The sequence below is a fragment of the Vicugna pacos genome, chromosome 9 (genome assembly GCF_048564905.1).
Source record: "Vicugna pacos chromosome 9, VicPac4, whole genome shotgun sequence".
Taxonomy (NCBI): domain Eukaryota; kingdom Metazoa; phylum Chordata; class Mammalia; order Artiodactyla; family Camelidae; genus Vicugna; species Vicugna pacos.
This window is the reverse complement of record NC_132995.1, coordinates 31,623,461-31,753,377: the sequence shown is the minus strand read 5'-3', so window position 1 is coordinate 31,753,377 and position 129,917 is coordinate 31,623,461. Positions and strand designations below refer to the sequence as shown.

At 44.1% G+C, this 129,917-nt stretch overlaps 3 protein-coding genes across 4 annotated transcripts; all 3 read right to left on the bottom strand.

Moving 5' to 3' along the window:
- Positions 1 to 20,968: 20,968 nt before the first annotated feature.
- On the bottom strand, positions 20,969 to 88,472 carry LPCAT2 (lysophosphatidylcholine acyltransferase 2). 2 transcript variants are annotated; one of them, XM_072967387.1, is made up of 14 exons: positions 88,113 to 88,472; positions 74,504 to 74,643; positions 73,091 to 73,308; positions 71,681 to 71,793; positions 69,710 to 69,770; positions 68,781 to 68,839; positions 67,484 to 67,518; positions 63,884 to 63,938; positions 56,931 to 57,013; positions 54,304 to 54,429; positions 52,564 to 52,717; positions 32,920 to 33,018; positions 27,671 to 27,806; positions 20,969 to 21,157 (listed from the first exon to the last, which is right to left on the bottom strand). In XM_072967387.1, the coding sequence occupies exons 1-14, from the start codon at positions 88,281 to 88,283 to the stop codon at positions 21,075 to 21,077; spliced, it is 1,533 nt and encodes a 510-aa protein (XP_072823488.1). In that variant the 5' UTR covers positions 88,284 to 88,472; the 3' UTR covers positions 20,969 to 21,074. The 2 variants fall into 2 exon arrangements, with proteins under 2 accessions (XP_072823488.1, XP_006207897.1); XM_006207835.4 differs by lacking the exon at positions 20,969 to 21,157 and adding an exon at positions 23,253 to 23,884 and having other exon boundaries at positions 88,113 to 88,471.
- CAPNS2 (calpain small subunit 2) lies at positions 39,027 to 40,038 on the bottom strand. Its single transcript, XM_006207834.4, has one exon. The coding sequence runs from the start codon at positions 39,942 to 39,944 to the stop codon at positions 39,201 to 39,203; it is 744 nt and encodes a 247-aa protein (XP_006207896.1). The 5' UTR covers positions 39,945 to 40,038; the 3' UTR covers positions 39,027 to 39,200.
- A 2,048-nt stretch (positions 88,473 to 90,520) lies between the features above and the next one.
- Positions 90,521 to 114,837, bottom strand: MMP2 (matrix metallopeptidase 2). The gene is made up of 13 exons (XM_015242264.3): positions 114,332 to 114,837; positions 111,550 to 111,776; positions 110,500 to 110,648; positions 109,272 to 109,400; positions 108,866 to 109,039; positions 105,882 to 106,055; positions 104,903 to 105,076; positions 102,898 to 103,053; positions 101,526 to 101,661; positions 97,950 to 98,086; positions 96,723 to 96,882; positions 92,887 to 92,996; positions 90,521 to 91,436 (listed from the first exon to the last, which is right to left on the bottom strand). The coding sequence occupies exons 1-13, from the start codon at positions 114,485 to 114,487 to the stop codon at positions 91,333 to 91,335; spliced, it is 1,986 nt and encodes a 661-aa protein (XP_015097750.2). The 5' UTR covers positions 114,488 to 114,837; the 3' UTR covers positions 90,521 to 91,332.
- Between the last annotated feature and the right edge of the window lie 15,080 nt (positions 114,838 to 129,917).

Sequence of the window (129,917 nt, the reverse complement as noted above, 5' to 3'; positions counted from 1 at the left end):
AGACCTGGTGCCTTTTTACACCTCTAGATTTTTAAATAGCCTTTCCATCTTCCTCTTGTCTACCTGGAGAACTCCCATTCATCCTTAAAAACCTCAGATGTCACCTCCACTGTAAAGCCTTCCCTGATAACCACCTCCCACAACAGAGTAAACGCCTCCTTTATACTGCTTTGTATATTTGTCTAGTACTTTATTGTGTGACTTCCCCATCAGGGATAAGGACAGTGCCTGATCTATCCTGTTACACAGCGTGCGCTCCAGAAATATGTACAAAACAGAACTAGGAGAGACCTCAATCGCTGGTTGGGTTTGGTGTCTTTGGTTGGGGTTTTTTAATGTTGGATCCTTCCAGAAGTAGAACCTGAAACAAAAATTTGAATTCAAGTAGTTTATTTAGGAGGCAATCCTGGAAGCACTGACAGAGGGGTGGGGAAGTAAGAACGGGAAGGAAACCAGTTGAGGGGACATTAAGGAGCAGTTATGGCTGTGGGCAGCTGGTGTTCAGTCCTGCTGGGAACCTCTTGAAGACAGCATTGATCTTGCCTCAGAGCCGTCCCCCCACCCCCCACTCCCAGGATGCTCCCAGGATGCTAATGTCCCAGCATTTCCAGCCTGCCTGGTGGGCTGAGCAAACTCCCATCAGAGTCCCAGGTACTGACAGTAGGAAGCTGGTGGGCTGGGTCTGCGTTGGCAGGAAAACTAGGTGTCAAGGGGTGTGGGTGGGGTGCTGGAAGTGTTTGCTACAGGGATGGAGGGAAGCCCTCCCCATGCACATCACGGGTGCCAATCAGCAAATCCTGAGAGTGCCACCTTGTGGTTTCAGAGACTTCTGGAGGACAGCAGTTTGGACACTAGCCTGGGTCTGGGCTGAAGGGGAAGGTGTCTCTCTCCATCTCTGGCCCCAGACTCCCTGCCCTCAGTTCCAAGAGCCATGGGGCCATGTGGCTTCTCTCTGTGCTCTGCATCCTACCCTTCCAGGTGGCCTGAGGGCCAGGCGGTGGAGCATTATCAGAGCTAACGTGATCCCTGGGGAGGCGTCACTTCCACTTACCATGGCACTTGGTGACACAGGCCATGGGCACGAGGCTGGTGCTGTCAGACCAGCTCTGGTCATCTCCCCAAGGACACCAAGACCCTGACACACAAAGGCTAGTCTGGAGGATATTTGGAATCCAGAAGACTGGGTCCTGGAAGTGTCTGGAGGATACTATCCGAACCTGCAGCTCCATTGCCCTGATGGGGAAACTAAGGCCAGAGAGGAGGAGAGGTTCGCCCATATATTCCTCCTTTCATCCTTCTCTCTCTCCATCCCTCCCTCGCTCCTTTTCCCCCTTCTTTCTCTTTTCCACTTATTTGTGTGTGTGTGGTGGGGGGTTATTTTTTTCTTTCTTTCTATCAGGGCCTTGGACCTCTGTCCTTGCCACGACCTGTCCTGGGTCATCAGTCACTGGTATAGGTTACGCTGCATTTACAGATAACAAAAAGTGCCCTCAATAAAAGACTCCTATGATTTGTTTCTGGGCTCTTCATTCTGCTCCATTGGTCTGTTTTCTGTGTCTAAGCAAGACCACGTTGTCATAATGAACACTGCTTTCCTGATACGAGCTTTCAGTCATAAGATGAATCAGTTCTGGGGATGTAAAATACAGCATGGTGACTACAGCCAGCAACAAACACTCTATCGTATATTTGAAATTTGCGGAGAGTAGATCTTCTCTGTGTCACCACACACACAAAAGGTAACCATGTGGGGTGATGGATGTGTTAATTAACTTAATTATGGTAACCACAGCATAGCGTATCTGTATATCAAATTATAACATCATACACTTTAAATATACACAATTTTTTTGTACATTATACCCCAATAAAGCTGGAAAAACAAACAACATTTCCTAATAGTAAGTATTCCTATTGGATGGGGCAAGACTCTCCAGCTCTTTTTCTCTGGAAGTGTCTTGGCAATGCTCTTCCCTACAAATTTCAGAATCAGCCTGCTGAGTTCCATGAAAAATCCTATTGGAGTTTCACCTGTGATTACATTGAATCTATAAATCAATTTGGGGAGAATTGACTTTTTTTTTTAATGGTATTCAGTCTTCTTATCCAAGAAAACAGGACTTTTCTGTTGTGCATCTTTAATGTACACAGTATTTAAAATGGAGTTTTAGGAGACTTGCAGATCCTTGCACAGACTCCAGCTCCAAATCCCTAATATCACTGCCCACTAGTGTCTGTGCTCTTCTCTTTTTCCCAGTGGTGTCACCAGTACTACACATGGACCCAAATGATTCTTTCAACTACTTTCCCTCCCACTTCCCACATGTCTCTCTGGCCATCTGATATCTATTCCTAGAAAACTTACCAAGTTAAGCTTTCTCTGTGGACTGAAGAGGCAGAATGGCTAAAAGCACGAATTTAGGAGCCCTATTGCATGAATTTGAATCCTGGCTCCAGACTTACTATCTGTGAAATCTTGGCCAAGTTCCGCTACTCCTCCTGTGTCTCAGTTTCCTCATCTGTAAAATGGGTAAAATGGTGATAAGAAATAGGACTTACCCCATCCCATAGCTTGTTGAGAGGATTAAATGAATAAATACATGTAAAGCACTTATAACAGTGGTACAGCATACATGTTACTTCTTGCTATTGTTTCAAAAAGTTTAATATCTCCATGTCTGTGGGAGGCAGGGATCTTCGGAATTTTTAGCTAGGTTTATCTGACTTCAAATATAGGTTTGTACAACAACTATGAGTGTGGAATTGGAGTCTTTAAAAAGCTGGATGAGTTCAAAACCTTATTTCACCATTTACCTGCTGGCTGACTTTGGTTTCTGAGCCTCAGTTTTCCCACCTGTAAATTGGGTATAACACACCTGTTAAATAAGACCATCAATGGGAAAGACTTGGATGAGACTCATAGGAAGGGATTCCTTTGTCAAGGCTTCGTGTTGTCAGTTGCATTCACGTCCTTGAAGGTCATCTGTTTCTTGCTAGAGTTCTGTTGCCCCTTTTCCTCTTTTCCAGCTCCTGCTAATCTAGCAGATTGTTCAAAGTGCAGATTCCTGGGTCTGGCCCCAGAAATTTAGAGTCAGTGGATCTGCAGTGGGGACCAAGAATCTGAATGTATATGGCATGTTTAATGCCTTTTAAAATATGTATATAAATAATCCCAGTATTATATGACTCATAACCATGGTCCCAGGTTGAAAATGGCTGAAGTGATTTCCACTGGCATCGCCCCACCTAAGAGCCTTCTTTCCCTATCACTTGGGGCTTCTTCCTTTTGCTCTGGCTACACTTAGCAAAAAACACAGCCACTTCCTGGCTGAGCTGTCTTCTCCCTGGGAAGGGTGAACGGGTGCCCTCTAGGGCACAGAAGGGAGAAAAGCCGCTTCCTGCTCATTGTCTAAGGGACCGTTGCAGAGTTACCAGGAGCAGCAGTAAGGTAACTTAGCAGAGCAGATATGTGGGATGGGCAAGGGGACGGAGGTGGGGACTGCATCCTCATCAAGCTGATCTCCATGAGGCCACAACATGGGGTTGTCCACAATGAAGCCAAGGGCTGTGGGATCTGGCCCCAATCTGGGCTGGTCCTGCTCTGCCCTTGTGCCCAGGAACCTGCATCTAATAAGCCACTTAGTGATGGCAGCACAGGCGAGACCACACACAGAGAACACCTGCCCAAAGCACATCCTTACAAAGCCTGCCTCTTCCTAGGACTGTACCCTTGACCCCCAAGATGAAAGCTGAGTGGTTCGAGGGCAGAGTCAGGGGAACTATGGAGCAAGGCTCAGGGTAGTGATTTTCTGTCCTTCTTTATGGTAAACACTGTTACCAAGTCCAAACTCTGCTCACTGCAGGACAGGCCAATAAGAGGTGTTGGAGCAAGGAATACCAGCTGTCCACGTAGGTCAGGTCATGGTGTTCCTGTAAACGTCCAACAAGGCAAATGTTATTCTCTGTTCTGTAACCTTTTTGTCTCTATACCAATGGGAAAGTGTTATACTCTTAAAGGTCAGAACCTTCAGAATGGGCTATCCTGTATATTTCAGGCTATCTACAACATACTTTTATAAAAGGTACAGAACCAGTATGACTGCTCTTAGGAAACAGAGCACAGGGTTAGCGCTAAAGGAACAGATCTAATATGGAGTCAGACTTGTTCTTCCCTAGAACAACACCATCACCCTCCCCTCTTAGTTTCTCAGGATATCCCTGCCCCTTGGCCTCCTTTCTGTGACAGGCGGGCATAGTGGCACGCAACTTTCATACCAACTACTTGGAGCATCTTATCATGGCTCTGTGGTTTATTAGCTGTGTCCACCTGGGCTGCTCTGGGCCTCAGTTTTCTCTTCTGTACAACAAAGCTCATCATAGCACTTCTCTCATAGGGTAGCTGTAAAGCTTAAATGCATCATTGTTGTGAAACTCTTCATGTTGGGCACGTACTAAATAGACAATAGGTATTTACTGTATATTTGGCAGTCTTTCTAGTCATTGAGCATCTATTGGTTCTAGGTACCATGCTAAGTATTATTTCATATAATACTCACAATTATTATTCCTACTTTACAGATTAAAGAATTAATGGTGAACATGGTTAAATGCCTTGCCTAGGGTCACATGGGTAGGATGGGACAGAAGGTGGGATTTGAACAGATCTAGGCTGGTTCTAGGGTACACGCTCTTAACCACTGTTCCATCCTGGTAGCTCAGGACCAAAGCCCATAAACACACCCTGCCGGAAGTCAGACCCCAGCTCACCAGGGCACAGGAGGGGGCTTAAAGGGCTTTGTCGGGGGTGGAAGAGGCCGCCCTCCCAAGCGTGAGTGCCCAGCTCCCAGAGGCTTCTAGACTGAGCCCCCGAAACATGAGACCAAATCACACAGTGGGGATTGCTTGCCTGACAGTCTCCCAGGCACTCGTAAGGCTGGGGGAGGGGGTCATGGGAGGAAGCGGGCTCTAATCATTTCACTGATAACCCCTCCTTTTTTTCCTCCCTGTTCCCCAACCCACTTAGAAGCCAGGATGTCTAGAGCTTAGAGGGATCTCGCTGCCTCTTTCTGAAATAGGGCGACACAGTGGGTTATTAGATGCTGACAGTTTAGGGTCACACAGGCATTGCTTTATGTGACTTTGAGTCATAGAAAAAGAAAGTCCAACCCCCAGCCGTGTCCTTTTAACCCTGACTATTGAAGGAGTGCCTCACTCACTCACTGATCCCCATTTCAACAGAGGGAAGCCAGGCTCGGGGTCAGAGCCTTCTAGCCCAGTGTCAAAAAGTACAATTGAATAACAGTGTTTTCTTCTCCTTGCATATTTATTGCTAAGCTTACCATCTATTTATAGCATGTGGTAGTGGTTTTTGATTTCTGATAGTGATATAAAGTTTCTATCATTATTTATTAGTCTAACTTAATGATTTTAAACTTATCTCAGGCTTACATAATAATATAGACAATTTTATAAGAAACAACTAGCTAGCTTAAGAAACAAAAACGTTAGAAATATGGTTGAAATCCCTGTGTATCTCTCCCCAGTTATATTCCTCTCCCTCCCACCTCCCCTGACCGGACAGCATCTTTACATAATGTTGATTATTGCCAAGCACTTATCTATGCTTTCACTAGATGGATGACATGTAGAGGGAGAGACGGATAGATGGAAGGATAAAGACAGAGACAGACATAGGGATAAATAACTAGAATTACATGTGTGTGTTCCTAAAATCATCTTATATATAAGCATGTGTGTCTGAGGCTTAACACACAAGGAAAAAGTACAGAAAACTGTAATAATTTTAAGTGCACTTTTTACATAGTAAATACACCCATATTTACACAACTCAGGCTATCAAAAAAGTGATCAGAACCCCAGCATTTCCCCTTGTTCCCGTCTCCCAGCCAACATCTCCTCCCTGCTCCTGAGGTAACACTATCTTGCCCTCTAAGGGCATAGATTAGTTTTGTCTGTCTAAACAATAGAAAGCATTGTCTTGCACATGTTTAAAGTTTATACAAATGGCATCGCTCTGCATGAATCTTTCTGCAAATGTTCTTGAGATTTTTCCATGTTGATACTTGAGCTTCCTTTTGAAAACAAATGTATTTAGTTGAGAAGAGTGAGTTGATTTAAAGGAAACCATCAAGTGCACACTAGGACAAGTTGGACTCGGACTGCCAGAGAAACTCCACTGCCGTCCCCCTTTAGAGATGTGAAAACTGAGGCCCCAGAGAGTAGGAGCTGTACCTCTGGGTCACTTTGCAAATTCCTGGCACAGCTGGGACGAGGGCCTCAGCCCGAAATGGCCAAGGCCAGAGATCTTTTCTACTATGTCATGTTGGCAAGAAATGTCTCTCTCCACCCCACCCACAGCAACAGATGTCAATGCTATTTCCTAGCCAGGGTTAGTTCTTAACCTTGAACCACACAAAGTAAACTGTTTTTGTGAGTCGATTGTTTTAGAATTAAGCCCGGGAGTGGGGCGGTGTGGTGCTGAGGGGAACAAGATAGCGGTCCAGCCTTCAAAGTTATGACAAGCCTTCCACTTGGCAGCCCACCTCGGTGACCTATATTTTAATACGGGCTATTAGATTATTGCTAATGAGACATCTTAGGGATAAAAGAATTATGCTCGCTGCCGGGCTGTGGTAAAAGTACAATTGAATTAAGGGCTGAAATCGTTTAGGACTCTGCTAGACAACCTGTCCCCCAGGCTGGGCCTGAATGGAGATATTAAGCTTTGGAAATTACACGGGGAAAATAAGTATAATTGATCTAAGGGAACTTCACTCGTCTAAATTAAATAATGTGATTGTTACAGGCAGAAAGGATCGGGAGGAGGAGCCGGACAGAAAAGGCTGGCTATCTGCAAACAAAGTTAAAAGTCAAAGCCTTGGGGAATTGACTTTCCCCTAATGAGCCGAGTACCCTCCTGTTGGCTCTGAGAGTAATCTTGGGCACCGGTGGGAAATGCACCTAGTCTGAGCATCGCAGAATCTGTGATGTGGCAGGGACCCCCGACCTTCCCCTTCACCTTCCCCGATCTGGTACCTGAGCACTTCTGGCTCCCAGTGTGGGCACTCATGCCCACTGCAGCGCCCCCAGGCAGGCTGTCCAGCATCTGTACTCTTGGTTAGAAGAGATTTCGCTGCTGGTGGCCAGTTAGAAGCTTTAGCGTAGCACGGGTCCACTCACATAAGTCCTGCCCGTTGGAACGCCAAAGGTCCGTGCAATGCCACTTCCCCGGAACAAGATCCCACCCTCTCCTGAGCCACCCTCCATCGCTGCTCAGTTGTGTGCGCAGGGCCCACCTGAGGCCAGGTCTTGAGTGGACAGACTGCATTTACACAACTGTGAAGCCCAGGCCCTGTCTCTAAGGAACTCACGGGCTGAAGGAGGGAAGTTATGTTCCTCGCTCTGACCTAAATGTTTGCATTCCACCAGCTCTGTCATTGATTCTAGGTTATATGGGGGCAAGGCTAGTCCTAATGCTGTTTATACAATGGCAGATGCCTCCAGCCCCAGCCAGCCAGGCAGGGCAGGTCCTGCCCATCAGTGAGGGTGGAGACATCTCACCTCCTCCATCTACCCCATCCATCTAAGCGCCCCACCGGCAGCCCCCTTCACCTCCCAGCTCCTGTCTATCATACCCCTAGGCCACATAGCTGGTTATTTGGAAGGTGAGACTGGAGTCGTCTCCCCATCCCTAAATATTGCCGCTTCTAATGCCTTAAAGCCCAGAGTTAATCCTGTTGTTTTAACTATTACCCTCTTCAGGCTAAAAACCAACTAGAATATGTAGGCACAAGTGACTTCCTCCCTTTATCCCTTCTCTTTTTCTTCTCTCTCCCTCTCTCCCTTCCCCACCCCCTGTTTCCTTCTTTCCCACAAGTGTTTCCTGAGCAACTATTACGTATCAGGAACAGTTCTATGAGCCAGACTGTAATAGTAAAGACAGATGAGGTCTCTGCGTAAACTCAAGCAGGGAGAAGTCTAGAAACAAATAAACAGGCAAATAAATCAGCTGTCACAAGATACTGACAAAGTCTTGCAGACGATACCAGAGCAGTGGGTTAACTCAGAAAGCCTGGGAAGGGCCAGGAGTTGGGTGCTCAGGGAAGCCCTTTCCAAGGCCTCCCCAGTTGAGAGACCAAAAGATGAGAAGGACCCAGGTCGGCAGAGGACAGGGAGGGGTGACTCGGGCAGATAAAGCCCTGGTGTGGGCTGGAGGCAGCGGAACAGCAAGACAAGACGGGCATGACCCCCAGCTGTGAGTAAGGACAGAGGGCGGGAGAGGAAGTGAGAGGTGGGCGGTGGCCTGATTTTAAGCTGCCTCTTGGCTGCTCTAAACAGGACGGTGTTACCTCAATGCGATGAGAAAGCCATTGAGGGCTTTATACAGTGAGCAGCACTTTCAAGCTTGTATCTAAAGGGTCTGTCCAGCCCTATGTTCAGAGAGGCAGGCAGGGGTGGAGCAGAGACCTGGCAGGAGTCCTGGAGTCACCGGGAGAGAAGAGGGGGCGGTGAGGAAGGAGGGTTGAGGCAGATGGAGGAGGATGGGCAGGAGCTAATGGTGGTTGTAATGATGAGTTTAAATTGCACTCCAAAAACCTGTCTGGGGACACTTTCTGTTCCTGAAAAAAGCAAAAGAAATACTGAAAGAGTAAATGGACGTGCTGTGTCTAGTTCCTTACATGTGGGACTGCCCTGCCCAGTCCTTCTGGGAACTCATCTTCAGACCTTTCTCTGTCTTTCAAAGTGGGACAACCAGGCTGCCTGCCCCTGGACCCCACCCAGGGATGGGTCTGCTCCCTGGATGGGTCTGTGAATGGGGCAGGGCACGGAGTCTGACGGTTCTAAAGTACATCCCCAAACCTCACCCTGTCAACAAAGAGGTGACTGTTAGTGTGTAGTTGGGAGATGTCTCTATTCCGCAAAAGCCAGCTATTGAGTTGGAGAGATGCCCATGTTAATCTCCAGAGATGATGTTTCTGAAAGCAGAAGCAGGAGCTCTAACGTTTGTGGTAGGAGCTCCTTTTTCTATTAATTGAGGAGAGAAAATGAATTGGCTCTTGCTGACCTCCATCTTCCCTGTCACGCTTGGCACAGGCTCCACCCTTTGGGCCTCAGCTTTCCATTCTGAATAATGGGTGGAGCGATTCCCACTGTTCGCTTCTCTTCTGACCTTCTATGTCCTTACGAAGAGAGAGTGATGAAATAGTGGGTTGATGGGCACTATAACTAGGGGTGAAGGAGATTGCTTTGAGCAAATGGTGAGCCCCCTGGCTGTCTAATTGTGTCCTGCGTGGGGTGGGGCGATGCTATTGGCTAGGAAGGAATCCAATGGGAGGGGAGGGCCAGGGGCAGGATGGTCTGGCTGCTGCAAAGGACTCAACTATATAGTGTGTAATTAAATTTTCCCGACTTCCCTATTTGTTTTGGTCACCTGGGGTCTTTGCAGAGCCTTCATTTCTTTCCAACTGCCTGATTTTCTTATTCCCTTTTCTTTTTTTCCTGTTACCTTCAGACTTTGAAATTATCTCAGTGACTCAGCTAGTTGACTTCTTATTAATTCCAGGCTCCCGTGTCCTATCTGCCCATTTTCCTTCCTATTTCTCAGAAGCCTGGCTTGTACTTGAACTCTTCCTGGCAGCCACCAATTAAGGCACTATCAGCGACTCCCTGTTCCCTTCGCCTCCAAAGTCCTGTGGTCCTGGGTCACCTTCTACTCGTCATAGTTCCTCGCTGAGAGTTCTAAGCCCCATTTCTAGAGTGGAAAGAGAATTAGAAGTTTCTGCATATTTTCTAAAACAAAACAAAACCCCAAACAAATAAAACAAGACCCCAAATAAAACAGGTCAGTTGAACATCACAACTGTGACGAATAAGATAAATCACAAAACTTCTAGGAGGGAAGAGACTCCAGAGTTTGTCCAAAGCGGTGCTTCTCTCCACCATGTCGTCCCCAGACAGTGGCCACTGAACATGTGCTTGGATGCCTCCCACGACAGAAGGCTTACTTCTTCCAAAGGGAGCCGACTCCACTTTTAGACCTCTCAGATTGTTAGGGAGCTGTCTCCCTAGAGCTTCCTCCCGCCGGCCGTGGGTTTAGCCCCTGGTTCCACGTGGAAGAAGCGAATTCCTTCCGTCTATAACAACCCCACAGATATTTGAGGACGGGGATAACCGCTCGCTCTCCCACCTCGTCACCACTCCTACCCACCTTGGGTTTTCTCACCTCTGGGCCAAGCATCCAGCCCCCATGCCTTTAAGTGTGTCTCAAGAGACAGATACCAAATCATAGCTCCTGGAATTGCCTTTGGAATTCAGCAGCCGCCAGGGACATCAATGCTAATTACTTAAGAAGCCACAGGGACACATTTCGTCCTCTCCCCAGCCCTTGACTTTCTCATGTTTCCTTGATCTTTCCAGCATGGACCCCCGCCTGCATCTGGGGCCTCCACACTTAGGGGCCCAGCATGACCTGGGGTGTAACATGGAGTATAAGCTTCCTGAAGGCCAAGACGAGATCTTGTTTATCTTACACCCTGGCTGCTAATACAGTGCTGGCACCAACCACTTTGTTGAGAGACTGGCTTGGCATTTGGGCCCGACTGGGTGTTCTGAACAGGCAGGAGGGATGGGGAGGGAGCCATGTGTTGCAGGCTCATCTGAGTGTGAATTAGCCAGCTGCCCTGAGACAATCAGGTTGCTTGTTTCTCAGGGGGAGGCCTGGGAATGCGGAGCACCGCTGCTGCAGCTTGTTCAGCACCATCTTTGGAAATAGTACATTTACCAAAAGGGACTCTGAATTTCCTAGGGCTGCTGGCACAAAGTGCCACAAACTGGTGGCTTTAAACAAGTTATTGTCTCACAGTGCTGCAGGCTGGAAGTCTCAAATCGAGGTGTCAGCAGGGTCTTGCTCCCTCTGAAGGCTCTAGGAAAGAATCTCCTTGTCTTTTTCAGTATCTGATATTTGAAGGCGATCCCTGAGGTTCCTTGGCTTGGAGCTGCAAAGCTGCAATCTCTGCCTTCCACATCACATGGTTGTCTTCTCCCTGTGTGTGTCTGCGTCCATGTTTTTCTCTTTCTATAAGGACACAAGTCATATCGGATGAGCCCTCACCCTAATGACTTCATCTTAAATTAACTAATTACATCCCAAAGACCTTTTTTTTTTTCCAAATAACTTCACATTCTGAGCACCTCAGGTTAGGACTTCAACATCTCCTCTTTAGGGGGACACAATTCAAGCCACATCAAGTACCAAGATCTCTTTTACTCTCAGCCATTGCTGTCTCCAAGCTGATGGCCAAAGGATGACCTCAATGACAAAGCAATTGAAAGGTTGCCATGAATGACCCAAGACTAACAGTGCCGTTCAGCCGACTATGGTCCACCCCCAGAGGTCCATGAAGGGGCAGATGTGGGTGGTCTCTGTAGTGTTTCCTAATCTCATTTAATCTGTATGATGCTACTCTGGCCAGGATGTCCACATGTGCCCTGTGCTAGGTGACACACCAGCCTATCTGGGCAGTACATGGTTGGGTTCTAAAGCTCAGGACCCTGAGGGTTGTCATTTACTTTTTCTTTCCTAAAGAAGAGTAAATATTATGAGTTGCCCCAGACAGAGGCTGAAAGCTTTCTGGTAGCTTCTTCTGATCAGGCTCAGATTGGGGACCTTGGACCTCTGGTGGTGTCTGAACTGGAGGATGATCTTATGTGACACAGCCTCAGAGCAAATGTATTCAGTTCAGATGATATAATGATATTTGGATTTTTTCCCCTAGTACACTAGTTATAAAGAAAAATTAAAAATTGATTCCTACTAGAATGGATTTATTAGCAGATGTTGGGGATAAGCAGGAAGCCACAACTTAACTTTCCTTTATAATTCAAGGGGAAAAAAATGACTGATCTGATTCAAACTTTAGAAAATAAGCTTGATTTTTTTTTCCAGTTTAGAGTTCTGGTTCACATCATTGGACAAGACTGAAAAGCATGCTTGTTCTGAGGAAGGCAGTTTATAGTCATCAGAAGTTGTCAACAGGACGTTGGTACCCAGCACATAGTAAGCGCTCCATACACCTCCACTTCTTCCACCCCCATCCCCCATCCCTAGCATGTGACTGCACCTGGGACAAATGGAAGAGCATCCCTACCTTCTACTCCTCGGCTGCTGTGTGGAGGTGGTTGGGAGAATGAGCACCCATCTCTCCCATTCTCCCTGGTCCTACCTCTGCCTCTCTCTATACCTCTGCAAAATGGGTTGCCCAGGACAATCTAGGCAAGTTCACTGCTGAGCTCCGAGATCCTTTGGGGGAAGAAATATTAGATTATATCCACCTGAGTCTCCAGATTTCCCAAAGCTCAGACAGTAATGTCAGCTTTTAAGGAAACACTTTACATTTGCCAGGATGTTACAGTTTGCAGGGTTTTCTCTCACTCTCACTCTCTCGGTCTCTCTGTCTTTGTCTTTCTCTATTTCTGTTTCTCTCTCGCATGCCCATTCATGCTCTCTCTCACATGCACACTCACACACACTCACACACACACACACACACATTTGGTCTGAACTGGCCCAAAATCTCAGTGGCAGGATGTAAAGGAAGTAATATCTCAACTTTACTGATGAGGAAACTGAGTCCCAGGGAGGGTGAGGGATGTGACAGTAAGTCAGAGGATGAACAGAGGGATCGGAACCGAAGTTTCCTTACCCAGGCGCTCTTTCCCCTACATTACGGGGATGCTTAGAGCTGAGGCGAAAGTGGAAGTGGGGTGAGGTGCACTGAGGCAAAAGTGGAGAGTGGGATGGGGAAGCCTTGAGCTCTAGGATGGGACCCTCCTGATTCTTTCCAGGCGGCCGCCCTCTGCAGTCTCTTCGGCAATGTGCAGAAGTCCCCACATCCCCCGTCCTGCTCAAATTTGCCCCAAGCCTGATCAAGGACAATAAACAGGGAATAAACAAGGCTTTTCCTCCCACCCCAGATCACTCAGTCTCCCCCTCCGTGCTGACCCCACCCCAGGGTCGATGCCTCATTGCTATCGGTGCACTGGGGCTGGGTGACCTCTGTAAGCACTCGTCTGTAAACTGCACAGACCATGGTTGAGGAAGTATGGGCCTCTGACGTGGCTCAAGGGCTGCCATGTGAGGGATCAGAACGAAGGGGGCCTCCATTCAAGGTCATATGACCACTTCTACCCTCAGGTGTGACTTCACGAGGGTCCTAAGCCCTCTCCCACCATGTCTTATCAGCTTTCTCCAAAGGCCTTGCATGGTAGACAAAGCCATGATGATGATTTCCTTTTAGAGAGGCAGGAACGGTGGCTCGGAGAGATGGAAGCGGCTCTGTGGGGGGGTGTAGGGTCAGAGCTAACAGATGAGATCGGGGACTCGGAACATCAGGCCAGCTCTGCCCCCAGAACTGTGGAAACTGTCTGCCCCCAGAGCCGGACCCGCAGTGACTTGGCTTCACCGGCTCTCAGCTTCCTCATTTGTAAAAGAGGCCAATTGCTTCTTTGGAGACACTACAACGGTCCAAAGAGGTAACTACTTTTTGATTTGCCTTGAGAATCATTAAAAAAAAGAAAACATTTTTGGCCCCATCATACAAATGTCCTACTGAGTCAATGAATGAATGGAGATAAAACTGAGATATACATGTGACTGTTATGAGTAAGTTCAAGGCAGAAAACAAAGTCATTTCCCAAAGACGTCCTCTGAAGGCCAGAGAGCTGCAGAACGTACCACGGGACCAATGATCTGGTTCCTTCACTTCTGAGCCATTTATGGTTCATGTCTGAATGTTCCCTCAACCATCCAGCATTTGCCAAACTAGTTAGTCATGCCCATGACGCAGGCAGTGCAGGGTGATGATGGGGAAAGGGGTGGTTTTGGCAGATTTAAAGGCAGCTTACCCGCAGGTTGGGTTTCTGTTGAAACACAATTTAAACAAAGAGCCAAACTGACACTGGTGGAAGTAACAGTGCTTCTCTTTCAGGATTTATCTCTTTTGTTTCTTTGCCAAGAAACTCTGAAGTAGAGAGTACTCACTTACCAATTTGTCCAGAAATATCATGGCAGAGTTGAGGGGGTAACGCAAGGTCTACACACGTGGCAGGATTTGGATGGAGAGGCCGGATACATTGCGATCAGGCTGGGGGACTACTGAACCAATGCTGGGTTTTACTGCACATTGAATCTATTTTCTGAGAAAACACCTGTGTTCAAATTAAATCTGCTGGATCAGAAATCCCTGTTTGCTCCCTAAACTTTCCCGTTCATTTTATTTGACAAATCCTTTGTTCTCCAGCCTATGAGTCTGAAAGGAAAGTCACTCTGAATGGAGTGAAGGTGATTTCAGTAGCCCCGTTAACACAGTTCACAAAGCCCGTGTTTACCTTTCAAGAGAAATTACTTTTTCTTAACAATTGGGCAAAGTGCTGAGATTTTGCTTCGATGATCTCAATTTGTGGCATCTTCTAGTTTAATATACTATAAACAGGTGATTGAATCCAAGAAATCTGGAACAATCTGCACGTTTATCTTGTGAATGTTTTTCACTGAAGAAAACTTGGTGTATGTGTGTGCAAAATAAGTTTAGGGGAAACATCTGGCATTTCTGCTATAGAGAAGTGAATTACAATTCAGTAATGCTAACCCAAACCACCATTCTGGAAGGGATTCTATCCTTCCTCCAATTCCAGCTCCCCAAGTTATCACTCACCTGAACAGAGGAATTTAATATTGAATACAAATTTCACTGGAAATGCATCTTTTAATAAAATGGAAGGATTTCAAATGAGTTTGTGTATCTGCTCACGCTTATTGCTAAAAGAATTAATCCTTTGTCATCAGTACTACACCCATTTTTGTTTTTATAGATGTTAGTTTAGCCCTGAAAAAAATTATTTACATATAAGAGGTAATAATCAACATTTTTGTACAGGCCTTTGTGGGAACATAAGCTTGATATCTCTGGGATAAATGCCCAGAAGTGCAGTTGCTGGGTCATAGAATGTAGCATCTTTCTTCTTTCAAGAAACAATCAAACTATTCTCCCCAACAGTGGTACCATTTTACATCTCACATGGCACATGGGCAATGTATGACCGATCAAGTTTCCCCATGTCCTTGCCAGTAGGTGCTGCTGTCAGTTTCTTTTTTTTTTTTTATTCTGACAGGTGTGCAATGAGTAGCTCATTGTGATTTTAATTTGCATTTCCCTAATGACTAACAATGTTGAACATCTTTCCATGTGCTTGTTTACCAACTGTATATCCTCTGTCATGAAATGTTCGGTCATGTCTTTTGCCCATATTCTAACTGGATCGTTTTATTTTGCTTTTACTGTTGGGTGTTGAGAGTTCTTTATAAACTCTAAATATGTCTTTGTTAGATATGTGATTTGCACATATTTGCTCCCAACGTGTAGCTTGTGTTTTCGTTTTCTTAATAGGGTCTTTCACAGAGAAAAAGAGTTTAATTTTGATGACCTCCAATTGATCAGTTTTTGCTTTATGAAATTATGCTTTTGGTGTCAACCCTAAAAGCTCTTTACCTACCTACAGGGCCTAAAGATTTTCTCATACATTTTTCTCTGAAAGTTTTATAGTTATGCACATTACATTTAAATCTGTGATCATTTTGAGTTATTTTTTGTGTACACTGTGAAGTTCATGTGATGGTCAGCAAGTAAATTAACTACCTGGCAGAACAAGACTCAACACTCTATTAAGGACAGTAGCCAATAAAGTGGCACCCCCAGCATATGGGAAATATTACAAAGTTATTTGTATAAATGATTTATACACATTTGCGTACAAAATAATTTGGATAAAGACATGTGAGAAGAAAAATATGATCCATTATAAACAGACCCAGCGATGACAGAGATGATGAAACAGGAAACATGCACATTAAAACTACTAGTATAAATATATTCCAGAACGTTCAGGAATCTGTGAACATAATGAGGAAATAAGGATTTCTCATTAGTCAAACAGGAACTAAGAAATGAACCAAACAAAAATTCTCGGGTGGAGAGAGGGTGTAGCTCAAGTGGCAGAGCCCATGCTTAGCATGCATGAGGTCCTAGTTCAATCCCCATACCTCCTCCAAATATAAATGAATAAACCCAATTACCTCCCCCTCATGAAAAGAAGGAAAAGGTTTTTAAAAAAATTTTAAAATTTTCAAAGCAGAAGTTGCAGTATCTGAAACAAAACACTTTCATTGTGTGGTTTAGACACTGAAAGAGACAATCAGGAACTTGAAGAGCAACAGGAACGATCAAAACTGAAGGACACTGAGAAAGAAAGAGCGGAAAAAACAGAAAAAATCCCACTGCTTGAGGTCCCGCTCAGTGGCCAGTGGGGTAACCCAAGCAGTTTAACTAACACAGGTGTAATTAGAGGAGAGAAAAGAGAAATGTGAGGGGCAGAAACAGTATTTAAAAAATAATATACAAAAAATTTCCAAATTTGATGAAAACTCTAGACCTACAAATCCAAGAAGTTCAATAAACTCCAAGAGGATAAACACCAAGGCAAGTCATAACAAAATTTCTCAAAATTAGTAGTAAAGAAAAATGTTAAAAGTAGCCCAATGATAAAAAAAGTACATTATATCCAAGAGAGCTATGAAAAGAAATATTTCTAACTTCTTATCAGAGACAAGAAAAGGAAGAAGACAATGGAATCTTTAAAGTACTGGAAGATAAAAAAAAAATAGTTAACCTAGAATTCTGTATCCAACAAAATTATTCTTTAAAAATAAAGGCAAAATAAAGACATATTTAGATTTAAAAAAAAAAGCTGAGAGAATTTACTGTCATGAGATGTGCACTATAGGAATTGTGTAAGGACATTCTTCAGGCTAAGGAAAAACGATGGAAAGATGGAATTACACAGAGAAATTAAGGGTGCAGGAGACAGTAAATATGTAGATAAACAGACCTTTTTTCCCTCAAATTTTTACCTGACTATTTAGAACAAAAATGATGAAAGTGTCTTGTGAGGTTTAAAACACATAGAAAATATATTATAATAGCATAGGCAATGGGATGGGGTAAATTCAAAGTATATCATTGTGTTAATCCCAAACTCCTAATCTATACCTCCACCCCCTCCCTCTCCCCGCTTTCCTCTCTGGTAACAACAATTTGGGATTAACAGATACACACTACTATATATAATATAGATAAACAACAAGGACGTACTATAGAGCACAGGGAACTACATTCAATTTCTTGTAATGAGCTGCAATGGAAAAGAAACTGGAAACAAAATATGTATGTAAGTATATGTATAACTGAATTGCCTTGCTGTACACCTGAAACTAACATTGTAAGTCAACTACACTTCCATAAAAAATAAGAATTAAAAAAAGAAAAACCCAAAACATACAAAAAATAGTATATCATTATAAGGTTCCTATAAGTGAAAAAAGTATACTACTTTTTGAAAGTAAACTATATTAAGTTAAAGATAAATATTGTATGCTCTGGAGCATCCATTAAAAATAAATATGTATAGCTAACAAGCCAAAAGAAACTATACAATGATAAAATACGAAAAAAAATTTGATTAATCCAAAAAAAAAAAAGTCAGGAAAAGAGGAGAAAAGCTCAAAGATCAAAGGTCAGACAGGATAAAAAAGACCCAAATGGACCACAAAACACTCATTTAAGAGATGCACAGTAAATGTAAAGACACAGACAGGTTAAAAGTAAAAGGATGAAAAAAAGGATGGAAAACACTGATCGTAAGAAGCTTGGTGTGGTTGGAGTGGCTACTTTAATAAACCAACAAAGCATATTTTACTGAAATTAAAGCAGAGTATTTATTATGTTAAAAGGGTCAGATCATCAAGATGACGTAGTGATCAAAAATGACTATGAGCCTAACGGCAGAACTTCAAGCAAACTGACAGTTGATAAAACCACAATTATAGTTGGTGATTTCAACATCCCTCTTTCAATAATGAATAGAACAAGTAGACAAAAAAAATTAGTAAGAATATAGAGGACTTACACAGCACTGCCAGCTCACTGGATCTAACTTACATTTATAGAACATTACACTCAACAGCTGCAGAATACACATTCTTTTCAAGTATACATTGGACATTCACCAGGACATACCACAGGCTGAGCCTTGAGTCTCAAAACACTTAGAATAGAAATTTTCAAAAAGTTATCAGAGGAGGATTTTTTTCCCCCAACCTAGAACCCAGGCCAGGGCAGAAAAATTTCCTCCTAGTCTTCCTCTACCAGATGAATTTGCCCAGTTCTTTCTTTTACTGAGAGTGTAGCCCTTCAAAATGTTTTCTTTATTTCCTGAGATCTCAGTTCCAATCCCCCACATCATATAAAAACCTTGTCTTCTGTCTCCCACAGCCACAAAATTCCAGTCTCTCTGTTACTGAGACTGACAAATGTTCGCAGGTCAACTAGAACATTTATGCCTTTATGCAGTGCTGGGTGCCAGCTCCCTTTTCATTCTTGGCCTTGGAGGATTTCCCTCAGTAGCATGCAAGCTCAGCTACGCATTTCAAATATGTTTGTGACATTTTGTTCAACATTCCAGGGGTTTTGTGGCCAGAGGGTTCTCAGATGATCTAGTTTCCATATTTCTGGAACCTGAGGCCTGTCACATCATTTTTTCACTTATTTAATGGGTTCAAGTTTCTTGGCCTAATCAAAAATCCCCTCATTTCGAGCCAGGCAGCCTTGGGTTTGAATTCCAGGCCTTGTACCCACCAGTTATGTAACTCTAAGCCTTATTTTCTTTATGAGTTTCAGGGGTCATGATCCTAGGTTTTCAAGTTTGCTGTAAAAATGACCTCTCTTCTAATACCATGGCAAGGTACAAGTCAAAAATAATGTTATCATTATTCATTTTTCAAATGTTGAGTGTTTACTACGTGTCACGTATCCCTTCCTAAGTAGGAGGAATAACAGACAATAAACAGATGAACATAATATATATAAATTTTTATATATAATTATAAAATAAATATATATTTCTTATGTATATAACAACAGAAATCCCAGAAGTTTAAGTGCAATAATAAAAGGGGTAATGGGGTTGAGAATGTCTGTAGAGACAGTGAGTTTTTTTTAGGTTGATGTGGGTTTCCTATTTGATGATGTGACATTTGATTTAAAATCTGAATGAAGAATAAAAAATTTAGATGGATGTGATGGTTGAACAATTCTGTGAATATGCTTAAAAAAATGCTGAAGTGTACACCTTACATGGGGGAACTGTATGGTGTGTCAGTCATACCTTGATGAAACTGTTTGTTTTTAAGACTGAAGGAAGAAGAGAAAGCAAGGCGAAAGTCTTTGGGAAAGAGCATTCCAGCCAGAGGGAACAGCAGTACGGTGACCCTGAGGCTGGAAGGGGCTTTTATCCATTGGAGGAAACGAAGGATTGGGTGGTGGGAGTTTAGTGAAGGAGGAGATTGGAGACGGTGAACTACATTGTGGTAGGGGCCAGACCATGCAGGGCCTTGCAGGCCATGTTGAATATTTTGGATTTTCTCCAAATTACAATGGGTGGTAGCCTTTGAAAACATTTCACTGGAGAAGTGACATCTGGTTTATGCTTTGAAACAGTCCCTGTGCTTTCTGTATGGCAAGAGGATTTATAGGAGGGCAAGAATCTAAGCAAGGAGACCAGCAAAGGGATGCTTCACGACAGTTAGAATGAAGGTCCCAGATATTCCAATTCTGGCTTTGTCCTCAGTCCCTCAAACTCTGCTTTACTGATCAGATACTTTAGTCTGAGAGCAGAGGTGTGACTGAAAAGACCACCGCAGCAGAGGGGCCCATAAAAAGTAGAGACTTCACGCTCCACCACTCCCCACAAAGGAGAAGGGTTACTGCGGCGTCGACATTCACCTCGCCTTTGGTTTGCAGTATCTTGGGCTAGTCCTGCAGGAAGGTTTCAGGGCTTCCAGCTGACCTATCCTGGGCCACAAGGGAGAGAGTCAGGAGGGCTCACCAATCTTCTCCCCCATGTCATCCACTGCTTGGAACCATTTTGAACCATCTCTTTCTTCCATTTAAGAACTAAGTCAAAATTTGATACGAGACCCCACAAGTAGGAAAATACATGGCAGATGCAAAATCTATAAATTTTATACATCAGGCAACTGTGCTGCTTTTTATAAATGATTACAAGCCTGGCCTTTGGAATCAGACAAAATTAGGTTTAATTCCAAGCTCTGCCACTCAATGAGTGACTTCGGGAATTGTTCTAAATTTTGTTTAGTAAAACTAGGGGCAACAATACCTGTGCTTCATTGAGTGTTGAAACATGTTCACACCTATAAAGCACTTAGCACAGTGACTGATGAATAATAAGGAAATTGGTAGTTATTATTATTACTTATTGTAATAATTAGTAAGTCTGTTACTTTTACAAAGGGAACAATACTATTAAAAAGATTAAGTCTACTTACCTTTAAAAGTATTAACCTGTCACCTACTACATGAAATTAAAATTACTTTACTCTATGGAATCAAATAATTTCAATTTTTTGGTCCTGTAATAAAATTAGCTTAAAATAAAGTTTAATAATTATAAAATCTTCAGTAAAGTTTTTCATTTTGGAATTCAGAAAGTATTAATAAGCCCCTTAGCAATCTATTCACAATTATGAACTATTATGGAGCATGGAAGTTGATTATTTTTAATAGTTCCAAAATGAAACTCAAACTCAGTTTCAATATTTGAAGAATGATCACACATTATATTACAGCTACATGAAGGAATAGCAGGTATACTTTGAAAAAAACTGTATTTCCACATAATTGTAATGATACTGGAAAATGTGATATTGCAAGTAGGATTTAAATACCATATACACTGTTATCCTGAGAACCTAAGAATATCTAGGAAAAAGGGTAAAATAAAATATGTTAAAAATTAATAGTTGACTTGGGTGGTGAAAGTAAACATGACTTTTTTGTTTATTCTTTTCCAATGTGCATAGATTCTTTTATAAGAATGATAAGGAAAGGATACAGTTAACATGTTGGAGAAAACAGCAAGCTGGGTCAACACATAATGGAGACAATTTGGTAGAACATGCTGGGCCTTACAAAGACACTTGAGAAATTTGTTGCAAGAGAATGATTACCTAGAAACAAGAGTTACATTAAACGGCATTAATAAAAGGGCAAAAGCTCTTCAGGTTATTGTTCTAAGTAGAAAGCAGTTTGTGATACGTATATAGGATGTATGTCAAGAACTTTGTGAGGAACTTCCCCTCCATCAACTCACAGCATTGACAGAATAATCTGGTATAATAATTTAACCAAAAAACGGAAAAGTTCATCCAAATGAACAGAAAAGAAAAAAAAAAAAAGAATTATAAATATGTCTGCTTTTCTAGGGAATGGCTTCTTCCTAGTATCTTTTTATTCTCTTGAGTGACTCCTTTATGGTCAGTGGCCCTCTCAGAGTATAAATTAATTACCATCAATTCGCCACCGTGCATTTGTAACAGCCCAGAGAGGAGAGTTCCTGAGCCTGGGAACTGGATATCTGCACTGCTGTGCCTCATGCAGACAGCAGACCCTGCATCTTCTAAAAGGGGCTCTTTTAAATACGCATTAGAGGTAGCACTACCAGCGGTCACACTCAGCCTTCCAAAACTCTAAAAGCAGCAGAGGAGAAATAAATATGCACAATACAAGCACTTTGTTCTGTAAGTATTCAGCACATCATTATCCTTCAACAGAACTGTTCTGATTGAAGATTTTTATGGTTTACTGGTCTTAGGATCTAATATTTCTCATTTTAAAGAGGAACCTCATTTTTTTCAAACTGTTAGGTAAAACCACAATGCAGTTAACTGACTTAATGAAATTTAATTCCTTACTTTAAATTCTAAGAGGAGAAAAGCCCCTTTGAAGGAAATCCCTGTTTAGATGGCATAAAGGTAGAGGCCTAACTGGTAGTAACAGTGATGGTCATGACTTACTACATACACCCCACTAGCCAAAAGTCAACTTTAGGAATACTAACTATTGCTGTTTTGGCTAAAATTGGGTCTTTCATTAGAGTAAAATTATGTCTGACATTTCATAAGGCTTAAATGTAAACAAAAATGATTAATCACATTCATAAATATGCAAACTTATATCCAAACCACAATATTAAAAAGGTATATTACATTTGAGACACGATGGCAAAACCAGAATTTTTAATTGCCAAGAATTTTATGTAGCAAGTTTGTTTATTCAGTTACATGATAAAATAGGAATATTACATTGGCAGAGGTGAAATTAAAGAACATAAAATACTATTTTAAAACAGGAAAACAACAGAATCACTTTCCAGAGCCTCACAGAAAGATTTTCATTTAAAATGCTACTTTTTCATGATTCATGGGATTAATATGTGGCTTTCCTATGATAAAAAATCATGGTACCTGAGTATTACATACATTCAGTTGCATGTGACAGACAGTATTATAAAGATGTACTTTCGTAATTACTTAAGAAATTGTTCTCAGCTCATTCAATGCTTTGTCTAAACAGCTTTAAGACATGTAAAAAGCAAACAAGTATACGCCTGCACTTAAGGATGAAACTTTTTAAGCAAGCATCCAAGACATCAATAAAATGGCACTTGAGGCAATTCTTGCTTAACCTAAAGGCAAAAATATCAGCGTTAAATTCCTGCCTGGGGGTTAAATTGTGGTCCTGCATTAATAATGTAGCTTTTTGGATTCCTTAGCTTTTGTTGATAATTTGGACCCTTTTATATTTTCCCTCTAGGTATTTCAGGCAAGCTCTAAAATTTGAGAGAACACTTAATAAAATTAAAACTCCCACTGAGATTGTAAAATATATTAATTATAATATTATATAAATAAAGTAAATCTGATTCATTGACTGGGTAAGCACTACATTCTAAACCACCCAACTCAAATTAAACTAAACTGTGGCGAACAATTCATTTTCTCATTAGGCAATTAACGTTACCTTCAATAAGGCAATTCCCGCATAGCCTTTGGCCATAGTGTCGTCTTTAAAACAAAATTCTAAATCTGCAGATCATGCAAAAGGGTATGATTTCCTTAGCAGGTGGTTAAGGAAATGTACAATAGGGATGCATGCTCGAGAGAATATGAGTTTTTAAGAAGTCTTATCTCCCTTTCAATCCCCCCCAGAGTCAGTGATCCAAGAAACTGAAATGCAAATGAAAAATAAAATGAATCTGTGAAGTTCAAGGTATAAAATTCTGCAATGTTCCTCAGACTCTTTATTCTTATTTCCAGAACGGGAAGGGATTAGTGATAACAGAATATAATTTTCTTTAGAGGAAGGTAGATTAAAAAGGGTTTAAACTTTAAAAATTTTTTACAGTGCTGATTAAAGCCTATCAGTAAGTAAAGGAGACCATTTCATTCATTTGGATATGAAAATTAAACTAGAAAATCCATAAAAACGTATTTATCACCAGTAAAGCAAAATAGAATGTAAAAGAGAAGGAATATTACTTGATCTATACATGTGAATAAAAGCATTTCAGTAAGAAAAACCTATCATTTTTAATAAAAAAACTTTCCATTTTAAACATCGTTACGCAACAATCACAAATAAAACACCATCTATAAGTGCCTTTACAATTTCAAGTAAAAACCACTGCATTTTGCTTGTTAGGAATATTTGCTTTCAGTCGTCTTTTTTGTCTGAGGTACTCTCTTCGTGACTTTCAGGACTGACTTTATTACTTGCAACCGAGGGAGATGCTTGGATGTCTTTTGGTGAAAACACATGGCTCGTCTGGAGGTCTAAGTAGGTTGTAAATATCTTAGCATATTCTGGATGCTTTAGGGCAAAACTTTTAAAGTCCTCTAAAAGAGGAGAACAAAAAATCCAATAAATTGAGGTGAATCTTCCTTTGGTGTGATGCAGATTAACATATGATCTTAATAATACTATTATTGCAAAATTCTTTTACTCAACCCTCATAAATTGTACAGCTGCTTTGGAAGATAGTTTTTTCCATTACTTCATCAAGCTGAAGGCATGCATACTCTATTCCAAGGTAGGGAAATTTGTGCATATGTGTATGAGCATGTTCAGAGCAACATCATTCATAATAGGTAAGAAATGAGAGCAATTCAAATGACAGTCAACAGTTGAAACGGATAAATAAATCATGGCATATTCACGGAACATAACGCTATAGGGCAATGAAAATGAATGAACAGCTGTGTTGTAAGCATGTGGATGAATCTTAAAACCATAATGTTGAATGAAAAAAGCCAGACACAAAAGAACATGTTGTATGAGTCCAGTATGTAAAGTTCGAAAACTTAGGCAAAACTAAAATACATTTAAAGATGTGTGCTTCTGACGTGACATCTTTAAAGCAAGGTAGAGATTCCTTTTTAAGTCAGCATTTCCCTCCTTTAAGACAGAGGAAGGGGTTGTAGATGGGAAGGGGCACATGGAAGTTTCTCAAGTTCTTGAAAAGCTCTATTTCTTGACCTGGGTGGTAGGTGCACAAGTGTTCACTTTGTAAAACTTTATTATGCTCTATGTTTATGTTTTGTTCATTTTTAATGTATTTTTGTTATTTTTTATAAGAAAAAAATGTTTAAAAAATTTTATGACCCAGGACATTCTATTACCGGCTTTTAAAACTATTTTAACCTTTAACTCTGGTATAGAAATATACCGTCTTGAAAGCTGAGCTCGGACTTATGATCAATAAGGACAAGGAGAGTGTACAATATGCAACAGTCACGTCACAAGACCCCTGAGTAGTGGTCTCTTTTTACCTTAGATGATTTAGATTTGGGAACTGAGGCAGAGTTTAGAAGGCTTATTATATTAACCATCAGAATCTGACCCTCAAGCCTCCAATAACCTGGAGTTCCTAAAATATGACGCTACCCTCAACTTTGACATTTCTCTCTCCTGTTTGGATGGAGAAGCCTTTATTGAGCTTATATAGCAAAGGCAGGCTGGTCTTTGAATTAGCTCACCATTTGACTCTATAATAAAAGGCTTTTCACCAAATATCCTATTTCTATCTATTCATTAATCTCTGATAACCAAGTGTCTACTTCAAGGCACATTAAACTACCTAACAACTCCTGAAGATAAAAACAGGTCTCAGTGATGAGGAAGTCACTGGATTGTACACAGATCATTCTTTGCAATTACATTATTTTGCATTAATAGAGCACTTTATATTCCCAAATCAGGTAATCTAGTAATTGTTCTTTCTTAACATCCAAAATAAAGGTTTATCTGCACGAGTCTATTTCAATGATGGAGACACAGAGAATTTAAGTAAGTCCTTTTAAGTGGGCCTGAGAACTGATTTACTGGAACCATGAGTTTCAGGTTTAGGATTTGTGCTCTGCTCAAAAGATCAAGGTTTCTGTTCTCTTTGGGGATGCCAGTGACATTAAAGAGTAACTCATTTCTAAAAGTGCTGTGAGCTGGCAAAAAGCAGAATCTGGGCATCAGTTTGGCTAATGGAAAAACAAGAAGGAAAACAATTTAAATAATCATATTTAAATAACGTTAATGGTCACATTCATGATACATTTCTTTACCTATTATTTTATAAAATCATACTTAAATACCACATTCTTGTAAAAAAAAAAGGGCTTGCGTAATATTGGAAAAAGAGAGATAGTCGTGTATTCTAAAAAGAAAAAGGGTGAACTCCAAAAAACAAAGCAGATTTCCCTAAAAATATATTAAAATTCACAGGCAAAAATATGACAGGACTATCTACAAATAATGCCATTGAAATAGTTACTCCAGTTTTTCAAAATTTGGTAGTTTGCTGTAAGAGAGAATCTTAATTACGCAAGGAAATGTTCAGAGAGTTAGTACACATGGGGTTTATGACTCTTAAGTTTTATATCAGTATATACTTCTCATTTTATCCTTTCTATCTTTTTTTTAACGAACAAAATAGAGTAAGTGCCCTAGGCACTTGATTACCTAAAATAGAATAAAGGGCAGCCAAAATGAGAGTAATCAAAAACAGAGAGTAAGAGAAGTACATGCTCTAACTCCCCCATCCTATGAAAGCTATCAGGCTGAAAATTCTTTGAGCCCCAGAAAGAAAAAGGCATTCAAGAGGAATCACCCACCAGCCCGCAGGAGAAGACTAGGGAAGACAAGCCACGCTGACATTTACGACCACATCAAAGCCAAGGCAGGGACACCCTCACCCAGGCCTCGCCACTGGGGTGCGTTTCCCAACCACTGCACTGTGCAATCAGTGGAAACTGACGAACCATGCCTTCAGCCCTCAGGGGACTTGTTTTGATGTGTCATCAGGAGAAGGGTGGTCACTGCTGGATGGACCTACCACTTGGCCACCAGGTCTTCCTCTGTGACAGGCCCTACCTCACAGGGGTGCCATCAACATGATGCGAGATAACGAACATGAAAGCTCTCCTGAGCCACGAACAGGAAACACCAATAGATGGTTTAGCTATTGTTAGGGCTGTTGGTCCCTCAGCCCGTGTCCCTCTGCTGTGATTCTAACCGGGCTGGGCTATCTTGCTCAGTTTTGCCTGGACACACTGACAGCAGAAAAGAAAAGCTCCGTAAGGTGGGGCAGCCAATACAAGAGGCACTACGGTGTGGAGGTCAGTGGTGCAGGCTCGAAAGCCACACTGCCTTGCTTTTGGAAACTTGGCTCTGACATTCTCTAGTGGTGATCTCAGGTAAGTCAGTTAAATTCTCTGCATCTCTTTTTTTTTTCCCCCAGTAACATAAGAATAATGAAGAGTACTGATTTAATAGGCTTGCTGTAAAGAATCAATAAACTAATATATATAAAAAGTTTAAAGAGTGCTTGGCATTTGGTAAGTCTGAAGGAGAAGTAACAAGATGGCTGCGCTTAGGCTAACTAATTCCTGGCCTTATACCTGTTGTTTGCTTTTAAAACAGTCAGCAAATCTGACTGACCGGACACTGCCCCCAGCCCCAGGCCCATTGTTACAATTAGAGTTAGGGTTCTTCATTTTCCTGTTTGTTTTACCTCACTCTGGCAATTGAAATTTACAATCATGTTTGGTTTCTGAGTCATTCACCTAGAAAGGGAGTTACCGGAGAGTAACCAGACCCTCTGAAGTTCCTCCTGGCGCCTAATGAGTCTGATCAGATAAAGAAGGTCACAGGCTGATAACCCTCCAGATCCCCGGACGGTCCCCTGCTGCTGGACAGACTCGCCGGGATTTAGGAGGAAACTTCACCATTGACTCTTGCTGATTGACAGCCCCTTTTACTCTCCAATTTGTTCACTATATAATCACTAAGCCCCAACCCTAAGACAGGTTCCCAGTTTTGAAGGCACTAGCCTCTGTGAGTCCCCTTTGCCTGGCAAAGTAATAAAGCTGCCCCTCTTCTTCTAAGCTCCAAGACCGGGTCTCTGAATTTTTTGGCTAGTCAGGGACGAGCAGCCGATCTTTCAGCAACAAGTCCTCAATAATTAGCCTCTACCATTACACCACTACTACTATTATTACCATCACCATCATTCTGACTATTATTTCTAGTGTTGATATATTAGGGGAAGGAAACAACACTCTTGTAGAGGGTCGGTCACCGTCTGGATGCCCTCCTCGTATGCTGAATCAGGAGCCAAACTGCCTACTCACCATAGGAGACAGAATCCCCGTGGGCTATTTCCTTGAAGAGACCAGAAACATCGAGGTCAGGCACCCCAAGGGAAGCCTGCAGAATGGTGGAGAACTCTTCCTCCGTTATGAAGCCATCCTCATCAACGTCAAAGAGCTGAAGGGAAAAGAAAAGAAGAATTAGCTCTCCCAGAGCAGTGGTGGTCTGCAGTAACCCTGGAAAGTAAACTCTTTAGTAATTTAAGCATTCATTGCGCCAGAGGCTAGGGATAGAGGCCCAAAAGAAAGGATGGTCTCTGCTTTCTTCACTATACTTGTGGTTTAGTGGTAGAAAGAGACAGAACTAAAATAGGGGCGATGACAATATTAAGTACAAAAGCACAGGGGAGTTCCATGGAGGACAAGATGAGTCCCACCCAAAGAGGTCAGGGAAGGCTTTATGACATTTGAGTTGGGTCTTAGAACAGGAAGAGAGAGTCCCAGAATATACAAGGCGTGGGAGATGATTGCCTGGGGCTCAAGTCAGGAGACAGACAAACAGGAGTCAGATCGTGAGGGATATTTGAGGCCTCACCTAACCTTGCAGGATTACAATGGGGAGGCCTGTGGTGTGATCCTATGTGAACTGAGGGAACTCTCTGAGGCAGACTGTGGAGGACAGGGATGAGGGCAGAAGGTTGAAAAGACTAAAGGCAGGAAAAACAATTAAGAGTCTGGGGTGGAGAAGCAGGAAGGGTGGGGAGGGACAGAATTTATCAGGAAGCAAAGCCAGGCCTTGCCTACCAATTAGAGGTCTGCAGTGATGGAAAAGACGGTGCCAACGATGGCCGAGGTGTTCCAGCTTTGGCAAGTGGGTGAATGTGGGTTATGTTACCAAGAGTGGGAGAACAGGTACCCAGTGAGGTCAAGGGATAGACCAGAAGAGGTTAAATTTGAGTAAGAGGCACCAGAAGGAAGTAAGATTCAACACATCAGCTCAGGAGAGTGATAAGGCTCTAGATAGGAAATCAGGTAAGAACTGAAACTCCAAGCATGTTTGAGCTTATCTGTGGAAAATGCAGAGTCAGGCAGAGCCCTGGGAACAGCAAGAGCTGAGGTGTGTGCAGGGAAGAGGAACTTCTTTCTTGCAAACAAACAAATAAAACTTGGAAGCAGTCAAGGAGATGGAGAACCGGAGACACATGCATCTTGGAAGCTAGAGAAGGCTTTTAGGAAAGAGGAAGAAACTCCAACCATAGTAATGGCCAGCACAGTAAAATACCATAGGAAGCCCAAGCAAAAAGCAAGAAGTTTTGCTGGATTTGGCGATTAGGAGATCCTGATGACGGATGGAGGTGAGACTCCAGGAATGAATGGAGGAGAGGATTGGAGGCCACAGGCACGGACTCTTCTCAAGAAATTATGAGAATACCACTATGCTGTATACCAGAAACTGACACAACATTGAAAATTGACTATATTTCAATTATAAAAAAGTAAGAAATTATGGAATAAAGGGCAGGAAATAAATGGGGTAGTAGCCATGCATAAATGTAAACTGCTTCCAGGAAGGGAGAGACTGAATATGTTGATGGGTAGAGGGGAAAAGGCAGAAGGGTGGGATCAACTGAAAGTTGAGCAGAAAACCAAGGTAACTGACAGATAATTAACATCCATAATTAAAATCCTCTCCAGGGTATTAACATTTTTTAATGATATTAGCACTGACTCTTTGTAGGCACTGATCAAACGTATTCGAATCACTTTGTAAGTATTAACTCATTTAATCCCAAAAAGTCTTATGTAAGGGAGTGTCGTTATTAACCCTATCTCACAGAGGAGAAAGCTGAGGGACAAGGAAGTCGGGTAACTTCCCCAAGGTCACCCAACTTGGAAGTGGTCAAGCTGGCACCCAAAGGCAGGCAGGTGACATCTAGAGTTCCTGCTGTTAGGTATTCACTTCCGACCAAATACGTGATCAAAAAAGGCATTGGATAAGGTGTGATAACCATGAAAAGAACAAGCAAATATTGAAGAGCGTTGTGACTGTCCATTAGGGTGGGAGGAGGAGACTCTAATTTGAAGTTGTGACCTGCTGCCTCCAGATGAGAAAGCACAGACTTCCAGTCCGCTGGCTGCCACCCAGCCCCTGGAGAGGGGACAAGACAGTTGGAAAGTGAAAAGTGAATTAGCATTTGTTTCCACAAACGGTAGCCCCAGGGCTCTTTATGGGCCCTGGACTTTAGAGTAACTGCCAGGGTTCAATCCCAGCCCCTCTTCTCACAAACTCTAGGTTTTCTTTAAAACTCCTCCATTCCTAAACAATTCTCATCAACTCATCTAATGGTCTACATTCCTGTCACACTTGGTGCCTTGGTGGCTCTCACTTCTGTGTAAGTTCCCTTCACACATGCATCCTGGGGACTTTTACTTCCTCTCCACCTGTCCTTCGTCACAACTACCCCAGGTTGTTCCCCTCACAAAAAGCCCTCAATTGCTCTCAATTATTCATCACTCTCAGGAGCCTCCCTGCCGCAAAGTTCCCAAATCTAAGGTAAATCCCATGCTCCGGGCTCTGGTTGAAGGTTTAACATCCCGGTTTCCTTTGAGAATGGGGGAGTGGTAGCTCCCCAATGCAGAGTGCTGGGGGACTCTGAATCAAAAGATCCTGTCTTTCCCAGCAAGCACATGGTCCACGATCATATGGACCTTCCCTGGAATATGAACGATGAACAGGGCTGGAGTTTGCTCTCTCTAACCGCAGTGCCCAAGGAAAGTGGAGAGCAGTTCCTGTGGCTGGGGCCTCTGGAGCTGCCTGCTTTTGAGTCTCCCCTGGAGCCTACTCGCTGTCCTCACAGCTGATTCCCCAGCCAGAGTCTACGCCTACCGCTTACAACTGAAGAACGCTAATATTCTGCCTCTAAAGGTCACTGAGATGATGAAATAAGATCAAAGGTGGGAAGTTAACTTCCCATGTGAAGTGATGATGTGACGTGCTACCCAATAAAAGGATGTGAATGGATTGTATATGTATGTATATATGTACATATATATGTGTGTGTGTGTATGCATATATATACACATACACATGGATACTACTAAATAAAAAACAGAAGCATGCCAAAATATTTTCAAAAACATCAAACACACGTGAGAAGGTTAAAAAAAAATGTAAAGCATGACTGTTGCCTTACTGAAAAAAGAGCTAATTATAGTTTTAGGTCCTCCTTTCTTCCTTTCTCCCCTCCTAAAAAAACCCCAAGGTCTAGACTGGAGAAAAATCTCAGGACTTCTCTAAAAACAATAATTACTATGATTAAGGGCCAAATTTTCCATCAGGCCTTTCATTGGTAAATTCAAACTGACCACTTGTCCAGCTGAACGTCTAATTACACAGACAATCCCAAAACAGAAACAGGAATATCTGGATCGGAATAAGTTAGCTCTGTGTATAATTTTAGGTTTTATGATGAATAAGTCTGCAAAAGCCAAAAGTTTTCAGCTTGGAAAAAGTTCTGGCCCTTGTCTTGTGACCATCTGCTAAACATCAACCTCTTAGGTTCTTTATAGGTCTGGCAGTTAACTCAGTTTAGACCAATCTGAAATAACCAGTCAGCTGGGGGACTCCTCTTGAAGTGGGAGGAAAGGCGGCAGGGCACAACCACTTAAGGGGTGACACAGCCACCGAGGACAGGACAAACTGGGCAGAACCAAGATGGCGGAAGACTCGACTTCCGGTAGACCTTGAGCCTCACGGCACACCCACAGGCACCATGACAGTTCCCCGGCTGACCATAAAAGGTCAAAAAGTGGGCAGGGGGATGCTTCCTGGAAATCCTTGCCCCTTTCACAAAGTAGTTGGAATAATCCTCCCACTTATTAGCATATGAAATTACCGAGCCCATAAAACCTAACAACGCCACACCTCGTGGTCGCTCTCGCTCTGTCCCTCTCACCTTCTGAGACGGCCCGCACTCTGTCTTTGAAGCGTGTATCTACTTTTACTCTAAACGGACCCACCTCTCGGTCTCTCTCCCTCTCCCCTTTCTGAGATGGCCCACATTCTGCCCATGGAGTGTGTATCTCCTAAACTGTTTTCCCTTCGGAGTGAGACAGACTGCACTCTGTCCTCAGAGTGTATATCTCTCTAAATACGCTTCCTTTCACTTTACCACGCCTTGCTCTTGAATTCTTCCCTGCGCGAGGCAAGAACCTAGTCTCCCCCAACACTCTGTCAGTGAGAGAACACGCGGAAATTCTGAGGCCATTCCTTAGGCCTCTAAGATGTGAGAAAGGGCTCTGAGAGAAAAGAGAGTCTTTCTAGGTGACAGAGGGGTAAAAACTTGTGGAGGACACAGGGGGATCTTCTCAGAGAAAATTAGAAGAAACAAGAGTAGAAACAGGCCTGGAGAGGGTCCTCAGCTGTCACAGTGGATGAAGCAGAGATGCAAGTGGCTGAGTGATAAGAGGCAACACACCCAGCTTGGGGAGACAAGCAGGGAGATTGAGTTTTTGTTTCACTTGAGAGCAGACCACGTGAGATTAGAATTCTGAAGGGAACATCCCTTTTTAAACACCAGTTAGACAAAGCACCTTTCATCTCAGAAGAACCAAAAATGCACTCTGGGGATGTACTCTTCTCTTTGCACAGATAAGTAATACATGGAATCTGAGTTTTTCATCATTTGAACCTCCATGAAGTTCTATTGGGGTCTGAGGCCAGGGATTTTAGTCGTCTGCCTTCCCACCCCCCACACTGCTGCGACCATATATGTGACACTACAGGAAAACACACGGGGTGGAAACGTGAGACGTTTCTGATGGTGTTCCGCTGACACCACCAGCACAAAATAAACTCCATCAGGAAAAGACCACCTCCAATATCTTCAACATACAGAATGAGAAAATCAGGATGGATGAGAACTTTCTGCATGCTGAATTTGGATGACCAGTGACAGACAGGTGGTGTCTATTTACAACCTTACCTTGGGGCTTCAAAGGAGGGAGGCTGAAAAGAAACCATTTTTAAGCTAATTAATTAAATCATCTGCTCTTCGATCTTGATGCTGTTAACTAGGCTGCTTCCAAAGACTTTTTTTTTTTCTTGCTTAAATGATGCTTGTGTTTTCTTCATTCTCAGTAGCAACTGTCTTAATCACATTACCCTCCTGTACATGTCACCACGGATCTATAAACACTTGTAATAGATGCACTGATTTTCAAATAATACACTTAGCGTCAACACTTGTTTACGAGACAGACTACGATGCTTTCAGTGGGGCTGACAGTACCTTAAATGCCACCTGGATGATTTCCTCTGTGTTGGCAGGGTTGCACAGGACAGCCAGGCCAATTACATACTCTCGGAAGTCAATACTGCCATCATGGTTCTGTGAAAGGATGGGAGAAATCAATTAGCAGGGCCGCTGGTCGAATTACCATTAATCACAGCCCGCAGGGTAAAATTCAGGCATGCCATGCAGCTCAACATCATTGTGCACTGAGATGGAACAGCCAGCAAGCGGCCCCGCCCATTCCCAATTCAGAAGGAGGAAAAATATATTTCTGTTCAGCCACAAATATAGACATTTTATCACTGAGGCTCTTTGGGAGCAGCTCTACGGTTCTCAGCATGGGTCCCGGAGCTCCGCCTTGATGGGAGCCTCTCTGGGAAGCAGGATGGAGCATTTCATCCCAGGTGGGACTGAAGCCTTCCTTCCTCTGTGGTTGGTACCCTGCCATGACGGCCAACACCAATGGGTCATTAAGAGACCCTCTACATGTAGGAAATAGAAGGAAAAGGAGAAGGCCAAACTGAGGCAATGATCACAGCTGCAGCTTTTCTTCTTTCCAGGCTGAATTTGCCATAAAGCAGGAGAACAGAGTAAACCTGAGCAACCTCAATGGCCCCTTCGTGACATGAGGCCCTAGAAGACATTGCACTTGTAAACCTCTGGAAACTGAACCTCATGAGTATGATGCTAATGTCTATACCCTCAGGAGGTGTTTCATGACGACAACAGAAAGAAGAGGTTGGTCATCCTGATCCATGCTAAGTACAGAGTTTTCCCCACACATGAACTACTCACCTAGACAGGACACTGCGAGGATGAAATGGGGAGAAAGGAGAGAGAGCCTAAGGAAGGGAGGAGGTGGGGGGGGCGGGAAATAGGAGGATGGGAACGAACAAGAAGGGAAGGGGAAGAGGAGAAAGGAAAAGTGAGATGGAGAGTGGAAGAGAAAGTTGGAGGAGAGAGAAGGAGGGAGAAAGAGAAGCGTCAGTGAGCACGAGGATTACGATCCAGGTGTGGAACCACAGTGGCAGCAAGATCTTCCAGTGGTGGATTCCTAGATAAACTCTGAACGAGTAACAACAAAGCTAGTGCGGTACTTGGTAGGTGAGCAAATAATGCTTGGCACGGAAAAGAGTGTAATCTTAAACTGTGACTAAGTGCCTTCATTTCAAACATCAAGGGTTCCCCCAGGGCGGGGACTGCCTTCCCTGTGTGCAGTCCGTATCTACAACATTGTCACCACCCCAGAAGTTTCAGAGAAGGCAGAGTTTTAAGGGACATAATTTTCCCTGTTGTGTCACTACCGTTTACTTTTCCCATGCACTATGTTCATTAGGCCTCGGAGACTGAACAGCTTATTGAACTGTGGCTATGTGCTCAATAAAGGTTCTTCTGCAATCAGTTTTCTCCACTAAGCAACACAGACGGCTTGAACAGACGTTCTGAAGAATGGATAGAAGAATGATCTATGGACACTGAAGACACAGTCACAGATAGTATGATTGGAAATCCTTCTTTGAATTTCTGTTGTATCTGTATTGTGAAGCATCCGACTTTTGTCTATACCACAGAACCCTATGTATAACATAGGTCAAGCCTCATGACTTACTTTTCAGATGGAGAAACAGAAATATAAAGGAACTTTAATATTACTGCTAGTCACACAACAAGGTAAAACTCTGGACCCCTGATTTTCAGTAATAGTCTCATGTGAGAGGCTTTGGCAAAAGAATGTTAAAGTTGACTCTTCATAACCAATCACATGGGAAATGCTATGTAAGTTTTCATCCTCATAATGTGAAGGAGAAAAGGCAGCTTGGAAATTATTCTGAGAGGTTTTATTATTGGACTAATAAAATGATGCACTGTTAAGGTTCCAAATTCAGAATAATAAAATTTAGAACCGGAAGGAATCTTAGAAATCATCCATTCAACTTCTATATTTTCCCTAAAGAAAAAAAATCAAAACATAAATTTTACTTGAGGTCACAAAACTCACTGGTTATTGCCATAACAACAATTAAAATTTAGGTAATCTGACTCCCAATCTTTCAAATTAAAGCAAGTAACTTGATAAAATATATTCAAAAACAGAACATAAAGTATACAAGCAAAGGATAATAAAGGATACTCTTTCAATTTCAAATCAGTTTCATGCTAAAAAGTTATTCCTCAAATTTGTGGTTCTTTCCTTTAAAAACCAATTGAACTCCTCACGAGGAGGAGGAGTATTCAAATTCTGTAAATTCCAGTTACCCAGGAGATTCAGGGACGAGGTATTCTGTTTACCTCAAAATTCTTATTAAGGGGATATTTCTACCCACCTACGTAATTGTATGACCAATTTTCTAGGAATTAAATGGTTTTAATCCACTTAGCAGTAAAAATAAGACATTAAAAAAAAGTAATTCTGAAAGCACTTCAAGATCCATAGGTACATTAGGGGTTTGGAATTAATAGGTACACACTATATATAAAATAGATACACAATGGGGACCTACTGTATAGCACAGGGAACTGTATTCAATTTCTTGTAATGAGCTGTAATGGAAAAGAATCTGAAAATATACACACACATATGTATGTGCATAACTGAGCTGCTTTGCTGTACACCTGAAACTAATGTTGCAAATTGACTACACTTCAATAAAAAATAAGAATTAAAAAAACCTATAGGTACATTAGATAATCAGTGCCCTGCGGGTGCCTCCTTAAATATTTTTTTAAGGCCCTGCTGTGGGTTAGTTGTGAAACATTACTGATGAAATTTCTGACTGAGGTTAATCTATGAATCAACTTTTAAAAACACATGCCCTACTACTCAAAAAATATTTTCAAAGTGTCCTTTAAGATGATATACAAATTCTGAATATTTTTCAGCATTTGCTGTTTTTTAGGTACAGAACACAGTTTTTCTCGTTGCTATCAGTTATAGAATTCAGTGGACTGCGTCAAGGTTAAGGTGTTTTTCAAAATTATATGGGATATTTTGAAATTTTAAAATGTAGACATATAATGTCACATTTAAGCAAAATCATTATTTTCAACATACTGTACTGATTGTATTGCTTTTATAAATTTAAGAATAATGAGGTGGAGGTCTATGAATTAAAGTCCTTCATCTTAGGCTATAAGTAGTCTTCCATGTAGAAAAGACAAAATTTTAAAGCAATTATCAGGTAAAAACTCCCTCTTACATTGAAAATGTGCCTTTAAAAACATCAAGTTAAAAAAAAAAACCCATTGGATGGAAGCTAAGAAATTCAATCACTTGTTAAGCTATTGGTGGTATATAATGCCAAAGGTCTGGTTATTGGAAAAATCCAGGCTTTGGACTAAATTTTCTGGGATGCGCTCTAGTGCCTGAGGTTACCTGCACAACTTTTACACAAATTCAGAAGAGAACAAAAGAGAAACTTACATAACTTCAGGATGCCTTGCCCTGTGTATGCAGGAAAAGCATCCTAAAAACAGGTAATCCCTTAACTAATACCACCCCTAGTGTGAGATAATTGTCTTAACTTTCATAAAACATTTAAAATGAAGTGAAGGGAGCAAAGTCAGCTACATTTTCTTTTCCCCAACCATCATATGGAAAGGTTACATTATAAACTTACTACTCTGAGACCTTAAAAAGCATCTTGGCAGCCTTCCCCTTTCCTGGCTATATTACTACTACGCCCATGCCTAACATGTTAGCGGGCTTACTCCAAAATAGGGATCCTGCTATTAATGTGTGGTTGCTGGCAGCTGCCTCATTGTTATATAACCACACCTGGTTTAAGCAGCTCATCAGACCAAGCTTAAATTACAAGTCCCCTGAGGAAGGTGGACGTGATCTCTGTGCGTGGCTCAACTCAGAATTATATGCACATGGTGTTTCATAAATACTATATGACAGTGATGATGGTGAACGCAGAGGCCAAATACCAACCTCTCCTAGTTTTGCTGGGGATTTCTAACAGGCAGCTGAGGGCTCTTAACAGGTCAGTTATATAATTTTCATCGTTATAATTTTCCTCTAAATGAGTCAAAAGAGGAAGGATTTCAGCAATCTCACTCTTGGACAAACATTTGGAGAAAACTCTAATTCGAAAAGCTACATGCAACCCAATGTTCATAGCAGCACTATTTACAATAGCCAACACATGGAAGCAACCTAAATGTCCACTGATAGAGGACTGGATAAAGAAGATGTGATATACATACACAATGGAATACTATTCAGCCATAAAAAGAATGAAATAATACCATTTGCAGCATCATGGATGGACCCAGAAATTATTGTACTAAGTGATGTAAGTCAGAAAAAGAAATATGATATGATATCACTTATATGTGGAATCTAAAATGTGACACAAAGGAACTTATTTATAAAACAGACTCACAGACATAAAAAACAAATTTATGGCTACCAAAAGGGAAAGGGGGTGGGGGGGAGGGATAAACTAGGAGTTCGAGATTAGCAGATAGAAAGTATTATATATAAAATAGATAAACAACAAGGTCTTACTGTATAGCACAGGAAACTATACTCAATATCCTGTAATAAACCATAACTGAAAAGAAAAAAAAAAGAGTAAGGCTTTATTTTCAACCTCAGGATGATCCTCAAAAGTAGACTGGGAGAGAGGAAATGCATTAAACATCAGAGAAGCAGGAGGGGTGGAAACCAATCAGTGGGCAGGTGAACAGAGCCCTGGTGAATGCAACCGCTTTAGCTGGGGCTACTGGCGGGGGACTCTGAATTGTGTGCCCCGCTGTCACCACCTGAATCAGAATGAAAAAGTCAAACCAAGGGCCATTCACAAGAAAGGCACAACTACCCCGGCTTCTGGGCGGCAGTTTCTTCATACTCCTAGTTCCTTCTTTTGGGTGCTGTCGACACTGACTCCTGCCAGGTCTCACTTTTCTGTTGAGACTGAATCGAAAAACGGTCTTACCTTGAAGTACAGGCTGTCAACCTCGGTTACCCATCAGAATCACCGATGGACCTTTAAAAATACTCATCTCTGGGCCCCACCTCTAAGGAGTCTTATTAACTCACTTAGAGTGGGACTCAGCTCTCAGGATTCCCAAAGAGCTTTCCCAGTGATTCTAAGTTGCAGCCAGGGCTGCAAACCACTGCAATCAAGAGTCAGCAAGATTTATATACATTCATGTATCTATTGCTTTTAATACCAAATAACTGATTATGATTTATGTACGTTTTCTTTTTGTCTGTCTGCTTTTTTCCTGACTGCAGTTTTCAAAGAGGTAGGAAAGAATATTCCTTGCTCCGAGGCAGGGCAAGACATGACAAGAGCTGGCTAACATAGCTGATGTGCCTGGTTTTGTCTGAAGTGCATGTTAAGCGTGATCATTTTGATTCATTAAGGCAGCCAGAGATATTTTGACTACAAGTACACCCTTTTATTTCCCAATGCCCTGACCCTCGCTACAAATATATCAAAACAAAATTGGGAGGCGGGGAGTTATAGCTCAACTGGTAGAGTACATGCTTAGCATGCATGAGGTCCTGGATTCAATCCCCAGTACCTCCCTTAAAAATAAATAAACCTAATTATCTCCCCTCCCTGCCAAAATAAAATAATGAAATAATACAATAATAAGTAAATAAAATATTTTTTAAATTGCTACATGTTTATTTTACTAGAGAAACAGGACTAAAGAATTCTAGAATTTTAGATAGTAGCTCCATCATTAAAAAAAAATTCTGCCCTTATATGAAATTGCTTAATTTCACATTTCTGAACCTGTTTCTATACAGTTAAATGGGTTTCCAGGAAAATACTTTACTTTTTTTTTTTTAATGCAAGGGAAAGACCAGATATGAAATTAAGACAAAAACAGATTTTGAACTTCCCTCCTCATCTTTTTAAAGAGAAACTAAATCTCCTGGGTGCTTTCTCAATTTACTCCAGGATTTTTTTTCAAAAGGTCTTTCTTAACAATAACACATTTCCTGCTCTTTGGAAGTCAAACAGGCAATGACCTATTGAAATCTATTCCATTAGAGCCCACCCTGCACCACCCCCCATCACATATATAAGTCCCTAAAAATCCTATATCTCAAATAGCTGATATACAAACCACTCAGAACATTTTTCATGAAAAATCTGTTTTAATTAAGCAGAAAAGGCAGCACAAGTTCAGAAACAGGGAGGGCTCAGCAGGAAGTGACAGCTTTGGATGGGGTCTCCGCAACTGTGCAGAGAGCACGGCTGGCCCCCAGCAGTCCTGTCCTGCAGGGGCGTCCTAACTTCTCAGTGCCCACTTCAGGAATACATGGTCAGCTGCAGCCATTCTTGAATAGACACCTGAACCAGGCCATCCGCATCTCTATCCAGGGATCTGAAGGCACGAAACATGGCATCTAGGCGGACCAGGCAGCTGATGAAGTTGTTAAAATCCATACTTCCATCCTCATCGGCATATCGGCGGACAATCATTTGGTAAAGCTGCTCATTTAGGTGGAAGCCTGCTGCCTGCAGCGCTCCCCGTAGCTGAGAACTTCCCAGAGACCCAGACTGGTCCCTGTCATATTGCTTAAAAACACACTGCCATTTCTTGATGTTGTTCCAGAGATACTTAAATTCTTCAAAGCCCAGCTTCCCAGTCGTATCACTGTCCATGACGGACACGATGCTCCGGCAGGTGTCAAGACTAAAGCCGTCGGACTTCAGGTCCTTGTGCTTAGAAAGGACTTTGTTGAGAATATTCATTAGGTCAGTGGCACCCACCTCCATGTCCGGTCCAGCCAGCTGTGCAAATTGTTGCCGAAACCGCCTAACTTCCTCACTCTCGTTGGCCTCCACATAGGTGAAATGCTGCTGAGTGGGAGGTGGTTCCGGGGTATATTGAGCTGCTGCAGCCTCGCTGATGAAATTCACAATCCCACCAACTATCCCTCCAATATTTCCTCCTCCTCCTCTTCTCTGGCCGCCTCCTCCAAGAAGGCCTCCAAGAGCATGGCCAAGACCTTGATCTGCTCCTTCCAAAAGGGCCTTTGCCAGAAACATACTTTCGGTTTACCAAGCAAGTGTAAAAGCCGCTGAAATCTTGGAGGTGGTATCAGCGAGATGAAATGGAGTCTAAGTGGCTTACAAGTGGGAGAACTGGCTTTTCTGAACCTGTTTGCGTTGCACCACACCCTGGGGTGTGATAGTTCACCTTCTAATGAAGTTGCCCGAATTCCACTAGGTCCTAGCACCTGCCATTTATCAGAGGACCTCAATAAAATATCCCTAACTTATACTGTGTCTGACACATTAGAAGAAATCATATTTTTAAATATAATATATTAAACAATACATTTCTATATGCTGCTAATTTTAGTTCTTTCTTAGCATCTGAAAGGTGATATGGATTTTCCTAACAAGAGAAAGTAAGTGACTCCAGGATATCAAGAATTTCTTCTCTAAGGAATATTTATTGTTAGTGTATGACTGAAGAATTCTTGGGCATTGGTAAAGTATTTACCTAGTTCCCTTCCTTTAGCAAAGATTCCCAGCATTCGATGTTCTTAAGAAAAAATTGGAAGGGGGATTTTTAAAACACAGGGTCTCCTGGTTCCATCCCTCAGAGATTCTGACTCTGTAGCCTGTTGGGGTGTTAGCTACATTTTTGGAGTCCTTCTGAAGTGCAATATTTCATAGAAAACTGTACACATCACAAATGTATAGCTCAAAGAATTTCACAACCTGTATATCCCAATGTCATAACAGCCAGATCAAGAAAAATCACCAGGACCCCCCAGAAGCCTCTTCATGCCTGTTTCCAGTTACCTTCCTCTCCCAAGGGTAACCACTATCCTGACATCTAACATCACTGATTCATTTTTGAGCCTTAAATAAATGGAATCATACAGCATATACTTTTTTTGTATCTTGTTTTTGAATTTTTAATTAAAAATGTTTAAAATTCTGGTAAAATACATGTAACATAAAATTTACCATCTAAACCATTTTTAAGTGTACAGTTCAGGGGCACTAGGCACATTCACGTTGTTGTGCAACCATCACCATCCATCTGCAGAAACTTTTTCATCTTGAAAAACTGAAATTCTGTGCCTATTAAACATTCCCTCTTCCCACTAGGCTCTGGCCACCACCATTCTACTTGTCTGTATGAATCTGACTGTTGTAGATAATTCATATAAGTGGAATCATACGGTATTTGTCCTTTTGTGAATGGCTAATTTTACTTAGCACAGTGTCTTTAAGTTCCTCCATGCTGTAGCATGTGTCAGAATTTATTCCCTTCTCAAATCTAAATAATATTCCATTGTATGTACAAAAATTTTATGTATCCATTCTTCCATTGTGGATGCTTGGATTGCTTCTACTTTTTGGCTTTTGTGAACAATGCTGCTATGAACGTGGGTGTACCAATATTTCTTCAAGTCCCTGCTTTCAGATCTTTTGGCTATAGTCCCAGAAGTAGAATTCCTGGATCAAACAGTAATTCTGTTTTTAATTTTTTGAAGAGCCACCATACTATTTTCTCCAGTGGCTGTATTATTTTATATTCCCACCAACACTGCACAAGGGTTCCAGTTTCTCCAGTCTGGCTGATAATTGTTATTTTCTGGGTTTTTTTTTTTTTTTTTGGTAATAGCCATCCTAATGGGTGTGACATATCTCACTGTGGTTTTAATTTGCATTCCCCTAATGATTAGTGATGTTGAGCATCTTTCCATATACCTGTTGGTCACTTGTATATCTTCTTTGGAGAAATGTCTGTTCAAGTCCTTTGCCCACTTTTTGATTGGGTTGTTTGCTTTTGATGTTGTGCTGCAGTTCTTTCTATATTCTGGATATTAACTCCTTATCAGTTATATAATTAGCAAATATTTTCTTCCATTCCATGAGCTGCCTTTCTGCTCTGTTGATAAGTGTCCTTCAGTGTGCAAAAGTTTTAAATTTCAGTGTAGTTCAATTGATCCAATTTCTCTTTCATTGCTTGTGCTTTTGGTGTCATATCCAAAAAAATCAACAAAAAAATCCAGTATCACAAAGCTTTTCCCCTATGTTTTTGTCTAAGATAAAACATGATAGTTATAAGCTCTTATGTTTAGGTCTCTGATCCATTTTGAGTTAATTTTTTATATGGCATCAGGTAAGAGTCCACTTCATTTTTCTGCATGTGGGTATCCACTTTTCTCAGCACAATTTTGTTGAAAAGATTGTTCATTCCCCATTGAATGGTCTTGGCACCCTTGTTGAAAATCATCTGTATCCACACCCACAGGTTTATTTCTGGGCCCTCTATTCTATTCCATTGCTTTATACTTCTTCCTTTACGCCAGCACCACACTATTTGGATTACTTTAGCTTTGTAGTTAAGTTTGAAGTCAGGAAGTATAAGACTTTCAACTTTGCTCTTTTGCAAGATGACTTTGGCTATTCAGGGTCCCTTGAAATTCCATATGAATTTTAGGATGGATTTTCCTACTTTTGTAAAAAAAAAAAAAAGGAGTTGGGATTTTGATAGGAATTGAATCGATTCTGTAAGACCACTTTGGGTTAGTACTGACATCATAACAATACTAAGTCTTCCAATCCATGAATACAGAATGTCTTTCCACTTATTTATGTCTTCCTTAACGTCTTTCAACACTTTGTAGTTTCTGATGTACAAATCTTCCACCTCCTTGGTTAAGTTTATTCCTAAGTATTTTATTCTTTTTAATGCTGTTATAAATAGAGTGGCTTTTTTAAATTTCCTCTTTAGTTTACTGTTGGTGTATAGAAACACAACTAAGTTTTGTGTGTTGATTTGTATCCTCCAACTCTTCTGAATTAGTTTATTAGTTCTAACAGTTTGTGTGTGTGTGTGTGTGTGTGTGTTTAATCTGCTGGATTTTTTTAAATACAAGATTGTGTATTCTGTGAGCAGAGGTAATGTTACTTCTTTCTTTCCAACTGACGTTCTTTTTATTTCTTTTCTTGCCTAACTGCTTTGGCTCAGACTTCCAGTACTATGCTGAATAGAAGTACAGAAAGCAGGCATCCTTTTGTGCTCCCAATCTTACAGCAAAGGCTTTCAGGCTCTTATCACTAAGTATTTTGTTGGCCCTGGGCGTTCCGTATATGGTTTTTATAATGCTGAGGCACGTTCTTTCTATTCCTAGTTTTTTATCTGAAAGGGTGTTGAATTTCATCCATGTTTTTTCTTTTACATGAATTGAGATAGCCAGGTTTTTTTTTTTTCCCCTTCATTCTGTTAATGGGGTTCATTACATTGACTGATTTTGAACCATTGTTGCACTTAAGGAATGAATTCCACTTAGTCATGATGTAAAATCCTCTTAATGTGCTGTTGAACTCTGTTGGCTAGTATTTTGTTCAGGATTTTTGCATCAATATTCATAGGGGAAATTGGTCTGTAGTTTTCATGTACAGTTGATCGTTGAACAACATGAACTATGGGGGTTCATTTCTACCAGGACTTTTTTTCCCAATAAGTACATACTACAGCATGGTATCATCTGAGGTTGGTTGAATCTGTGGATGTAGAACCATGGAAACAAAGGGACAACTGTAAAATTATACACAAGTTTTCGACTGCACAGGAGGTCGCTTCCCCTAACCTCTGTGTTGTTTAAGGGTCAATTATAGTATCTCTTTCTGATTTTGGTATCAGGATAATGTTGGTCTCACAGAATGAGTTAGGAAGTATTCCTTCCTCCTTGATTTTTGGGAAGCGATTGAGAAGGATTGGTGTTAATTCTTCTTCAAATTCATTAATGAAGCCATCTGGTCCTGGGAATTTCTTTGTTGGGAGGTTTTTAAAAATTACTGATTCAATCTCTTTACTAGTTATAGGGCTGTTCAGATTTTCTAGTTCTTCATAATTCAGTCTTGGTAGATTGTACATTTCTAGGAATGTGTCCATTTCATCTAGGTTATCCAATTTGTTGGCATACAGTTGCTCATAGTACTCTTTTGTAATACTTTTTATTTCTGTAAAATTGGTAGTACTGCCTCTCTTTTCTGATTTTGTGTGTCTGGCTTATTTTCTCAAAATTACATTAGTGAGATTTGATTTTATATTTTTAATAAGTATTTTCAGAAATCAGTCTATGACAGGTGGTCCCAGACAATACTTCGAGAAATCTTACCTTTGATACAAAGTAGAGTCAGGGTACAAGTCCTTCAGAAGTCTCTGGAGGTTCTACTGGTAAACTCAGGGAAAGGTGGCCAGGACATAATAACTAAATCATGATATCACCCAGCATTTTGGGCCTTTATTTCAATCTGCAAAATGATAATAGTATCTCCCCTGCCTAATTCATGATTCAATTTCATTTATTATGTTTCAGGTCTTGGATTCAATGTTTAGTGGAGAAAGATGAATATATCAGGATTGCAGCGCTCGAGGATCAGAGACCCACAGAAAAGTAGTTGTAAGTATAATCTGAAGTCTATTTTCACATTTCTACTATTAATGCTAAACAATTACATCTGTATAGAATACTTGTATATCATATTCTTTGTTATGTAGGTTTCACCGAACTCCCCTGAAAGAAAGAAAGGCATTCGAGATAAAGAAAAGAAAAACTCAGAGAAGTTAAGCTACTTATAAAAGGTTGTACACGTAATAAACGGTACTGGATTATCAAACCACTAAGGATGCCCAAAAGGGAAGCAATGAGGTCCTCGAGGCAAAGGAACGGAGAACACTTACCTACAGAAGAGACAACGTGTAGGCCTGACTATAGGCTGCGTTAGGGTTCTCCAAACAGACAAGAGACATATTTAAAGAGACAGTACAGTAAAAAGAGAGAGGAACGAAAGGACGTGTGTTGTTATTTAGGGGGTGGTGAACAGTCCAATGTGATGAGAGTTTACTGCCGGGAATGATGGGATTCAAAGGCAGCGCAGCAGGATAGAATAAAACTGGAAAGGACCTGGAACTCCTCACAGGTTCCTGTGGACACTGCCAAGACTCTGATAGAAGTCAAAAGGAGATTAAATGTAAAGTTACTTTGTAAGCCGCACAGTTCTAGAACTGAATAATGATTATTCTAGCTATTACTAGGGAGGGGACAATAGCCGGGGACGCGGCTCTGTGTAGGACATGGGAGACGTGTCTCCTTCTGCCACACCCAGGGGCTTGGGAAACACTCTCCGACGACTGGTTATGGCACAAGGACTCCAATACCTGGTCTCACGGGCACAATGACATGGTCCCTGTGAACACCAAAGGCCAAATGCCTTCCTTAACCACACAGAAGAAGCACCGCAAAAGGACTGTCTTCCCTTTAGGGGATCCCAAGGGGCCATCTGGCCTCAGACAGATTTAAATCCATTCACATAAGCTTCTCTCTGAGGAAATGACATGGGCTTTGTTTTTATAATGCTGCAAATTAATTTGATAGCATCCACTGCCAGATAAAATGGGCCTCCTTATGTCCATCTGTAGTGCTTTTTTTTCAAATTGAAGTTTAAATCCAATTCCTCTCATTTATTTTCTTTGAAGATGGAGAGCATTTGGCTAACAGTTTCTCATAAGCCATCATAGAATAAAAGACTGTTATTAGATTAACAAGACTTTTCTTCTCTGGACTAGTTAATCCCCCAAGGCTATTTATTAGAACATTAATAGCAACTTTGGCTGCCTTCTGGGGGAACTCTACCGTCCATATCTGGAGAAAAACCACAGGGGAAGAGGCCACAGTCAATGGAAAATTTAACCTCAATTTGAGGGGGAAGAGTTATTGAACTTAAAAAGTTAACAGTGATACATGAATGTTATTTAGCAACATTATTCATAATAGCTCCAAAGTGGAAACAACCTAAATATTCACTTACAGGTGAATGAATAAACAAAATGTGATATATCTGTATAATGGAGTACTATTTGGCAATAAAAAGCGATGAATTACTGATACATGTTATGACACAGATGGAGCTCAAAATCTTACGCTCAGTGAGAGAAACCAGACGTGAGACCATACATTGTGTGATCCCATTACATGAAATGTCAACCAATGGCAAATCTATTCAGACAGAAAGTCTCTATTCTAGTCTTTATTCTAGACTGGGTCTACAACTCTACAGTGGTTGCCCAGGGCTAGGAGATAGGTAAGTGAGAGGAATTAACAGTTAATGACAGTCCTACTGGGGTGATGGAAAAGCTCTAAAATTGATTTATGAGGGGGGAAGGTATAGCTCAGTGATAGAATGTGTGCTCAGCATGCACAGGGGTCTGGGTTCAATCCCCAGTACCGCCATTAAAAAATAATAATAATAATAAATAAATAAATGTAATTACCTCCCCTACCCCCAAAAAGAGCGGACTGAAAATTGACTTATAACCAGAAATTGACACATTGTAACTGACTGTACTTCAATTAAACAAACAAACAAACAAACAAATAAATAAATAAAATTGATTTTTAGGGGTGGCTGCACAACTTGGTAAATTTACCAAAAAAAAGTCACTGAGTTGTATCCTTAAAACAGGTGAATGCCATGATATTTAAAATATGTCTCAAGAAAGTTGTTTTGTTTTTTTTTTAAAGTCAACAGTGACAGTTTGTAGTAAAAAGAATACTGAACTCGGAATTCTGGTCCCAGTCCTGCAAGTAACCAGCTGTGTAGCCTTGAGCACATAACTTCCTCTCTTGGGCTGGCAGCTTTCTGTGATATGAGGAAGACGGGGAATTTGACACTAAACGTCCTTTCAGCTCTAGATCTGTGAGTCTAGGTCTTCGTGTGCCATGAAGTGGTGACAGCTTCATTCATATCTTACATTCAGTTTCCTTCTTGTGCCCCAGTGTTTTTATGCTATATATGAATTTAATTTAATCTTTTCTTGGGTCTGGTTCCTCAACTTTTAGAGACATACTTATTTACCCTTATACTCACTTTGACATATTGTCTGGTTTCAAAAGTATTCTGGTAACCTACCAAGTATGTTGCTCCTCCAAACAGAATTCCAAGGTGGGGTGACTGAACCAGGCCTAAAATAACACAGAAGGACGCACAGCTCCCACTTACAGTGAAGCTTTCCTGTCAGGTGGGGCTCTCACCCAACTGCACCATGATCTGGGCCAGACCTTCCTGATTTATTGATGAGGATGTCATGTTGGATGAAATCAAAAGCCTTTCTAGAGTCCGTATAGATAATATCTATTTCTTTTTCTTTATCATCTCTGTCACTCTGTCATAGGAGGGAATTAAATTGGTCTGACACAATTTGCTCTTTACAAAGCCCTGTTCCTTACTTCCTTATGCTTTTGGAGGAGGTCAGTAATTGCTCACTTGTTCCAATTTAAAAAAAAAAAACTTAAACTTCAACTGATGCAGTCTCCTTTCTGCTTCCTCTAAGCATCTCCTAGGTGGATTTGTATTGGGAAACCAAAAAGCAAGCAGATAGTTCTCATGCTTAAACGGGTATTTCTAGTGTAACAGTACTCAGGCAGGGAAAATACCATGATGGACTACATGGGGGAGTTAAGTCAACTTGAGAACTGAAAAGGGAAATTGTCAGACATACAGGACCACCAAACTTGCAGGACGACTTGTACAGCTGAATAGAAACGTTCCTCTGGCCCACTCAGACAGTTATAGCCTTCTTCTCTGATTCTATCATAAGAGATTTAGAGCAGATTTCATATACCAAGTCCTGATTAATTGAGACTGGAATCCAGATGAGTTCTTTTCACATGAGCTATGAAATACTACAGTCCATATCAAACCTGAACTGCAAATTTAAAAGACAGAAGACTTCAATGTTTGTTGCAACCATTCGCCTCTGGCACTGCACTGTGAAAGCAGCCATAGACAGCCACAGACGTAGACAAGTGGGCATGACGGTGTCCCAATAAAACTTTATTTACAAAACAGGCATCAGACTGGATCTGGTCCATCAGCTGTAGTTTGCTGACCCTGCTATATTTCCTAAGCCAGTGAAAACAAAGCATGCTGGTAAAGTTTAAGGACTGGATTGAAGGGCTGCAGTCAGCACTTATAGTGACCGTTGTTCCTCACCTGATTTAAAGAGGATCATTTTATTCTCACTGAATCTGTCTACTTCGTGTTGAAATCCTCCCCAGTTCTAACCAGTGGTATATTATTCACCTTCACAGATGAAAGAGGCTGGTTTCTAATTACTCAGCTGTAGTCTGGCATGAGCTCACGCTCTCTTTTTACCAATACCATTGTGCACACAACAGACTACAGGCTAATAAAATTTAGAGAGATGGTTACTACTTCTGTTCTGTAAAAAATGTGAAAACTATTATGATTTTTCCCATTTCGGCCTTCTAACTGGTACTTAGTTCTTCCGGCATTACTATGTACTTTGTTTAAATATATACAGGAAAAGTGTGTGTGTACTTTAGCACTTTGACAATCCAGCATTTTTGGCTACTGCAAACGTCTGTAGATCTTTTATTACTGTTTCGCAGTGTGTGGAATGAATGCGTTTCTTTATCCCGAGTTCTTCCTGTCCGCCCTGTTCCTGGCATGAGTTCAAGTGTTAAATCACGAGTGCCAACAATAACAAGCACCCTGGCTTGCTCCTTCCTGTTAGAGAAGGTAGGGTGTTATATCATGCAGATTTTCTGCTCGTGCTGAGAGTTAAGACACTCACATGGCTTAAGTGATTGGAAATAAACAGAGCAATCTTTCTGAGTGGAATGGATTAACTTTTTTATGTAGTTGTATAAGCTGTACTGAAAGTTTAAGACCAAATGTCTTACAAAGTCAAAAATATTTACTATCTGGCTCTTTACTGCAAAAGTCTGCTGATCCCTGAGATACACAGCTTTGCCACCAGTGAATATACATCCCATCAGGGTGATGTGTATCAGATGGAACATTATGCTGATTGTATCATAAGGTGTGGATGAGACGTGACTTGCCACTAGTAAGAGGCAGATAACATGGTGTACTGTCGAGCTAGCAACAAAGATGATATGTGGGCTGGAATATTTGAGGACTCTGTCTCATGGTATACAGTATATAAGATACTTCTGGCAGGGCAGCACATGGTTCTGCTCAATAACACAGCGCTGACGAATGGCATGAAGTGATGCTGTATGGACAATCTGAGACATTACAACTATGAAAATGACTGTGTCATAATTATCTCTGAATTAGCCAGTGTTACTTCTCAGTCCCATCAAGTGTGTTTAAATCCCTTCGAGCGTGCTGGCAAAAAAATCTAGTATTGAAAACTGAATTATGAATACATAAAAATGCTGAGAAGCCACTGTTTTAAAAGCTATTGTCTTAGCTCTCAACTCTAACTCATCTGGACTTCTGACTATCCCAGTTAGCCTCTGATCCAGCAAGATCAGTGCACATTCAGGAAAATAAGGGAGCTGAATGAAACCTAGAGATAGAAAGTGTCTTCTTTCTGTTTTTCCCCCCCAAACAGGTGAGGCCTCTCCAAGGGGAATTATCCCAAATGAGCATGAATGCTCCATTTCTGTTGGACCTTTAAATTATCTGCCATCAAATAACTGACCATCTAAAAGAACACGTCAGACTGTCAGAAGGAATTGAATGGACAACATGGTTCTTTGTTTTTGTTTTTGTTGTTTTTTTAGGACAAACTGAGACTAAAACCATTATGAAGTTTTTGTAGATTAGCCAAGAATGGATGTGGGGAGAAAAAGTAAGAGAATGTGGAGAGAGGAGATACTCCTCTCCCTTTCCCCAACATACCAACCACAACTGCACCAGATTTGGGGAGAGGCAGAGAGAAGAAAAGAGGGAAGGGGAAAAGGAGGGCAAAGTGGGAAAGGCACCTGGGAGGGGCTTGTGGGAGCCCTTTGCACTGCGAAAACTTACAGCTATTGAAAGAGCGAGAGGAACACCCTGCCCTCCCTCTCTCCCACCCTCTTCCTCCTCCACCCCTCATTAAGCATTGAGTTTAGCAAGATAAGCTACTCGGACAGAAACAAACTATGACGTTAGGGAACTTCTCTGTCTTTCCCATGGAACATTCTCCAGCTAAATCCCTTAAAGAGACAGGGGAACGGAGCCTAGCATGGAAGTGGGGATGTGCACAGGGTGTGGCAAAAATTGCATAATTCAGCTTCTCAAAACAAAGCAGATCTTCACAGGCATAGACATGCAGTTTATGTTAAAAACAAAAAAGGAAAGACAGAAAGATAGAGATAGAGAGAAGAAAAAAGAAAGAAGGAAGGGAAGATGGAAAGAAAGAAAGGTCAAATGCATTGGTCTTTAATAATCCAGGTTATTTTCTCTGCCTTCCAGTATGTTGGAGATGAAAAGAAAAGTGTTTTAAAGAGCAACTCATGGTCTATAGCTAAAGCCAAGTCTGCACACTATACAAAGGAGTGAGGAAAACTCACAATTGGAATTGATATGTGAGCTGACTGAAGTAGTCCGTGTAGAAATGTGATCGACCACATAGGCCACAAAGGCTCATGGGTCTCCTAACTGCTTGGGGCCAACTGCGTTCTCTAGTTCAGAGTGAATCAGTCTGGCTAACTGGGGGTTATTTTAATCCCTGGTTCACACTCCCTTTCCACTTTCAAATCTTCCCATACTTCCCAGTGCTACAGAAACAATGGGGCCATGGGCAGGTATCATCAGTCATCAAAAGACGCAACTGGTGTCATAACAATCCTGTTACTGTTGTTATGACAGGTTGATGCCTGAAAGACAGGGCAACCTCTGGAGAGATTATTTTTAATCCTGATTAAAAATCCTGATGAGCATAAAGTCTATGATGTGCACTGAACTTCTTGGTCCCTGTTTCACATCATTTCCCAATTCCCCATCTCCTGTCCTTATTGGTATGTCCCTGCCACATTCCTTCCTGTCACTAAGTCCATATTTATAGAAACCTTAATTTAAAATTGCTTGCAATGCATGGTTTCCAGGGCCAAACTGGAAGATACTGTATGAATCTCACAGAAGTACAAGTGAAAAGTGCCTCTATTTTCCCCACGTGCACTGTGACATCCAATAATTTACCTCTCCTTTCCCCTAAATCTTCATTACACTTAATAGCAGCACCACTGCGGTGGCACATTACCATTTCATGGATGAGGAAGGGTTATTTGTAGGCTGCAAGCCCAGAAGAGAGGCCTGGGCACTCTGTATGGAAGAAGGTTGCTTGACTGCATCATGTTACGGGTAGTTCATCTAAGAGACCCCAGAGTAAGTCATTAGGAGCATGAGTCTTCTCTGGGTAAGAAGGAAAAGCTCTGCCCTGATTTCTGTCATCAAGCTATAATTTCTTTGCAAAATGTCTTTTCCCAGTGGCTAACAGAGAACTGGGACATCTGGTGGCAGCCAGGATGGAATGAGCCCAGTTCAGCCTATCTCTCCTTCTCTCATTACAATAAGAAATTCTGATCAAACACCAAAAGCGCGACATCTGGACAAAATACCATAGTGGGAAGGACTTGAAGAAGAACTAGACAGGCAGTGAAGACAGCAGGGCACCATTACTAAATTGTTGACAGGGAAGAACGATCAACTCCAAATTCTCTCTATATGTCTGACCAAAATATCCCCCAGGAATGAATGCAAAATAAAAAGATCACAACTCCAAATATTTATCCAAGGGAAATGAAAACCTGCATTTACACAAAAACCTATACACGAATGCTTAGACCAGTTCATTCATGAATGCTGCAAGTTGGAAACAAACCAAATCTTCCTCAGCTGGGGAGTGGATACACCAAATATGGCACATCCACACAATGGAATACCACTCAGTAATGAAAGAAAACAAATTACTGACACCTGCAGCAACATGGCTGAATCTCAGATGCATTATGCTAAGTGATAGGTGCTGGACTCAAAAGGATATGCTGCTATGATTCCATTTATATGGCACTTGGAAAAGGTAAACCCATAGGGATGGAGTAATTGCCAGGGGTTAAGGGCGAGGGAAGGGCTTGACCACAAAAGAGTAACTACAGGGAAATCTGTGTGTGCGTGGGGCGGGGGGGGGGGCGCAACTGTTGTGTATCTTGAACGTGGTGATAGTTACATGCCTTTGCACATTGGTTAGAACTCATAAAACTGTAACCAAAAAGTGAACTTTATTGTCAGTTTCATATATTAAAAAACAAATAAAAAAGAGAGGAGTTGGAAATCTTGATACATTTTTCCAAAGGAAACTTTCTGACAATTCAATCATCTAACTCCATGTCCTTACATATTTGTAAGCAGAAACGTGAACCCCAATATAAGGATGAACAGGTCAAGTTTTAATTGAAAACTCTGTTATAAATAAAATAAAATCAACCTGGTCTTCAGATGTTTGGGGGGAAGTCCAGGAACCTTCAGAAAAGAATATACCACCCATGTCATCAATGTAGGAATTTTGCCGTACATTTTAAAATTCTTGCTAGCTGTATAAGCCTTTTTGATTCCATGTAACAGACATGGTTATGTGGTCACAATATTTATTTCCGATCTGTTGCCATATACAGACACACAATTATTATATTAGTTACTACTACTACCACTAAGGGGAAAAGAAAGCACAAAAGTCATGCAATTAAACCAGAGGCTCAGCTTGCTTCTTCTCACAGGGACCTCACAAGTTTTTCTAACACCTGCCATACTGATTTGTACTCTGTGGGGACTTGCAAAATAAAAATGTTTGCGTGTTTAAAATTAAGCTTCAACTTACCCTGTCAAAGAGTGCAAAAAGTTGTCTCAAGACATCTGAAACAGGCAACTTTAAATACTCCGCAAATTCTTCAATCCCGATTCTTCCTCCTTTTGAGGAACTTGCAATAGTGGCATATTCATCCAAATGCTTACGAATGCCGTCCCAATCCAGTCTGCACAGACAAAGAATCATAAAGACATGTTACTAGCTCCTTAGAGTCCCCATGGACATTTTATGAGCACAGTTTTATTCATTTGTCTGAGGGAAAAATACTTTCAGTGTCACATTTGAAAAGGAAAATAAAATGGATATTTTAAAGCACATATTGACCATGTATACAGGCTTCTAATTTTTTAAAGGGTATTAGCATTAACTGTAATGGTCCCAAATATGTGAGGGAAAGAAAAGTAACTGGGAAGAAGAGCAATGAGGTAAAATAATAAATGACACATGAGAAGAAAGTGCGAAATCGCATTTAATCCCAGTATTACTTAGTAAGTCAACAGTATTTACTGAGTTGTTAAAAAAAAAACATGATTCTTGCTTTCAAGGAGCTTTCTGGCTGACAACGAACTCACATTTCACAAAACGTGGTGATGGGAAATGCATCAGACTATGTGCACTTCCTCTAATATTAGTTACAAAACACTTTTAAAACACTGGAAAATATACTGTAGTGTACATCACAGCCTGCTTGTCTTTGTCTTGTAGAATTAAATAGGTGACTTAACAAATACTTCTATATCCAGCTTCAGTGACTAAGTTTTTCAAATCTATAGGAATAGTGTAAAAATATAACATCAAAACATTGTCATCTTGGAGGAAGGTATAGCTCAGTAATAGAGTGTGTGGTTAGCATGCACGAGGTCCTCGGTTCAATCCCCAGTACCTCCATTAAAAAAAAAAATTAAAAAAAATCGAATTACCTTCCCACCCCAAAAACAATTACTGTAAAAAAAAACCAAAATTTAAAACGTATTAAAAATATATATACTTTTTAAAAAAACACTATTGTCTAGAAGATATAAATAATATTTGCTGTATCAGTTACCAAAATTATTTTGTAATACTGAACTTCAATACAGTAACTGGTTCTGCAGCTCCCTCCTACAGAGGACGCCAAGGTCTACTGAATGAATAAATTCTGCAGCTCCCTGATGGAGCTGCAAACAGAATGACTTGTAATCAGAGAGGGATGTGGGAGTTACACCCTCATACCAGATAGCTCAAAAGGAATGTTCTAAACAGTTTAAACTAGATCCTAGAATCACAAAGGAGTGTTTCTGCCTTAAAAAATAAATTATATACTCAGAAGGAAAAGGTTATCTGGGGAAGGATTTAAAATTCAGTGATGGTCAGAATTGCTGCTTTACAAGCCAATTCAGACTTCACATGAGAAGTTCTGACCACCTCATGCCAGGACCATCTAATTACGCCATCCTTCTTGTAAGAAGGTAGCAGGACTGACTAACTACTCTGAGTCATTTCTAAGTCGGGAAGCAGATCTGCTGTTACTCATATTTACTATCTCTTGGTCTCTTCCTGTGATCAACACACTTATTTTTGAGTTAACTGTTCTTGAAAAAACAAAACTAGATGAACTAAATGGGAGACAAATTCACATCCCTGTCTTCCTTAACAGACCCCATGGAGGTTCTAGAGTTGAGCATTCATGAAACCAGAGAAAATAAACACACAGCATTTCAGATCTCTTTCGGACATCTTTATGAAAGTACAGTGGTTTTAAAATGCGCTTACCTCAATTTCCGGCTGATTTTGGTAAATTCCACCAAGCCAGCTTCCATAGGCAATGTTAGCTGTCCTGCTGAAATCATCAACCTGCAGTCTTCATAGGTGTGATCTGTCACTGGGATTTCCAATGCTCTAAAAGTATTAAAAAGCCCACAAATTCAACTTTTTAAAAAAGGTAATGATTTTTCATTAGGCTGGAATTGGTCAACAAGCGACAGTAAATGGAAAAATATTTACTACTTTTTGAACCAGTAGCTTTGGCTCTTTTGCCAAAGTGACATATTTCTCTACTTCACAAATTACTGTGGCCCGAGTTAATCTCCTCATGTCTGTGTGCTTCTGCCAATGGTCATTTTTATTTTGTGTTTTAACTATAATGATAAGAACAGTTGACTTCAGTCCATGGAGAGTAAGGAGAAGACAGGTTCAAGTCCTAGTGGAGTCTTTTACCAGCGGTGGACCTGTTGGCACTTAACTTAAGCCTCACTCATCCCATCTGCACACAGGAATACTTACTTCACAGGGTTATTGTAAGGACCAACTAAGAATGCCTGTGAAAGTGCCAGTTAAAAGGATCAATGGCAACTGGACATATTATAAGTGAACAGTCTATCCAAATCGCTAGGCATCTGCATTTTTTCATCTTTTGAGACTGAAGATTGCCTTCTTGCTACACTGCAATCTTCAAAAAGTACTGATAAGAACTGATAATAAACTCTTATTTCTTCCAAACCTAAACATCCTCCATCCTCAGAGGAGAGCATAATCCCTCCTGCTCAGAGACCGAATACTAGTGAACTAGACTTGGAAAAAATGTATTAATAAGAACTTGAGAAAAAACAGTGAGTGACAAGAAGAAAACCTATGTGGTTGATAAAATAATTTCCTGTAGATCCCTCTTCGTTAAACTTTTATTCACAAATATTCAGTGAAAAAATCATAAAATTATGTCATCAACTGTTATTTGATTTTTGTTGAATCATCGCTAAGAACATTAAATTTTAAACGAATGCAATATGAACAAAGCATTTTTTTTCCTACCTGCAACTAGGCTGTTTTTGATTAATAGCTTTTTTGGTATAAGATTATACAAGGAAAATAAAAATGAAAAACACTTCAGGAATTATAATGATAAACAGCAGAACATAATGGTTAAGAGTTCGGGTGTTGGCAACAGGGAATGTGGACTTGAGTTCCAGCCCCGAGCCCCACTATCTGCCATCATCTTGGGCAAACCACTTAGCCCTCAGAGCCCCAGGGTCCGCACCTGCCTCGGAGCTGCTATGAAGATTCTGCTACTAGATAGCACAAGCGAATAGCCTAGCACAGCACTTGGTGAATGCTTACTGGTGGTAAACACCACTGCCTTAGACCGACTTTGCTCTTCACCATTTTCAGATGCTGTTGTCATGTACTTTCCTACTTGACTCTCATAATAACCAAAGCCATGAGAAAGGCCAGGCAAGGATTAGAATTCTGCCTTTACACATGTGGAAAGCAGTCTTGGAGGAGACTTGTCCAAGACTGGACAGCCAGTTGAGGTCTTTCTTACTCTTCATCCAAAGCCCTTCTACCTCCAGGCCTCCAAGCCCAGGGAAAAGCCATCTAACCTAATCCGTCCTGTTTTTAGACACACTTGAGGAAGTCAAAGTATCTGACATAATTTCTCTCAGTTCCTAATACTCATCTTCGTTCCTAACTGTTGGACACAAGCTGGTCTGAAAACATAAGGGAAAAAAGTGGAAGACATCAAAGCAAACTTTGTAGCTGGTCTGGAAACTAGATAAATTAAGTACATGTAGGGACACATAGCAACAAAGCTTTCGGCTGAACACTGAAACATGTATTCTTTCTTGAAAATAAAGTTATTCTCCTGGGAAATATTAATATATAGTATGCATATCAAACATATGAATATTTGCTTATAATGCCAAACTCAGATATAAAGCTAAATTCAGAGTTCTCACTGAATTTTTACTAAGAGAATAAATACTGTTGGCTTATTAGATCCATACCTACTGCAGGAAATGATTGAGGGAGGTGGTGCCTACGGAGCAGGTGCACACCCGGAGGGCTCTGAGGCTGCTTGGGTGGTGGGATAACACATCCTTTCATTACAGGAGGAGAGGTGATACATCTGATAGGAACAGTGGCCAGTTAAAACTCCCTTCCGTGCAGGAAAATATCTGCCTTATGTTATGCAGCTTCTAAATGCTAAGTTTATAGCCATCCCTTAAGGGGGTGACTTTCCCCTTTTCTATGCACCTACTGCATTCCCTTACAAACTTTCTCCTCTTTGGTGCTGTAATCACTAATGCCTTTGAGACACCGGGTCTTGGCAGCCATATGGAGGCTGAGGAGATAGAAAATGGGCCACGGCAGGAACCACTCAGACAGCATTAGCTTTGTTGGACATCGACAGGCCATCAACATGTCCTTCATGGGGGGATAGGTACAGCTCAGTGGTAGAGCACATGCTTAGCATGCTTGAGGTCCTGGGCTCCATCCCCAGTACCTCCATTTTTAAAAAAAAAAATTAAAAAAAGAAAAAACAAACCTTCAACCGATATTAAATGCCCCTTGCCAATAATTTAAAAACAATTTACCGATTATAACCACATACAGATACTTACTCTGCCATTAAATTCCGGATTCTACTAGCAAAAAGGACAGGATCGTTTTTTTCTTCATCACTGGGTACTTGAACGGGCATAAACTGAAAGACAAATACATCTTCCCATTACACTTGTGAGGCCCAAGACATTAAATGCTAAATAAATCCATTTATAAGCTACCTGTCGTTGTATGTAGCCCCCTGCCTTTCTAGCACATGGGTTACACGAAATAATGCAAAGAGCACTGTGTGTGGACTCAAGAGATTAGAATCCAAGCCCTGGGTCTTTCTGTGTGTTACTGGCATGACCTTTAACTTCTCTATACTGTCTCCTCGACTCTAAAAAGAGGGCCATGATCACTCCCTTCCCTGGTTGTCATAAGGATGAAATGAGCCAACAGATGCCTGGAATTCTGGAAGTTGTAAAACTGTAGCTACTGAGATCTTATTCTCAAAGCTGCCTTTTCTACCACCCACTCTTTGTGTGAAAATGTTATTAGTTGTAATACTTTGTTTTTTATAGTTTATCTTCTCTATCCATTCCTATATTGGTCATATTTTTATCACTTGATCAAACTTTATGTTTAGTCATTTCTCCTGCTTGTATTTCAGCTCTTATATGGGCTTTCTACCTTTTGCTTAACACCATATTTGGCTTTATCATTATAAACTTCACTTTTTTTTCTTCACTTGATATTCTGTGATACCTCATTTGTACTGCCTTTGTTTTTATCTATAGTTTTCTAACATTAATGAGGTTTTGGTGCTATGTTTATGTCATTGCAAATGTTTTGAGCATCTCCTACACACCAGGCAAGATGAATAGGACCCTAATTCCTGCTCTCAAGAAGATCCATATTTTAGTAGAATAGACCGACACAACACATGCTAACTATCATTACCCTTAGTGGGAGGGCTTAAAAGCTTAATTAACTTACTTAACTTTATACACGTTATGTGACCAGGACTCAGCCCAAGGCTGTCAGATTCAAAAACCCTCGTTTTCCCCATAGAACCATCCTTCCTGGAGTATGAGAGCGAAGGATAAGAAATAGTTAATTTGGCCAGGAGGCTGGGAAAAGCAGCCAAAGAGGTTGTACAGAAGAGCTAATACTTGATCTTGACTATTTGAGGATGAACATGATCTTGCCAGTAGGCACTGGTCACTGAATTGTAACTATGAACCAGGTACCACGCTAGGTGCTTCATATGCGTTATTTCATTTCCCTAATCCTTCTAGTTCTAGTCATAAGGAATTGGGGTTCACAAAGATTAAATGACTTGTTCAAGATTTCATGGCCCATTTCCACTCAACAGATACTGCTTAAGTACCAGTTATATGCCAGGCATTGCACTAGGCCCCAAGGACACGACAATGAAGGCCTGCACTCCAGGAGCTCTCCCTGCAGTGGAGTAGAAATTTATGATACAGTGAGCTAAGTCTACCAATAAGAGTGGCCATCCATCAGGCACCTACTGTGTGCTGGGCACTTCACATAAAGGGCTTTATATGATTAACTCTTTCAACCATTCCTTGAGGCAAATTCTACCATTTCTCTTCGACAGGTAAAGAATGTGGCTCCACAAGGTTAAAAACAGTATAACTAAGACCACAGAAAAAGGCAGGGTCACGATGTGAAAGGAAAGAAAAGATCTGTATAAATAGCATCACTTTTGGACTCACATGGAGCTGTTTTCAAATCTCATTCATCATGTTTGAGAAGCCTACGGGCAATGGTGACTCAGAGATGAAGTTTAAGCAAGGGAGTGAAATGACTAGGTCCAAGTTTTTGAGCAGTAGCTTGGGTAGCAAGGAATAGATGAACGCAAGAGGAAAAAGACGTAAGAGCAGGGAGAACCCCCCAGAGACTCCTTCAATCACCCTGTGAGCGATGGTAAGACCAGGAATCCAAGGGAGGATGAAGAGGCCAGTATGGACCCAAGCAGCATTTTTAGGAGAAAATGGACATGAATCATAGGTTAATGTGCTAGATGTCATTTTACTTCTCACATTTATTTTATTAACAGCCTCTCCAAGAGGACAACGGAATGCTGCAGAAAGCCCTGGGCCTGGGTTGTTGCCGTGGCTCTGCTGTGTGACTCCAGAAAAGTCATTTAGCCTATATGGGCCTCAGTTCCTTCTTTCGTCAAATGAAAAATTTTGACTAGATGATCTCTGAAGTCCTTTCCCTCTGGAGTTCTAAGTCTAGCTTTTCACTTAGTCTCCAGTCACTCTTTAAAATGGAAAAATAAACTAAGCCACCAGAGGTCTCCACATCACTTATATATCCAGAGCAACAGGCAATCTGTGCAAATATTTCTAAAAATTCCCTCCATCCTGTTCTAGTAAAATCTCTTCTATTCGCCAAGGAAGAAACCCAAGGAAGAAAACAGTACGTTAAAATCAACGCTCACAGAACATCTAACAAAATAGTGCAATCAAAGTTTTAAATTGCCATATAATCTTTCATTTTAAAAAAAGCTAAAAGATCATTTATAATACACTTGATTGGTAGGTCATAAAAGCACATACTGAAAACTCTAAATACAAAGTGTTGTTACACTGTTAACCAAATATAATACAATGAACTATGGGCTTGGTTCTTCTTAATGCAGGTAATATTTTCCATAAAATGATTTTTAATAATTCTCATATTGGCATGGCATTTATTCTTGAGAAAAAAATTCTGAGAGTTCAAAATAATTAAAAGTTTGGATTTGACAGTCACTGGTCTTGGAGGCCCCATGCCTCCTGAGAAGCAATTGAATGGCAATTCTCATAAGAAGTCACCTCTCCTTGGATGAGACCTTGCCCTCTGTATCACATTTACAATTTGTACAAAGGCATTCAACGCTCACAGCAGGAACACAGCCTTCATTTGGGAAGGAAGGTCGGCCAGAGAGAGGGGACTACCATTATCTGTTACTGAACCCCAACACACATCTAAACACCCCAGTGACCCCAGGGACCCCAGATTTCCTTTCCACATTTATCTTCTCTCATTGTCCCCAGTATCTCCACTGATGACTCCTCTGACATCTTGATTTCACAGCCCCTTCACTTCGCCACAGATATCCTTCTCAGCTCCACCTGGGCCATGACAAAAACACACAGTTCTAATCTCCTCCTCTGACAAGTTCTTCATTCAGTTTCCCCTCATTTACTTCTCCCCAACCTGGTCCTGCAGAGACTGTGAGTACCTGATGGTCACTCTCAGGACCTATTCATCCCTTTCTATCCACTTCCTCCTGGCAACATCCATCTACGCTGGACATCGGGTGTCAGACACTTCCATGTGGCCTGTCACCTAGAATCTGTCACTTCTGCCACATCCATGGTGCTAACCACAAACTCGGTCACCTCTTCTAATCCTGCCTTCCCACTCCTGTTAGACAGTGATGCTAACCAAGGGATGCTAAACAAAAGTACCAAACTTTATTGGCTGAGGCTACTACAAATTCATGCTCGGGTCCTCAGAGCTGCTTGAAAAATTATTTCCCAAGGTGACCATGCTGTCTGTCTCCCAATATAAAAATACTTTTTTGTTTGTTTTGCCAAAGATCTTCCTTCATCTTTCTAATCTGTGCAGATGTGCCAAAAGATGTGATCCTAACACTGAGTCTATTTCTTTAATGTCAAGGTGATGGGCGAGGATCAAGTGCCTTAAACAGAACCTCACAGTTGCTTGGCAGCCCTCTTACACCCCCTTCTGACCTGGTGCCATCATATCTTCCTGTTTCACACATGGTCCATGCTTCTCAAGTTGTAATTCCACATTCATCTCAATGATACTAATGCTAGCAGTCATAGGAAGCTCACTATAAGCTTTGCAAAGGAATTTTCCTAAAGCCAAAAAAAGTCCCTATGTCTATAGATAAGTCATTTTTATGTATCTTTACTTTAACAAGTTGCTTTAAAGTCAATACACTTTGAATGTAAACTAAGATATAGCCCATGAAGGAAACTGATGGTACAGTCTCTGCGAACTCTGTGTTTCCGTTCAGAAACTAGCTGCTGTCTGCATAGTGCTATATAGTCTGACTTTGCTTATGGTCTCTCTCAGGAGATAAACTGGCAGGGTCTTAATTTATGCCATATCTGGGGATGTTCCCTACTAGCTATCTTATTCCCTATGCCCCTAAGCCATCTGCTTGTTAAGTCATACTTGTGAAGTAGCTGGCCGATAAAAGCGACCATTAAAAGATGCTTTAAGTACCCCCACTATGCCACATTATGATTCAAAGAATAACTTTCAGTGGAACCATTCTGTAGACACACACGGCATCACCATTCAAGGAGGCCAGAAGACCAATTATATGGGATGTGAGGTCTGGAACTTACTATATTTTTAAGATCCAAGAGTCAAGGAAATAATAACCTTTTCAAAACTAAGTCTGTGTTGGGGAAGCGGGCAGGGTGTGGGTACAGGAGGTAAGGAAACAGTCCTAAATATTATATTCTCTAGACTTTGAATAATCGATGATTTTGGTAATTAAAGAGTCTGATAATCATCATTAATGAAAGGCCACTTGTGAAACTGATGGATACAGCCTTCAACATACTGAGATGTCCCATGACTCACAAGAGCAAGGGTGTCTGAAAGGACATTTTCATAACAATCCAGTCACAGGTCACCATAAAGCTAAGACCCTATGCTTGAATAATACCTCTTGAATTAGGTTTCCTTAATTAATATTCAAGGAGGTCTAAAAATATGTTAAAAATAATACCTAGGATTTCTATCAGTGTTGAAGAAAAAGGAAGGAGAGGATTGGTGTTTCTGAACAACCAAGCCAACTGAAATTGTAGCAACTAAGTGCACTGAGACTTCTAACCAAGCTGCGTGCGGGGCAGCTCAAGGTGGGCTGGGCTTCCTTTGACGTGGTGAAGAGCGGGCCTCAGAGTCAGCGCCCAGCTCTCCAGTGCCCTGAGTGTCCGGCAGGCTGCTGGGAGACATTTCCCAGTTACATCCAAACAGTGGGGAATTAAACGATTCAAAAATCATGAAGTAGTTAGAGGAGTCCCCTCATAAATCTAAAATAAAATTCTAATTAAAATAAGAACATCCAATTGGAAGTCCACACATTCCCATCTTCCTGCCCTGCACTGCAATTCTTATTCATCAAATCCCTACCTATTCAACTATTTTAAACTGGTTGAAAGCCATTTTGTGTGTGGAGTTATCCACCAAAGGATATATTGTTTCCTTGGCAGAAAATGTTATCCAAACTGGTCTAAGAACTGGTCGGAGAATGCAAATACTGTAATTGAAAAGAAAGAAATCCATGACATGGAAAGGAAGTGTGGTAACAGTGGTCAGGGCAAAAATATGAAGAATTTGCATACCTCTGTTGTAACCTCGTTTGACCACTGACACGTGTGCTAGACAAAAAAATGCACAGTGCTATGTGCATTTCCACATCTATTACTAGATCTTAGCTAAAGAGGGGTAAATTTAGAGGAAGGAACATATAATAAATATATATATTTATTCTGAATTTGTGGAGAAGACAGTATGGCTGTTTTAAGTGTGGGTTTTCTGGGGACTTTTTAGAGAAAGAAAACAGGGCTAACTAGCTAAGCAGCTATTTAAGAAGGAAGAGCAGTGCTCAGTCAGAGTACTTAAACATAATAAGATATTTCTTTCAAACAGGGTTTCCCCAAGTGTATTCTATGGAACACTGGGCATTGGAGGTATCCAGAGGAAAAGAGTTTGGTGGTCAAACATTTCAGAGGTATTGAGAAGTCCTGAGAAAAGAAATCTGATTTATTTTGTTTACCCTGGTACTTCCTAAACTTACTAGGATACAGATTCTTTTTTTTTTCCTTTAGAAGTATCTAAGTATATCCCAAGATTGAGAGTTTTCTGGTCACACTGAGAGATACTGACTGGTTTGAAAAGTGGGGAGGTGTGGCATGTAGTGAATAAACAGGTATTTTCAAGGCAGGCGGACAAGCTGCGAGTCTCGAAAAATTTCACTGAAGTTAAACTACTTTAAATATAACCTGTCTTCCTATGTCACTTGGTATTGATGACAACGTCTAAATGGCTGAACAGCTAAGTTACCTAACAAAGTGAAGAAGGATTATTGTGATGTAAATTAGAGTCCTGTCACTTGGAGCCCTGGCCCCCACTCAGGACTCTGAGTTACGTATGTGAACTTGAGGTTTTCATTATGAAACCTATAGATGCAATTGGAAAATCCAGGCAAGAGTCTGGAGAATTCATATTCTGACCTCCTCTCTTCAGAGGCTACCTGAGGGTTTTCCTAAAACCAACAATATTCTGAATTCAGGGGTCCGTTCCACCGTCATCCCTAGAAACTCAGCACAGTTCTTGGAATCAACCTTCAGAGTCTCAGAAATCTGGTTAGAATTTTCAGAACACTCTAATTCCTCCTCCACTCCCCACCTGCCACTGTAACTCAAACTGAAAAACTGTCCTATGAATGATGATACAAGCCACCTTCACGGCTCTTATCATACGATTTCCTTAGGCTTTCTGTGCGCAGATTGATTCTGAAAGTGATGGTTTCTGAATCTGTGTCTCTCCCACAACCCCAAAGCAGCACCTCTCCGCTTTCATAGAACATCCTTCTCCAAGAAGTTGTGTGGCTCCACCAGCTACTGAAGCCCCTCTGGTCAGGGTGTGAAGGTGTATCATGCAACCAGGCAGAGATCAGCACTCAACGGAACAAAAACATAGGAACAGGTGATGCACATCAGGCCAGCCAGCGTGGTGACATGCTGCAAGTCCCCAGAAGTTAGGAAATTGTATCTCTTAATGCAATTCTAAGGGCTAACTCTAACAGCGTGGGTTTAGATACATAATTTGCCAAAGACCAGGGCTTACTTTCAAGTTGGAGGACTTAACTTCCAATCTTTCCACATCTGGTCTCTCTAGATTGAAAACTCACAAGGAAAGGAAAGGCCAGATCTCAGGTTCTCAGGCTACATTTTGAACAACTTACCTCAACTTCCACCTTTGTGAAGGGCTGGCAGAAAGTGAGTACACAAAGCTGAATGCTGGAAAGAGAGAAGGACATCTTTACCGGGTAATGCAAGGACCACCTAACATGACTCAGTAATCCTTGCTTTACATACAAGCACCCCCACATCACGCTTCGTATGTGTTTTGTATTTGTAAATACCACACTACAGCTCTAACGCTACTTGGGCTTAGAGACCTATTCTTGACACTCGAAAATTGAATTGCTGAATGCAATACCAAATATGTATTTTGAGTCACAGCCACAGCTCAACAGACCACACCTCAAATTTGAAGTCTCCTTGACAACTCAGATTCATCTCCCTAGAGGAACTACCCAAGGCCACGTTTTAAGGTACATTAATGTGTTCATAGAAAAACTCCGGAGAAGAACATCACATTACTAAATTCTTTTCTAATATTACCAAAAATAAAGTGGGTCTTTCCTTAAAAGCTGAAACTTTATCATCATTTTCTCAGTTACCAACATGTTTCCCATAGCTAATTTTCTGAAAATTTTCAGAAAAGTTTCAAATTTCATTTTTAAGCTAGACAAAGGCTTTCCTTCAAGTGGTTATAACCACCCCTGTCAAAGATAAGTTTTGAAACTGTTCCTACTTGCAGCATTCCAGGGTTAAAATTTCTACAGAATTTTTATTTAGCCTCATGTAGATGTATCTGATGAGTGAGAAATCAGGCAGAGGAGATTGGACTATATGTTTAAGAAAACGACCAACCAAAATTTTTTGCTATTAAGAAACTAAAATATGATTTATCTGTAAAACTTGCTTGAAGGAACTTAAGGAATTTAGGAGTTTGAACAAGGAGTTTACTTAAAAGAAGGAATTTAGGAAAACAGGTTTACCAATTCCATAATTAATTATAAAGTGTTCTTGTAAGTGTTGGTTCTCAAACCTTCTGTCTGAAAGGGAAAAAATCTTGTACTAACAACTCCAAGCCACAAAGTCAATCCATAGTGCCTGTCATTAAGTAAACTGTTCTTTAATTATTTAACTTGAGTGTTGGCATTCAATGATTTGAACAGATATTCAGTTCTCAAAATTCTGAATGCTGTAAAAAAAAAATGAAACCACACATAAGATCTCCTTAAACATGACTTCCTCACACTACAGACAAATCAAACACCACTTAATAGACTGACACAAAACAGCTCTTCCATAGAGTCCCCTTCGGGACATTTATTCCGAGCCCTCTCTTCCCTAGGATCTCTGCTTTGTGTAAAATCCCTTTCTTAGACTCTGAGTTCAGAGTAGTACTTGGAAACAAGGAGAACTGAGAAAGCTGATTGAGTAACAGACGCAGTGCCAAGTAGAATGTGAAGTAGGTCAGAAGATAAAAGTTGAACTCCTAAGAGTTTGAGATTTGCAGATTACTAACTACTACATATAAAATAGATCAACAAGTTTATACTCAGGGAATTACATTCAATATCTTGTAGTAACCTATAATGAAAAAGAATATGGAAATAAATATATGTATGTATATGTATGACTGAAGCACTATGCTAGACAGCAGAAATTGACACAACATTATAAACTGACTATACTTCAATAAAAAAATAAATGAAAAAGAAGATAAAGGTGGAAATGGGAGGTCACCACAGGTAAGTGAGAAGTGGCACTTGGAAAAAACAAGGTTGTATCTTTAGATTTTCTCTTTGTTTATAAGAAACCTTTTACTCTGAATATGTTTTTTTTTTCCCTCTCTTTCTCTGCTGAATTCAGTCCATTTTTCCCCCTCTATCATACACGTCTCAGGGTAGAAGGCCAGATGAACTAAACCACTCTAATTTACCCTTGGTCTCCCTTCCAGAAAAGGCTCCCATTTGACCTTTACATCCAGCTGGACTGCTGCAAAGCCCCCAAAAAGTCACAGTGAACCCCAAATCACTCTCTCTATAAGGACTTAACTTGTAAAGGTCCCAAAGATGACACACCACAGGAGATAAAAATACATTATCCACTCAATTGTTGGGCACTTCTTTTTCTAAGATACTCTCATACTATTTGTTTCTCCTCATTTTCCCTTGTACAAACGCTGAAAACCAGGAATTCGAAATGAGCGGCAGCAGGAAACATGTATTCTAGCCAACGGAATACACTGATTTCCTGGAGAGCTGAAGGTAACGTCATGTCTAGATATCCTTTACAATTTGTGCCCTTTATTCTTGGTTTTATTTACTTAACTTCGCCTACCAAGGACTGAAGCATACCAGGAATGTAAATGTCTCACATGTGTCAATGTTTATTATACATGTTACATATGTGAACTTAAGGTTTTCATTATGAAACCCACAGATGCAATCAGAAAATCCAGGCCCAACTATTCTGATTTAAATGCATTATTTCAAAGCAATTTACACACACCAAAAAAAAAAAAAATGGAGAAACTAAGTATGTGGTAGTAAAAAGAAAAATCTAATTTTCAGAAGTAGGGGAGGGAATAGCTCAAATGGTGGAGTTCATGCTTAGCACGCATGCAGTCTTGGGTTCAATCCCCAGTATCTCCATTAAAAAAAGAAAAAACAATAAATAAATAAATAAATAAATAAATAAATAAATAAATAAATAAACGTAATGACCTCCCCCCACCCCCCCCCCCCAAAAAGTTGTTTGCATTGTCTACAATGCACTTGAAGGCAAACAATGATTTCTTTTCAATGTTTCCAAGTGGTTGTCATGCATCCATCAACAATGCTATTTGAGCTCTGTGTGTAACAGTATCAGAAGGCATTACTGCCTAAGCCCTGGGAAAGCTCTCAAATCCGAAATGTAAAAAAGCTATATATATTTTTTTGAAACTTTGGGGAAGGTTTATTATTATTTTTTGTCTCTTCTGTAGCCCAAAGCCAGCCAAGTTCCTCGAGGTCAGCACGGAGGGATGTCAGCGCTCTCTGTGCAGGTAATGGACTAAAGGAGGCAGCTGAACAGGCTCAGTATCATCCAGGGGAACTAAACCAGAGAACTTCTTGAGAGAATGTCAGATTCTACATGTTCTGTTCTTTTTAAAGGTCTATTTCACTTCAGCTTGCTTAATATTGAAATTCCTCTCCTCGCTTAAATATTTATAGAAATTGCTGATCCCTAGGCTTTCAAAATCCAAGAATAGAACTGAAAGCATGGTGAGCTATTTCCTCAACTCAAATCAGACACATCACAGCTACTTCAGGCAGTATGACTAAATTGTTCTAGACTGCTTAAACCAATATAGTAAAATAATGATGGAGACACTAGATGATGCTAAATCTTCAATGGAAAAGAAACTATAAAATTTAAACTAAGTGGAATTCAAATGAGGTCACTGGAATGTTCCTTAAGAATTGGTAGATAAACACTTGAGACCCACTAGTACGTGACAGACGACTAGAATCCTGCACACGGGAGACACTGGGGGTTAATGGGCATGACAGTTACGCTCTACAGAGAGTTACCCATTACAAAATTTAAGGATCTGATTAGAAATCTTCACTTCTGCAAAAACAAGGCTTAAAGAAAAGGAATAAATTTTTTCTTTTTCTTCATTCGAATAAAATTTATATAAACTAACAATATAAGCGACTTACAATGTATATCCTTGCCAAGTCCAAGTCACAGTATCCTATAATAACAATAGAATTCAAACTGTTAGTACAGAAAAAATATCACATAAAATAAAAATCTTATTTTGATACTGGTATTCATATTTCTTTCTAAATTAAAAGCAATATGTTGAAAAGTAAAACAAGCATATTATTATTGTTAAACGACAGTGAACTGATCCATAGGTTCTTAGATTATAAGTCTACATGGCAAAGATCTGTCTTCCATAGGTAACCACCTATCTTTTTATAGAATTAAGTTGCTCTGAATTTTTAAAAAATGATTGTGCATGCCTAACTATTTTTCTCCTAACATGAACAAATCTGGATAATTAATTGGCTTACAAAAACCAGACTACACCAGTTCTCAAAAAAAAAAAAAGGTTATTTGGGAGAAAAGACTATAGTAGTGAAGTAGTGCATAGTGAGAACTTGAATACATTTGAATACACCCATAGGAAGAAGTACAATGAGTACAAATTTGATAAATTTTAATTTTTTAACTATAGGTGTCCAAGGTTGAGAAATCAGCCACTGATAGAAAATTGAACTGATCAAGAACTCTTAACCTTAAACAACATACATTGTTACTAATTACACCCTGCCTTTTAATGTAAACTCTCTAGCAAAGAAATCCCTCAGAAACAACACGTCCCTCCCCCTACCAGAAAAACACTTTCTTTAGGAAAATGGTGACACGAGCAATATCCAGAAGATGACAATGTACTTTGCTGGAGCGAAAGAGACTCCATGGACTGTCTGCAGGATATCAGGTCCTTTTCAGATATTTTCTTATTTCTGCTACTTGCCAAGCATCACACAGCTACTAAGTACTGAGCCAGTAATTAAACACCAAGCCTCTTCCAAATTTACCCTGCTCCTTCACTCATTCCCCACTATGACCACTCCATCAGGAGGCGTTTCCTTCTAGGCTGAACGAAAATCACAAATCTATGAGAGTTTTCTCACGTCCACTCTACGAGACCCTGAATCTGAGACTCAGTTGTGCCATCACAGTGACAACAGAGGAGAAGCTAGGGAAATATATTCCTGCAGCTTAGTAACAGCAAAAGCAATGTGTGAAGCTGGTATCAACCAACGTGTGCCCATCTTGCAAACTTTTAAAAAACTAAATGTTGCAAGGAGAATGAGTCTTCCCATCTGCTTCCACCATTTATCTATTCATCTATTTTATTTAGTAAAACAAAAAGGGTCCTAGAGAATGTGTGCTGTTTGGACTGTTTATTATGGGATTCTTCCCATAGGAAAAAATGATGCTCACCAGCTTGTTTGGGTATCTGAGCAGAATTGGCTGCACTGGAACTCCTGGAATGAAGGCTCCTAGAATCACACATTGAAATTTTATAACATGCCCTTTATATGAATATAAGTTATACAATAAATAAAAAAGGAATAATAAATGATACACTAAATGTTTTAAGAGTTCACATAAACCATTTGATAAATGTTGGTAAATCCTTAGTGTTCACCAAAATGAGACACTTTTTAAATTCAGAATTATATAAGCAGAAGGTTAAATATTATGCTTAAGTCACTTAAAATATTATTTATATTTCCATTTGTTCTCATTTTCCATATACCTATTATTCAACATGGTTAGAAAAAAAAAAAAGGAATGACAAATCAATACAAAGAGAAAGTAAAGGGAAGAAAATCTAGGTGAAACCAAATGCTTGAACCATTAACTATCACACTTGCTAGAAGCGAGTCCTAACTGGTTCAGAGCATTCTAGCAGCCAATACAAAAACATTTTAAAATATTATGAATTACCATGAAATGACATACAAAATTACAAATTACTATAAAATCACAACTTCATAATATTTTAAAAAGAAGTGAAACTTAGGAGCATTGAAGGCGTTAAAACGATAATTGAAATAGGTTTTCTAACTTGATGACACAGGACCCCAGGTGTCTGTGAGGGTATGCTCGTAGGAAAACAAAAATCTGCCAGTGGTTTTTGCTCAAACACACACACACACACACACACACAAGACACTTTAAGGAAGAAGGGGTTATGATATCAAAAGAGAAAGTAACACAGTAAGTTCTGTGCATTCACAACATTGAAAACATTTAAGAAGAAATGCTCGGAGCAAACTAATGAGTTATTTTGTGTATTTATTATCAAGTCATTTGAGAAATCTTCCATACTACTTTGTCACAATACATAATTTAATTGATCTCACCTGGTTTAAAAGTAATCAAACAGGACCGATTAGTACAAGTACCTTCTGGGAAAATTAGCATCTTGGGAGAAAAGGAATAGATTTAATATTTCAGTCCAATTAATAGATTACCTCTTTACTTGCTTTCTTATATCTTCACAAATAGTTGCCAATTTTTATAAAGCAAAAATAAAATAAAAGGCCAACACTTGATTCTAGTCAAAGCCAGAATCACATTATTTGGTTTTCCTCTAAAAGAAGCGTAGTCTGACCATTAAGGTAACTAGAAAATGAAATAAAGCTTTGAAGAGAGAATACATATAGCAAATGTTTCTAATCACGATGCCAGTGATCTGAATAGGCTTAAAAGAAGATGTAGACCCTCAGTCATGGTCAGATTGTGCATTTTAGGCAATATTAAATTCTTCTACTGCTACACATGCTTAACCAAAGCATTTCCTGTTGCTTTGTTTCCGTTTTCCCACTAAATGACATTCCTTCTTACAACATATAGTTTCAGGACATATGGAGGAAATGCCTGCCATATGTTTTATGCTTACTTGAATTCATTAACATATGGAATACAATTTAGTAATTTTTTTTTTGAGGACACGTTTTTAGCTTTTAACATACTTCTTTATGTTTTCCATGCAAAAGATATGCCGTATAGTTCCCAACTGAATAAAACAGCAGCTTGGTTTTCTGAAGCTTTTAGAATTTAGCAATGAGTAAATTGCTAAGTACATAAAACAGAACAAAACAAAACAAAAAATCCCTCCCACTCATTGCAGTTAGTAATGGGCATTTTATAATAATTAGAGAGGGAAAACATTATTAGGCTATGTTGCCACCATAAGTTATTTGCAAAATAAAAATTAGGAATAGGTGCAATTCCATCTTCCAATTAAAAAAAAAGGTTCCCTATCACAATTGGATACAATATTAAATAAGATTCATTCAGTGGATACTCTACAGCTATACTACGAACAGTAAATTAATATAGAGTAAGTCGTAATCTCAAGAGCTGGAAAGGGCATGAAAAGTCATGTAGTTGCTCTATCGCTTGAATTCTTTCTACAATGTCCCCCCAGATGGTTGCTTAGCCAATGCCTGAAAATTTCATAAAGAGATTACAAGTCAGACCACTCTTCTTCTGGAGAGAAAGTTCCTTGAGATGAGCAAAATGAACTTAAATCTACTTGTTTACTTTCATCTACCAGTCCTAGATCTATTCCTTGGGTCCAAAGAACAAAATCAAACCCTTATTCCAAATGCCATTTCTTCCCAGTCACTTTTTAAATCATTCCGCACATGCCCTGGTTTCTAAAACCTCCTGGGTGGTCATACTCATCTCTGTACTTTAACATCTACCCATCATCATGGGTGGCGAGTTCCCTGCAGGACCATGAGCAAAGTCCTGGGCAAAGTAGAGGGACGCTTATCAGCATCACTCATGAGGCTCTCTTTAGGCAATCAGTGCTGCCCCTCTTCCACACCTTCAAACAGCATTCCAGGGGAAGGAGGTGGTAGGACGGGAAAATTTGAAAAAGTCTACAGGTGATTCTGATATGCTCTCTGAACTTATAAAGCACAATCTAGATACGCACAATCTAGATATACTTCCGAGAAAGATTAAAGATCTTCACCACTTTCAATAAACCCACCATACTGTGGAGGATAACTCAGCTCCAGTATCTCCTCTGTAAAACAGTAAATACATTCAGAGGTAGAGAAGTACTTTTTATGAGAAAGTAAAAACCATTTCAAAGAGTCTGGAGTATAAAAAAGAATGATACATTCAATTCCATAGAATATTTTATGGGGAAGAGGATTTCTTAATACTCATTTATTCTGCTTCTATTATGTTAAAGATATCTAGCAAAGACTGCTCCCTGTCCCATTGCTATCTGTGGATACAAATGAGCGTGTATACAAACGCACAACCAGTAAAACTCTCAATATACTTAAATAAATATCTTTTATCTGTTTTACCTGGGGCCATTCCCCTCCTGATGTGGCCCTCCTTATTATTTCATTTATTGTGTTTTTTCGAGAATCTGGATCTACACGGGACACCAAAACTGGCTGCAAAGTCCGCAACAGACCTTTAAAACAAATGAAAAGTCACAACCAAGTCATTTTTTTGGCTAAAGCCTACTACAGCAATGATACCAGATAAATTATAAAACAAATTTTATGGAAAGTTAAAATGACAGCAAATCAAAGAGAATAACTTTAAAAAAAACCTCTAATTCAAAGTTTATTGGAATTTAGCTTCCAGTTTCAAAATGACAGGTAGATATCTATACCTAAATATATTTCATCGATTTAACAGAAATTAGCAGCAGGAATCTGAAAAGCAACAAACGCAATTTTCTCCTTAAAAGACTTCTTCTTCAACTGACTTTAAATGTTTGGAATATACTGTAAGATTATCTTGCTTTATTTTGGGAATATCCTGCAAACTGATTACGTGAAGTCACAGGACATACGGGTAGGGGGCAATTATTAGTTATCTCACTAAAATTTTCAGTGCAATAATCTTCTAAGTAGTTAGCTTCCCAGCACATGCAACATAAACCTCAATTTACCAAAAATCTATTGCTAAACCACTTTTCAGGAAAGTGTCATATTACACAAAGTAAGGTGGTTACCCTAAAAAAAAAAAGAGAGAGTGAGTGAGTCTTTCTCAACTGAATGACAAAGCTCTAAGAACTACTATTACTCCACCAAGGCAACATGAGGCAATTTTCACACCCACTTTCTCATCACTTGGTGCTTGGCAATAACCTTGGGACAACTAGGAGCTGTTACTTGGAGACTAATCCTCTGGAGAGACAGCAAAGCATTTGGTGGACAAAAAACATTTCACTTGCTTCATTATCTTTTACAGCAGGAAGCATTTATTGTTCCGCATCATAATTTTCAAAGAGTTACACTGGTCCCCCATGGAGGTTTGGGGGCAATAAGGAAGCAAACAGAATTAGGAGAAAAGACTTAGTGCATTTATCAGCCTAATACCCCGAAGAGAAATTCACTGAAATAGCATGTAACCAGTGCTTTCACAAGGTCTTCAATTAAATTCTCTCTCCCCACAAAATCTACCATGTTTGGTATTTAAAACCTGTTCTTTCTGGTTTTATTTAAGAGCAGACAGAAGTGATGGTACAGTGACAGGGATAACATTTTAAAAGGATGATAAGGGTACAGATAAGGAAGCCTTTAATCTTTTTTCATACGTTCATTCTTTTGATAATAGTCCCTCATTAAAAGCAAGGAAGTATGTTTGAAGTGTTTTATTATTGTAAAGTTCTTAAAAAGTCTACACCAATAAACTATACATGATATTCTAAATGTAAGGCATGAACATATTTCATCTTTGTTATCTTACAAAGTACTTACGGCCAATCAGCGGCACCTCCATGTTCTCCTGTCGCGATACCATGGAAGGTAACCCAGCGACGACACAGGCAATTCCATCGAAGAAAGTTGAATGCGGGGCGACGACAAAAACCGGTGCTTCCTCAGGACTTGCGATCTTGCCTTTCACGGTAACTCTAAATCCCATTGAAAAGAACAGGGCACGACCTAGAAACGTCAAGGCTGGCTGAGTAATTTTCCTTTGGAAATAAATAACAAAAAAAGACATAATTAGCTTTGCCAACTGTGGCTAATAGCAGGGTTTTACTCTAGAGCACAATGCAAAAACCAAAACAGGTCAGAATACTTCATTTTAAAATATGAGCTAAGAAGAACAGCTAACAGTTTAGTGGAGCTCTTTCCACCAGGCACTATTCTAAGTACTTTAAATATATTAATTTCTTTAATTCTTAGCCTAGCTTTATGAAACAGCTAGCATTTATTACTCTCCCCATTTTACAGACAAGAAAACTGAGGCCCAGAGAAGCAATTTTCCCAAGGACACATGGCTAGTAAGTGGCTCAATTATTCTTGACTATAAAGAAATAAAAATGAATTTTCAACACGCATCCTCCACTGAGAACTCCAAATCAGTACTGCCCTTAAAGGAATCACCTTGGAAATCGATATTGGTGTAACAAAGATGCCATGATCTCCCAAAACACTTTTTGAGCCCTGAAATTGTCCTCAGAATTACTTCAGGAACAAAATTTTAAAAGTAAGCCTTGTTACCTATATCATTACAGCCCACAGACATCATCAAGAATCTTAAAAAGTAAATTCACCATCCCCCTTCCCTGGAACAGAGACGCACTTAACTCCAGACATCTAACTGTTTACGCTTTAAAAAGAATCTGTCATTACAGAAGAGTTAATTCATCGAACTGTCCCAAGAACTGTGCTGGACACACAAGACACAGAAGATCTGGTCTCTGTCCATGATAAACTCAACCGAGCAGAGAAGCAAAAACATAATCCTAGAAATGGAAACACATGGTGGACATCTCCACCCATGAATAAGCATATAGCTTTTCATGAAAAATATGTGTGTTTTCTGTAAGACATCTCATGAGAGCTTTGAAAAATGGGCCTCCTACCTAACTCTCTCAACATGCTTATAATAACATAGGGAAGAGCTATTAAGTAACTAGATCCTGAGGAAGTTTCTCTAACTTTTATTTCACAGTAAGGAGAAGTGAGACACAGAAAGACAAAGTACTTTTCCAGAGGGCACAGGGAAATGACTGGTCTCTCCTTGCCCTGTAGTTTAGAGCTGAGATCTCTATCTCTGTAAAGGTAAAAAGCTCATCCCTTCACAGAATTCCCATATCTCCTATTTTTGATCTATAGTGATGTAGTCTCTAACAATGACATTCCAAAATAGTTATTTCTTACCTCCTCCAACCAGCTATTGGGTGGGTCAGCTTTTCAGGACAGCATGCTGTTGAAATGGCCGCAAAGGGCCATGCCAGTAATAAAGTGAATGCAATCAATAGGACACGAATTGGAAGCAGGATAATTCCAAGGAAGAAAATCTAAAAGTAAAAGTTGATTAAAAAAAAAAAACAGATGACATTATTTGAATGCTGTAGTTATCAAACAGAAACTTGTAAGAGGAAATTTTAAGCTGCTCATGCCTTCACTCCAAGATGAACTGCATGTTACCCTGCACCAGACAAGGATCCAAGTACAAAGAAAAATACAAAGTTATATCTGACCTCACAAAGCCTGCTATGTGGCAAAAGAAACAGGGAAGAAAACCAAATACTTTAAGACTATTTGAAAAATGAAAACAAAAGAATATGATCAAACACTCGACAAAGGTGAATTTATAAAGATGTTCTAAGTGTTGTTTATGATGCTGAAAAGCTGGAAACAATCTAATTAGACAGCCAGAGGTAAATAAGATACATCCCTGCAATGGAACACTAAGTAGCTATTAAACGTGGAGAGATAGGTCTAAAAAAAAAAAAAAAGAAAAGAAAAAGACTACTTGATCTGTATATTAATGAATGTGAACAGAGGCCGCTGAGGGAACAAGTAAAAGGTGTGTCTGACTCAGCAGTCAGGGAGGCTTCCTGGAGGAGTCGAAGCTGAAACGTCCTGCTTTCAGAAGCAAGCAGAAGCTAGCAAGGTAAGAAGGGGAGACAGCTTTTTGAGAGTCCTAAGTAGGATGAATATTAATAAAGGCATTAGGGCATGAAAAAGTAAATGTATTATTTTATATAGCTGCCAGCCCTTTATAATTAATAATAAGGAGATGGGGGAGGAAATATAAAATAAATAATGAACTAAATCAGGAAGAATAGCAAATAATACGTGCTTACTGTGTACCAGACACTATAAGCACTTGGCACGTAGGAACTTATCTGAGTCTTACAACCTTAAGCTGTTTTACATACAAGAAAGGCACCGAGGGAATCAAGTCAGACTGCTTAAGATCACACAGTTAGTACGTGGCAGAACCAGAATTTGCACCACATTTGGTTACAAAGCTCTTGTTCTTAATGCTATTCTATAATATTTTTTAAGTGAAATAAACTACCCACGTCTCTCTTTTTTTTTTGCCAATTACACTACTCAAACAGTGCTTCCCTTCTTCTCTCTACTGGCCTTTAATGTGAATCTGAGCATCATTAAATAACTTGCGAGAAATGCCAAAAACGTTCTAGTTATCAGATCTCAGTCAAATTACTTGTGTGCGTGTGTGTTTGAAGTAAAAATTATATACAAGGAAATGTACAGATCTCAAGTGTATAATTCAGTGAGCTTTGATAAATGTATACTCTTGTAACCATCATTCCAATCAAGATGCAGAACACATCCGCCACCCAGAAAGTCACCCCGTACCTCTTCCAGTCAGTTCCTACCCTCTTAGGCAACCAATGCTGGATGTCTATCACCATAGATTAGTTCTGCATGTTTCTGAGTGTCATATAAATGGAATCGCACATCATGCATTCTTGTGTGTAGCACTTCTCCCACTTAACACAATATTTTTGAAATTCAACGATGTTGCTTTCAGTATCAGTTAAGTCATTCTTTCTGACTACAGAGTATTATCCCACTATATGACCATATGATAATTTGTTTATTCTCCTGTTGATGAACATTTGGGCTGTTTCCACTTGTGGGCTATTACGAATAAAGCCACTACAGACATTCCTATATAAGCCTTTTTGGGGATAGTTGCTTTCATTTCTCATAGGTAAATACCCAGGAGTGAAATTGCTGGGTCAAAGATGTGGTTTAACTTTTTAAGAAACTGCCAAATAGTTTTCCAAATTGGTTGTATCAGTTTAAAGTGTGACTGGCAGTGCATGAGAATTTTAGTCACTGTACATCCTTGCTGACATTTGGTGTTTGTAATCTTTTTTTAAAAATCAACTTTATTAAGGTATAATTTACATAAAATAAAATATACCTATTTTAAGTAGAGATAAGTTTTTTTCAAATGTACAACCCTATTCAGACACCACCATAATCAAGATGTAGATCATTTCCATCACCCAAAAAAGTTCCCTTGTGCATCTTTGCAGTTAACACATCCTCAGTGTAAAGCAACCACTGACGGTCTTTCTTTCACTATAGTTTTTGCCTGTTTTATATTTACATATAAATGAAATTACATAGTATGTACTCTTTTATGGCTGGCTTCTTTAACTTCATATTTTTGAGACTCAACCAGGTTGTCATATATATCAGCAGTGTGGTTCTTTTCACCTGCAGAGTAATACTCCATTGTATGAATATATCACAATTAATCTACCCATTTATCTGTTCAGGGACATTTAGCCTATTATGTGTTTAGCTATCATGAGTAAACACTACTGTTCAAGTCTCTGTGTGGACATACATGTTCATTTCATGAAGAGTGATCCTGTTGGAACAGGATATGCTTAAAGAATCTGCCAAACTGTTTTCAAAAGTGGTTGTGTCATTTCATATCTCCACCAACAAAGTACTATAGTTCTTGTTGCTTCGCATCTTCATCAATATTCAGCGTTGTCCGTCTTTGTAGCCATTGTACTGGGTGTAAAATGATACCTCATTGTGGTTTTAATTCATGCTTCCTTGATGAACAATGATGTTGAGCACCACTTTTCATGTGCTTTTTGACCATCACTTGAACCTGTCTATTCATGTCTTTGGCCCATTTTTACTGGTTTGTTAGTCCTTTTCTTATCAATTTGTAGGCGTTTTTTATATGTTATGTATATAGGTCCTTTGTCAATATATGTACTGAAAATATTTTCTCCCATTCCACGGCTTGCCTTTTCATTTTCTTTTTTTTTTTTAACATTTTTTATTGATTTATAATCATTTTACAATGTTGTGTCAAATTTCAGTGTAGAGCACAATTTTTCAGTTATACATGAATGTATATATAATTCATTGTCACTTTTTTTCTCCATGAGCTACCATAAGATCTTGTATATATTTCCCTGTGCTATACAGTATAATCTTGTTTATCTAGTCTACATTTTGAAATCCCAGTCTGTCCCTTCCCACCCCCTGCCGCCTTTTCATTTTCTTAATGGTATCTTTTGATAAGAAGGATTACAATTCTGATGAAGATGAATTTATCAATTTTTATTTTCTGTTTAGTTCTTTTCTGTGTCCTTTCTAAGCAAATTTCACCTATCTCAAGATCATGAAGATATTTTATATTTTCTTGTTCTTCTAGAAGATGTATGGGTTTTGCTATTACGTTTCAGTCTATGATCCATCTTAAATGATTTTCTTTGTGTGGTGTGCAGCAGGGATCAAGGCTCATTTTTATCCATAAATATATCTAGTTGTTCCAGCATCATTTGTTGAAAAAACTTGACATTCCCCAATAAATTTTCTTGGCAACTTTGTCAAAAATCAATTGAATATAAATGTGTGGGCTCTCTATTCTGTTCTGTTGATCTATTCATCTGTCTTTTTGCCAATACTCGACTGACTCAATTTGATCTATTCATCTGTCCTTCTGTCAATACTCCATTGACTCAATTGCTGTAGCTTTGTAGTAACTTGAAATCAAGTATATATCCTCAAACTTTTTGGGGGCTAATTTAGATCCTTTTCATTTCCACATAAATTCCAAAAATAATCTGTCAGTTTCTACACAAACAAAAAAGCCTGTTGGGATTTTTAATGAGATTTCAATGAATCTATAGATCAATTTGGGAAGAACTATCATCTTAATAATATTGATTCTTCCAACTTATAAACATGGTATATCTCTTCATTTTATGTAAATCTGTGTTAATTTCTCACAACACTGTTTGTTGAACAACAGTGTTTGTGCATAGCCTGGGGCAAGTACACAGACCTATACTTGTGGATAGCCTGCTAGATTCTCAGGAATATGAAAAAGCTTTACAAAGTCCACTATGGACATCTCATTTCCTAGCTTTGTCCTATAAGCTTTTTGGTTATTGTTTGCTCCAATCATTATTCATTGTCAAGGCAGCTGTGATGTTAAGCAGTCACCTCTGATTGTTTTTGACAAACACCCCTGGAGAAAAGACTATTTGCAGTGGGTGATCTCTAAGGTAGGGCAAATAAAGACAACTTTGCAAATGAACAAGAAATAATCTTGACTGCAAGAAAGGACCATGGGCATAGACCCTGGAGATAGAGCTGGAATGAGGTGAGAGCATATTTATATATGACTTACATTCACCAAACAAAACAAAACAAAAAAAGACTAACATGGTGTGGGGGTAGGGTATAGCTCAGTGGTAGAGTGCATGCTTAGCATACATGAAGTCCCACATTCAATCCCCAGTACCTCTGTTTAAAAATAACTGACTAACTAACTAAAAGACATTCACAATGAGAAGCTAATATGGGTTTTAATTAAGCTGTCAAATATTGGGCAACGTTTTTTTCCTGTGTCATTTCTAGGTTTGTGACAAATAATAGCACTTAACTGTAAATCAATTTGAGTAATTATTTGACAAATTAAGAGGCTTAGCCATCCTATTTCCATTTGGTAATATGTCATCTCTGTAGGATGGCCTTCTTCCAACACTCTTATTAGAATTATTTTCCTCTCTGGATTTTCTTCATAGCACTTATTAAAACACAGATTTATATATTTCTGTACTTGCCTGCTTAACTTTTTCAGTGAAATATAAGATTTAGATAAGCAGGGTCCTTCTTCTTGTTCACTGCTATATCTTCAGAGATTAGCATTGTGCCTGGCACACAAATAATTCTGGTATGGAAAAATGACTCTACAATTACAACCAAACACTCATTTCAATTGAGGAAATAAAATCCAAGCTAATTTTTCCCATGCAGACCCTTAAATAGTCAAAAAAAGAGAAGGGGAGGAGTAAAGCTAAGCGCTATGATGAGATGCAAAAGGTGATAATACTCCTCAAGCAAGATGCTGATCATCATTTAAGATTAAATTTAATCTGAATTAATTATAATGAGTCATACTTAAAAGAAAGTATATCAATCTTTCAAACTAGACAAAATAGACAATACTTAAACAGAGATGGAAAGCCCCGTAAAAAGACAGGCAGGACCCCCAGGCAGGGCCACTACTCTCCTGCCAGTACCATCTGATTCCCTGGCCCAGAGGCTCTAGCTCACTCTTTGCCTCTGAAACGGCTTACTTACCCCTAAAATTCTATTGGTTTCCTGAGCTCACTTCTGATTGGTTATTTCCTTCACTCCTGATTGGTTATTTCTCTCACTCCTGATTGGTCCATTTCCCTAACTTCTGATTGGCCCATTTGTAGTACTTCATTTGCATGGAGCTCACTCCTGATTGGTTATTTCTCTCCCTCCTGATTGGTCCATTCCTACAAAGCTTGTTCCTAATTAGTCAACTTTCCTTATACCTCATTTGCATATGATGTTGCAAAGTGTAAACTGGCAGCCTATAGAAGCCTGTGTAAACCTACAGACAGGGTCCAGAGCTTAGAGTGTTAACTCCTCTGGCCCTGCTGGCATAATAAACCTGAATTCTCCAACTCCCCGAGTGCTGCTTGGTCTTTCGCCTGGATCCAGGTTGCTGTCACAACTGAGCTGTAATACCGGGCTATAACACTGAGTTGTAACATATTTTTCTGCAGCATTTCTAGAGGCCCCAGAGAGATTTCAATCACACCTAACCCCTTGAGCTGCCAGGGCAGTGGCGCAACCGCCTGGAAGTTGGGAGCTCCGAAAGCAAAAGAGGAGGTGCACCACCCGACAGTATTCCGGGTCATCCTTTGCGGAGGTGATTCAGTCCTGTGGTTGGGTGTGCCCCAACCAAACTCATTGTAGGGACGGACCAACTCACCAAGCAACACAGCCGAACAAGGTAGGAGCCCCGGGAAGTGTCCATATTTAGATTAGGGTAATCAGGTTGCGTCCAAGTGGACAGAAGAGGAGACTGATCACCTCCTCCAGGCTCCCCGCCTGACGGTAGTCCGGACGGGGAGATCTGGTTATGCTCCCTGCCTGACGGTAGTCCGGACGGGGAGATCAGGTTAGATTAGGGACGCACTGGTGATAGGGAGGGGAATGTGCAAATTATTTCTGTGTGTTTGTGTGCAGCCTGAAAAGCATGTGATCAGGTTCGAGTTTGTAGCTCCACGGCATTCTGCTATGGAGTTTGAGTGAGTCCCAACCTGTGGTTCCGTGGTGACCTCAAGTGGCTCATGGCGGTATTGGCCCCTTGGGGTATCGATCGGAGTCAGCGGTTTATATTGACCAGCCAAAGCTAAGAGGCACCTTCCTCCCCGCGAGGGGAGTAGCCAGGCAGATGCAGCAAAAACCCTCCCTTTGTCTCGTTTGCGACACCAGCACAGGGTGGCTACATGGGGAGGGAAAGGGACATAGAACAGCTTATGAGTAAATGACCCCTGTGCCCTTAGGGACTAAGATGAGACTACGTTAAAGAGTTTCAGACACGACCTTGTCACCAGTCCTCTGGAATATCCTGTCACAATTAATAAATCAGCCTCAACATACTCCTGTGTCTAAAATTAAGACCACAAGACCTGAGCCACAGGGAGCCAACCCAGCACTGGCTGGAACTCTCTTTTGAGGTCCCCCTTATTTTGGTTCATTTAGTCTGCCACTGGCCAGCCATCCTGGCCTCATATTTTGTCAATTCAGGCTATAAAAACTATTCAGGGACCTCTAGAGCTCATCCAGGCCTGAGGGAGTCTCAGGGTTACCTTCCTAACATGGAAACCCCAACTCATTGGCAGCACTTGCAGCCAAGCAGATAGATATTAGGCCCAGTGAGACAGCCAGCTTTTTGAGAACTCCACTGTTTTGAGGAGTGGGAATAAGATACTAGGGTCACAGTCCTCAGTGCCAGAAGCATATCCATACCTATAGGCCATAAAATCTGTCAACTAACAGTAATGGGATCCTGAGAATCAAAGCTGGCAGTTCTGGACGGCATGATTAAAAATTTCAAAAAGGGTTTCTCAGGAAACTATGGAATTAAATTGACACCAAAAAAAATTGCACATGTTGTGCGAGTCATTGTGGCCCACCTTTGGAGTGGGATGGCCCCCGGAAGGTACACTCGACCTGTCAGCTGTAGGGGCCATATACTGTATAATCACCATGCTCCCAGGGCACCGTGACCAATTCCCGTATATTGATTCTTAGCTAATGATTGCCCAAACCTTGCCCCGTGGGTCCGGGTCTACACAAATGGTCAAGGACCATATAAGATCCTCATGGTTCCGACATTAAAGATGGAAAAAGATACAATGAGGCCAGTTCTTCAGGGCAACTCTGAAAAACTGCCAATGCTACCCCTGTCAAATGTTCCTCCTGCTTCTGCGGCTCCACCACAGCTGCCTCTACCGGACGGTCCACCACCGCCTGTACTGCCACAGTGGCCCCGGGCTCTGAGCCAGGGGCCAAGGGGTGGGAACTCTGTTCGGCCCTGCAGGCCGCCCAGCCAGCGGCCACCCTCCGGTTGCCTCTCCAGGAGACTCAAGAGCCCCAACAAGTTAACGATGATGACCCCGTACAGCCTGGCCACTCCATCCTGTACTACAAGCCTTTCAATACAACGGATCTCCTGAACTGGTGACACCACATTCCGCCATATTTGGAAAAATCCCAGGCCATGATTGACCTCCTAGAGTCCATCTTCCAGACCCACCAGCCGACTTGGGATGACATTCAATAGCTGCTCCTGACACTTTTCAATACTAAAGAAAGAAAGCAGATCATAACAGAAACTAGAAAATGGCTACAAGAGCAGGCCCCAGAGGGAACCATGGATGTGGAGGAATCGGCCCGGAATGCAGCCCCAGACACAAGACCAGAATGGAACACTAACTCCCAAGCCGAACGGGAGGCTCTGCGGACATACTGGAGAGCCCCCTTACATGGGTTGCGAGCCGGGGCAAGGAAACCAACCAACATGTCTACGACCACCGTGCTGCAAAAGCCAGACAAGTCCCCCATGTACTACGGTGAGAGGCAATTTGGGAGCCCACAGACATGTCAAATATCCACTATAAAGGATGTCATAAAAGGAAATGACCCCATAAACAGAAGAAACCAACTAGCAGATCAGGCTATGCACAAAGTGGCAAGGGAGTCGGGCCATCCCAAAGGTTCGACCAGCACCCAAACTGCTGCCAACATCTCCAGCATACAGCTACGAGGAAAACTCATGGGCAAAAACTAAAGAAGGGTCCAGAGGAAAGGAAGGATGGCGGGTGATGCCTGACAAACGGATATATATACCTGAATGATTAGCCCACCAGGTGGTCCTTCAGCAACATGAGCTCGCCCACCTGGGAAAGACTGCCCCAGAGGCCCTGCTGGAGCAGTACTGTCTGATCCCTCAACTTCCATCCCTCTGTGCCGCAGTCTCAGAGCGCTGCCTCATATGTGCTCAGAATAATGCACAATGGGGGTCAGCTGGACCAAGAGAAATCCAGTGCTGTGGCCAGGCTCCTTTTAAAGATATGGAGATGGGTTTTGCAGAAATGGGGCCCAGCAGAGGATACAACTGCTTGCTGGTTTTTATCTGCACCTTTTCAGGATGGGTAGAAGCATACCCAAGGCAGACTGAGGAAACAAAGAGAAGTAACAAAGGCCTTACTCAGAGACATCATTCCCAGATTCGGGATGCCATTAACCATAGGGTCAGACAATGGACCTGCATTCATGATGGAAATAGTACAAGAAGTGGCAAAAACACTAAACATCTGCTGGAATCTACATGAGGCCTATGGGCCCTGGAGATCAGGGAGGGTAGAGAGCATGGGCTGGACCCTAAAAAAGGATATGATAAAGCTTGGTCAAGAAACTCAACTACCTTGGACTGACACTGCCCCTGGCTCTCTGGTGGGTACTCTATGCCCCTTGGTCCAAGATGGGATTCTCCCCTTTTGAAATCTTATAGGGGAAACCCCCTCCCCTGATGTTACTAGGAGAAAAAGTTAGAGAGGTGGGAAGCTTAGAACTTCATAAGCAAATGCAGGGTCTCAAAAAAACTATGCAGAAAGTCCATAGGTGGGTAACTGACAGGATCCCAGTCTCACTGGGAACAATGTTACACCCATATGAGCCAGGAGATTAAGTCGGGGTAAAAGATTGGAAAAAGGAGCCCCTTGAACCTACTTGGAGGGGACCCTACCCAGTTATACTAACCATCCCAACAGCTCTTAAAGTTGCAGGTATCGCCCCGTGGATTCATCACACCAGAGTAAAGAGAGAAGCACCACCGCGAGACGAGGACGTCTGGTGAATCAACCAGGACCTCGAGGAACCACCTGAAATCGGGGCCAGAGACTCCCACCTCACCTGCCAGAGAGCATCAAGCCTTGCTCTAGCCACACCCGGAAGCTGGCTAGTCAATGCACAGCGAAAGCCTGAGGAGCCACCAATCAAGACATAAAATGAACTGCTGCCCTTACTTTATTAATGAGTATTGTTACTATATTGCTAGCTGTAGGACTGACAGCCACTGCACCCCAGGATTGGAACATAGGTCAGAAACTAATACTAGCTGTACTCTCTCTACAATAGAAAGCCTAATGGTCAGTCAGTGTCTGCTAATAGAAACCATCCCTCCCTGTTAGAAAAAATGAAACCCCAAACCCTTCTTCTGCTTGTAAAAGTAGTTGTTGACATATCTCTTTCAATGACGGGGGTTCCAATGGGACCCATTTCACCAAGTTGCATTTGGCAAGGACTGCCCCAGAAAAAATCCCCGGCCCCCACGCTCAGGGCCCTTCTATAGACCTAGTAAGGATTGGGAAAAGAAAAATAGACCTAGGTCCACGCCTTATAACCAGGACCCCCAGTTAAGTCCCTTATTAAGCAAGGTCCATCACCTTCTTGATGCTGCTAACCCACAACTAGCAAGTGATTGCTGGCTCTGCCTGTGTCCCGGCCCCCTCCAGCATGCAGCCAGCCCGATAGGTCTCTCAGATCTAAGCAAGTTTAATGGCTGTCCTGGGTAGTCCCCAGACTCCGCAGACGTAAGCCCCAAGTCAGTTAATGTACAGTTGGCCCACACAGCTCCCGACTGCATCTATAACTTGGGGACAGAACATTCTGTAGGAAATCTGGCCACTGCCCAGTGTGCCCAAACCCGTAACTGCACAACTGTTTATGGTTGTATGCCTGCCAAACTCATGCACACTGAGCCCAGGATGCAGGGCACATGCCTACCAGTGCCTGCCAGCCAGTTGGACAGGTACTTGCACATTGACCTTCCTTGCCCCTCAGATGGACATAATACCTAGTAACCAGAGCCTTCCTGTACCCCTGATGACCCACACTCAATCAAAAAGGGACATCCAGTTAACGCCACTACTCATTAAGCTAGGAATAGCAACTGGAGTGGGCACACATACAGGAGGAATAGCCTCATCATCCTACAATTACCAGCAGTTATCTGCTGAGGTCATCGAAGATTTAAAGCAAGTGGCTGAGTCCTTAAGGACTCTACAAAACTAGCTGGACTCCCTAGCAGCAGTAGTCCTACAGAACAGGAGGGGTTTAGACTTGCTCACCGGCGAAAAGGGGGGATTCTGTCTCTTCCTAAATGAGGAATGCCATTTCTATGTAAATCAATCAGGAATTGTCAGAAATATGGCCCAATAACTACGAGATCGAGCTGAACGCAGAAACCAGGAATTAGAAAAATTCCTGGGCACAATGGAATAACCTCTGGAGTTGGGCCTCCTGGCCCCTCCCTCTAGCAGGCCCCCTCCTTAAGATCCTTCTAGCACTGCTGTTTGGTCCCTGCATCCTTAATCTCATTACCTGTTTCATTAGCTCACGAATAGTCACTAAGGCTACAGCTACTAGTTACTCAGTACAGGCCCCTGGACCAGGAAGAGCCCAATGATGAATAAGGAGCACCACTCTAAAGGTTGATGCTAACTACAGATGTTAATGAGAGCATCAGAAGGGGGGAATGAGGTGAAAAGTCCCATAAAAAGACAGGCAGGACCCCCAGGCAGGGCCACTACTCTCCTGCCAGCACCATCCGGTTCCCTGGCCCAGAAGCTCTATCTCACTTTTTGCCTCTGAAATGGCTTACTTACCCCTAAAATTCTATTGGTTCCTTGAGCTCACTTCTGATTGGTTATTTCCTTCACTCCTGATTGGTTATTTCTCTCACTCCTGATTGGTCCATTTCTACAAAGCTTGTTCCTAATTAGTCAACTTTCACTATACCTCATTTGCATATGATGTTGCAAAGTGTAAACTGGCAGTCGATAAAAGCCTACAGACGGGGTACAGAGTGTTAACTCCGCTGGGCCTGCTGGCATGATAAACCTGAGTTCTCCAACTCTCCGAGTGCTGCTTGGTCTCTCGTCCGGATCCAGGTTGCTGTCACAACTGAGCTGAAACACTGAGCTGTAATACTGAGCTATAACACTGAGCTGTAACACATTTTTCCGCAACAAAACTACTTTCAAATCTCTGGTCTATAAGGATTTTTAATTTTTTAAAAAATATTGTGACTATATTCTATTCCATCCAATCCAAGTGGTAAATTTTAAGTTCTATATACAATGTGTAGACAAGAAACAGCATAACTATCAATATTAAGATCGGCAAACAATACCAGGTTCTTTCATACATTATCTCACTTAATTTTAAACCCTCCTTTGATGTATCATTATTCTAAGTTAATATAGCGCTTATAGGGTATACCATAGCTCTTATAGAATAATTTGGAAGTGCTCTCTAAACAATAACAGGCATGCTATTTAAAAAAGGGAAATTTAATAATTTACCCTAGGTGCAATGTAAACACTTATAAATAATGCCACTTTGATGCTTTCTCCAAAATATGAAGCCAAACAGATGGACATGCTTTTAAGTATATGACTGATTCAACTAAACCAGACTAAAACGAATCTTGAATGATAGTGAATGTATTTATTAAAGTGTTTCAGAAGTTTTAAGATACAAAGGGAACATCTATCCATTAAAAGACATGAAGGTCAAATTGTGAACATAAACAGGTAAAGACTGAAGAATTGTCACAGATTGGGAGAAACTAAGCAGAAATAACCTGTAAATGTAATGTCAGATCCTGGATTGGATCCTGGGACAGAGACAGGGCATCAGTGGAAAAACGGATGAACTCCAGATACACCTGTCATTTAGTTAACAGTACTACACCAAAGTGAATGTCTTGGTTTTGATAACTGGACTTTGATTCTATAAGATGAAAACATTAGGGGACCCTAGATGAGGGGTGTGCGAATCCTCTGTACTATTGTCACTTTTCTGTAAGACTAAAATTACTGCAAAATTTATTTTTAAAGTTAAAAAAAAAAGACGTGAAGGTCAAATTGATAAACATTTAGCTTCTTTACAAAGCGGTATTACTACATTCAATATCTCCCTCTTCCTCTCTCTCATCCTTCTTCAACCAGCCACCCATTTACCATTATTCTAACCACCACCCCATGCTGCTCAGCCCTGCATTAACCTGTCTGCATCACAGAGAACAATGGTCTCAGTGCAAACAAGTAGGTTGTGCAAAAATTACACTATTTCAAATCCAAAGTTAAGAAAAAAAGTGAGATAAACAGGAAAACATTAAAACCATTTTTTTAAATGCAGAACACAAAGGACAAATGTAGCTTGCATAGCCTATCTTGTTTTCTGATCACTAACTTCACCAAAGAGGAAGTCCAAAGAGTGAATGTAATTGCTAATGGTAAAAGCAGCATTTTACAAGAAAAAGAAAAGGAAAGGAAACTTCCTTTTTGTATACAGCCATTTTTAACAGTGGAAGAAAGTCTGAGCTGCCTCTCATCCTAGAATCTAGGAGAACTGTTCGGATGAACACTGACTTGGGACCAAAAACTCCTGAACACCTCAAGCTGACCCACATCATCCCTTTTCTTAGATTCTGATTTCGCACCCTTGTTGCCCTTGCTCCACTGGATCATCCCAGCCTTTCTTCTTGTTCTAATTCCAGACCTGTATTCTCTGCCTTCTCCCTCTCTTCCCATCCCAATCAAACTGACTCCTCTCCTTCCCTAAGGCAAAAACAAAAACTTCTCACCACTCTTCTGTAGGAGGTTGGCCTCCCACTACACTCTTACACACCCTCAAGTTGAAGTTCTCCCAGCACCATTTCCCTTTCTCAGTAAGGAAAGCCTCCCCTGCAGCTGGCCTGCTCAGTCTCCTCACGTTTAGGACCCTCCTGGCAGACTCTTTCCTCACGCCTAGATCATCCTCCAAGCGCCCTCAATTCTCAGCCCCACATCTCTGCCCCCTGCAGACTCCTTACCCCTTCAAAAGTCCCTCCTTTTCAGATATCCAATTCTTTCTTTCTCAGAGCCTTGCCTCCCAGACTCACGCCCCCCTCAACCACTTCCCCATCACACCCACCCTCCCCTCAGACAACAACCTCCCCTGACGGGCTCATGGCCCCTTCAGACCGCCTCGCCTGTCAGATCCACACCCCTTCCCTGGATCTGCCTTTCCCATCAGACTCACGCCTCGCACCTGAATCTACCTCCCGGGACAGATCCTCGCCCCTCACCTGGATGCGCCTCGCCGCGCCCAGCCGCGTCTGCTGCACGAAAGGGTTGCGCACTGGCGGCGGGAAGAAGGACGCCTGGCGGGGCACCATGGGCGGCCGCAGCCCCGCATTCCCGACGCCCGCGCTCGGCACAGAGGCCGCCACAGCCGCCGCCTCCGTGCACCGGTTCATGGCCGAGCCGGGCGCGGGACCAGACAGAAGCGAATCCCCGCCCGGAGCGCACAAGCCAGCGCCACCGCCACAGCTGAGCTGCACAGGACTCCGGGGCCTCTACGCAAGCGCCAAAGTTACCTAGCCGCCGCCTGGTCTTGTCCCGCCCCTTCCGACTCTGACCACGCCCAGACTCTGGCCCCACCCCCTGAGCGCAGCCCCACCCTTTTAGGTGTCTGGCTCTTCCCCTGAGATTAATAGTTAGGCCCTCTTGGAGGTGACAGTTTTTCCTATCGAGCGACGCTTTCCCACCAAGAGACAGTTAAAGTTCCCTGCTTTAGAGTCAGGCCGACCTGAATTTCCTTTCGCTTTCACTGGCTTTTTGACGTTGACTAAATTACTGTCTCCAAGAGCCTTCGTTACCCTCTTCTGTAAAATGGGGATATACCTAACTTAGATAAACAGAACCAGAATTCAGCAATGTGAGGAGCAACCCCTGGGCTGTATTCCATTAATTATCCAGGGCGAGTTTGACTTCTGGTGTATGTTTTGTTTTTGCTTAAATCCGTTTCAGTGGGATGTTTTATCAGTTAGTTACAGCAGAAAGAGTCCTTACTAACATAGAAATTGGTGCCAGGCGTGCAATCTGTTCCACTCAAAATATGGACTGACAGTGGGGGGATGGTTTTTCAAAGGCAAACTGAGCTGCTATTACTAAAAAAAGACAAAACACCATTCATTGCCCTCTGTGCTGGATGAGGAACCTGGCTTTAAAAAGGGAAGTGAACTTCCACTTCATCCTGAGGAAGTTCAAGGGCCTATATGGACCTATATGGGTTGCGGTGGGAAAAAGGGAGGATGTTCCTAGGACCTGAGACCTGCTGGTCAGACCCTGAGTGCCTGAGAGTCAGATGGAGATGGTGAATAACCTATCTTTACTGATCAGCTGCTCACAGCAGGCTGGAGGCACCATGAGATCTGACTCTTGGTCCTGGGACAGCTGCTCCTTCCAACATATCCACCGTAGAATCACAGACTCTTCCAACCCTACCACATTGCTGTGCAGCGTTCAGCTACTCACTTAACCTCTCTGAGCTTGTATACTCATCTCAGAATGAAAGATCAATTCCTACCTCACAGGGTTGTAGTAACAAGTAAAATAATGCATGAATAGTGTTCATAGAAAAGCATCAAGAAATGGCACCTTCTGGGCATTATGTTGTGGAGCAGAATATTCTCAGTATAACAGAGAACCTTAATAACAATGTATTAAGGTCATGGTACAAGCTTCCCCAGCCTCAAGGTCTTCAGGTAGAGGCTGTCAGACCCTTGTGGCTCTTTAGTACATGAGGCAGTCTCTCCAGAGCCCTCAGGGACCTAAGCCATTGGACAGGCCATAGAAGAGAACTCTGGGCCCAAGGTTACCTCCAGACAGACCTGTCCTCTCCTCGTCCCCTTCCCCAAGAGCCCTATCACGAGAGGCCTGAAGCAATAGTCTACCAGAGCCAGAAGGGGCCTCTGAAATAATTCCAGACCTTTAATTTGTTTTGCAGCAGCTCCAGAATTTTTATCTATATAGGAGGGGATTAAGGATGGGAAGGAGGGGTAAGGAGCTTACCCACTAATAGAAAGCATACACTTCCCTCCCCTAGCTGTGTTTACTTAGGGGACTTCGGGGAAGGTGGAGGGCAATACTGCTGATGGAGATACTCCCCTTTGGCTAAAGCTCCTTCTCTAGGTCGTCTTTGGCCTTGACTCAGGATGTTACCCGATATCTACAGTACCGTGGGCAAATTACTTGTCTCCAGGCCTCAGTTTTCTCATCAATAAAATTTGAGTAATAATGGCCTCTCCCCTTCAGGTTGCTGTAAAGATTAAATAAAGTGATGCATGTGAACTGCCCGGCACACAGTAAGCATTCTGTTAATGGAGCCGGTATTACTGTTGTTCATTGTTATTAGTATTAGAATGCGTGTTGCTGTCAATTATTAAGAATCTGAGACTCAAGAAGGATGGAAACCTTGAACAAGGCCTTGCGATTAAACAGAAAAGCTGCTGTTCGAGGGCTCCTTCCACAGGACAGAGGGACTCCAGCTCACCCACCCCGAGAGTCTCTTGCTGCTTATTTTGGCAGCTCTGACCTTCCCAGATGTCACCTGTTCCCTGCAGGGAGCAGAGACTTAAGACTTTACAAGTTTCTTCTTCTGGCTGGGGTGGGAGCCCCTCTAGGCTCTGCTAAAACAGCCAGCAAACACACGGCCACTCAATTGGTGTCTTTATTCATACTGTTGATGTTTCCCACGGGGAACTGTTGACGGGAGAGGAGGGGAGGGCTGAGCGGGGGCCATGGCTTGATTTTCCTCCATCCAGTGGAGGAAGTAACAGAGGAGGGACATACTAAATAGAACGCACAAGGGAACCATCACTATGTGGACTGAGAGGCATCGTGCAGTGACTTCAGACAACCTGAGCCCTTCTGTCAGGAAATGCAGTTTCAAAGTGGAAAAAGAAAAAAGATCAAAAGAAAAGAACAAAGTGCATCCAAAGCAAACTGCTAATGTAGGGACAGTCCTAAGGCAGCCAGCAGTGAGAAGGCCAGGTGTCTGGGGTGGGGGGGCCACCTGGCCATGCCCTTCTCCCTCAGCCCCATGCCAGGCCAGGCTGTCGGGCCACCAGTGCCCTCTTGAGACAGTCTCTGTTGGATCCCAGGGTGCTGTAAGCCACAGATGGTTGTGGAGGGAGAGGAGCCTGAATGAAGTGTGGCAGCACCAGGGCAGCCCAAGGCAGGGCTGCATTGAGAATATCAAAGCATCTCTTTGGGGGTGGCTCTGGAGGGCTGGTGAAATATGGGAGTGGGGAGGGACACGGGGAGGGGTACAATCAGCACCTTTCCTTGAACACAGGGCAGAGCCACTCTGCGGATTCTTAAATTACCAGGTTGGGGTGAGAATGCTGATTAACTACAGAGCTAGCTGAGGGCTGCCAGGCCCAGCCGGGTCCTTCCCTGGTGCCCAGGGCCCGGTGTGCAGAAAGTGATGGAGAGGCAGGCCCCTGGGGGAGCGGGGCCAGCTCAGCAGCCTAGCCAGTCGGATTTGACGCTTCCGAACTTCACGCTCTTCAGACTTTGGTTCTCCAGCTTCAGGTAATATGCGCCCTTGAAGAAGTAGCTGTGACCTGGGATGAGAAAGAGAAGAGGAATGAGAACGAGAAGAGAAGATATCATGGTACCTGGAAGGTTCCTGAAAGCTTTACGAGTCTGCCTGCCGTAGGGAAGAAGCTTTTACATCACAGAAGACCCTTCTGAGGCCAAACGAAGGGAAATAGCTTGGAACTGAGCTGAGTCTCTGCTTCTTCATCTTTAAGATGTGGATAAAGATACCCCCTCTTAGGCCTTGTGGTGAGGATTAAATGAGATGATAGATGCTATTATTAATATAAATTACAGTACTCCACTGAGCCCAAGCACCAAACTAGGCACTTTCTATTTCCAGGAGGCTGCTAGCCCCATCAAGCCCACAGATGGGTTTTATTTAGCTCACACAAGTTTGTTAACAGTTTTGTCTTGTGTTGAGTTCTGAATAAGTTGCCAACATGTAAACATCTGGAAACATCATACGAAAATACAGACTTCTCGCTTTCTTTTGAAAGAGTTAGAATATCAAATAACTGCTCCCCTGTTCTTGTGGGGCAGCAATCATCAGAAACAGAGAAGCAACGGTCCCCTGAAAACGAGCCATGCACTCCGCAGACCCCACCACTCCCTACTGTCTGTTCTGCCTGCTTCACTCATTTATGCTCCCAGCCTGGACCCTATGGACTTCGGAATTTCTTACTTCTGACATATACGATCTCATTTACTTCCTTTAAAATCCATGCACGTTGTACATGTTCAACAGACGTTTATTTCTGAAGATAATCCTTAACCTAACACCTCACCGTATCCTGCTTTTTCTTGGACATGTAAGACCTTTAGCCTCTGGAGGTCAGGGCCATGTGCTTAGCAGAGGATGGGAACTCAAAAAGCATCTGTGTGGAATTTAATTGAAATATCCTCTAAAAAACCAAACTGGACTCATTTCTAGGACCTCCTAGAAGCCTCCTCAGGAATATGGTTTCCAAGCTCCAAATTCTATCCCTCACTGGTACTGGCCACTTTATTCAGTAAGGGACCAGGGACAACTTGAGCTGATGGGAGATCTTTGCCACATCAGCAGCAGGGCATAACAAAGTTTGTCCCGTCTCAAACGGAGCCATCCTTCTGCTAATGAGAGGCGGTCACAAGGCCTCATACAGAACCCAAAAGGGCCTGGATCAAACCCCAGAATGAATCCACGGCACAGAGCCCGTGTTTCTCACCCCCGGCAGGCCTCCCGCCCTCCCTGCTCCCTGGCTCCAGGCCCTGCAGCTGTGAGGGGCCTTTCTGGGTCTTACTGCCTGGAGCCAGCTGAGTGAGCAGAGGTCAGGGGTCTGGATGTCTTCCCAGCACTGGGCTGAAGAGGCTGGTTTGTTTTCCTGGGGATCTGCATGCCACCCCACACAATGAGGGAGTGTGTGCTTGCAAGGAGCGGGGCCCCAGCCGGGGGCGGGGAGTCCTAGAAAGCGGACAGAGGCCTGGGCAGCTCACCACCGCCCTGCAGGTCCACCACGGCATCCAAGTTATCAGGGATGGCGTTCCAGGCGTCTGCAATGAGCTTGGGGAAGCCAGGATCCATTTTCTTCTTCACTTCATTGTATCTGCAAGGAAACAGCCATGGTGAACCAGCCGGCCTCCCTAAAGGCCAGCACCCCCCGATCCCAACGTGGAAGGGAGGGCCCAGCTGAGGGCTCCTGGGTGAGCACAGGAAACCAGACCTAGCCCTTCGGGGAGGCCAACAACTAGAGCCGAGGGGCGGGGAGTGAGACCTGGGTAAATCCAACGTGACTCCTCACTAATCAGGTGACTGGACAGTCCCATAAAAACAATCTTGTGATTACTGCACTTTTTTCTTTTTAACTTTTTGATTCTAAATTGTCTAACTGCCTGTGGGATCTTTTTCTGAATCTATTCTTCATACTGAATGAGTCCTTTGTAAATATTATGGTATCCGTGACAGTTATAAGTTTTTATGTTCTCATTTTGATGATAATCACATTCCTGGAATTTGTTAACCTTGGATTCAGTAATAAGAAGCTGTCCTCAAAAGGCTTGTTTCTACTGCTAATGTTTAAGCAGTGCGTTAATCACTTTCCATCTACTTTCTCAATCAATTTGGACGTCAATCTTATGACACAATTAATACCCATTTTATAGACCAGAGGCTTAAAAAGGGCACCCAGTTTCTAAGCGGGAGTCCAATCCAGGACTGTCTGGCTCCAGGGTGGCAAGTTGCTCTCTGACACTCAGTTTTACCAGCTGTAAGATGGGCTGTGTTCAATGTATTTAATTAACATATATTTGAAATGAAATAACACATGCGTAGTGCCCGTCCCAGGATCTGGTACTGGGTGGGTATTTGGCAAGTGTTAGTTTCCTACAAGCTATAGTACCAAGAGCACTAGGCTAGGAGCCCAGCGACAGGGTCCTGCCCCATCACTGCCCTTCACTGGGTGGCTCGGACAAGTGTCGCTTCTGCATCTGTCAAGTGGAGTTGATAGTCCACGTCCTGGGCGACGATCTTAGCCGGGACAGTGAGGTCACAATACACTGCATGAGCCCAAGCCCTGTTAGTCACAAGGTGGACTTCCTGTCACTTCAGTCCCAGATGCCGGTCTCAGGGCAAGTCGTTATCCTGGCCCTGCCATTAATTTGTGTAAATACCTTGAGTATTGGTTGGCACAGTCTTCTTCCTGGCTAGCAACATCTCTGTCTTCTTAATTTTTTTGGAGAAATTTTAAAAGGCTGGGGTCATTTTCATTCCTTGGCTCCTCCACTTACACACAATTTATTTATTATTCTGTAAATATTTAATGAGCTCACACTTGTTGCTGGGCATATCAGTCAACAAGATCAAGTCTTGCCCTCACGGTGCTAATTTTCTAGGCAGATCTATGTCTGAATGCCATCCTGAGGACAGCCAAGCGCTCCTCTGCAGGGCCTCACGCTGACTCTCTTCCTCCCTGCAGCCAGCCCGACCACCTCCATCCTGGGTGCCAACAACAGCTTCCCCCGTGAACCTCCTTCTACAGGGGTCTTCCCCCTCTGCCCATCACCCTGAGAACTGCCAGGAAAGCCTTCCTTCATCTCAACTCCATCACGAGACTTCTTACAAAACCTAACATGCTTTCTTGTGACCTGAGGTACCAAAACCAAGTTTCCCAGCTCAAAATTCCAGCAACCCATCCACACCACCCACTGCTGTTTTATTTGTACGTGCTAATCCCTCTTTCACTCACAATATTAAGCTCCCCAAGCAGAATGACTATGTCTTGACCCCCGTTTTCCAGCATCTAAGTAAATGCTTGGCACGTAGAAGATATTGAGTATCCTTCTGTGGGCTTAGTGGAAGCTTCCAGAAGCAAGGGCCGAGCACTCCCTGGCATGAACTAGAGGACGCCCAAGCTGGAAGCAGCTGCTTATCCTCTGTCACTGGGGCGCTCCCTCCTTCTCCAGCAAGGAGGCCTGAGCATCTACACACTTTGGACCAATGTTTCGAGCTTATTAACCACTTCTCTTGGGAAAAAGAGCTGTCTCCTTTCGAAACCCTGCCCAGGACCTGCAATGAATGGTTCAGCTCTGCTGCTTTTAAGGAGGATTCACAGAGCTTCCTCTGTAGAGCAGGCTGTCCATCCCAGATCTAGGCTTTGGGAGGTGTTTGTTGCAGAAAAAAGACTGGGAAGCAGATAACTCTGCCCAAAGCCTGGCAAGGTACCACGGGACCCTGAGCATCCCTCTGCATGCACTTGTGTGTGCACACATACACACACTCACGATTACATGTGGACATGTCTGTCCCCATATGTTTACATTCACAGGGTGTGCCTGGAGGATGATTATAAATATCCTCCCAACACCATGATTCAAAGACACTAGGGTACTGTGACTCTAAGATTCACGTCTCTGTGAGGCTGGCTCTTACTGTGCATGATTCTAAGGTTTGGAGATTTGGGGCGCCAACCATGCCAAGATGCTGTTTTCAGTACGTGTGCATGCCCAGGAGCATTTCTGAGCCTGTGGGCAGAGCGCCTGCTCTGCAGTTTCCTGGCTGACTGTTTTCTTTTTTGAGGCTTGAGATATCAATCAGCTTAAGCTGCTAAGTATCTTAGTGATATGTCTGGAATTCCACTCTGACACGGCAGCCTGGGACATAAACAGCTTCTGAATGCAGGGCAGCTAGGCACAGGGGTGAGGAGGAGATGAGGGAGGAGAGAGAGGCCTTGGGAAGGAAGCAGGATTGTTCCAGGGATGGCAGACACAGGTCCAGATGCAGCCACAGGAGGAGCGTGGGGACACTGCCGGGGAAGGAGGATGACCATTCCTTCCCCACTGACCAAATGACCCTGAAGGTGCAGCGCAGGGGGCCCAGAGCTAGAAGACAGAAGAAGCTGTGACAGTCCTAACTCTGTGGCCAACACACTTGCCTATAAGTAACTTAGACAAGTTATTCAATTTCTTTGGAGCTCAGTTTGCTTATCAAAGGAGTGTGAAGATTTATAATCAAATTCCTAAGGTCTGGGCCCCCTGATCCTTAGCCCTGACCATGGCCTCTCAAAACCAAACCCTTCCCTTTAGCTGGATGAGCTGGAGCAGAGAGCTACCTGCTTCCAAACTGGCACCCTACCAGCCTGCACCCACTGCCACTGGGCCTGTGGCAGACTGGCCAGAGGGTGCCTGCTGCTTCCAGTGGGGCCAGATTTGGATGCTCGCTCCGCGGTCAACACACCCATCAGTCTTCATCATATTTTGCCCTCTGCCATCCCTGCCTCCACCAACCCCATCTCTTGGGATCCCACTATCTCAGGTACAGAGTAGAACAGTGAAGAGCAGCAGGTCATCTGGGAGCCAGAACCCCAGGGTTCAAATCCCAGTCTGTCACGACTTGGCTGTGTGACTTTAAGCTAGATACTTAACCTCTCTGAACCCATTTCCTCACTTATAAAATGGGAATAATAATACCCACCTCGTAAGCCTTTGGAATAGTGTCTGGCACACAGTGTCAGCAGTAGCAGCTGTTCTCTTTATTTTTATTACCTGCTTCTTTAGTGCCTCACCCTAAAATAAGAGGCTCCAGACCAGACAGGCAAGGGTCCAATCAAAAGACTTCTGAGAAAGGATAGGAGTTTAACCAGAATTGTACCAATAACGTGCCTAAGGATGGTTCACCCTTGGTGATATCTTAGAGGGCCCGTAGCTCTGAAAGATTAGAGACCAGAGAGGGGGGTATCCATGGCCCACCAACCTCCAAACGTGACCCAGGAAGCTCGAAGCCACAGTGTCTTCTCCACTTCCATGCAGCTGGCCTCCTCCACACTGCCCTCCCTTACCTCCAGAACTTGTCTCCAGCGAAGATGTATGTCTTCTTGTTCTTGCTCCAGTTAAAGGCAGCATCCACTTTTTGGACATCAGGAGGAAGCCCCAGGCTGGTCAGCGGCTTGGGGTACCCTCGCTCCAGGGTGCTGGCTGAATAGACCCAGTATTCATTCCCTGGGGTGGAAGCGAAGGGCGTGTTGGTGGCAGGTGCTGGAGCCTCTTCCTCCCACCATCCACCTGGCAGGGGAGCCCAATGGGGCTGTTCTCAACAGGAACACAAGTCCTGCTCACTTCCACATTCAATGCCCAGAATCAGGGCTCACATATAAAGTTTTACAAATTGGTTACGGGAGGTACAGGGCCAAGAAAGGCAGTGGGAGTGAGTCCCACCCTGGCTTCACTCACCAAGCCACAGATTCTCAGTGCCATGCCTGCCCTAAGGGGTAGCTTTTTCTAATTTGCACAAAGGTGTCCTGTGGGCCAGCAGTTGCCCTGATCACTCTGGGATGGAGGAGCTGGAGAGCTGGCTGGTGGAACGTGTACCCACGGTGCTGTCTGAGCCTTCAGCTCCTCCAGGAAGCCATCCCTGTGCCCCTACTTCAGCCTCCCTCCCCCATCACAGCCCTTACTGCGCTCCCTCGTTAACAGCCTGGTTTTCTGTCTCTCCCACTAGTTTATGAGCTCCCTGAGAGCAGGGGCTGAATCCCTGGCACACAGCAGGTGCTTGAAAGAAGATTAATGAGCAGGGTTTCCCAAATGCTAGCCAGATGACCCTACCTTGGTGATTTTTCCCACTTACAGAGATTCCTCATCCTATTACTTAACTCTTAACTTAATATTGTGCTTTCCAGGAATTAATTCTTAAGTCTACAGAAATAAATTAAACATTAAAAATGAAAACAAATTGGTATTTAAAAAAAAATTCTAACTAAAATGGGCATCTGCTAAAAGCTCCAGCATTAGACAGGAGTGAGAGACACCAGCACTAAACTGTCATTTTACTTCTAGAGAAGGAATCAGAAGGACTAAAAATAATTAAAAGGCAATTGAAATGTTCGCTCTGTGGGCCAATGCTAGTTGATGCTGGGTGTCTGAACCAGTCTCTCAGATGAATCCCAGGGTTTTGGAGATGATGGTAGAAAGAGTGGGTCGGGAAAGGAGGGGGAACACCCACAGGTGCCCAGGAACAGCAGTGCAGTGCCCCCTGGAGCCGAGGGCCAGGCAGCTCTCCTCCCACACACCTGCAAAGAACACAGCCTTCTCCTCCTGTGGGGCCTCGTACACAGCATCGATCTTTTCCGGGAGCTCAGGCCAGAAAGTGGCCACCAGCAGGGGTCCCATGGGCTTGTCACGTGGCGTCACTGTCCGCCAAATGAACCTGGGCGGGGGAAGGGGACACAGGAAACCACACCTTCACTCTGCAGCTGTAACCACATATGCCTCCCTGAGCCCATTCAGAAACATCCCAGGATGTCTCCCTCGATGGAGGAGCCAAGATCAAAGAACAGCTGGAGAAGGGCTGGAGAATGGGCAGAGCCCTCTGCAAGATGCCAGGGCTGAGAAGCAACCTCTTTGCTTCCTCTCTTGCTCCCTCCTCCAGGAAGCCTTCCTTAACTACCTCTGTCCATACTGTGTTCTCCCTCCTCTGAGCTTCTCAAAATCATCAACACTGAGTGCCCGAACAGTAGTTTGATTGTTTGCTTTTTGCAGTGTCTTATCTTTCCTGCCAGATTAGAAGCCAGTTGAGGTAGGGTCTGATGGCACTCAAAAGCATTTCCTAGGGTTGAAATGATGGATTCATGCATTTGGCAAGAGTAATAAGAGCCGTCGTTCCCTGAGGGCCTACTAAGTGCCAGGCACTTTACGTGGCTTGTAAAATGTAAATGTCACAGTACTATAAATACAATGTGCACTCTCAGTGGTCTACCCTCCCTCTCATCCTTCCTCATAAAACCCCACACTGATGATCGTCCTTCCCCAAAAGTGGACCCAACCCCCATTCTGATGAGTTTAAGCTACCGGTTCTCAAAGTGGGATCACCAGACCAGCATCTGAAACTCATTAGAAATGCAAATTATTGGGCCCCAACTCAGGACCTATGAATCAGACCCTCTGGGCTTGAGGCCTAGTAATCTGTGTTTCAACAAGCCTTCCAGATGGTTCTAACACATGCCAAAGTTTAAGAACCACTGATCCAAGCCTATCAGAGATTAATGTTCCCTGGCAACTGTAATTGATTCGGCGGTGGCCATGTGACCTCGTATTTCACATCTGGAGATCTCTCTCCCTCTCTTCTGCTGGATGTGGGCAAGGAAGTTTACAGCCCCGATTGCCACTGGCAGTCATCGTGTGGCCCTGCCTTAGGACAAAGTCAATACGGAGGACAGAAGTGGACAAAGATTTCACTGAGTCAATGACCTTCTTTCTGCCCCTGGAGGCAGCCCAACCCCTGGACTCTGTACCACGTGGGAGTAATTTCTCTCCGTTGTTTAAGCTGGTTTGAGTTGGGGTTCTCTGTTACTTGCAGCCAAAACATCCTGCTACAGGAAAGCATCACAATCCTTATTTGGCAAATGATGCTCAGAGAGGTAATGGAATTACCGGGATTCAAATCCAGATCTGACTCTGAAGTCTGAGTTTTATTATCCAACAGCATTGCTTTTCTTGTCTCCTCACAATATCTAGCACCAATTTTTGCACGTGGTCAGGGCTGAAATATTTACTGATTAATTCAGCGAACCCATTAAACACTCATCAACATCTTTTTCAAAGAAAAGTGTGATGTGTCAGGCCAGGGATGGCTCCGACTTGGGCCCGGGCTCTGCGCCCTTTCCTAGCTCTGTACTCAGATCTGCATGTGTGGTCAGGATTTCCTTAGGGGGAAGTGCTCCAGACTAAGGATTGTGCTGGGGAGTGGGGCCCCCAGACTCATCTCTTCCCAAGCCCTGTTGGGGGGGGCTGTAGGACAGCACGGACATCTGCTGTTACACATCCTGGTTGGAGCGTTCGTGGCCCGATGGACCTGACTTCTCATTGCATTTTTGAGTCTCAACTCTCTCTGCACTCTTGCGCTCTCCCTACTGGCATCTGCCCCCAGGCACTTAGCCCAGTGCCTGGAGTAGAGGAGGCCCTCTGCAAGAATTTTTGGGACATCTTCCAGCTCCCCCAGGCTTGCTGGTCCACCCGACATAAGCGTGGAACTTTCACATCTCTGCAGCTTTGCTCTTGCAGTTCTCTTGTCTCAAACGTTCCCCACTTGCCAGCCCCACCACTGTCCATCTGAATTAATGTCCTTGCTCCAGTGAGGCTTCCTCTCTGGAACTTTCCTCAGAAAATGAAAGTCGGAAGCGTCCACAGAGCATTTGGTCAATGCCTCTGTGGTCACATTTCTTTCATTCTGCCATGCACGCTGTCAGTCCTGCTTGCTTCTGTTCCCCAAACCAGGCTGGGGGTGCTCAAACACTCATGTGCATCAGAATCACTGAGTGAATTTTCTAAAATGCAGATGCCTGGGACCCATTCCCTGAGACTCGAGTCAGAGGGCCTGGGATGGGGGCGGAAACCCACACTTTTAACACTCACACTCCAGGTGGTTCTGGTGTGGGAGATCCGCTGAGCTCTTTTTGAGAACACTGATCCAGGCAGTAAGTAGCCCCTCCGCCCCCAGCACAACGCCCCCCACCCCCAGCTCCCAGAGCCTAGCAAAGGATTTGGCACAGTCGATGCCAAGTAGTCATTTGTTGATAATAACAGCTAGTATGACTGAGCACACTTAACTCTGTGTCAGGTGTTCTAAGCTCAGCTAATCCTTACAACAGCCCTACGAGACAGGCTGGACTATTAATCCCATTTTAGAGAAGAGGAAATTGAGGTCAAAAGAAGATACACAATTGCCTTGCCTATAATCATGCAACCAGTTAGTAGCAGGTCCAAGATTCTAACCCAGGCAATCCGGCTCCAGAGCCATTCTCTCAACTACTATGCTCTATGAATGAAGGTGCAGATGGACATGTGGATGGATGATAGATGAACTGACGGATATGGGATGATGGATGGAGAGATAATGGATGGATGGGTGGATAATGGATGATAGATGGATAATAGGTAGATGGATGGATGGATGGATGGTTGATGGAGGGATCCTTTAATGCAGTCCTAGATTCTGCCTGCCTCTAGGACAGTTGGGTGGACAGAGTGGGGGCCTTTATTTATAGCATGAAGGACACCACCTGTCTCTACCCTGTGGTTACTTGTTCCCCATACATAGAACATTTGAAGTCAGGGCCATTCCGGGAGAAGGCCTGTGGTAGACAGGATATTTTTCCCAATTCTTTCCTCCATCCCTATTTTAGAAATACACGTCCACGTGTGTTGTCATGTGACTTTGCAGAACCACCCCTTTGAGTGGGCGCTGGGCTTGGCCATATGATTAGCTTCAGCCAGTGGAATATTCTCAAACATGTTGAGAGTGGAGGCTTTACATGTACTTATGTGGTTTGGTCTGGCCTCCCGTGCTTCTGCCATCTGCCACGGGTAGCTGCTAATCCCAGGAGAACGAGGGACATGCAGAGCACCCCTGAGCCCAAACTGTAGCCCAAAGTCAAGATACCTAGTAGACCCACAGACTAGGAGAGAGCCCAGGAAATGCCTGCTGGGGTAGCCACCGAGATCCGGAGACTGTCTGACATGCAGCAAAAATGGTCTAATACAGGTCATCCTGGGAAGCCCCCAGTGGGGTCCTTGAGCAAAGGATGGGGGCAGGATAATGGGGAAGAGGCAGAGGGCAAGGAGGACAGGAAGCCAGCACTCGCACTCACCGGTCCTTGAAGAAGAAGATCTCCCCACGGATCTGAGAGATGCCATCAAAGACAATGTCCTGTTTGCAGATCTCCGGAGTGATGGGGCCCAGTGTGGGGGTGGGGCCAGTGCCAACATCAATGTCGGGGGAAGCCCCTGGGGGAGAACACGTGACCTCAGACCCTCTCCAGCTCCAGGGGTTCTCCTCACAAGGCTGAGTCCCCAGGCTGGACCACCCAACCCGCTGAGGGTCAGAAGGAAGAGTGTTCTGGCCTCAGTGTCAGCCCAAGGAAGGCAAGGAGACAAGGAGTCAAGGAGACGGAACAGAAACCAGAGTCCTGAAGCCCTTTGCCTTTTATAAATGCTTTCCCAGTATTCCCCAAATCCGTCCTCTCCACGTCCCTGGGAGGAAGGCATCATTATAACCCCCATTTCACAGATGAGGAAACCGACGCCCAGAAAGGTAGTATGACCTGCCCAAGGATTCAAACCCAAAGCTTAGATTCATGAGCCCACGAGAGTCCAGGCAGTCAGAGGGAACACGTGGGTCCAGCACTGGGGGTGACACTTTCTCAAGGGTTTACTCCTTCATTCCCTGGGATAACCAGCCACAGTTTAGAGATGAGGAAACTGAGTCTGGAGAGGGAACAATCAGCTCCATCTCTTGCAGCTAGTGAGTGACAGAGGCCGCACTTGAACCCAGAGCCTCTCATTTCCACTGCAGTCCTTTCCCAAGTCTCATGTTCCCGACACTTTGTCACTCCAGGACCACTTTCACCGTTTTGGCTTTATGCAGGTACCATCAGTACCATTATATATTTACTTAAAAAAAAAACAAAAGGAATCACTTCGTAAACTCTGGCCTCATGGCAAGCATTAATAAAAATAAATGGTTTTGGGTACTTGCTGTGTTGATCCTATTTCATGTTAAAAGAATTGCTAGGAAAACCAGAAACTTGCATTCCTGTATCATCAAGATCATTCCACACGCTGGGAAATTCTACCCTGTATTGAGCTAACTCTCCTGGATTCCAAACCTCACCTGGAGGCTTACACCTGGTTGACCTTGGGCCAGAAGGGTTACCTTTCTCAGGCCTCAGCTGACCCACCTAGAAAATGGAGCACTGATTTCTGCTCTGCCCGCCTCGCAGTGTGGCTCTGGGGAGCCCAGAGGGGCTCGGATACTATTGTTATCTGGAAAGGAAGGGGCTGTCCGAGGGCCCCTTGGGGTGTTGCTCTGATATCCCCAGACCAGGTCAACACTCCTGCCTCCTGCCCTGGGCTCCCGCAGTCCTGGATGGATGAATCTGGATGGTTTCACTCCCTGGGCTTCCACTGCCAGCTGTACGACCTCCTCAGACCCCTCCCCAAGACCCCCAGGCTGCAGCGTACCGTAGAGATCTTGAATGCCCTTGATGTCATCATGGGACAGGCGGAAGTTCTTGGTGTAGGTATAAATGGGTGCCATCAGGGCTCCGGGATCCTGTGAGTGCTCCAGCCCCATTGCGTGGCCAAATTCATGGGCTGCCACCAGGAACAGGCTGTACCCTGGGCCGCAGGGAGGGGAGGGAGGGGGACAAGATGAGAGGGATGAGAGATGAGAGAGGAGTCAAGCCTGGCCCCAGCGATGGAGACATTTGAGGACATCCCCATGGTGGTGCTGAGACCCTGGAAGTGGCATGTCCTGATTCTTCCTGCTCCCAAAATTCTGGGGTTAACAGACCACGCCTATTGCTTACAACTAGAGCCAGCCAAAGTCCCCTTGCCCTTTCCAGGTGGGCTGCATGTGTGCTATAAAGGAGAGAACACAGCACTTAAACAAATCTCTACTGAAAGTTCCATTTGTTAAAATTCCTGCTTCCTGGCTTTCTGTGTTTCTCTATAAAGACTAGAGGCAAAACCTGCTCTGAGGGGTATCCAAAGAGGTAAGACAGTGGTGAGAGACTGGCCCCGCGGGTCCACTGTTTCTGCCCCAGGGAAAGCAATAAAAAACTCTCACTTGGAGTAGCTGCCCAGGCTCAGCCACAGACAGCAGGTAAACCCTATGTCACACGCTGTTGTGGCTTGAATCGTGTTCCCCCAAAAGACAGATTCAAGTCCTAACTTGACCGTGACCTTCTTTGGAAATAGCATCTCTGCAGATAAGTTAGGATGTAAGTGAAAATGAAGCCATCCTGGAGTAGGGTGGACCCTTAAGGACCCATGTTCTTATCAGGAGAGATGCATAGGGATGAACACATATGGCCAGGTAACAATGGACGGATGTGGCCTTACTGACACCTTGATTTTAGACTTCTAGGTGACTCCCTAAGGACAAGAGATACATTTCCACTGTTTTAAGCCACCTGGTTTGTGGTACTGTGTTCTGCCGGCCCCAGGAAACTAATATGCACCCAGGGTGCACCCAGCCAGCTTTGGAGCCTTAAACCATTCCAGCAGGTGAAACATCCCACCTTAGGGAGAGGCTGGAGCAGAGCAGGTAAAATCAGGACATTTCCTAGCATGGCATTTGGCGGAGGGTAAGAAAAACTCCTTTGACACAACATTCAATATATGTAAAATAAATAAATACATAAAATTAAAAAATAAGTAAGTAAAACCTCCTTTGGTCAGCCTCTATCAGTTGGCATTCTTCAAGTTCCATCTCATTGGGAGTTAAAAAAGAAAAAAAGGAACATAAGGATGGGCCGACCTAATTCTGGCCGGCCAGGGACCAGTGCACTCACCTGGCCATCTGGAGCTCTGAGCCCAATGACACTGGGTCCTGCAGACTAGAGTGGGCACAGTCCCCCACAAGGACCCTGCTCACTGCACTGACCACACAGTACGGTCATGGCCTGTCTCCTGGACACTCTTTCACTCCAGCCTATGAGTCCTGGAGGGCAGGGAGCCGCCCCAGGCAGCTGTGTTTTCAGCACCTGACACTGACAAGGACTCCTCCATTCACAATTTGGCAAAGGATGGTGTGGATGGGGTGGATGGGGCAGGGAGGGTGGGCTCTGGGGGCTCGCCTGTGCTATGTGGAGGGTGGGGGTGGGGCAAGGATGAGGCTCCTCCCATTTTCTTCTCTTTTCCTGCCCAGGGTTCCTGCGCCCAGCACCGAGACATTTTCGGCAGTGACAGCCCCACCTGGAGGGGTGGAGAGATGGAAAGAAAGCAGCATCTCCTCGGGAAAGCTCCTTTCCATGCAGGAAGCGGGTACTGGGATGGATGGGGTCTTATTTTGGAGGCCATGTCTCCATCTCACGTCTAAGCAGGGGACGGGTCTCCCCTGGAATGGGCAGCATCTCTACCAGGGTGGGTGGGCATCTGGGAGGCAGTGTCTATGCCCGTGGTGGGTGGGGACTCTGGAAGATTTGGGGTGTGCGGTGCCTCTGCCCATGGCCAGGGCCTGTACCTTGGTCAGGGCAGAAGCCCCACTTGCGGTCATCGTCGTAGTTGGCCGTGGTTGCGCACCACAGCTTCCCGTCACTGCGGCCAGCGCTGGTGCAGCTCTCATGCTTGTTGCCCAGGAAGGTGAAGGGGAAGACACAGGGGGCGCCTTCCGAGTTCCCGCCGACAGTGGACATGGCTGTGGGGTTAGGGACATGCGTCAGAGGGCAGCGAGGGGTCTGAGGCCACCACCGGGGAACGACACGATATGGATAATAAAACAAGCTTAGCAAGTACTTGCTCAGCTCAGGGAACTGGATCAAATGCTTTGTACACCTTTCACCCCGCCGGCCCTCCACAGCAACCCTGTGCATATTCTCCCCCCAGTTTCAAGGACGGGGAGCCTGGAGCTCAGAGAGATGAAGTAACTTGCCCGAGAGGATACTACTGGGAAGTGGCAGGGCTGGGATTCAAACCCAGGCAGCCAGATTCCTGAGCTTTAATTAGCCACCCATGGATGGGGCCACAGGGGCCAGAGGCAAAGGGAGCTGGGCAGAGCTGATGATGGCAACACACTTGCCTAGGGCAGGAGACCCATCACAGACAGTCCTGCGGAAGGCCTACCTGTGTCTCCTGCAGAGAGCAGGTGCTCAGTAAATACCTGTTGGAGGGAGGGAGGAGGAAGGGAGTCCTCACTGAAAAAGAGACTAAAAAACTGAGATACAGAGTAAGACAAAGAAAGGCTGGGAAGAGAGACTTTGAGGTTGGAAAGAGGAAGAGACCACTGTCAGGGGGCCTGAAAGAAGGTGGGTCACTCAGAGAGGGTCCTGGGCGGGACTGACATCAGGCATCACCAATTCGGCCGAAATGGCCTTTGGTGCCCAACGTCTGTGCTGTAGCAGCTGCTAAGTGTCCTGCCTAGCACCTCTGTCCTGGGGAAAGGGGGTGAGGAGGGGGCTATCAGCGGTTTTCTACCAGAGGGCAGGGAGAAGCATGACACCCACCAGTCTCGGGGCAGAAGCCGTACTTCTTGTCGCGGTCGTAGTCCTCAGTGGTACCGCACCAGCGGTAGCCGTCAGTACGGCCCTCCGTGGTACAGCTGTCATAGGATGTGCCCTGGAAGCGGAATGGGAACTTGCAGGGCTGACCGTCGGCGTTGCCACCCATAGTGAACAAGGCTGGGGGGAGGAAAGAGCGAATGTGAGAGATACCACCCACCTGCCCATCCCTGGACACCTGCGTGGGCACAGAGCTGGCTGGCTCCCCACCTGCAGGCTCACACCAGGGAAGTTGTAGCATTGGTAAAATATTAAAAAACATCTACACGGGTTGGCGACTTGCTGCTTCTCTGAGCTGCAATGGGTAACTACCCCTACCTCCCTGGCCAACCCCATTCTTCCTGTGGGAATTGATGGACCCCACCCCACCCCAGCAATACAACAGTTAACACTTGGCACCCAGCAGGGGGCCTCCAGACTCTGCCTCAGCCCCAGTCCACTCTTGTGCCCCTACATCCACAGTGGGCAGGAGAGCAAGAGCCTCTCCATTTGACAGACAGGGAAACTGGGGTTCGGAGAAAGCTGATTCTGGAACTGCTCATGGTCACAGAAACAGGAAAATTGGATGAGAGCTGTAACTGAAAACTACAGAACACCCTCATCTCACCCTCTCCCTGGCTCACTCTCTGTCACACATGCGCGTGCGCACACACAGAGAAAGCTTCACTTCCTTTCAACCTCCCCCACCACCACCTTCCTGGATGCTGTGGTCCCTGCAGGAGGGAGAGGAGGGGGAGGGAGGGAGGAGGAGAAGGTGGTATCTTTGGGAACCTTTTAACACACACCCAGGCTCCCACTCTGACATGCACCATGATTGGAGAGTTCAGGGGAGAGAGGAGGATTAAGAGTCTGGGCTTGTCTGTCTTGGGTTCTCCCCCTGCTCCCCCGTACCCTCATCCACCCCAAAGCTACAAAATGGTGCATCTCTTGATTTGCCAACTCGCAAAACCACAAGTGCGTAACAAGGACCATCTGTGCACAACGGAGCCAGAGGTGACCTCACCAGCCCCCATTAACTCCATCATGGCCAGAAGACAGCCTGGTCCCTGGCCCCCCACCACAGGTCTCGGGGCCCCACACCCTCACTGCTCCTCTCTTCCCACCCCAGCGACCTTCTCCTGCTACACCAAGAACAACGGGACTAAAGGAGGAGGCAACACTGAGGTCAGTTGCCTTGGTAGCCTCAAAGTGGGAAAGGCAAAGTGTTAACCTCGATGGAGACCAGTCTCCGCCTCTGGCCTCCCAACAGCTGCACTTCTACCACCCAGGAAGCCCCTATCTCTCCTCAGATCCTGCCCCCAAAGGGATGGAGAGAGGCAGACACTGACTCAGCAGTCAGGAGGGGCTGAGTAACCAGCACCTCTGCCGCAAGACCCAAACACGTGCATGTCGTGCGAACTTGCATCTGGCTAAAGACCAAGTAAATGGCTAATGTCCAGAGCAGGGAAAAACCCTTCCCAAACTTACAAATTACATCTGCTCCCATTTCTATTAACAAAACATTCAGTTCTGATCACAGGGGTTGATACGTGGGAGGGTTAACGCCACCTGAAACCCTACTGGGAAATGCAAGACATATGAAATATATTTGTTTTTAAATATTGCTGACTTTCTGGTCAGTGCTTTGAACTCTTACTTAATACAAAGCATTGCGTGAGCTTTGGTACTAAAAGTGTAAACAGGAGCACAGTTAATTCACTCTTTGTTTCTTTCCCTCTGTCAGCATGGCTGGTGCTCAGGGTTCAGTAAAGTCAGAGAGATTCACAAACATGTAAAACTACAGCCAAGAAGACAGAGGAATCTATATATCCGTAGATCAAGTGGTCTTTATGAGATGGGGAAGAAAAAAGTATTTTAAAAAATTTCAAATTTTCTCCCATTTTCCCCACATTTTCTGGGCTTTCAATCTGGAGAATCATTAAACACAGTGACTTGATCAAGTATGAAGTTGTATGTGCTGTCTTTTTATGATTTTTGAAGTGTCAAGGGTGTACTAAAAAAGGATTGAGTGTGTATTTCATACCCTTACTCCTTTGAAAAACTACTTCCTCTACATGGCTTCAAAATATATGAAAATCTTGTCTCAGGCATTGACAAAAACACACACACAAATACTGTCAAACCTAATGCCTTTGTCAAGACACAGAGATGCAGACACAAGCAAAGATAGATGGAGACCAAGAAAGGGAGAGGCAGATGGAACAGCCCTCGTGCCCAGACACACACACACACACACACACACACAGAGTCAGCATGACAATCAGGAGTAATGGCTGAAACTCCTGGGGTCAGTGTCCCCAAGCCAGGTTGGGTACCAACCTCTGTGTCTGAGTCTTGCCTCCCATTCCACTGCTAGGCTTCTGATCCATCCCTAAGCTTCTACTCATGCCCTTGAACCCCTAATCCTACTAGAGTGAAGAGAGTGATTCTGAAGAGAACCATTGGGCATTTTAATCATTCTAAGTTCATTCTTTTTTTTTTAACTCATTTTTAAAATTTTTTATTTTATTTTTACATTGGGGGGGAGGGGTAATTTATTCATTTATTTGCTTGTTTATTTTTAGAGGAGGTACTGGAGATTGAACCCAGGACCTCGTGCATACTAACCATTCACTCTACCACTTGAGCTACACCCCCCCCCCATTCTAAGTTAATTCTAATGCATGTTAGAAAAAAATAATTAGCACGTCAAACCTGCTATTTGAAAAATATTATGGCTAATGGCGAAACTTAAAAAAGGGAATTGGTTTAATCAAAGTATTAAGTGAATCATCGCACAGATGAGAGGGACAGTGATGGCTCAAATTGGGACGTGGGGCCTGGAGGACGTTGTGGGGATGCTGGCTGAGTGGCAGTGCCAAGCATGGGGAGTGTGGAGGCCGGGAAGAGGGAGCCTGGGATGGAAAGCCTGGGGGCGCGTGGACGCTCACCTTCATGAGGGCAGAAGCCGTACTTGCCATCCTTGTCAAAGTTGTAGGTGGTGGAGCACCAGAGGAAGCCGTCGCTGCGGCCCGTGTCCGTGCAGCTGGTGTACTCTTTGCCGTTGAACAGGAAGGGGAACTTGCAATACTCCCCGTCGGCGTTCCCATACTTCACGCGGACCACTGAGGGGCCACACAGGGTGGAGGGTCAGCCTCTCCAGGCCTTTCTTTGGAGACTATGAGTCTCACTCACCCGGGTGTGTGACCTCCCTCCTCCTCCCATCTCTCTGGTCCCATCAGAGTAGATGGAAGGGCCCAAGGTAGCCAGGGAAGCCACAGTCCTTGTTGCTAGGTGACAGGGAGGCATGCCGAGGACCGGGGAGGAGGCTTGGGATGCGGACGGTCACTTTCTTACCTTGCCCTTCCCCCAGGGTCCACAGCTCATCGTCATCAAAGTGGGAGTCTCCCCCAACGCCAGGGCCAGGGGCGAAGGCGTGAGCCAGGAGCCCATCTTTGCCATCAAAGGGGTATCCATCTCCATGCTCTGAAACACACTGGCTCTCAGCTTCTAGCTGCCCAGGCTGGGCACTGAAACCCAGCGATATCGCACCCCCGGTTGGGGCACGTTAGCCCACCCCCTAGCATCTGTCCCCATCCCCAGTCCCAGCTGGGTTATCCAGGACTGGGGACAGAATGAGTCAACAGAGTTGCTGACTTGATTGTTGCCATCCTACGGTCTACACCACTCCAAGTCTACACTACTTCATTGTCTACACTACTGCCAATGACACCATACCTACTCACATATCTACACTGCCACACCAGTGTCCTCAGCACCCATCCTCCTATCCTCATTGTCCCCAGTGTCTAAACCATCTACACTCACGCCCACGCTGCTCTCTTAGCCGTATCACCTACCTTCATGTCATCACCAATACTATCACCAACACCCACAGCACTAACCCTCGAAACCCCTTTGCCCCCCAGGGCCACCCCACCTACCCACATCTACATTGTCTCCTGTGCCTATGACACTTACCCTTGTCACATACTACTCAGTATGTCTACACTGCCTACCTACATGTCTACACTACTGCCAGTGTTCCCACCACCAGCCAGCATGGCGCCCCTGACCCTGGGTTCTATTCCACTTACTTTCAAGTCTACCCTGCTCCATAGTATCTGACCCACTCTCGTATCAGGGTTCCTTGGCGTCTACCAGTGTTATCCAACAGAACGTCCCGCGTGATGGGAACATGCTTTGTCCAGTTTAACAGGCACTAGCCTCACGTGGCTCCTGAGCACTAGAAATGTGGCTAGTGTGACCACAAAACTGAATTTTAAATTTTATTTAATTTTAGCTAATTTAGAAGCCAGTAGCCCTATGAACCCAAGGGCTATCATATTGGACAGTGAGGACAGACCACTGCTTTCTGGTTCACACTGCCTCCGGGGAATACCCAGGGTCACATCCTCGCCTTCACATTCATGCGGCAGACGCTAGTCTGCTCCCATCCACACCACTCCAGTGTTTACATCTCTGCCCTCCTAGCTAAGCTGGAAAGGAGCCTCCTGTGCCTCTTTAATGTCCAGATCACCCCTGTCTCTACACTAGTCCCCCTGCTGGCCCCTCTTCTGCCTACCCCAGCGGCCAAAGTTGATCATGATGTCAGCCTCTCCATCATGGATCCGAGAAAACCGCAGTGGGGTCACATCACTCCAGACTTGGAAGGCACGAGCGAAGGCATCATCCACTGTCTCGGGGTCCAGATCAGGGGTGTAGCCAATGATCCTGGAGGTGGTAGAAACGCGTATGAGCGTGTACGGCTGCGCCTATGCACGCGATTGTGTGCGTGTGTGCAAGTGTGTGTATATGCAATTGTGTGTGAGCCTGCATGACTGTGCACAAGGGTGGGCGCATGTGCACAGATGTGCAAGCGTGTGCGTATGTGTGAGGGTACATGGGTTTGTGTGCACGAGTGTGTGCATGTGAGTGTGTCTGCACACGCAGGTGCATGTGTGTGCATGTAGAGCAGAGCTCGCTGGGAGAAGAGCCCACCCAGAATGCCTTGAGGGCCCATGAAGTCTTAGATCAGCCCGGATCCGTCCTAGCAGTCTCTGCATTCCGGGGGGCTGGTGGGGAGGGAAGGGGTATAGATAGTGAATTACGGGACACAGCAGAGATCTCATGCTTGGAATCCAGCACTAGTCATTCAGCACAGAGCTCTCAGCCCAGTTAACAGCCAATTATAACAACTCTATAATATTAAACCTAATTAGCAACTGATCAAGTTCGCTTTACCTGCCCCATGACCCCACCTACCAGTAGTAGTGACTAGTGTTTATTACACTCTTACTAAACGCCGGACACCGTGAAAGCCCTTTACGTACGTGATCCAGTTCCCAACCAACCTACGAGGAAGGTTTTGCTTTAACCCCATTTTGTAGATTGGAAAACCAAGGCTCAGCAGACTGAAAAGGAAGCAGCCCAATGCCCCAAAGCCGGTAAGTGTGAGATTCAAGTCCTGGTCTGTCCGACGCCTGTTCCTAAAGCACTTTGTACGCAGACTCCTTAAAATGTCTCGCCCTCCCAAGATACCTCCTGGGTCCCTGGAGTGGGGAGAGGGCAACGCCCAACGAGACGCAGTGTCCCTTGCCCCGGGGCCCCGCCTCCCGCAGCCCTGCCCTGGTACCTGTAAGTGACTTGGTTCTTGTCCCACTTGGGCTTGCGGGGGAAGAAGTTGTAGTTGGCCACGTCGGGGTTGCCACAGCGCGGCTTCCGCATGGTCTCGATGGTGTTCTGGTCGAGCTCGCCTGTCTGGGGCAGCCCGAAGAACTTCTGCATCTTCTTCAGTGTGTCCTTCAGCACAAACAGGTTACAACTCTCCTTGGGGCAGCCGTAGAAGGTGTTCAGGTATTGCTGGAAGAAACAAGCACCCCGAGGCAAGCAGCCACGTTAGGATGGTACAGTATAGACCAAAGGAGTCACAAACGCAAGGGCACTGGGTGGAGCCCTGGGTTACCCCACTAGCTGAGTGGCATAAAAGGTGAAGGGGGCATGGTTTGGGAGCACAAGTTGGGTGCTTACTATATGCCCAGGCACAGATGTCAGCAAGTATTAACTTATTTAATTTAATGCTCACAGCAACTCTACAGTGTTGACATTATTACTATCTCCATCATACAGAGGAAACTAAAGCAGAGAGGTTAAGAAACTTGCCTAAGATCACACAGCTCACAGAGGGCAGAACTGAACTCGAACCTGAGAAGTCTGGCTCCAGGAACTGTACCCTTTACCACCCCATCTCCTTCCATCAACTCTTTTAATCCAACAAACTGCTGATGACATAGGGATGATTTTCCTCACTTTTCTTATAAGGAGATTCAAAGGCTATGTGAGTCGACTTCAGCAACAGACAGACCTGGGTTCAAATCCTGGATCTAACATTTCCCAAAAGAAAACAGTCCTGTCCTTCGGGTACTGTGCAGCCAGCTCAGCCCAAACTGAGGCCACAATCAAACAGGCCCCTGCAGGGGAGCGGGGACCAGTCAGCTAGCTCATTTATTTGTTCAACAAATACTTTTTGACACTTCCAAGGTGCCACGCCCTGTGCTAGTGCTGGTGGGGGTCAAGTGGTGTGCACAACAGACGTTTCTAGTCTCTAGGGTTTGAATCCCAGTGTGGGGAGGCTGAAGGACCAAATAAATGCAAAATTAATTATGTGATAGAAACGGCAGAAGGAGCCAGGAAATCTTATCACTGGCATCATAATCTTGCTTCAGAGGGTAGTTAGGAAAAGGGAAATAGAGGTGCAATAATAATAATAGTAGTTGTTGTTATAATGACAAATGATTATTGAGTGTTTACCATGTCTCAGGTGCCCTTCAAAGTGTCTAAGACTACCTCTCCTTTAACCCTGAAACAGGCACCATTTTTACCCTCAGTTTGCAGAAGAAGCCAAAACTGAGAAGTTAAGTCACTTGCTCCAGATTTACCGGGCCAGTTAATCAGTGCACCCACTGATCTGAAGCCAGGCAGTCTAAGTCTAGAGCCTGGTTTCTCAAACCCCCCCCACTGCACTGCCCCTGGGCTCCATGGACTTCCGTATGCTGTAGAGGGTATATGGGAACCCAGTGCTCCAAAGCTGCTCCCTCACTCTCACCCCCAGTCCCATCATTAGGCAGACCAGCTCCAGACCCGTGAGAAAAGTAGCCCTCTAAACGTGTACGGTCTCCTAACCTATTTATCCAGAAAGGGCAGAGACCTAGATGCTGGAAAAGTGGCAAGGGTACTGTCACAGCCTGACAAGTGGTTCCCTGGGTGGGTCCGGCTGCAGGAGGGTAAGGGCTTTGAAGGAGAACCGGGCTGGAAGGAACATCTTGAGGGGTCCCCAGACCCAGGCCTTTCGGCTGCCCCCATCCCTGCTAGTGCAACGCCGTGGCCAGAATGCCCCTCAGGCCAGGAGCGCCCGCGCGCTCTCGCAAAACAACACACGAGCCGCAGCTCGGAGACCCGCCAGGAGGGAGGGCTCCCTGGCGGCTCTCCGACCCAAGCCCAGCTCGGTCCGCCCCCGCCCCACGCGCCGGAGCCCTCGTGCTGGCCCTCCCTCCGCCCTGCCCGCCAGTTCTCTCTGTCCTCCGACCCCTTTGGAGAAGTTCGAGGAAACTTTCCAAGATCTAACCCTTGACCCTCTTTGACCAATTTGTTCACTGAACCATTCGAAAAAGATGCGCCGTCCGCGTCCCTCCAGCTCCAAATATTCGCCAAAAATGGCCAGTAGAGAGGTTTGTCCAAGGCCCCTCTCCAGATGTGTGCCAAAGGTCCCAGATGTTTGCCAAGTCCCGTTCTGCCCAGAGCACTCACGCTCGTGTGTGCGAAAATTTATCCAACTCATGTGCCAAAAGACCCTCTCCCCTAAATCCTACTAGGGTTTAAAGGATCCGCTACCATATGCAAGACACCCCTTTGGGCTTTTTGCCAAAGGCCTACCAGCACTCTGTCCAAGGGCCTGGTTAGTCAACCCTCCAGATGTGTCCAAAAGTTGTTTACAAAGTCGCCCCCTTTGCAAAATCTCAGATACTAGACAATGTCCTTGTTATTTGCTAAAGGGGCCCTTTCCAGGGGTTTGCCAAAGCACTCCCTTCCCCGCCCCCGCTGGCGGCTCGCCCCCCTGCTGGGTCCTGAAAGTTGCCAAGTTTTTTATCAAAGGCCTTCCCCTCTTACTAAAGTTCCCCTGAGGTTTGCCAAAGAGATCCCTCCTTCTGCTGGCCAAGGACCACCCCAGGCTGTTTTCTGAAGCCCATCCCCCACGCTGTGCGCCCACCCTGGGGATGGGGGGAGGAGTGGGGGAGGGGTGGCGGGAAGACCCCCCCCTCCCCCGCCAGCCTCCGGAGGTGGGGTGGTGGGAAGTCCCTCATCCTCCACCTCCTAAGTTTGTCTAAACTTGGCTGGATGAGGCCAGCACAGCAACTCACCACAGCCAACTCTTTGTCCGTTTTGGGGGCGACATCTCCAGGGAACTTGATGATGGGCGACGGCGCGGCGGCGGCGCGGCCCAACAGGCAGCCCAGGACGCAGAGCGCCCGCAGGGGGCTGGAGAGCGCGCCCCGGGCCACTCGCGCCTTGGTCATTGCGCTCCCGGGCCCCGCGCGTCGCCCGGGGGTGGCTGGCTCGGTGCGTGCGGCCGCGTCGCCGCCTGGCTGGCGCCTGCTCCGCCGCGCAGCGCTGCGCTCCGAGAGGCTACTTGACTCGGTGGTTTAGGCTTCGCCCGCCTCAGCGGCGCATGGTCCGGCCCCCGCGTCCCAGCCCGCGCCGCGCAGCCTGCTCTCGCCGGTCCTGGCAAAGCCTTTGTATGTTTAAAGCCCCAGATGCGCAGCCTCCAGCCACCGCCTGAGGAAGTCTGGATGCAGCGGAAACTAGGGAGGGCAGCAGCCAGATGTGGCCGGCTGGGCTGGGAGGGCGCTGGCAGTGTGGCGGCTGGGAGAGAGGGGCCGCTCAGGCCCGCCCCTCTCCGCCCCCTTCCCCCTCTCGCCCTCCTCCTCTTTTCTCCTCTCTTCCTTTCTCCGCCTTTCCCCCCTCGGCTGCAAGCACCAGCAGGGCTGGACCGCCCAACCTCTATTCCGCAATCCAGGCGCGAAACCTAAGGACCCCCTGTGGGGAAACATCTGGCGCGTGCACTCTAGGCTCTTGACCTCCTGAGCCTGGAGAGCAGCGGATCTTGGAGTGACTTGCAGGGGCAGGACTGCGGGCACTCCGGCCACTCCCAGGGGCATGGGTCAGAGATGGAGGGGAAGGGTCAGAAACAGATGATCAGCTGCACTGATGGATGGATTGTCAGAGAAAGAGATTTTAGATGATTAGAGATGGAGACAGAGAGAGATGGACAGAAATGGAAGGAGAGATGGAAACAATGTGGAGGGTCTCTCCTTCCCCTCCCTCCCTCCCTTCTTTCTTTCTTTCTCACTCCCCTCTCCTTTTCTTTCTTCCTTCTGTAAATGTTTAAGCATTTACTTGGCAAGCGTAATGCTAGGTGCTACATTTGGAAACACAGCAGTCTTGGTCCCTGTCCTTGAGGAATATCCCCTTCCTCTCCCAGGAAAGAGAATTAATTAGGTGCTAGGCTGTGATGGGGAACTCCAGCAGGCTGTGGGAACACCTGACCTCAGCCCCTAAAGTAGCATAGGTGGTCAGGGATGGCTTCCTGGAAGAAGTGATTTCTGAGCTGAGGAGACCTGAAGAGCAACAAGATAGGGGGAGTCCTAGGTGGAGGCTGGGATAGGAGGGATGTTGAGGGCACAGTCTAAGGAACAGCCCTTACAAAATGTCCATAGGCGAACAACAGCTTGATGCACTGGAGAAGGAAGTTCCCTTATCTGAAGATCTGGCAGGGGGCGGGGTGACGAGATAGGACTGGGGGTCAGCAGGGACCCATTAGAGGAGCAAAGTCACGAGCTGAAAGGATCAGCAACAATCTGCCTGTGAGGACCTTAGACGTCATAGCGATGAGTCTGGTCATTCTCCTAAGAACCAGAAAAGCCTCTGCAGCTTGGGTCTCAAGTGGGTTTCAGACAAGTACAGGCTTGCCTGGCAGGCATGCGCTGTTGGTCAGCCAGGAGTCAGTCTGAAAGGCGCCCCTTGGGAGGGATTTAACCCCGAAGGAAGGACACCCGCCCATCAGCCTGAACCAGGGAGAAGCCTGACTGCTTGGGGGAGGGTGAGTCTGAGGTCAGTGGGGTGGGGGTGGGGGGTTGCCTCCTAGCTCAGCCCCATTTGGCTCCAGTCCAGTCCTCTGGATAACTGGAGAGCCAAGTTGGAGAGCAGTGAGCTGGGAGTGAAAATGGAAAAAGTTGTCTCACTAAAGCAGGGCTTACAAACTCGTGGCCTGTGGGCTGAATCCCGCCTGAACAGCATTTTGAAACTTGGGAAACTTCGTGTAAAAATCTGACTGTCTGGTTTTCTTTCAAAAATTTCCCCCAAATCTGGCAAGACCGGGTGCCAGTTTCCACATGGCAACAATTAGCTGAAGTTAAGGAGTGGCTGCCTCCGCTAGATGAGGCGTGGACTTTGGTTTGCCACAGTCCCCACCATTCTCTATTGCCCCTCATGTGACTCACTCAGCTCAGTTTTGCTCATTTACATCACTCATCCCATTTGAAGTTTAACCTTTTCGCAAAAATCTTTGTAAGACATGTGGGAATAAACAACACTGCTTTGGGGGTCCTCTGGCACAGGGCAGCTTTGACTGCACCTCTTCACAACCTGTGTAGTTTTGGCAATCCAGAGGCATTGGGGTCCAGTGTAGGTGACTGGTACCCATGTAGAGATGGGGACAGCTGCAAAAGCAGGTGTCTGTGGTGCCCAGCAGAGCAGTGGCAGTGCCCAGCAGCGACTGATACCCAGGGGACTAGGAGAACATAGGCAGTATCTGGTGATAATGGACTTGTTTGTGAGTACATGTGACACACTCCAAGACCCCTGTGGACCCCTTTAGCTCTCTTTGCAGTGGCAACCTGCCATGGTCACCCTGGGAGCTGTGGTAACCCCGGGAGCCCCATGTTGATATGACAGAACCACAGAATGAAAACAACCAGTCTCCCTGTAGAAAAACAAACTTTCACATCGTAGACCACTGAGCTCTGGGCATGCAGTTGTTACCGCAGCATCGTTTAACCGATCGTAATGCAGGTGTAAATTGTGTTCCTCCAAAAGATGTGTTTAAGGCCTAACCTCCAGTACCTGTAAATGTGCCCTCATTTGGAAACAGTCTTTACAGGTACCACCAAGTTAAGATGAGGTCATACCGGACCTAATCCAGTGACTTACATCCTAAAAAGAGAAGAAATCTGCACACAGAGACACACAGTGAGAACTACATGTGACCATGGAGGCAGAGTTTGGAATGACACAGCATCAAGACAGGAATTCCAAGGACCGTCAGGAGCCCCTGGAAGTTGGGAGAAGTGAGGACGCATTTTTCTCTGGAGCCTTTGGAGAGAGCATGGCTCTGACGGCACCTTGATTTTGGACTTCTAGCCTCCAGAACGATGATAAAATAAATTTCTGATGCTTTAAACCACCCAGTTTGTGCTATTTTGTTACAGTAGCTCTAAGAAATTAATACAGGTTACAATTAGGTGACACCAGGACATGGCATCAATTTATGCCACTTGTTCATTCATTCATTCATTCATTCATTCAGGAACATTTTATTGAACACTGTTCCAGATGCTGGGGTACATCAGCATCAAGATAAAGTTCGTATAAACTTATTTACAAAACAGAAAGAGACCCACAGCCGTAGAAAACAATGGTTGCCAGTTTACCAGGGGGGTAGGCGGGAGGGAGGGATAAACTGGGAGTTTGGGATTGGCAGATACAAACTACTATGCACAGGATAGATAAACAGCAAGGTCCTACTGTAGAGCACAAAGAACTATATTCAATGGCTTGTAGTAACCTGTAATGAAACAGAAGATGAAAAAAAGATGTATATATATGCATAACTGAATCACTATGCTGTGCACCAGAAACTAATACACTGTAAACCAACTATACTTCAAATTTTTAAAAATGAGGGGAAAAAATAAAATTTGTATTGATGAAGAAGTAAAACAACGATGTGAACTACCAAACAAGAAAACAAGGCCCCCAGGGAAGTAGCAGCCATCTGTTGTTAATACTTTTCCAAGGCCCTGTCCTCCTGGTTTTGGTAGCTGCCTCTTAATTTTCCTTTAAGGAACCTCCTCTCCCCAATCCTTGGTCTGTGAGGTTCAGTGAATGTGACCTACCTCCCGGCTCCATGTGACCCAGGCTTGGCTAAAAAGCAGATCCAATACCACTGGCTGGGTGATGGTTCAGAGGTAGGCTTTTGAATCTATTGTGTTAGAGCAGGCAGATAGCTAGATATGAGGAGAGAAAGGGGGACGCAGACCAAATGGCAGGAATTGGGCAGAAAGGAGGGGCACAGGCCCAATGCAGGAAACCACACATCATATGAGCACCAGGGGGCCCTGGGCAGAGAAAGAAAAGCGGGAACCTTTGGGCTGATAAGGGGTCACACTTTTGGGGGGTGATGAGTGGCCTGGAGATCAACAAAGAAAGGTGAGAAAAGGCAGGAAATGCCAGTGTTCGAATGTAACCTTTTGCTCATTATGTCTTCATTTCAATAAAATTAGCCTTGCAGATCAGAAGTACCCATCATGCACCGATGCCATGACACTTCCAATCCAGACTAAATAAGGACAAAAATCCCTCCTCCCTTTGGGAAGGTGGAGTTGGGATGATAATCAGGGAATATGACCCCAAACCCTTCCCTCCCCAATGAATTTTCCACCCATTTATTCCCCCTGAGAGTGTACTATCCATCCTTTAGTAAATCCTTACTTTACTGTTTTTAACCACTACGTCTTGTCTCTGAATTCTTTCTGGAACAGGACAAGAACCTGGAACACTGGTTGCATATACCGGCAACAATTGGAGCCCATGAAAATTAATTCTGGGACTTTCGCTGGAGGTTTTTGGGATGCAGCATACAATTTCAGCTATAAATGAAGGTGTGAGGCAAGAATGGAGGTATCCTTAAGGACAGGTCTTCCTGAGGTTGAAGATACACCAAACAGAGCAGAAATGCTGAGCCTGAGCTCCTGGATCCAGCCCTGCCTGCAGCCAGAGTATGCTGCGCTTTTTAGTTTAGTGTGTGATATATTGATATCCCTTCCTCCCAACTTTGTGTGTGTGTGTGTGTTGTTTTGTTTTTCACTGATGTCTGTTTGGGTTGAGTTTCTGTCACTTGCAACCTGAAATTCCTGACGGATAGGGTGAAAGACATAGGTGAGAAACCAGAACCAGTCAGACCCTCTGCCTGAGGTCACAGCCTTCCCTCACTTTGTCTCTGCCTCTAGGTCCCAGGGACATCTGAGAAGCAGTCCTGGGGGAGACAGGAGTGTGTCAGCACACTCAATCCTAGAGGAGCATAGCAGGCAGGACCTTCTCTGGGATCAGGGAACCTCGGGTACCACTGGGCTTCCCACTAGGACTCCAACCCCCAGGCTGAGGCCTGTGGATTCCAGGCCATGTCCCCTCCACACAGTCAGGAGTCCGGGAGGGAGCAGATGGCACTCTCAGAAGGAGGATAATTCGAGGAGAGCTTAGTGACAAAGGGATTAAATCCAAAGTGTGTGGGTGGAGTGTAGGGGGACCAACTGGCCAGAAGCAGGTCTGTGACCGTCGCAGGCCCAAAAGGTTGGCAAGAGGGGCAGTTCTGGGAGCCCCCAAAGGAGAGAGAATTGTACAGAGCAGGGGCCTTGAACTAAGCGGTAGCCGGAAGGACCTCCTGCGGACGGATCCAGGAATAAACATCCTCCTTTGTTCTCATCGCTCCCTCTGACCCTTTGTTGGGCTCCCCTAGCATGAAGTCTGGGCCCAGCGGTCCCAGGAGGGAGGGAGGTGGAGCGCCACCTGGAGGAGCAAACGGAAGTTGACCGGCACGCCCACCACCTCCTCCCTCCCGTACTTACTCTTTATACTCCAGCCACACTGGCATTCTCTCTGTTCCTGAGAGATGGCAACTCTCTTGTGGCGGCCACAGATCTTCTTTCCAGAAAGAACATGTCGTTCAGTGGCCAAGAGTGCAGTGAGCCGACGCCCACAGCAGCAGGAATCGGCCTCAGCTTTTGAGCCTACGCTGCGCTCATTCGGCCAAGCCCGGATGCTGACTGAGCACACAGGGTACCAGGGCTCCCCTCTGGGGCAGCTTGATGTTTTCTTCGAAACGCTGTCTTGGAGGCTAGGCCCCATCCTGCTTCCCCCCTCTTTTTCTTTCTCTGGACTTATCCTCCAAAACTTCGTGAACTCCTGACCGCATCCCAGAATGCACTTCCTAGAGGATGCAACTGACACGCCCGTCCTCTCGGCCTGCAGATCTTCTCATCTACTAGGAATCAGCTCAAATGCCACCTCCCCAGGGAAGCCTTCCTTGACTGATCATCCCCAGAAAGGATCCACCTCCTGTGTTGTTTCCTTCCTGGCAGCTACAACTGTCTTGAAATGATCTTGTTAACTTTAATATTTGTTTATTGACTCCTGAACTAGAATGTCAGCTGTGGCCCCAGTATCCCGAACAGGGTTTGCATATAGAAGGTACTTAATTAATACCTGTCAAATAAATGGTTGAATAAATTAATGAATCTCGCCTAGATGTCGGGAGATGGAAGGGCAGGCACAGTAACCGAAGGTGGGAATGGTGGGGTGTTATCCTGAGTAAAAGGAAAGGCCAGAATGAGCACCCAGGGCTCTGACCTGGATTGGATGACTCAAAATGTAGGGGGTTCTCTTGTGCCATCTTAGGTTTTTCCTTTCTGCCATGAATAGGTCAAGGGAGAATAGACCACTTTAGACTTTGGGGAGTCTCAGGACAGAGTTGTTCATTTGTAACCAACAGCAGGAGAAACTCAGGGTAGACTTCAAGTGGGACTTCCCAACAGTGAAGAGAAAGATTGAGGTCTTAAAGGGTCTGAGTTAGGCTGAGACATAAGTTAGGCTGATACAGCTGCTCATCCAAAGGACCTCAGAGAGACAGAGGACAGGCGAAACCTTCTTTGGTCACCCTGGACTAGGTGGGTGGATGCAAGGAGCTTCAGACAGCTTAACAATTATGACTAGGTTGGGAAGGACAAGTGGGCCATCAGCTTCTGTCTTTGCTGCCCCCACCTTGCCATTGACCCTCCATTCTCTCTCAATCACTCCCACGCAGGGTCTCTGAGTCCTTGGGTCACTGCCTCCCCTGGGGCTCTGCCCCTGCCCACCTCCCCTCTCTTTTTTTTTGCCTTTGTTTTTATCCAGGTTTGTGGCTTCTAGCCAGGATAATATGTGCCTGCTCAGCCCCCACTCTCCATTTCAGCACGCTGTACAACACACTGGGTTCTCCTGGGAAACCACACCTCCCTCCCTCGTTTATGGCCCAGGCCTGACCAGTCAGAGCACCTGGCCCTCTGGGTACAGAAGGCACTTGCCAGCTTCTATCTAGGGGATAATGCTGGCCCAAAAGTGGAGGTGGAAACAGAGTATACAGACTTGGGAACACTATTTGAGACCCTAGATCTAGCTTTACCTGAAACCGTCCCACCTTGGATTTCTCAGTTTGACGAGCCATTGAAAACTTAATCTAATTTGGGTAGCATTTCTGTTATTTGTACCTAAAAGCGTGCAGGGTAATCCACATGATACCTGGGAAAGGCTCACCACTGAGGTGCTTCTGCTGGCAAGATGTCTGCCTGTCTGTCTGCACGTCCCTAAGCCTGACAGAGAACCCCCCTTTCTAGGCTCCTGGGGGTCAGTTCTGCCTGTGCAGGCACCGCGTGGTGGAAGAGATGTCGGAGTGCAGATCTGGCCCATGGGCTCCAGGGCATCCGTGAGGAAGGGCCCACATTCCCACCGCAGCTTGAATGCCCTGAGAAGCGAGAGTTACTGGGAGGTAGATGGAAACCAGGCAGTGATCTCCCTGTACTTAGATGTGTTCAAATAGGCTGAGGCCCCCCATGACATGGAGGCTGCAGAGAGGACTCAGGGCAAAGTCCGAGGTTCTGGGGCTTTCCTGAGCACTTGGGGCACTAATGGTGGACCCCAGATGACAGGCAGGTGTAGTCAGGAAGAAAGAAGAAAGGAAGAGGCTGTAAACTAAAGACTAACTGCATGTCAGATCTAGATGGATCCTAGGGTCTGATTACACCTCTCAGTTTGACGGAAGTCACCACTAGAAGGAGCGCATCAGGCCCCGGGCCAGGTCGGTTATGGATGCTGAATTCCCATGGTGCTCCTTTGAAGCAGGTCATATGATCAGCATCTGTATTTTAATACTTGAGGAAACTGAGGCAGAGAGAGGAGGACCTGCTAAGATCATCACACGCAGCATCAGCACCAGGATGCCCCTTGGGGCTCTCTGGCACCAGAGCCCCTGCACCCAACCACCATGTTACACAGCTGTCCTGGAAAGATGGGGAAACTGAGGCACACAGGAAACTTTGCCCAAGTCACACAGGAAGAGAAAACCAGGCATTCCCAAGAGCTCACTCTGATCTAAGGACTGAGGCAGGCACCTTCACAAAGGTCACTGTGCTCAGTCCTCCCAATGAACTGGTGACTAGGCTACGAATATGAGGGGAAAAGTGAGCCCAGAGAAGGTAAATGACTTGACCAAGGACACACAGCATGTAAGTGTAACTAGAACCTGAGTCTATTGATTCTTTCCCCTGAAGCAGCCGTTAGTTCCAGAGCTGCTAGGTCCTCTGTTAGCTCAGCACCCCAACCCCACTGTCTTCCACTCCTCCCAGCACCCCTGCAGCCAAACCACTGGCAGAGGGGATTCTGATGGAACTAGGAGCTGGATTCCTATCACCCTGAAAATAGGACTAGGTCTCCTCAGAGCGCCTTCCCAGGGCTAGAACCAACCTCAGCAGGGAAGGATGTCTGTGTACCCCTCAGACCACTGATTCTGCAAGGGCTGGCTATCCTCGTCCCAACCCCACACCTTGGAGGAACAGTTCCTTCTGCAGATAGACTGCGCCATCTGGTGGCCACTCTTGGCGAAGCAGCCTCAGAGCTAGGAGCCCACTGGGTCGGAACATTCTCCGGGCTCGTGGCTCCATCTAGTGGCATTAGTGCGCAATCACACACTATCAGCTTCAACCTGAGAATCCCTGGAGGAGATTGTTTAAATATCCTAGGACTCCATTTTAGAGTTAATGAGCCCGATTTTGCAGGGTGGGAGGGGTGCATTCTAAAAACCTGGATTTTAGGTAAGATTTCTAGGTGATTCTGAACTCAAGGAAAGTTGAAGTTTGAGAAGCAGGACTTAAAGGGACTTAGAGATGTATTTGTACTGGCTCCCCACCTATTCCATAACAAAATCAAACCCACTTCACATCTGAGATTCTCATTTTCAATTTAAAGAGGAGGAAACTGAGGTTCCGAAGGTGGCAGTCACTCACCCATGAGAACATAGCGAGTGAAGGAGCAGACATCTTCCTTCCCAGCTCTAGGGCATGTGGAAAAGCAGGAGGGAAGCACCTCGGCCAATAGGAAACCTGGGATCTCTTACCTGCACCTTGCAAACGAAGGGCTCTGCAAAGGTGAGCTGGCGGCACTGTGGCAGGATCTCCTGGCCCTGGTCATATGAGGCTGCAGTCTGTCTCTCTGATTATTACTGTAACTGCCTTGCTTGCCTCTTCTTCATCCTTGTTGGAGTGATGGTGGGACTGGGCACTGATCTGTCAATCAGGGATGAGGACTCAGAAGGTCTAGAATAATAACAACTTACATCATGACATCGTCAGGCTCTGCTCTAAACATTTCACATGTATTGGTTCCTCTGATCCTATAAAAGAGTTCCTGAGAATATAGCATTATGATTATTCCTTTATACATAGGGGTACCCCTTTATGCAGTGGACACTGAGGCACAGTTAGTGGGCACTGACCCAGACAGTCTGCTTCAGGCCCGTGATTTTAACCAGGGACCACCCAGTGCCCCAGAGCAGGCAAGGGCTGGCTTCTGCACCTTTGGGGACATCATCATCTTCTCTCTGGTCATCTTTGGCCAAGCCACCTTCTCTGTCTGGGTCTCCTTGTTCCTATTTGTTTATTTCCTTGGTAACTATGTATTAAAGCCCCGTGTTGGGTACAGTAGCAATTAACTACAGTCATTGCTCTCATGGTGCTTATATTCCTAGCGGGGAGATAGGCAATACAGAGTAGACAAATTAATAAACTAATAAACAAGATAATGTTGGGTGATTGGGAGACCTGTGAAGGATGGGAGCAAGATGATCTGATGGGGAAACCTATGAATGACCAGGGAGGGCCTTTCAGAGAAGCTGATGTGAGATCTGAGTCCTGCAGGAGGAAAAGGAACCAGACATGTGCAGAACCAGGGGAAGAGTGTTTCAGGTAGAGAGGATGGCAGGTGCAAAGGCCCTGTGGTGGGAGCAAGCTTACTGTATTTGAAGAACAAAAGGGCCATTGTGGCTGGAGCAGAGTGAGTGAAGATCCTACGGGACATTTGTGGGTTTGGTTCCCAAGCATCTGCCCCACTTCCTTTGAGGGACTTCCCTTCTCCCACTGAGAACAGCATTGCTGGGAAGGCACATCAGGGTACCTGCCTTCCCTCTTCAGAAGGCACGTGGGTCCTTGGAGCCTTCTTGGGGCAGGCCCTTCCTCTGGCCACCCTGCAGGGGTGGGCTTAGGATCTGGGCTCAGCCAACGGAACACTCAATGGAATCTTGAATGACACCAATATAAACAGCACACTGGAAGCCCATGCATGCCCCATGGGCCTGTGGTTCCGTCTTGGTACCTTTTACCTCCACCCCTGTTATCATTCCAATAAACGCCCATTTGTTTTATGTTAACCAGAATTTCTTTCTGTTGCTTGCACCCAAATAATCCTACTGAGGTAGAGTAGAAATAAAAGAAGATGCAGTTGGGGGAAACTGTGGGGCCAGATTGTGCTGTCTGGCAAAGCTAAGGCAGTGGATTGTGTTCTAATGACAATGGGGACCCTGTGCTTTCTTCTGACCCTGCCCTCCTGAGATCTCTTAGTTGTGTGTACGTGGTTTCTTACCTACAGGGATGAACTTTTTTCTACCAGCCCCAGTTCAGAATGTCTCCCTTTCCCACCCAAGCCAGGCCCCTACCCCACTAGCAAGCCGCTGTCCTCAGCAGGCACCCAGGCCAGGAACAGCAAGTCAACATCCTTGAGCTTGAGATGATGTGTCAGTTTCCTGCGCAGCCACCGTGAGATCCATACATGGCTCAGATAAACATCTCTAAGACTTCACCCCCTGCCACACTCCAGTGAAAGAGAAGCCAAGCGAGAAGGAAGGAGAAGTGGACAATCAGAACATCCCACACATTGTAGGTCCCAGAGAGGGCATTCGGGAGGGGACAGGTAGCCCGAGGCTTAGCCGGAGCCCCCTGCTGCCTCCTGCCCCTGAATTCCGAAGCATCAGGAACCAATCACGGTATCAAACAGCCAGCTGGTGACCCCAATCCTTCTGCCGCAGCAATAAGCTCTGGCTATTGTTTTTCTAAGAATCCAGTCAATCCCCTTTCCTGTAGGCACCTCCCCATCCTTCCCCATCAGGTCAGGGCAGCCCTTCAAATAGGAAAATCCACAGCTTGACTTTAGTCCGCTGCCCTCCCAGCCATCGCCCAGAGACCCACAAACTCCCACCACAGGCTGGAGTTCCCACTGTGATGCCCAGGTCAGTTTCCAGCTCTGGAACTTTCTCCACATCCTGTTGCCACTCTAGTCCAACTCAGCTGGTCCTTGTCCAGTGCCAACACTCAGAGGTTGACCGGGAGGCACCTGCCCGTCCCTTCACCTGGTGGAGACTGACTGTCACAGAATCCAAGAGGGAGACAGTGACAGGTGCAAGGTCACCAGGGCCGAGGCTGAGAACGGACATGCATTCATGTTGGTCATGTTCAGTGGGTCCGTGCAGAACCATGGGCGGGAAAGAGGCTCCGAGGCATGATGGGAGGAACTGGGGGCTCACGCTTCAAGGGGCCTGGATAAGGACAGAGATGGGGCTGGTTTGCAAGCAGTCTGCCAAGCTGCTAATTCTTCCAGGTTCTCTTAACAAGCTGGGCACCTGCTTCTCACTGTCCACCCCAGGCTGGAGCTGAGAAGTGGCCAGCCCTCCAGACAGAGTGTGCCTCCTCTGGCTTATACAGCCTCTCCGGCCCCGCATCACTCATATCCGTTACCCACCTGGACCCTGTTGACAGCCTCTTCCCCTGTGACCAGCAAGTCATGCTGCTTAATCATCGATGGCTCCCCATTGTCTACAGAGGAAAGTCTAAGCTCCTTAGCTGGGCATTAGAGACACGTCACTGTGACTAGTCCAGGCTACCCCCCTCACCATGTCCCTTTCTCCTGCTCCTGTTCACGTTCTTATCACACAGGTTTGAAAACACAGGACAGTTGCTGTGTACATCTCAGCGTTTGTCTCCTCCACGGGCTGCTCCTTCTGCTGGGAACGTTTTTCCTCTGCCCGGAGCAACCTGCTTGTCTCCCAGGGCCTGACACCATGTCCCGTCTACAAAGTCTTGCCTGATCCTTTAGGACTTCCCCCAATGCCACGCTCCCGTCCTGACCTGGCACGATTGATTCCTCCTTTTTCCTTCCTGTGTCTTTGAGAGTGCTAGAAACACAGCCCTCCAGCCCTACTTAATGCCCTGCGACACGCCCACTGCCCACCTCTCTCCCTCTCTCCAGGGAGCCCATGAGTCCCACATGGGGGAGAAATGGGGAGGCTGTGGTCATAGCGTAGGTGTGGGGGCCAGACACACCTGGCCTCAAGTCCTGTCTCCACCACTCTAGACCTCAGTCACCCAGGCAAGTTGTTTGCCGGTCTCTCCAAGCCTCAGTTTCCCCATTGTAAGACAAGTTCACAATACAGCTGCCTCCAGGAAGGGTTGAGAGTCTTTATTGAGATAATATGCTGAATGTGCTTAGCACGGGGGCTGGCATAAACAAAGTTAGCCCCGTCCCAAGTTCTTCGAAGTCTCTGTACCTCCCACCCCACCCTCCCCACACTCCCCACCAACATCCCAGAGACCATCTCTATTTCTTTCCTGACAGTGATATTTCTGTTTTTTGAGCCCCATCAACTTCTGAACCACCTTGCAAGGACGGGAATGAGAGACACAAAACATGCCCACAAAGCACTTGAAATTATTGCCATTCAGGGATCAGAAGACAAAGATTAGTTCCCTGTCTCTGTCTCACAAACAAATTAATGGAGTGGCAGCTTCCGGTGCCAAATACGATTCTTGTCGAAAGGATTAGACACAGTAAATCCAGCTAGAATATACTGTGATCGTGAGTGTGTGGCTTTTTTTTTTTAAAGCAAAGCTGCAATAATCATACATTTACAACTAATAAATTGGGTCCTTTAATTCCTCTGCAGTAAGCCTTTGAAATATAATCTGTCATTTCAGCCTTACAGAACACGACTTTTCATAATTATAATTCTCCAGCACATGTTACTCCTTATAATTAAATTCACTTTTAAGAAATCCCAAGCTTTTTGTGTGTGTGTGTGTGTGTGTGGATTATCTGTTGGTACGATGTCATAATGATAAAATGAATGTATAATCTGTTGCGTACATTTGGTTCCTTCTTATACAGAAAACACCCTCTGCTCTCTATCAAAAGCTGAAGGATGAGATGGTGAACAAAATATACACCGTTTCTCAGCAACAGGTTCAAACAAAGGCAGATCAAACCCAAGCATGTCTCCCCATGCCAGGTCCCCCCTGACCGCCCCGCCCAGGGCTGCTAACCCCATAAAAGAAGAATGTCTGCAAGAGTTGGGAAAAAACCCACAAATGTTAAATTATGGCCAAATTATCTGCTGGAGAAATGCAGACCCATAAATTCTGAAAGGCAGTTGAATACAAGCCCCGGGCTGGATGATCACAAAACGGACCCGAAATGGCCCCAAATCAGTGAATTTGTGCAGGAGACGTAAAAAGACCCACAAGGCACAAAGACACAAAGGAAAGGATAAGCTAATAAAGAAAATGGGGACCTTGAACTCAGAGAATCAGGCCCAGGGAGAGCAGGCACTCACGGTCTAACAGTACCGTCTTGAGTTTTTTGACAAAGAACAGCGGAGAAGCCCTGTTGCGATTTTGCAACTCCAGACATAAATGAGTTAATGTTGAATTCCTCCAGCTGAGGTCGAGTCTAGATGCAGTTGTGGAACTGAGGTGTGTTCCCTCCTCGCTCCTTGGGACAAGTAAATGCCACCTAAAAGATGGGATTTCGAGAATGATGTGACATTTTCTCCCTGTCAGCAGAAATGTCCTACTGGGTTCGTCCTTTTACCTCCTGAGGCCCAGGAGATCCCTGCTAAGGTGACAGTTTTGCCTGAGAGAGGCTACTCAAGCGAGAGTCATACATTCAGACCTTTTGAGAGGAAGGGCATCTCCGCATGTGGGACATGAGTTCCCACGGGAAGATGCAGAAATTGCGGCAGCAGTGGCCTCCGGGGGCCAAAGGTGGGGGAAACGGGTGTGTGCATCAGTGCAAATGTGTGCCTGTGTGACTGCACGTGCCTGTGCATGAGTGTGTGTCTCCATGTGCATCTGTGTCGGAGCATTTGCATGCGCGTGTCTAAGCATACAAGTGCCCATGTGTGAGTGTGTAAGCTCTGTCTGTGTACGTGTGTCCATCCCTGTGTTTATCTGTGTGCCTGTGTGTATATGCCTGGAGTCTGTGTGTGAGTGTGTCTGGATATGGATGTGAGTATGCATATGTATGGCTGGTATCGGAGTATGTATCTGTGTGTGTGTGTGTGTGTGTGTGTGTGTGAAGACAGTGGGAGGAACAGTCCTCAGGCAAGTCCTTGCTCTTCTCTGAGCCTTAATTCCCCATCAGCAAAATGATTTTTCCTCGAGTGGGTCAGTGGATCCACAAAGGCTGCACCTCTTCTCGGCAGCGTCTCCGCTGGGCACTGGGGATGCAGAAGTGAGAGGTCAAACCATCCTGTTCTCATGAGGTATCAGTGGCTTCAGATGGGGACAATTAGGGCTGGCATCTTCCCAGGGTCCCCGCATCAGCAACAAAGAAGGTCATTACCTATAAAGCAGGGCCTGCCTTGCATGTGCTATTAAGACTCCACACCCCCGACCACCTCCCCGGCACAGAGACAGGCGAGAACGGTGGAGATACAGAAGGTGAGTCCCCCTCTGAGCAAGAGACTGCAGCCCAGGCCGTCACTTCTCTCGGGAGAGCTGATGGGGGTCACTTCCGTTTGCTCTCCCTGGGCTAACCTAAAATGCAGCCATTCCAGCTACTGTGGGGGGATTTCTTGTGGTTATGGTCCAGGTAGGGCACAGGAAGGAAGTGATGGCAGATTCAGGCAGGTGAGCCTGAACCGAGATGACGTCAGTACAAACATGAGCACTGGCCTGGGGCCTGAAATGGGGTTAAGATCCAGACCGGGAATGGCCACAGGTGAAAACTTCAAGACTCAAAGAAGATTCTCCAGCTTGTGCTATGGGAAAGGAGAAGCTTGGAGAAGGGAAGGCATTAGCCGAAGGTCGTGTGCAACTTAGAAGCCAAGACAGGTCTAAAGACCTTGACTTTGATCCCTGGCCTTTGCTTAAAACACACACACATACACACACACACACATACACACACATACACACACACACACAGCATTATTTAAAAACTATTATCTAGCTGCCTCCCTCTCTCAAGTCAAGATAATACTGGAATGGGGCTGGAAATAAGACTGAACTTGTGGTTTCTGTTTCTGTCACATTCCCTTCCATCCCACACCCCCATTCTGTAGTTCCGGGCTGTGCACCCAGGTGATGCCCGCCCATGCCTCTAACTTGGGCAGCTGGAGATACAGAGAAGCCACCAGCGGGCATCTGCAGCCCACTTCCCTCCAGTCTCCCACAGGGATGGTAAAGGGTCTGGACAAGGGGTCCCCGGTGGCAAAGAAGAAAGGAGCACCGAGTGTCTGCACTGAGTGGACCAGGAAGC

Bases quoted from the DNA above. Each gene is read 5' to 3' on its own strand.
- MMP2 (XM_015242264.3), bottom strand. From the start codon at position 114,487: ATGACCAAGGCGCGAGTGGCCCGGGGCGCGCTCTCCAGCCCCCTGCGG. The intron at 110,649-111,549 runs GTACCAGGGCAG...TACCACCTCCAG, and splicing joins AAGAACCAAGTCACTTACAG to GATCATTGGCTACACCCCTG. The intron at 103,054-104,902 runs GTACAGGCCCTG...CCTGCGGCCCAG, and splicing joins GGGCTTCTGCCCTGACCAAG to GGTACAGCCTGTTCCTGGTG.
- CAPNS2 (XM_006207834.4), bottom strand. From the start codon at position 39,944: ATGTTTCTGGCAAAGGCCCTTTTGGAAGGAGCAGATCAAGGTCTTGGC.
- LPCAT2 (XM_006207835.4), bottom strand. From the start codon at position 88,283: ATGAACCGGTGCACGGAGGCGGCGGCTGTGGCGGCCTCTGTGCCGAGC. The intron at 63,939-67,483 runs GTAAGTCGCTTA...CTCTCTTTCCAG, and splicing joins ACTTGGCAAGGATATACATT to CATTCAGCTTTGTGTACTCA. The intron at 27,807-32,919 runs GTACTGTCAGCC...TTTTCCCTTCAG, and splicing joins TCATCCAGGTGGCATTTAAG to CTCTTTGACGTTGATGAGGA.